At 42.4% G+C, this 142,727-nt stretch overlaps 7 protein-coding genes and 2 long non-coding RNA genes across 17 annotated transcripts; 3 read left to right on the top strand and 6 right to left on the bottom strand.

The window, feature by feature from the left end:
• Positions 1 to 19,001: 19,001 nt before the first annotated feature.
• On the bottom strand, positions 19,002 to 20,928 carry LOC108925262 (leukocyte cell-derived chemotaxin-2-like). Its single transcript, XM_018737091.2, has 3 exons — positions 20,843 to 20,928; positions 20,518 to 20,675; positions 19,002 to 19,463 (listed from the first exon to the last, which is right to left on the bottom strand). The coding sequence occupies exons 1-3, from the start codon at positions 20,926 to 20,928 to the stop codon at positions 19,297 to 19,299; spliced, it is 411 nt and encodes a 136-aa protein (XP_018592607.2). The 3' UTR covers positions 19,002 to 19,296.
• A 600-nt stretch (positions 20,929 to 21,528) lies between these two features.
• LOC108925374 (uncharacterized) lies at positions 21,529 to 23,511 on the bottom strand. The gene is made up of 3 exons (XR_001965397.1): positions 23,437 to 23,511; positions 22,215 to 22,268; positions 21,529 to 21,615 (listed from the first exon to the last, which is right to left on the bottom strand). It is a non-coding gene; the product is annotated as an uncharacterized LOC108925374 (long non-coding RNA).
• Positions 23,512 to 28,914: 5,403 nt separating this feature from the next.
• On the bottom strand, positions 28,915 to 34,080 carry LOC108925336 (leukocyte cell-derived chemotaxin-2-like). 2 transcript variants are annotated; one of them, XM_018737175.2, is made up of 5 exons: positions 33,981 to 34,079; positions 32,360 to 32,407; positions 30,877 to 30,976; positions 30,330 to 30,487; positions 28,915 to 29,275 (listed from the first exon to the last, which is right to left on the bottom strand). In XM_018737175.2, the coding sequence occupies exons 1-5, from the start codon at positions 34,015 to 34,017 to the stop codon at positions 29,109 to 29,111; spliced, it is 510 nt and encodes a 169-aa protein (XP_018592691.1). In that variant the 5' UTR covers positions 34,018 to 34,079; the 3' UTR covers positions 28,915 to 29,108. The 2 variants fall into 2 exon arrangements, with proteins under 2 accessions (XP_018592691.1, XP_018592692.1); XM_018737176.2 differs by lacking the exon at positions 32,360 to 32,407 and having other exon boundaries at positions 33,981 to 34,080.
• Positions 34,081 to 44,882: 10,802 nt separating this feature from the next.
• On the bottom strand, positions 44,883 to 51,801 carry si:ch211-132p1.2 (F2R like thrombin or trypsin receptor 3). Its single transcript, XM_018737198.2, is given in 3 exon segments — positions 44,883 to 45,441; positions 45,443 to 46,458; positions 51,641 to 51,801. Coding segments are annotated over 3 exon segments (1,185 nt in total). The 5' UTR covers positions 51,747 to 51,801; the 3' UTR covers positions 44,883 to 45,378.
• An 11,085-nt stretch (positions 51,802 to 62,886) lies between these two features.
• rnf130 (ring finger protein 130) lies at positions 62,887 to 104,453 on the top strand. Of its 4 annotated transcripts, none has more exons than XM_018737336.2 (10): positions 62,888 to 63,246; positions 63,863 to 64,358; positions 78,325 to 78,519; positions 84,246 to 84,496; positions 86,672 to 86,743; positions 91,537 to 91,619; positions 94,910 to 95,006; positions 95,297 to 95,501; positions 98,691 to 98,784; positions 99,103 to 99,226. In XM_018737336.2, exons 2-10 carry the CDS (start codon positions 64,085 to 64,087, stop codon positions 99,116 to 99,118), a joined length of 1,287 nt encoding a protein of 428 aa, XP_018592852.1. In that variant the 5' UTR covers positions 62,888 to 63,246; positions 63,863 to 64,084; the 3' UTR covers positions 99,119 to 99,226. The 4 variants fall into 4 exon arrangements, with proteins under 4 accessions (XP_018592853.1, XP_018592852.1, XP_018592850.1 ...); XM_018737334.2 differs by having other exon boundaries at positions 63,859 to 64,358; XM_018737335.2 differs by lacking the exon at positions 62,888 to 63,246 and adding an exon at positions 63,291 to 63,366 and having other exon boundaries at positions 63,859 to 64,358.
• LOC108925429 (uncharacterized) lies at positions 87,542 to 90,794 on the bottom strand. 2 transcript variants are annotated; one of them, XR_001965405.1, is made up of 4 exons: positions 90,524 to 90,794; positions 88,696 to 88,873; positions 88,272 to 88,402; positions 87,542 to 87,575 (listed from the first exon to the last, which is right to left on the bottom strand). It is a non-coding gene; the product is annotated as an uncharacterized LOC108925429 (long non-coding RNA). The 2 variants fall into 2 exon arrangements; XR_001965406.1 differs by lacking the exon at positions 90,524 to 90,794 and adding an exon at positions 89,959 to 89,992.
• A 2,444-nt stretch (positions 104,454 to 106,897) lies between the features above and the next one.
• On the top strand, positions 106,898 to 131,840 carry tbc1d9b (TBC1 domain family member 9b). Of its 2 annotated transcripts, XM_018737307.2 has the most exons (22): positions 106,898 to 107,304; positions 110,655 to 110,765; positions 112,240 to 112,358; positions 113,349 to 113,577; positions 113,882 to 114,140; positions 115,575 to 115,782; positions 119,503 to 119,685; positions 120,436 to 120,588; positions 120,685 to 120,835; positions 122,627 to 122,841; positions 122,946 to 123,063; positions 123,432 to 123,717; positions 124,485 to 124,614; positions 125,262 to 125,360; positions 125,612 to 125,680; positions 125,984 to 126,224; positions 126,747 to 126,812; positions 127,983 to 128,054; positions 128,462 to 128,512; positions 128,935 to 128,994; positions 129,447 to 129,544; positions 130,434 to 131,840. In XM_018737307.2, exons 1-22 carry the CDS (start codon positions 107,187 to 107,189, stop codon positions 131,040 to 131,042), a joined length of 3,645 nt encoding a protein of 1,214 aa, XP_018592823.2. In that variant the 5' UTR covers positions 106,898 to 107,186; the 3' UTR covers positions 131,043 to 131,840. The 2 variants fall into 2 exon arrangements, with proteins under 2 accessions (XP_018592823.2, XP_018592822.2); XM_018737306.2 differs by lacking the exon at positions 128,462 to 128,512 and having other exon boundaries at positions 107,043 to 107,304.
• A 2,589-nt stretch (positions 131,841 to 134,429) lies between these two features.
• On the top strand, positions 134,430 to 138,023 carry mrnip (MRN complex interacting protein). The gene is made up of 7 exons (XM_018737312.2): positions 134,430 to 134,588; positions 134,750 to 134,809; positions 135,608 to 135,714; positions 136,119 to 136,170; positions 136,490 to 136,629; positions 137,099 to 137,186; positions 137,463 to 138,023. Exons 1-7 carry the CDS (start codon positions 134,529 to 134,531, stop codon positions 137,985 to 137,987), a joined length of 1,032 nt encoding a protein of 343 aa, XP_018592828.2. The 5' UTR covers positions 134,430 to 134,528; the 3' UTR covers positions 137,988 to 138,023.
• A 75-nt stretch (positions 138,024 to 138,098) lies between these two features.
• Positions 138,099 to 141,935, bottom strand: sqstm1 (sequestosome 1). Of its 3 annotated transcripts, none has more exons than XM_018737311.2 (8): positions 141,622 to 141,935; positions 140,708 to 140,803; positions 140,131 to 140,417; positions 139,699 to 139,900; positions 139,477 to 139,521; positions 139,212 to 139,363; positions 138,882 to 139,071; positions 138,099 to 138,680 (listed from the first exon to the last, which is right to left on the bottom strand). In XM_018737311.2, the coding sequence occupies exons 1-8, from the start codon at positions 141,788 to 141,790 to the stop codon at positions 138,520 to 138,522; spliced, it is 1,302 nt and encodes a 433-aa protein (XP_018592827.1). In that variant the 5' UTR covers positions 141,791 to 141,935; the 3' UTR covers positions 138,099 to 138,519. The 3 variants fall into 3 exon arrangements, with proteins under 3 accessions (XP_018592827.1, XP_018592824.1, XP_018592825.1); XM_018737308.2 differs by having other exon boundaries at positions 139,450 to 139,521; positions 141,622 to 141,934; XM_018737309.2 differs by having other exon boundaries at positions 138,882 to 139,068; positions 139,450 to 139,521; positions 141,622 to 141,933.
• Between the last annotated feature and the right edge of the window lie 792 nt (positions 141,936 to 142,727).

Below are 142,727 nucleotides of genomic sequence, written 5' to 3'. Positions count from 1 at the left end.
CTTCGCGGCGCTGTCCTCAGCCCCCGAACAGATGCATTCCACTCTCTCGGAGCCGGTGTCCGTGTCCGTAGCCGGGAACAGATTGAGTTATAGCAGGCAGCTCCCCTCCGATCGCACGGCCTGATTCCACGGGTCATCAGCTTTATGTCTCCCCAGGGTCTCAGTGGAGGAAGCAACTTTTCTATATACATTCATGTGGGACTCAACAGCAGAGCAGAAGGTGCTATACAGAGAATATACTGTATAGGCATATATTGCATATATTACTGTATAAATCCTGTACACACACACACACACACACATGCACACATATATATATATATATATATATATATATATGTTACCAGAGGGCTATCTGACAAAACTGTGGTCATGAATATGTGCAATTTTTAGGAGTAAATATACATATAAATACTGAGATTTCCTATGCAATTTATCTTTCAGACAGGTGAAACATTACACAGCTGTTTAGTTTCAACACTGATAAACAGCTCACAGGAAGAGGCTTGTGTGTTCTCTGGTGCACACAGTCCTATTGAAATATACAGTATCTGGAAAAATATATATAACTGAGGGACCATATTGCCCATCGGGGACAGGGAGCAAGCAAGGAAATAATCATAATATGAAAAAGGACTAATATCTCCAAGGCAGATAAAATAATTTCATCATGCAGCCCACAGCTCGGAATGTCAAATGCTGTGTTAACAAAATGGGTGAAACACCAATGAAACACTGTGGAAAAACATTCATCTTCGACCGAGGCCAAAATACTCTTAAGCAGAACGTACATATATTTGCACTCAAATTATACAATAATAAAAAAGATATTTCTTTCCTGTGTGTGTATTGAAAACAGCAATCACACTGTCAGGAAAACAGCAGAATAAGTAGAAATGGAAAAAAAAGTTTGTATGACAACTTTTATCTCACTTGAGCCTTTCTACTAGAGTGCCAAGCTCTGCAGCAACATCGTTTCAAACAGGCCATAACATTTTTTCCACACTAATTGTTTCCGTGCAAGAAATGGACCGGTTGTAGTTTGTATGTCCGACTTTTGTCAATCGATCTCCTGTACACTGAACACAGGGGCCCAGTTTGGTTGGTTTACCTTGAAAAGAGCAAGGGTTAGGGAGGGAGCAGGCAGTAGCAGTTCAAGTAGTACATGTGCAAACAGTGATTTTGCAGTCAATATTCTACGAGCACATCTAACAGAGATACTACATCCGCTTCATAGTGCTATCTCTCTTTCTCATAATGTAATGCAAAAATTGTATTTTCTATGAGATGCACGCCGCTTTGGAGAAAAGCGCCTGCTAAATGAATAAATGTAAATGTAACAGTAATGGTAGTACAGCTGTCAAGAGTTAAACTAGCAATAGCAACACATTCATATTATTTCATTAGCCGGCACTTTTCACCAAAGCAACTTACAGTTTTACCTTGCTGAAGGATACTACAGCTGGAAGCAAGACTTGAACCTGTTATCTTTGGGCCCAAAGGCAGCAGCACTAATCACTTCCCTAGGAGCTATAGTAGACCAGATATGCAACATGGCACTGCAATCACTGGTAGAAGTATTTAAACCTGCCAATACAAATTGCCTTTATTTTGACTTCTAAGGTTTGAAATAGGGTGGCTGGTGGTGTTGTGGTTGGAGCAGCTATGTTTGGCTCCAGAGATTGTCGGTTTGATCCCTGCCTCCGGCCGTAGTGCCCTTGAGCAAGGTGCTTGTACTGCCGTTGCTCCACTACCTTCAACTGGCCGTGTGCTGGGGCGAATAGTTGTGGCCCTGTGATGGACTAGCATCCTGTCCAGGGTGTGCCTCTTCAGCCTTGTGCCCATGTCTCCGGGATAGGCTCCGGCTTGCTGGGACTCCGCTCGGGGCAAGCAGTTATTAAAATCGATTGGTTTGTAACGGAAATGAATGGTAGATTGCTAATTCCGACAGAAGTTCCGTTTCTAGTCTGAGCGTTCCCAAGTGGCTATGAAGCTGCTGCTTTGATTATAGAAATTAATTTCATTATTCATATGTTTATAAGCTATTTGCAAAATCCAGTCAAAAGCCCGAATGAATTAGTTCAGTTGTGATCTATGTGTGCTTTCTCAGACTCTTTGCTGTGACTAAAAAAGACATTGAAGTAATATGAATCTGTACGATTTTGGTTGGACTGCTAGTTTTTTTACATTTACATTGTGTGCTAATTTAGCGGACAAGTTTCTCCAAAGTGACTTACGATGTCAGGCTACCTACAATTATCTACCTGTTTATTCAGCTGGGTATTTTTACTGAATTCTGCTCAAAGTTGCAACCGTCGGAAGAAGCGCTAACCACTACGCTATCGGGTGCCCTCCAGCTCTCTAAATTTAAGTTCTGTAACAATAACCTCTGTAAAGGCTGGCGTTCTAACACAGTGAAAAAGACATTCGCTGTGTAACTCTCTTTCAGGTTTAGATAAATATATACTAAGCTGCAGTTTATTTTTTATTTATCGATATCACTTCCTTTTAGATGGTCATCTTACTGATATAATGACATTTCCTGTTGGTCATTTCGTTGTTGTCTGTGAGATTACAAGAAGTTTTTCTCCTGCAGAAGCTGCAAAAGTTGCTATAGATTAGATGGACAATGATGATAGTGAGCAATGTTTCAGATGCTGAACTGAATAATATTAGCGATATAACAAGATGAGATTTTTCGCATTTCAAAAGATGGTGACACTAAATGGAGTACTGCGGAACTACTGACACAAAGGAAACGCGCAGTAACTGACGTTGTCTGAGAACCTGCTGGCCATGTTGTTGCAGCAGAGCAGCTCCTGCAAATGATTGTAATCGGATCCAGCTGATCTTGTGCAGATCCAAAGCTGAGAAAACTGATGCTCACTTTTTTGCATTAACATTCATTTTTTTATTTCTACAGCGGAGACGGTGCCATTGGCGTTGCGGCAGTTGGTAATGTAGGGGTTGCAGCTACTACCTTTGGACCCACAGGTTCACATCCCACCTGCAGTACCTTTGAGCAAGCTACTTACCCTGAAATGCTGCAGAAAAATTCCCCAGTTGCACAAATAGGTAAATACTTGTAAGTTTATTTGGAGGAAAGTATTTCATTTGCATGTATTTATTTAGCAGATGCTTTTCTGCAAAGAAACCTCTACTGAACTCTATGTAGTGTTATGAGCCCACAGATCTTATTCACCATGGTGACTTACACTGCTAGATACACTACTTACAATGGGTCACTCATCCATACATCAGTGAAACACACACTCCCTATGTGTCACTCACACACTATGGGGGAATCCAAACAGCACATCTTTTAACTTTGAGAAGAAACCCATGCAGACATGAGGAGAACATGCAAATTCCATACAGGCTGAGTGAGGATCGAACCGACGGCTTCTCACACAAGCCAGGCACTGTGCCACCGGTCCACCTGTTTATTTGTCTAGTAAAGCTAAAAAAATAAATATGAACTTGCATCTGCAGCTGTAAAACTTTGAGTGGTGAAACATTCACCCCGTATGTAGTGTGTGATTTCCAAGGGTGAAGAATTGTTTGAGCGTGCTGAAAGTTTAGTGAAGTCTTGATATTGGCAGCTTATTTATTAGCTAGCTCTTAATATCTGCATTATCTGTGTAACTGTTCTGGTAATCAGCCACACACCATGGTAACCTGAGTATCACGTTCATTCTGAAAAATCACAGAAAAAAGAAAGAAAAGAACGTACAAGGGAGAGAAGCAATTTCAAAGCTATTGAGAATATCTTCTTAACCCTAATCTGTGCTTGGGTTAAGTCCACAAACTAGTTAGCATTTGGGTTAAATATTTGCAAGCAAGCTAAAAATATTAAACTAAGCCATAGCCTTGTATCTATATTTAAATTTATATCAAGCTTTCATCCTTGTAGCTAAATTATTTTTTAATTAAGGGGGAGTGTGGTGGTGCGACGGGTTTGGCTGGTGCCTGCGGTGTTACAGGTCCAGGCTTTGAGTCCTGCTTGTGGTGCCTTGCAATGGACTGGCGTCCCGTCCGGGGTGTGTCCTCTCCCCCTTCAGTCTTGTGCCCTGTGTTTCGCGGTTAGGTTCCAGCTCGCCGCGACCCCGCTCGGGACAAGCAATTGTTGACGTTGATTGGCTGATATTTTTTTAATTAAATAAATAATAGAACAGTGAAAAGAGTGAAATTCCTGTTAAATCTGCAGACTCCCTGAGGGGCAAATGTCATTATGAAAAGGTGAAAAATGTAAGTATATAAAGTATGATGTACTTGTTAGTACTCTTAAATCAAATGCAATTTTGAGCTTCTAGTGTACTTTTTTTCTTCATAGGGCCTAATCATCTGCTTAGATTATGACGGGTGTTATAAAATCGGTAAGGTAAAGGGTGAATTTATTCTTATATGAAAATAAAAATGCAAATGCAAAAGTTACACCTCTGTTTCCAAATTGGGAAAGGGTCTTTCATTTTTCATGCACCAAGTCTTCACTTCTGCCTGACAACTTGCTGTCTGCAGCCCGACAGGCCCTTCTCCGCTGTCTGATAGGCTTCTGCCTGCTGCTCCTTGTCATGCATGTACGTGTGTACACATGCACACATCCCATCACACTAACAGCATATTCACAGGAGCTGATTTTCGGCCCCCCGTGCCTCCATCCGCAGCAGACACAGATCTTCCTGGCAGCTACTCCCACACCAGTGCAGCTGTGTTTGTAGACTGAGCAAAAGGGAGGGAGGTGTGAGTCCCTGACAGCGGCAGAGATGAGCACTACCCATGCACACGGATGTGTCGGACACCCTGCGTACAGTCCTGGGCAAGCGAAATGTCCTGTGAGGACCCAAGTTTCACCCTCCAGGTATTATCGTGAGCTCATTAAAATTCCCTGTTTGCGCTGTTTCCTCGCAATCCATTTCAAACGTGGGAAAATGTCAAAGGGTTGCGAAAGCAGAGAAAACTGATTTCATAAAAGCAGGCCAAAAAAGCTTACAGAGGGCTGTTAAGAGATGCTGCATTCTCCTATTTTAATGTAAGACTTTTAATCCAATAATAAATTAGCATTTTGCAGTTTCAGCCGATTATGAGCTGTCAAAGAGCAGCAAAATTTTCGGTCAGTCACTGTCTTTTTTGTTCATCCCGCTGCCACGAATATATTATTGGAGTCACGGCAACATACGTGAGAATGAGGTGAGCGCACAACATCGCCTCTTAAAGGCATGTATGGGTATCTGTAGAGCTACCAGCTGAGAGGTCCACTTTCCACGAGTGTAGGGGAGTCATGCCTGACTTTCTGATGGCTGGACTTCAGAAAAATACAGTACTGATCCATATGCTTTTTCTGACTTACAGTCTGTCATCAAGGGGTGAGCTTAATGACTTATTGAGCTTAATGGACCGAATGTCCTCAGTGGTTTTGGGCCTTTTGAAAACACTGAGAACTCCGTTTAGCCTCCCAAGTCTAAATCAATGTAAGACAATTTACTCCAACTTTCTTCTCTAACTGGTGACAGAAGGCACCAGGGAAACCAGTATCCTGTGCTTATACCACTCTATTTATTTGTTTTGCTAGGCCAGCACTTTTAACCAGAATAGCTTTCAGCTGCACTCAATGTGACCGACTAAGCTGTCCCAGTATGACCACTTACAGACCGTTCTGGAAACATACAACCATTCTCACGACACTGGTGCTTTGTGGGTATGCACACAAACTGTCAGGCCCTGTTGCTACTGTTAACAGATTCAATTATCCCATTATTCGGTGTTTCAGGTAAAAAGCGCAATCATTGTTTCAATTACCACGTCCATTTGAGGACTGCACATTGTTTCTCTGTCTCTGCTCTTTTGCCAAACCACTTCTCTGGCCTACTAGGTATTGTTCCCTCACTGCCAAACAGAAAAAAAAAGGATCAGACTGGCTTTATAGGGTATCATGGGAAGTGCCCACCCTTCTTGGGAAATATGCTATGGTGACAGCAGTGTTAAAATGAGTTGACAGCAATTGGGAGTGTGAGATGTAAATTCATGTATCTGTTTTTGGATATATTAGGGACACAGCGTTAGAGAAGTCGCCAGATGAAGATGTAGGGACAATTGGTGGCATAGTGGTTAGTGCTGTTGCCTTTGTATCAAGAGGGCACAGGTTTAAATCCCACCTCCAGCTGTACTACCCTTGAGCAAGGTATATACCTTAAATTGCTCCAGTAAAATTACTCAGCTGTATAAGTGGTTGAATAAAAATATTGTAAGTAACTCAACATTTCACTGAAGGTTTTGTTCTTCTGGATTAAACCACGTATGGGACATTGGTTCCAGCCTTTCACTTCTCTTGCTGGAAGCATCGTCAGGGTGTGACCACATCTTGTAGAGGTTAAATGTGGAATGGCGTGTTTGACGAGGGTGGGTGTATTTATGGGCGGGAACGGGGTCGGAGGTCGTAGCGGGTGGTCCTAATAGGCGGTGCCCCCGCTGTGTTTTCCCTTTGCGCTGTTTCCTTCGTATTACAGGACGGCTCACTGAACTGAGTGTTAATAAGAGGCAGTCAAGTCGTTGTAGGACTGGTGCGAAGACCTGAAATTAGAGGTGTCCAGGCACTTGATAGTATGAAGCCCTCTTCCCAATTGAAATTGTCGGGGTGCTTCTCTATCTCGATTGCCTCCCTCACTATGCGGCTCCTGTACCCGGGAGCAAGTCCGAGCACTGTGGTCTCCTCAAAGCGGATCTCGTGACCGGTCTGCAGTGAATGTTCGTCCACTGCTGAGTCGATGTTATTGTTCCTCGTGGCTCTTATGTGTTCTTGGAGACGTGTAGAGATAAGTCGACCTGTCTGCCCGATGTATGTTTTTCCACAGCTGCAGGGAATTCGGTACTCTCCGCTGGTCTTCAATGGCAGGTCATCTCAACATCGTAAGTCAGTCTGACGAAAAGCATCAGCTAAATGTTATATGAGTCAAATTAATCTCTGCTTGTATTTTGTATGTTCATGATAATGTTACGTAGTCATGACAATATTTGAATATGGTAATATCTAAGAGGGGCGTGGCTTTTGACGTATAAGGTGGCTCTGATTACAAGGAGGGGAGAGAGAGACCACAGAGGTGAGATCTTGAGCTGGTTGGGCTTGTAAATATTGTAAACAGCCTGTACTCGAGAGCTCAAGAAGATTAATCTCTTCCACTGGCAATGAACTTCTGTGTGCGTGACTTTGCCATCTGAGACATCAGTGGACCCAACACTCTCTCTTTTCTGCAACACTATCCCCACTGAGCAACACTGGTGTGACATTCCTGTATAGCTATGGTAAATAGTGTACCAAAGTACATTTGTAATTCTAATTAAACATTTTGCTCAAGAGGCCTACAGTAGGACCCCCGTTGAGACTTTAACCAGCAATTATAGGCCAAGAGTTCAGTTTCAGCTTTAAGCATTGTGTTCCCTGCATGAAAAGACCTGTTACAATGATTTCAGATCACAGCCTATAGGTTGCAGAATTATCTCTGATGTGAAATATTTGCATGAGAAAAAGACTTGCATTCAGCTGCTGTCAACAGAATGTGATGCCCCCCAGTTATGATAAATGGCATGTCAAATTCGCCAGCACATCCAGGTCAAACCCATACCGGCAACTTTTAACCGCATCCCGAGGATTTGGGCACACCGGGGTGGCTGGTTGTCGTGGAGACGAAGCGGACATCGACATCCAGCATCGCTGGGCATTCCCTGCGGACACGTTCGCCACCGCCTCTTCAGGCTGTCCTAATCTCGCTGGTGGAGGAGCACGGCCCAGACCAATATACCCTCCGCCGAAGAGCTGGTGCTAAGCCTTGCAAGAAGCTCTCCCTGAGATCCAGGAGCCAGTGCTCATAATTGGAGTCGTGCAGGAGGACGACCAAGTGGGGAGGGGAGCGCGGAGGGTGAAGCGAGGGCGGGGGTGGCAGATAATACATTGTTCACAGTGCACATTAATCATCCTCCAAACAGATTATTTTTGTGTTTCCAAAAAGGGACAGGCGCAGGGAGAAAGGAGAAAAGTGCCGTCATGTGGGGGTTTATTTTTATTTTGCGTGCTCTTGCTCTTTTCCTCCCGGCTGTGGCTTCGCTCCCCACACAGCAGGACACAGCATTCGCATCTGGCACATTCCAGCTGGCTGGGTCACTCGGAGCCGCTGTTGAAGATATTGCATTAGTCAGCGGGTCACATGGGTTCGGTGTGGCGTTGGTGGGTAGGTGGGATGATGGGTTGAGCATGGCGTTGAAATGGGTATGACAACGGGGTGGACATGAAGGTGAAGGTGGACCTGGTGCCTAGCTCTCAGTTGCCTAGGAGGGGCAGCATGGTAAAAAGCACAGAGGGGTCAGTCAGTTACAGAGGCTTCTTGTTTGAATCGCACCTTCAGATTTCAAACACACACACACACACACATTTTCAGAACCGCTTGTCCCATACAGGGTCACGGGGGAACCGGAGCCTACCCGGCAACACAGGGCGTAAGGCCGGAGGGGGCACACCCAGGACAGGACGCCAGTCCGCCGCAAGGCACCCCAAGTGGGACTTGAACCCCAGACCCACCGGAGAGCAGGACTGTGGTCCAACCCACTGCACCACTGCGCCCCCAGATTTCAAACATTTTAAATATATTTTCCCATTCAAAATAGTGGTAGATCCTATAGTTATGTCCCATGAGGGTAGTTCCGATTCCCCCATAGTGTGTGAGTGGCAGAGAGAGAGTGTGTTGCACTGATGTATGGATGCGTGACCCATTGTAAGTAGTGTATCTAACACTATAAGTCACCTTGGTGAATAAGGTGTGTGGGCTCATGACACTGCATAGAGTTCATTGAAAGTTGCTTTGGAGAAAAGTGTCTGCTAAGTTAATAAATGTAATTCTGACCATACTCACACTTTGCAGATGACGGGACCTGCCGTACACTAAATACTTTCAGTTCATCAACTTATTTTCAATATTACAATGAAGATACCTAAAATACATACACATTTTTAGCCCAGATTTTACAAATCTGACAAAAGTGGTGGCTTCAGACATGGTGTGATGAATGGGTGGGAGGGAGGAGTGATGGCGGTTAAGCGTACTGAGGAGAAGGGGAAAGACCGTCTACTTCAGACTCATCGTCCAAGAGGGGTGGTGGAGGGGCTGGGGCTCTGGGGGGATTCTGCTCTCTGACCACCGAAGGTGGAAGGCGTACCGGCATTCCCGACGCACCGACGTGACACTCGGGCCATTAGATTCTGGCAGCTAGTGATGTAAATGTGGCATTCACATTATTCACTTGAGGGTATACGGTATATATGGCGTGATTTGATAAACTGTGTTTAAACTCACGTAAAACATGAACCTGCCGTACCTGGGAAACGGGATGGGGACATCAATGTCTCTCTCGCTCGCTCAAACACACAGACACACATGCACACATACATACATACATACATACATACAGTATAGACAAAGCTTAAAGAAGTGCATTGCAGTCTAGTTTGACTTGGAGCAATGAGAAATGGCCCGGAGCGCAGAGGCAGACACGCGCTGAAGCACAGGCCGATTAGAGATCAGAAGCACATCATCGCAGACGCGAGAGCGCAGGAGGGGAACAGGGTGGACACACGGGGCAGAGGCCACCGAAGAAAGTAATAAACGTTAAGTGCAAAAGTAAATTGTACAGTTGCCAAGCCTGGCCACACATTTTCCTATGTCACCAAGGTTTATAGTCTTTTAAGCACAAATCCCTTTACAGAAGGCTGGAAATCCATTTCCCTTTTTTCCCACCTCTGTAAAATTGGTTTTGGAGAAATAACCATTTATCTTTCCGGTGGATGTGGGAACATAAATAGCTGGAGCCTTTAACAAGCTCACTTGCACTCGATAAACATATTAGCCAGCCTGGTTATCTACCTGTGCCCTCATCCCCCTCCTATTGACCCCCACCCACTGCTGTGCCTATGCTGAAACGTGCACGTTACGTCTGAATGCTTAATACAGTTTTATCCAGATTAAGGGTTACATCTCTCTGTGTTCTCTGCATCCCTGGTTTCCCATCGCCTTACCGCCGGGGACATGATTGCATTCCTTAGGAATCAAATGGATGTTTTTGTCATTGTCCACAATGCAGGAAATGCACAGAGTTTTGTATTAGTGATGAATAATAAAATAATAATTTTGTGTCATGCATGAGCTCAGAGGTGTTACAGCAAAAGACACTTTCGTTGTCTGAATAGATTGAATTCTTTTTCCGGTCCGTATTGTTTGTGGTGTGTGGTTCACAGCCGTGGTCCTCGGGTAAATTCTTATCTCTTTGTTATGACAATTTCGTCTAGTGACTTGGATTACCTCGTGCTTTGATTATAGCGTTTTCTTAGATTTTTCTCATCAGAGGGATGGGCGGGGGGGCATCTCACTCACAATATTTCAAAAGACTCTCCTAAAAAGTTTCATACCTTCCCATTGCCCCCGAACTAGGATTTGGATGGAAGTAACCGCATGTTCCCACGTACAGGAAACACTGCTCTCCTTCGGAACCTGACCTGGTGTGTTGATGGAGGGAGGTGTTCGACATCTGGGTATCGTGGTACGCAGCCTCCGCTGGCAATGTGGCCCTGATTTCTTTACCCCATCATTTCACTTCATCCAGCAGTCAGTGGGTGCTTGGTTGGTTAGCTGAAGGGAACAGAATTTCTGCCCCTGGCCATGTCTGACTTGAGCAGCGGTGCTATTGGATCCAATTACCGTGTTTACCAACCCTGTGATTACATATGCAGGGCCCGCGCAGCGAGCCGAGGAGAGATAGGGCTCATCGGCATCGAGGGGGAAGTCAGCTGAGAAAGCGCGCCGCTCTCCCTTTCTAAAGCACATCCATGTACACCGATCCGCACGCACGCAATTTTTTCCGACACGTACAGATCCATGTACGCACAGAAAGCTGCAGCTGTGTTCGGAGGGAAGCGTGTGCACTTCTTTATTCGCAGAGCGACCCAACTGCTTCTGATCCCGGGGAAGTTGTGAGGACGCGTGAGTACAATCAGAGGAATGGAGCCTCGGGACCCTTGGTCATTTTCCGAGCAATTCTTGGCCTTTACTGCCCTCATGTGGCGTGGCAGCACACTGCAAAAAGCTGCGCGGCGCTTCCTCCGAACTCTACAAATTCAGCACCTGGGGTTGAAGTCACCTGCCCAAAACATCCACATTACTGTATTTCTTTTCAGTCAACATGGAAGGAGTTACATCTTATTTGTCCAATTAGGTATTAATTTATTCATTGTTTCTCCCACCCATCCATTCATTCCCTGTAGAGTAACAGCAAGACGTGCCATATTCTGGTTAAATGCTCCTATAAACTGCTCGGTAGAATCAGCAGTTCCAGCCTGCTGTCTGATTCCTAATCAGATGCCATTTCACTGTGTTTTATTACTGTGCATGAAGCAGCCTTGTTAAATTGATCCCCTTCTGCGAATTCAAGAAGCTCGTCACAAGCCCAGTACGAGTTCACCGAGCAGCCCAATGGAAAGTCAGTTTTTATTACATTCTCCAGAAAGACACTTACGGCATCCATGAAGAGCCTCGTGGAGTTTTCTAACCAGGACCCGAAACATGGGTAATGAGCGAATGCAATTAGGAGGTTATAATGGGCAGGGTTCGAAAGCTTTCTGCTTTGTGGCATTTGGATTTATGACATCAGAGCTCTGCTTCCAGTCTGCTCAAGTGCAGATGGAAGGTATCTAATGTAATTTAGTGACATTTCCCAGAAGCAGCAAGAATATAAAACCCCTGCAAAGAGGAGTAAGCATGAGCTATTGTAAGCACTGCATGTGCAGCTATAAGAATAGCCTGAACGACAGCAAGGCAAAAATAAAAAATGGATTAGAATAAAAATGAACGTAGAAGCTACAAACGGCAATAACGGCGAGATGATTACGAGGTCGCTGAGAATTGATAAATCTTGCTGCACAGGCAAGAGGGGAGCAAACTAGGTCTGAGCGTTAAACTGCCGAGGTGGCAGCCTGCTTAATGCACTCTGTCACATTGAGCGTCAGATTAAAATTATACCTTTTTATTTTTAGTCAACACCATTTAAAATCACTTAGCTGTGGAATTTGCAATGATTTCTTCCCCTTCAAAACAAACGGTCTGATTTTTCACTTGCGTTTCTGGTTTGCGAGTGAAAGTTCCCCGTGCAAAAACAGACCTGTGCGCTCGGACGAATGAAGCAACATGCCACAAAACGGTTTACAAACAAGAGTGATCTGTGCATGTAATTACGTATCTAACCAGGATTTTGCTATACTTTAGGTAAATTTATATATGATGGGCTCATGTGCTCTGTATGTTCATAGGTGGTGGCATACAGTACATTTATGTACATTTAAATACTATTTGTTTGGCACATTTTTTATCTAATACGCAATTATACCGTAAGGATTTTAGTAGGTACATTAATTTATGTGAGTGATTTCATACATAGGATCATTTTTATATAATGTCCTTGTTTCCCTTCTGCGGTATATCCAATTTTTTCTTATTTCAGGGGAACCCTTGTAAAAATGACATATTTGAATAATGACTGTATATGGATTTATGCTATCAGGACAGTGTTCATGTGTGAGGCTTGTCAGATTTATCCAGGTAAAAGCAGTGACTCAAAAACCTTAAAATGATCATAATGGAACTTTAATGGGACCTTGACTTGTACTAAGTAAGAAAATGGTTTTTAGCTCCTTTCTCTTTCAGAGACGAGAGATAAAAGGGTGATTAGCCTGAAAGTTGCTGTGAATGTCGTCAAGCAGGTCTTTCATTTGCTTCCTGTAAGACAAAAGCCGTTCTCTCAAGTACTTTAATTAGTCAATTGCTCTCCGCTCAATTCGCTCACTTCATTGTAGTAAATTTTCCACACAGTGGATGTCTTGTACCACAGTTCTGCTAAAGTCTTGTGCCTTTTACAACACATTTTTCCAGTTAGTAAATCTGCCTCTGAATGTATTTATAATCCTATAATATGTGATAATTATTAAAACATATGCTGGGATTTATGGTAACACACCTTTTTATTTCAAGGATATGTCTCAGAGATATATTTTAATTTTTATACTTTTACATTATGTGAACATTGCATGTACTCTAGTGTGTAAATTGCCAGCTGACAGTTGATAACAATAAATCTATGTGGGACAGTGCTGGAGTCCACAGGTGGATCATGATGGTTTTATAGACTTGACCAGTGACTCGGTTCTCTTGTCTCCTCTTTGAAGTGTGGCAACGATGCCAACTGGAAAGGGCTGAACTCAAACACACACCTCCGCTGATGTGCATGCTGGGAGTTACCTGCTTTTTTCCACTCTGTGGTCTTCAGGCTTCATTGGGTGATGAAATACACCTGAGGGAGAATACTGTCCATGTGACCATCTACCTCTCCAACCATCCCACCCGCACAGGGGAACACAGGTCAGTTTGTGTTCCTTATGCCTCCTTGCTACAGATTACTGCTATGGCAAGGTGGACATTCAACCCCACATCCCCATTTGTCTGTGCACCACAGGAGAGGCCCAGTGTTCCTTTAAAAACCATTGAAACAGGTTATCAATATCATACTTTCTTTCTATGGTGAAACTACTTTTAAACTCTGCATGCACAGTGTCCCAGCCTTGCAAGACAAATTCTGTTGCAATCTCATGTCTGTTAACATTTAAAAACGCAGCCGCATTCCAAGGTATTTCTAATACTCTCATTAGTTTTTAAGAAATTTCCAAAATGCTACATCATTCTACTTCCTGTACGGAAGGAGGACTAGAAATAGATGGAAGACCTTTCCACGGCAAAAAAGAAAATGTTTTAAATTCAAAGTTTTTAAATTTAAAATTACATTCAATTAGAAATGGCAAGACTTTGACTGTGGTTAATTATATACTACATCCGTGTGGGTTTCGCCAATTTTAGATGATTTTAGAAATCAGTATTTGGATGAAAAATGCAAAATAAGTTAAATGGATATTAAGAGTCTAAAATTATTTGTGAACAAGGCCACAGAAAAACAAGTCAGCAGGTTTCACAGTGCTTAGAGTCATCATCTTGCTTCTGGGAAGTCGCAGATCTGAATACCTGTTTCTTCTGTAGTACCCTTAAGCAAGGCACACACACACACATTAACTGAAACTTCTTGTCCCAAGCAGGGTCACGGCAAGCCGGAGCCTAATCCGGCAACACAGGGCATAAGGTCGAAGGGGAAGGGGACACACCCAGGACGGCACCCCAACCGGGACTAGAATCCCAGACCCCCCAGGGAGCAGGCCCTGGCCAAACCCGCTGCGCCACCACACCCCATTTTAGCAAGGTACCTACCCTAAAATGAATAAAGAATACACACCTGTAAAAAAAAGGCAAGTAACTTAGTGTATAAAAGTTTCAGCAAAATAAAGTTTTATGAAGAGCTAATAAGTAAAAAATAGGTTAACTTTCTCCTTCAATCAAAGGTATGTTATTAATTCGGTCTAAAACAAAGAAAATACTTTCTGAAAATTTTGAAAATAGTGAAAGTAAACAAGTGCTATCTCACATGGGTTTTAGTAACCAACAGGGTACATTCGCAGTAAAACTGTTTGAAGTACACAGGCTATCCAAAAACGATTAATACCAGGAAATATTATAATAACTTTATCCATCCATCCATCCATCTTCCTCCGCTTTTATCCGGGGCCGGGTCGCGGGGGCAGCAGTCCGAGCAGAGTCCTCCAGACTTCCCTCTCCCCGCACACCTCCTCCAGTTCCTCTGGGGGAACCCCAAGGTGTTCCCAGGCCAGCCGGGAGACATAGTCTCTCCAACGTGTCCTGGGTCTGCCCCGAGGCCTCCTCCCAGTGGAACAAGCCCGGAACACCTCCCCAGGGAGGCGTCCAGGAGGCATCCAGAACAGATGCCCGAGCCACCTCAACTGGCTCCTCTCGATGCGGAGGAGCAGCGGCTCTACTCCGAGCTCCTCCCGGGTGACTGAGCTCCTCACCCTATCCCTAAGGGTGTGCCCAGCCACTCTGCGGAGGAAACTCATTTCTGCCGCTTGTATCCGCGATCTCCTTCTTTCGGTCATGATCCAGAGTTCATGACCATAGGTGAGGGTAGGAACGTAGATCGACCGGTAAATTGAGAGCTTCGCCTTACGACTCAGCTCCCTCTTCACCACAACAGACCGGTACAATGACCGCATTACTGCGGACGCCGCACCGATCCGTCTGTCAACCTGCTGCTCCATTTTTCCCTCACTCGTGAACAAGACCCTGAGATACTTAAACTCCTCCACTTGAGGGAGCAACTCCCCCCTAACCCGGAGGGGGCAATCCACCTTTTTCCGACTGAGAACCATGGCCTCGGATTTGGAGGTGCTGATTCTCATCCCCGCCGCTTCGCACTCGGCTGCAAGCCTCCCCAGTGCACGCTGCAAGTCTTGACCTGATGAAGCCAACAGGACCACATCGTCCGCAAAAAGCAGAGACGAGATCTCGCAGCCACCAAAACAGACACCCTCCAGTTCCTGGCTGCGCCTAGAAATTCTGTCCATGAAGATAATGAACAGAATCGGTGACAAAGGGCAGCCCTGGCGGAGTCCAACATGCACCGGGAACAGGTCTGACTTACTGCCGGCAATGCGAACCAAGCTCCTGCTACGGTCATACAGGGAACGAACAGCTCGTACCAACGAGCCCCGAACCCCATAATCCCGAAGTACCCCCCATAGGATGCCACAAGGGACACGGTCGAATGCCTTCTCCAGGTCCACAAAACACATATGGACTGGTTGGGCAAACTCCCACGAACCCTCCAGCACCCTAGTGAGGGTAAGAGCTGGTCCAGTGTTCCACGGCCAGGGCGAAAACCGCATTGCTCCTCCTGAATCCGAGGTTCGGCTATCGGTCGGATTCTCCTTTCTAGTACCCTGGCATAGACTTTCCCAGGGAGGCTAAGGAGTGTGATTCCTCTGTAGTTGGAACACAATCTCCGGTCCCCCTTCTTAAAAAGAGGGACCACCACCCCGGTCTGCCAGTCCAGAGGCACCGTTCCCGAACTCCACGCGATGCTGCAGAGGCGTGTCAGCCAAGACAGCCCCACAACATCCAGAGACTTGAGAAACTCGGGGCGGATCTCATCCACCCCCGGAGCCTTGCCACCGAGGAGTTTTTTGACTACCTCAGCAACTTCAGCCAGGGTAATGGACGAGTCCCCCTCAAAGTCCCCAGCCTCAGCTTCCTCTACGGAAGGCGTGTCGGAGGGATTGAGGAGATCCTCAAAGTACTCCTTCCACCGCCCGAGGACATCCTCAGTTGAGGTCAGCAGCGCACCACTTCCACTGTAAACAGTGTTCATGGAACACCGCTTCCCCCCTCTGAGTCGCCGGACGGTTTGCCAGAATCTCTTTGAGGCCGACTGAAAGTCTTCCTCCATGGCCTCACCGAACTCCTCCCAAGCCCGAGTTTTTGCAGCGGCGACTGCCAGAGCCACGCTCCGTTTGGCCCATCGGTACCTGTCAGCTGCTTCAGGAGTCCCATGAGCCAGCCAGGCCCGATAGAACTCCTTCTTCAGCTTGACGGCATCCCTTACTTCCGGTGTCCACCACCGTGTTCGGGGATTGCCGCCACGACAGGCGCCGGAGACCTTATGGCAGCAGCTCCGAACCGCCGCCCCGACAATTGAGGCGTGGAACATAGTCCATTCAGACTCGATGTCCCCCACCTCCCTCGGGACGTAGTTGAAGCTCTGTCGGAGGTGGGAGTTGAAGACCTCTCTGACAGGGGCCTCCGCCAAACGTTCCCAACAGACCCTCACTATGCATATGGGCCTGCCAGGTCTGTCCAGCTTTTTCCCCCGCCATCGAATCCAACTCACCACCAGGTGGTGATCAGTTGACAGCTCAGCCCCTCTCTTCACCCGAGTGTCCAAGACATATGGCCGAAGGTCAGAAGAAACGACTACAAAGTCGATCATCGACCTCCGACCTAGGGTGTCCTGGTGCCAAGTGCACTGACGGACACCCTTATGCATGAACATGGTGTTTGTTATGGATAAACCGCGACTAGCACAGAAATCCAATAACAACTCACCACTCGGGTTCAGATCAGGGAGGCCGTTCCTCCCAATCCCTCCCCTCCAGGTATCACTGTCGCTGCCCACGTGGGTGTTGAAGTCCCCCAGTAGAACGACAGAGTCCCCAGTGGGAGCGCTTTCCAGCACGCCCCCCAGGGACTCTAAAAAGGCCGGGTACTCTACACTGCCGCTAGGTGCATAAGCACAAACGACAGTGAGAGACCGTTCCCTGACCCGAAGGCGTAGGGAGACGACCCTCTCATTCACCGGGGTAGACTCCAGCACATGATGGCGGCTGAACTGGGGGGCTATTAATAAGCCCACACCCGCCCGCCGCCTCTCATCTTGGGCAACGCCAGAATAGTGGAGAGTCCACCCTTGATCGAGAAGAGTGGTTCCAGAACCCAAGCTGTGAGTGGAAGTGAGCCCGACTATATCTAGACGGTATCTCTCAACTTCCCGCACCAGCTCAGGCTCCTTCCCCGCCAGTGAGGTGACATTCCAAGTCCCAAAAACCAGAGTTGGCGCCCGAGGTTTGGGTCGGCCGGGCACTCGGCCCCGACCACCGCCCAAATCACAATGCACCGGCCCCTTACGGTTTCTCCGGCAGGTGGTGAGCCCACCGAAGAGCGGCTCCACATCATGGCTTCAGGTTGAGCCCGGCCAGGCCCCGTGGGCATAGACCTGGCCACCAGGCCCTCGCATACGAGCCCCCCCCCCAGGCCTGGCTCCAGGGTGGGGCCCCGGTGACCCCATATCGGGCAGGGTAAACGAAAGCCTTGATTTTTTCTTCATAAGGGGTTTTTGAACCGCGCTTTGTCTCGTCTGTCATCCAGGACCTGTCTGCCATGGGAGACCCTACCAGGAGCATATAGCCCCAGACAACATAGCTCCTGGACTCATTCAGGCACTCAAACCCCTCCACCACAATAAGGTGGCGGTTCACGGAGGGGTATAATAACTTTATTATTCATGAAAAAAAAAATCATGACTAGTTTGATAGCATTTAAAGATTTAAGGCCACATTAAAAATTACCAATGCTTCATGTACTTTTTAAATGGTGCCTTTTCTATTCAGTGAAATATTAACAAAGTAGCTTCAATGCCCAACAAAGCTACTTACCACATTGTCAGTTTGTATGCTGCATGTATAGCTGTTTTCTCGAGCCACCAACACCATGTTTAAAAGTCCCCTTCACTAATAAGTGTGATAACTGAAAACATTAAAATTTGCGCAAATAAAAAGTTCCTATAATGTCAGAAAATTACAAGATGCAAGTACCGTACAAGTTTTGCCCATTCAGCTTCAGTTGCCCTCATTGATTTCCACTTGACTTATTTTTACCCTCATTTATTTTCACCTTTCACCTGTTTTTGCTTGTTAAATGAGTGGGCATGTCATCTTGTAGAAGGTTGTAAAACGTTTTATTTACTGCTCCTTTTGTGTGCTGTTAGTATGTGTGTTTCTGTATATATACAAAAATCTTTTCCAATGACAAGTGGTCCCGATTTATGATGGGGTTACGTTCCGTGAAACCCATCATAAGTCGAAAATATCGTAAGTCAAAAATGCATTTAATACACTTAACCTAACAAACATCATAGCCTAGCATATGTGCGATGGCCATTACGGGCTTGCCGCCTTCATGCAGGGCAATTATCTTGAGTTTTTCCTCAACGGTAATTGCACCCCTCTTCTCCCACCAATAGCAGAAGATACAGATGGGAATTTCTGTGACATTATGGATGCACAAAAACACAACTGAGATACAGGGGGGTATCTGTATAGCAGCCGCATGACAGACTGGTAGATGTGGATTGCTGCTGCTCTCCAGCATCGTGAGAGAGTATCGCACCGCATATCTCTTGGCCGAGAAAATAATCAAAATTCAAAGCATGGTTTATACTGAATGTCTATCGCCAGCTCACCATCCTAAAGTCGAAAAATTGTAAGTCAAACCATCGAAAGTCGAGGAGCATCTGTTCATGCAACTCAACAAGTCATCGGTCTCACTGGGCATGTCTGCGAACAAGTGTAGTTTATTAGATTGAAGGGAACAAAGCAAACTGACATCTGGCAGGGTGTCCACACAAGAAACGCTGTTATTTCTATATCACATGCAAGTGAAGTAGCAATTTAATTGGATGTGGAGGGGACTGGACAGAGACTGAGGGTTGAAACCTGCTAATATGGGGGATATAAAAGGGTAAAAGTGTAACTGCCCGGGTTCAGAAGTACTTTGTGGGGTCAGACTTGTTACACATCTGGACATGGACATGTGAGGTGATCCCAGGATAGACTTCCTGCATGGGCAGCATGGTCCCAAGTTCCTGTCCCTGCTCCACCGTGCCAGAAGTCTCCACTGGCTTCACATAGAACAGTTTGAAGCACAGGCCTGCACAGGGCAAAGTGCAAACAGTTACTCACATTACCCACTTTCCCTTTCATTGTATATGAACTTGAAACGCTTCTGCTTGTATAACTACAGTGTGTAACTACATTGCATTTGCTGCCCTTTCTTGCCAGACACCTAACTTTGCCTGACTGGAATCGGTCTGTTCCCCGCTGTTCTCCCCTCACAGCAATTTTTATCAATTGATTGCATCCACTTAGTGTTATTGATCAGTTTTACAGTTGATGCATTCGTTTGAACGTTTCTGAATGTAGTTGCCTACTCTTGCACTGTGATTTACACTGGTTTACTGAGTGCAGTCTCTTCAGCCCACCCTGGGGCATCATCTCATGGTTTGTATACAGTCCCTTAAGTAGGAGGCCATCAGGTAGACTTCACATAAATTTCACTGGCCATTCTAGGGGTTTCAGGAATTTCAGTTCATTTGACACCTCAAACATCTTTACACAGAACACCTTACAAAAATACTTCCCTTATAATGTAATATAAAAAGTAGTACTGAAGACTTGATGTATTGTGTCCTTTAAGTTTTCTATTACAGCACATTACACCCTTGATGTGCTTTTTGGGGAGCGTAGACAAGCTGCTGTGTGTTATGTACAGCTTTTATATTACCCTTAAAATTATCCTGAACATTCATCAATTGCTCTGTAATATAATGTCAGCTTGTTACAAAAGGGAGTCCTATAAACTATTAAAAACAACCTAAAATGTGTTTTCGTGTTTCATGTTTACTCAGCAGATAGTACTATGCAAATTCCATTACCTACAATTGACATAGACTTATGTGTAACTCAGTCAATGGAGATTTTTATGGAAGCTCTGAACATCTAGAGCACCACTCTGGGACCTAACATGCATTTGACTCATTTGGTCTAGTTCCTTAGCCTATCAGTGGGCAGTGTACATTATTAGTCATATCACAGCTTTACTATGTTTTTTGAAAAATTCTCACATTTTTTATTTGAATACATAATCCTGTCATGGAAGATGTGAATGGCTGAGAGAAGAACCGCAAAAAGGTAAAAGGCCTTACCCTGGCCGCTAAGGTTAAGTCCATCGTTGATTGCTGCATTTACTCCAGTTGTATATGGGGAAGCAGGTCCGTTGATTTTTACATGAAATGGTGCAAGCACGGTGTCACCATCAGTACACACGATGTCTAGGCCCATGTGTTTACGCGTCCCTCCAGCTCTGTAAATGTACACGTGTGGGAGTCAACAAGGCGCCAGTGTTTGGATAGCACAACACACCATAATAAAGTTGCATGATAGCTGGATACAGGGCATAATTTAATCTGTAAAACTGGCTCCATGTAGCTAAAGTTTAACATCAGTATTGCTGATATTCGTCAAATCTACTGGTGTGGGCGTGTATGTGCGGCAGTGATGCAGAAAATGTTTTGTAGTTTCTTGCTGCTCTCCACATGGGCTGATGGATTATGCATGGTCTCACTTAGTTTACATGTGGATTGTTCAAGAATAGATAGCACAAAACAAAATAACTCCAAGCCCAAAAATAAGAGGGCAAGAAACTATAAATGAGGCATATTTTAAATATTTTATATTTTGAGCAAAAAATGGTTTTAAACATAGTTAATTCATAATTAGTTTTTCATTTTTAAAACAAAAAGTGAATGAACACAACATACACGGACCCACCACACACACATTTGCTGAAGTCACTTGCCCCAAGCAGGGTCGCAAAACATAGGGTTAGGACACCTAGTCCGTTACAAGGCACCTCAAGGGGGACTTGAACCCCAGACCCACCAGAGAGCAGGACCCAGCAAAGCCTGCCATACCACCGCACCCCCACACACCATTATGGACCCACCAGGAGAGACTTATGTGCAATTAAACCAAAGGATATTTTTACTGAAGCTCTGAACACACATAGCACTGCCCAGGGATCTAATGTACATCTCACTCATTGCACTCAGTGCAAGTTTTTTATAAAATTGTCAGATTTTGATAGAAAACATAACCCTGGCATGAAAGATATGAATGGCTGAGAGAAGAACTGTAGACAAAGGCCTTACCTTTGCCGTTATGGTTATGCCCACTGTCGATGGCTTCTTCACTTGGATGAGCAGGCTTGTGGGCATTCTCAACATGTGGAGCGCGCCGGGTGTCTTCATATTTAGGCCATCAGAAGGCAACCATACACTCATATACATATATATATTTTTATATTTTTTTTTTTCATTTCAACAATATATTAAACACATATATTTTATTATATATTTGCATTTCGACTGTTTTATTCTGTGGGGTGTAGACTATGGAAAGTACTTTGTTCCTCAATGGGTAAGAAGTAAATAAAATAATTAACGACATTATTTTGTCAGATATCTAAAAATATAAATCTGCATCAAGTTGGCACTCAACTACTGTGTACATTGTATAATTGTGCACATTCATTTATAAAATTATGATTTCTCTTTGGCTACATGAATTACATGTTGAGAATATATTATATATTATAAATTTACTCCCTATGTTATTATATTTTATATATATATTTATCTGAGTTAACTCTGAGCTCAGCAAGTCTTTATTTTTTTACTTTTTTCTGAAGTTACAGTATTTATACCTGATAATTTTTTGGTTACTTCACCCACATGTGCTTATTACTTAGTATTTTTGTAAAGGGTACTACAGACTCCTAGGACTTCATCTGTCAATTTCCAAAGGACATCTTCAGATTAATTTGCTGCCTTTAGGTACTTACTTCCAGCTCCACATGCTTCTGCTTTAAGACTTGACATTTCATCTGCACCCAGCACTGAGACAGAGATGAAAATTATCACATCAGAAGCAGCATAAACGTGCCATATGTTGCCCCCTCCCCATAACACATTGGCCTACAGAGCTGTGACTTGAAGTTGGTTTTTCTTGCCAAAACATCAGCGACTAATTTTCTGTAAAAGGTAACACAAAATCAACAGTCTCTTGTCCGTGGCATAGATCTCATGTCCACGTCCGCACCACAATCAATAGCATCTGACACCAATCAAGCACCTGAGTGAGCGCTCACCTTTAAAAGACCCTCCTCAGTTCCCGTACAGTCGTGGAATATCACTGAGAGAACCGCCCCTTCGTGCTACGTCCTGCTCTTCCTCATCCCTTGCTCCTTGTATCTTCTGTAGCTTTTGACCCTTTGCATCGTCCCCTGACCACAGCCATTGATCCTCGCTCTCACTCTGACTGCTAATCAACTAACTCTTCGCCCATCCCCGACAACGAGAACTCGCCTGACCCCATAATTCCAAACGAACGATCCTGCACTTGGGTCCAGCCGCCCTGGTGTCCTCGGTTCCGCGTGGCAATAGATTTAATATGATGTATACATATTTTATTTTTTATTTAACATGATTAATTCATTTCATCACATTTGTATTAAGTGCTGATTTGCTTTCTCATCAATCTGCACAATCCATGAGATCCACTAACAATCAGGTTCTCGGTTTTGGCTCCGTTGTGGTGGAACGACGCCCCACACTTAAAACTGATGAATCTTTGTCCAAATTTCAAATGGGTCTTAAAACTCATCTCTTCCGGACTCACTTCGCCCATCATCTCTTAAGTTCATGTAAGATATACATGTTCATGCCTGTAAGGTCTAAATATTCATGATCATGCTCGAATCAATCTTTTACAGAGCCACTCCTGCAATGTAACTTAAATGGTTATATGTATCTCCAAAAAAAAAAAAAACTACTAGGAAGGTGATTAGGAATCTGCGATAACCTGGTAAAGTTTTATGCAGCTACTTGTCTGTTGAACATCAGTGCATTTGCTGAAGGAAACTAACTGTACTTAAGAATCGCATCTGCAGCTATCTCTCTTTTTCCTAATGTAATGTACAAATTGTATTTTCTATGAGATGTCGCTTTGGAGAAAAGCATATGCTAAATGAATAAATGTAAATGTAAAGATATAGGGGTTCTTACCAAAGACCAAGCCCACAAGAAGGAAGATTTCTTTCATGTTGATGTTTTCAGGATGTTCTCAAGGTTGTTGGAGCTGTACCATGTATCAGGACCGCACTGATGGAAACTTTATATATAGGGCCAGTTGCTGTGTTTTTGCGGGGTGAATCAGTTCCTTTTTTGGGGGGGGCTCTACAGAGAGGAACTAATTGAGTAACAGCCAAAGAGACTTTCTCCACTGCACCTCCAACACTAAGCTATAGATTCATGTCCCACATTACAGAAACTGTCCATCAGCACGGCACTGGTTTGTGAGACCTTACTGGTGTTTGCTGGGTGCTCTATTGGGTGGCATCAGAATAGACTGAAACCATGGTACAGACTATTGAGACCCACTGGAGGCCACTACATATGAAGAGTCTGACACCATGGTTCTGGTTATTAATCCATCTAGCAATTTTTTAAGGGAAGCTCTGCCACAGCAGGTAGCACCTGGATGTGGGTTTGAATCCAGTTCGGTCTGCAGAGCTTTCCGGTTTGCCTTGTGTCTGTGTAAGGTTCCTCCATGTATTTAGGTCAGACCAGAGACCTGCTTCAAATTTCCTGCCAAATCTGAATTCCCCTTCGTGTCTGTGTTTGCCTTGTGATGACCTGGTACTTACCTAAAAATCAAATTTTTTAAAAACTAAAAATGTTTTCTTGAAATTATACTAAGGGGAATTCAGATTCATGAATCAACCTGAAATACATTGGTAGACTGTAAGAGGAAACCCACATGCCCAGTATGAAAACCTCACACAGATTGAGCAGGATCTGAACCTACACCAAAATATCCTAGGCACTGCCATGCTACCCTCCACTTTCATTCAGAAGACTGAACAGGAATTGTGTATGGCATCTATCTTTCAGTAATACAAACTTAATGAAGTTCTCATCTGCAAAACATTTAATATCTAGATTCTGTATATTCTATTCATAAGTTTCAAAAACTTTTCAAGAAGCATTTGCATCTTACATATACAAGTTAGTGAGAAATTTGGTCTGTGAAATGGCTCTTTTCCAGTCAGCCTTCATACACAGACTTTTTACAAAATACTGAGCAAATCTACACGTTTCACTCCTTTTTATGTGACCTGTGACCCATGTTTTTGGACGATGATATCAGCACATGTGAAAATCATGCAAAACTGGTATTTCATATTAAGAACTTGTTTATTCTGTATAGTGAGGAATTCCTTGCCATTAATTATACATTTCTGGTGATTTGATCATCAGCACGAAGGTGAGGAAGTTGAAATAGCGATTGTTTCAGTTAAAATCACACATTTTTCAAAGAGGTATTTTACAGCAGTAATCTATAATAGATTGCTGAATAATTTTAGCCCATTTGTTTGGCCAAAGAGCAACGGTACGTTGGTAGGTAGTTACATTCTGAAAGGTAAGCTAGTTGCATGCTTTGAAAATTGTGTGCATATGCTATTAACAAAATTTGACTGTGACATCATATGCACCAGGTTTTCTTCTGATACATTTATACTAAACCACATCCACTAAATTAGCAGGTTTTATCGGTATAAAAGTTGTGTATTCATACATAGGATTTTAGTTGACATATCCATTCAAATCAAGTCTTAATAACCACTAATTCCCATATTGGCAGGTTAGTATGAGGGGTTAGTACTCAGCATGTTCATGAATTGCAGCTATTTTTGCAGAATATGAACCATCCATACATAGCAATGCTGGAATGCTGCCCTTACAGAAAATGTTTAACTTACAAAAACAGAAGTGTTTGTCACATCTAACTGTAAGATCACTTGCTACACTTCCTCCATGGCTAAACAGAAACATCCGTTTTTCTAACTAGAACTCAGATACATATTTTAATTGGGAGTTGTTTTTATTGCATTTATTGAACATCCATTTATCTATCCAATTTCAATCACCGCTTGTTCCAAGTAGGGTTGCAGTGATCTGAAGTGTATACCAGAAGTACTGAGCGCAAGGCAGACGGGGGGTACATCCCAGACTTGTTGAGTAAAATTAATTAAATTACATTAGTTACGTTCCTCTTAATATTTGTGAAAACAAATCTGAAAACTCGTGGAAATGGTTATACATTTCAGTGTCTTCGTCGCTCATTCTTTCTGTAAAAGTTGATTTCTAAGTGCCTGTACAGTATTCACCCACTTGAACAAACTTAAATATAAAGTATTGTATTGACCTGCATTACTGCTATTTAGGTGGGAGGATGTTTTGTGTAAATAGTTGCATTGTGGGGAATAATGTGGAATGTGGGTGTGCAACCACTGGAGGCACTTATGGGGAAAATAATGGGGTAGCTGTGCCTACTAGGGTGTGGAGATAGAGCCTGGGGTTGCTAAGCAGGCTGGGAAGGGTGGCTATAGGTGCAGATCCTGGAGGAAAGGGGGGTGGGGGTCCTTGGACCAAGAACATTATTTCCCTGGTGCTGGTGTTCTAATAAATCGTTCGTAATGAATGCTACCACTGCGTCTTTCTTCACCCCATCCAAACCCACAGTGCTAAGCACCACACTGTGTTATTAATAAAAGGCAGCTAGCATGTGATGCAGTATGTTGTTTTATCAAGTATACTAAGCCACATAAACTAAACATGCTGTTTTGCAAAACAGCTAGTGTGGCACTGTAGTCCCCCATACGCAAACACATTTGGAATAACACAAAATATACCAATTTTCAATGTCCTAGCTTAAGTAGCTCATAGCAGCCTGAAATTGTACTGTTCATGTCAGGACACAATTGTTTGTCCATTGTGGGATGTTTTTTGGTTACAGTATCCAAAACTAGGGGCATATGTCCATTTACTTGGTCATGTTGATCCTTTTTGTTTCCAACACATTTCCCTGTTATGTTTTGTTCAAGCTCTGAAAATGCATATTCAGCAACTTTTGCAGAACATTGCCAAACTAAGCCAAATTTAGTGTTCATGTTCTGCTGACCAGTTTGGTATTGGCTTATGATAACAATATTGCCATGTCTGGGTTTGCTCACTCTTTTGTTGCCATGGATGATGTGGGACTTTCAAACTTACAAAGAATTCAACCCACTTTGACAAAGTAAAATAACCTTGCCTATTTTAAAACACAAAGTATATTAATAATCAAAATTAACTAGCATGTAATGCAGTATACATAGGGGGTGCGGTGGCGCAGTGGGTTGGACCACGATCCTGCTCTCTGGTGGGTCTGGGGTTTGAATCCCGCTTGGGGTGCCTTGCGATGGACTGGCGTCCCGTCCTGGGTGTGTCCCCTCCCCCTCCGGCCTTACACCCTGTGTTGCCGGGTAGGCTCCCCGACCCCTTATGGGACAAGCGGTTCTGAAAGTGTGTGTGTGTAATGCAGTATATTGTATAATCAAGTAGATTTGTTATTCAGCTGTCAATTAGCCCATATCACTGTGGTTAGCAAACAGATGCATGAAAAAATTTTTCATTAGGACAGAGCTTCCTTTCCATCCGTAATGATTTCTGAAGCCCTTACAGTGTAATTTCTGAAAATTTGAGGAAACTCCATTATTACTGGATTTATTATCGCCACACAGTTCCATTTTGGCTCCAAAACAGAGTCAAAACAGTAAATAAGATCATTATGGTCTGTGGGTTCTGTGTGCTGCAAAAATGTTGTTATACAGTATTTTAAAGAGAACTTCAGAACTCTGTTTAACTATTTTCCATCTGCTCCAGGAAATGTTGTGCATGTTTTTGAATACACAGAAATTTTCAAGGAAGATAAAGGTGATGCCACGATGAGTTTTGTGATGGCAACAAAGACATCACTCAGTAGACAGTGCAGTTTGCCATAGACTGAGAGTCACTGTAGTTTGTTGTGGAGCTTTGTGCTGAGACAGAGAACTTTTTTCCTTTGGTACAGTTTTGAACTTAATTTCTCTCAGATAAATCAACGTTGAGGCCCAAAGTACAGAAATAACCAAGTACAAATTTTCTTTAAAGCAAAATTCATATAAAAAGCTGACACTTGGTTACAGACTCATGAGACTGCAAATTCATTTAGCTGATGCTTTTCTGCAAAGTGTCTTAGACTTAGTTACCTATTTATTTAGCTGGGTAATTCTACTAGAGCAGTTCAGGGTATGTGTCTTGCTCGAGAGTACTACAGTTGGAGGTGAGATTTGATCCTAGAGCTTTGGAGCTAAAGGTGAAAGCATTAACCACTATACTACTAACTGCCTCATTTACCCCTACCATGGTTAGAAGACTAAAAAGTTAGAGCTCACACATGTGGTACATGTACATCCAAAGTGAAAATATTCAGGCACTGCACAGTTAAACCACAAAGGTAAGAACCAGCTAGTTCTTAAGCAAGTCTGTCTAAAGAACAGACATTTAATAACAGCAAAAAAAAATTAAACAAAAACTAGCCACCAGCCACTCAATCAAGACCCAGTATAGTTAGTGGAGCAACGTCCCAAGATTAAATCATCTGAGCTCCCATCTACACGTGAATTGCGTATCGTAACGGGTTAACAATAACCTCTGATTCCAAGAATTATAACAAAATGAGGACACACCAAACAGACAGACTCTGACTGCATTAATTCGATTAGTTTAGAGAGGGTACCAGAGATTGCATTACAATATCTGAAGCATTATAGAGACAAAAGAGCAGTGTCTAGGCAGTAGTGTAGAAAGAGCCCATGTAGAGCGCAGAAATGCTAGCTTAGCTTAGCTTAGCGCACTGCAGCGAGGACCCAGGCTGTCCTTGAATATGCCTGCTGCGGCCTCCTTGCAACACCTGATATTGTGAAAGACTAGCACACAAGTCCCACTGGCTACACATTTACTGATACGAACAGGGAAAACATGGGGCGCAGCTATGAGACGGTCACGTTGTCAAGATGTGCAGGACTGTTTCCTTGTATTCGCTGCTCTGGAAAAAGGGAAAGAAGTTGCAGAAATTTTGACCGCATGTCAGATTTCACTCTCCCCTCTCCTGACAGCGGAGCTGCTCGTCTCCCATCAAGCTGCCTGTCAAGGCCTTATTATTCCAGCGCTGCTCCGCTGGCACCTACCTTCAGAACTTATGTACGGTCACCAGTTTGCTTCTCCACTTCTCTGAAAAACTTAAGGCAGCGCTTATTGTTTGTGATCGCTATGTGTCGAAGCATCAGGTCGAGATCGACGCAATCTTTTCGGAAAAACAAATGCTAAAGTTTCCCCAAAAAGTCATAACGGCAAAAAAGTTTTTTACTGAAAAGTTTGTCAGTTAGAGGCCCACTGTATATAAATAATGCTTCTCTTTTTAGTTTAGCCACTAACTTTTGCATTCTGAAGTACCTATCAAATATTTACACTATCATTCACTATGATGAATGATATACAGTAGGATATGCACACTTGTTATTGCTCCTCTGGTGTGCTGTCGGGATGTGTGTTTCTGTATATATACAAAAATCTTTTAAAACTACATGCAACTCGACAAGTCACTGGTCTCACTGGATATGTCTGCGAACAAGCATTCTTTATTAGGCCAACTGACATCTGGCAGGATGTCCATGCAAGAAACTGCGTTATTTGTATATCACATGCAAGTGAAGTAGCAATTTAATTGGATGTGGGGGGGACTGGACAGAGACTGAGGGTTGAAACCTGCTAATATGGGGGATATAAAAGGGTAAAAGTATAACTGCCCAGGTTCAGAAGTACTTTGTGGGGTCAGACTTGTCACACATCTGGACATGGACATGTGAGGTGATCCCAGTATAGACTTTCTGCATGGGCAGCATGGTGCCGAGTTTCTCTCCCTTCTTCATCGTCCCAGAAGTCTTCACTGGCTTCACATAGAACAGTTTGAAGCACAGGCCTGCACAGGGCAAAGTGCAAACAGTTACTCACATTACCCACTTTCCCTTTCATTGTATATGAACTTGAAACGCTTCTGCTTGTATAACTACAGTGTGTAACTACATTGCATTTGCTGCCCTTTTTTGCCAGACACCTAACTTTGCCTGACTGGAATCGGTCTGTTCCCCGCTGTTCTCCCCTCACAGCAATTTTTATCAATTGATTGCATCCACTTAGTGTTATTGATCAGTTTTACAGTTGATGCATTCGTTTGAACGTTTCTGAATGTAGTTGCCTACTCTTGCACTGTGATTTACACTGGTTTACTGAGTGCAGTCTCTTCAGCCCACCCTGGGGCATCATCTCACGGTTTGTATACAGTCCCTTAAGTAGGAGGCCATCAGGTAGACTTCACATAAATTTCACTGGCCATTCTAGGGGTTTCAGGAATTTCAGTTCATTTGACACCTCAAACATCTTTACACAGAACACCTTACAAAAATACTTCCCTTATAATGTAATATAAAAAGTAGTACTGAAGACTTGATGTATTGTGTCCTTTAAGTTTTCTATTACAGCACATTACACCCTTGATGTGCTTTTTGGGGAGCGTAGACAAGCTGCTGCGTGTTATGTACAGCTTTTATATTACCCTTAAAATTATCCTGAACATTCATCAATTGCTCTGTAATATAATGTCAGCTTGTTACAAAAGGGAGTCCTATAAACTATTAAAAACAACCTAAAATGTGTTTTCGTGTTTCATGTTTACTCAGCAGATAGTACTATGCAAATTCCATTACCTACAATTGACATAGACTTATGTGTAACTCAGTCAATGGAGATTTTTATGGAAGCTCTGAACATCTAGAGCACCACTCTGGGACCTAACATGCATTTGACTCATTTGGTCTAGTTCCTTAGCCTATCAGTGGGCAGTGTAAATTATTAGTCATATCACAGCTTTACTATGTTTTTTGAAAAATTGTCACATTTTTTATTTGAATACATAATCCTGTCATGGAAGATGTGAATGGCTGAGAGAAGAACCGCAAAAAGGTAAAAGGCCTTACCCTGGCCGCTAAGGTTAAGTCCGTTGTTGATTGCTGGCTTTACTCCTTTTTTATATGGGGAAGCAGGTCCATTGATTTTTACATCAAATGGTGCAAGCACGGTGTCACCATCAGTACACACGATGTCTAGGCCCATGTGTTTACGCGTCCCTCCAGCTCTGTAAATGTACACGTGTGGGAGTCAACAAGGCGCCAGTGTTTGGATAGCACAACACACCATAATAAAGTTGCGTGATAGCTGGTTTAACAAATGCTTTCCAAAGTGAAATAAACAGTTTCCACTTAAGAGCTTTGCCTATTTATTGGATGCAACTCTATTTTAACAAAAACTGTCATGCTTCCATAACTTTCCAACAAAAGTAGAGGTAAATAGAATTAAAAAAGTGCTTTCTAACACTTGATTCAGCATCTTTATACTTGTATTTATGCAGTCTATGGTATAATCCCTCAAAACTGGCCATATCAAGGTTGTCGTTTTGATGCATCAGGGATTAGAAGCACGGACAGATTATTGATCTACATTGCAACACAGTGTCGGATCTCTTACCGTCTGGCTCCATAGTTTCCACAACCAAATGAATCACACTTCCTATGTTTGTTTGTAGGGTTTCCTTTGCAGAGTGTGCCAAACTTTACTTGCTCATGGACTGAAGATAAGAACAAAATCAGAAATAAATGTTTTTATTTGTTACTTTGACTAGAAATATGTTCCTGAGTATGTTTATTATTGTGTTCTGTTTATGAATGTACAATATCTATCAATATCTATCTAAATGTAATGTAAGGAGGCAGGAATACAGTAAGTCAAGGGTGGGAATATACATGATACACAGCTTCCAATGGCTGCCTAAGGTCAGTTCCACAGAATGACAATCAGCTTCCATTAACTAGTTCAGACTGACCTAAGGCAGCTGAGACTGAAGAATAAGAATATACATTTCTTAGATTTTTTGAGTTTTCACCCTGTTCTGCAGTGTCATGTTCCTGAACATGTTGAATATGTTTAAAATGTTATATTCCTATTCTGTATTATTTGATTTATTGTGTAATACAGCTACAAATCTGTGACTTAAAGTTTGTGTAGCTGGTCACCACTGGCAGTACACAGATTTTTGTTTTGCTAAATTTTCAGTTTTGGCTGATTAGCTTTTACTTTGCTAAAATCGGCTGTACCTATGGTAGTGCTATGACACTTCTTCCAACCTCAGTCTTTTGTCTCATGATACACAACTACATCCCATTGGAACCAGCAGCCTGGTTATGAATGAATCATCTTACCCTAAAAGGTACACTCGTTAAACATCTACCTTCACACATGGCTGGTAAAACTTCACGCATACATGATCATCCTTGTCTGCCAAATAATTTCAATCTGTGCAAGTGAGCTCTAAGTCATAAAATGTATGTTCAAAAAAGTTGTCATTCTTCTCCTGTTGGATAGCTAGATAAATTCATCTCTAATAAAATAACAAGTCATTAATTTCCTGAATAGAAATATAAGTACATTCTGTGAATTCAAACTGTCAGGCTGCTAAAGTTGCAAGTGCATGTTCAAAACACATACAAAAAACAAAACACACACACACACATTTTCAGAACCGCTTGTCCCATACGGGGTCACGGGGAACCGGAGCCTACCCGGCAACACAGGGCGTAAGGCCGGAGAGGGAAGGGGACACACCCAGGACGGGACGCCAGTCCGCCGCAAGGCACCCCAAGCAGGACTTGAACCCCAGACCCACCGGAGAGCAGGACTGCAGTCCAACCCACTGCGCCACCGCACCCCCAAAAACAAAACATTAAAAGCTAAATCTGAGTCAAAGTAAGTTGATACTTTTCTAACCTGATTCTTTCTTAATAAAATTTTTTGTATGTGCTTTAGAGTGCTTTTTCGTTTTTTTTTAAGTTAGGATACTTGAGCTGTTTTTTCTAAAGTGTTTTGGTCAGAGGTGCTATAGATTCCTAGAATTTGATCTGCCAGCCTTTACATTACAGTCCTTTTAGTTTCTATTCTGGGAATAGGTACTTACATCCATTTATTTCTCCCACAAGTCTTGTGATCTCATCTGCACGCAGCACTGAGACAGGGATGAAAGTTATGACAACAGAAACATCATGAGACTGCCATGCATGCCGCTCCCCCAAAGACAAACTGGTCTACAAATCCATGACTTCAAGTTGATCTTTCGCTTGAAAACACCAGCCACTGGATTTCCAAAGGGTCCCACAGAATCGGCGTTCTCCTGTCTGTGCCATACGCTTGATCAGAGGTTGGTAGAAATCTGTAAGGTTTATTCTACACTCATGCCTTTGTTGTGCCTTATTATTTCTTTGCAGTGCTGTCGCTGAATTGGTGGAATCTTGTGTTCTTTCACCATTACGCTGCCTGCTGGCCATGGGTGTTTAAGAACCATTTCCCCCTATTTCTTAAATCCCCACTGTCACTGTGCTAAATTGGAAGCCTATGGGAAGCTCTACCAGTAGCCACACTTGTCCTTTCACCATGCATTGCAGTTGCAAGCCCTGGCCCAGCTGGGAAATGGCGATGTATAGTGACTATACATTTGTTGAAATAACATATTACACATTTAAAGTAAGCAACAGAGTTGCAAAAAGAATTTAAACAGATAGAATAGATGTCCATGGCACAAGAGCACGGCCATGCTCACCTCCTGAACTATCGGTTATATATCTTACCCAAATATTTTAATCATAGCATTTAATAAACTGAAGAAAGACAGGACTTGTCACACTACAGTGCTATAGTACTGGTGTTGGTCCAGTCACTGCCAGAAGCTTCTTTTTGCCGTTTTCTTATGAGTTGCACTATTTGTTTTGTGTTTTTAATAAAACGCTACGGAAGTCCACTCCACTCTGCTTCCATAAGTCTATTCTCTCCCCAAACCTGACCTAATCAATGTGCCACAATATTTTTAAATGTATAATATTTCCTTACCTTTTCCGTGCTGCAGATTGTACATTTCAGCATAAAATAGAAATAATAAACAGTACATGTATATATTTAATTTACAATTAATTTCCCTTAATGTGAATTTCCCCCTTCAAGAAAACAAAAAATCCGGAAAGCCTTATTTTCTTTCTTTAAAGTAATGTATACATTATAATGTACTGCATATTTAGGTCTTTATTTGCAAATAATTAATTAATATTCATGTTTATTCATCTGGTAATTATCCACCTGTATGCAATGTATATGCATGAGCTGCACTGCCGGTTTGCACACCTGCCAAAATTATTGGTAGGTCACACAAGTTCACATTAAAGACGTAAGTTTTAGTAAAAACATAGTTATAAGCATAACACCTGAAGTGAAAATTAGCGAACACGGCCCAAAAATGGCAGTGTCTTGACTGCATTTGGCATTAGGCAGGCCATTAAATGCATGGATTGGGCTGAACAAGGATTTGGCTGAAAGTTGAGTCCCTTATTTCACATTATAACATTTTTATAAATTTCACGCATCTAACTCCATTAAGTGATGTATAAGAAATGTACTCTAAAATAAATTTGTATGCTGCAGCATTTGTTGTCATATTAGTTACTGCAACTAGTGAGAGAAACTGGAAAATTTCTCATCAGCACTTAATAAAACACCACTAACAAACAAGACTGGGTTATAAGGGTTCTTACCAGAGACCAAGGCGGCAAGAAGGAAGATTTCTTTCATGCTGATGTTTTCAAGATGTTCTCAGAGTCGTTGGAGTTGTACCATGTATCAGGATGGCACCGATGGAAACTTTATAGGGCCAGTTGCTGCGTGTTTGGGGGGGGTGAATCAGTTCCTTTTTGTTTGGGGCTCTGCAGAGAGGAACTAATTGACTAACAGCCAAAGAGACTTTCTCCACCGCACCTCCAAAACCAAGCTATAGATTCGTGTCCCACGATACAGAAACTGTCCATCAGCACGGCACTGGTTAGTGAGACCTTACTGCTGTTTGCTGGGTGCTCTATTGGGTGGAATCAGAATAGACTGAAACCATGGTACAGACTATTGAGACCCACTGGAGGCCACTACAAATGAAGAGTCTGACACCATGGTTCTGGTTATTAATCCATCTAGCAATTTTAAAAGGGAGGCTCTGCCACAGCAGGTAGCACTTGCACCACTGGGCTGAAGGTTTGGTTGTGGGTTTGAGTCCAGTTCAGGTCTCTGCAGAGCTTTCATGTTTGCTCCAGGTGCTCAGGTTTCCTCACGCAGACTGAGACCAAGACCAGCTTCAGTAGAACCGGTAAATGTAAATTGTCCTTTGTGTGTGGTTGCCCTGTAATGACCTGGTGCACACTGCCTTATACATATGATATGCTTCCCAGGATTCAATCTGGAACAATGTAGCCCTGAAATGGATAAGCAAGGGATAAGAACTTGAAGCCATGGTGTAAATTGAGTCTGAAGAGTGAAAAGATATTTTAGAGAAGCCCCACTAAAGGTTAATAAAATTGTGATTGTGGTCTTTGGAACCTTAGGGGTTGTTAAGAATTTAATGCAACCATTTTCCCTCAGAGGAGGCTGCTGTGAGTCTGATTATAATTCTGGTCATTAAGGATTGTCATTCGATGTTTTTCTTCCAACAGATTTCATTCAGAACATTGGACAAGAACTGCATATGGCATCTGTCTTTCAATTATTCATACTTAATGAAGGTGTCATATGCAAAATATTTAACATCTCCCAGATTTTGCATTCTGTATTTAACATCTTCTAGAATCTTAACCCCAGATTCCACAAGTAGTTTTTAACTCTTGCATTTATATTTACTTACTTATTTTTAAGACTCTTATACATCAGAGTCAGTGAGAAAGTATTTGGTCTGAGAAACTGAAATTATTGCACAGTCTTTCTTCATACTTAGACCTTTTAGAAAATATTGTCAAAGTCAAATCATTACACCCATTTTAGGATACCTGGGTAAAAGGTAACCGTTGAAAATTTAACAACTGCTATTTCACATTATGAACTGGATTTTACTAAACATTGGGGAATTCCTTACCGTTGCTGAAATACCCCTGGTGGTTTCATCACACATTTAATGAACTAATATTGCAGTGCAGTTATCACTTAAGAGATTAGTGGCTTTGTTTAGGCTATTTCTTACAGTTTTAAACTGAAGTAATATTAATTTTAGCTGCCATCTGAAGTAATAGAAGGCAGTTACATTCACAAAATGTTATTTACATGACTGTGTATATGTTATTAGTAAAATTCAGATCAGATGTTCGACTGCAATATCGTATTCAGAAGTTTCTTCTGCTCCCTTTACACTAAACCATAACTAACAAACTTACAGGTTTTATTGGTATTCTCAGATAAGACTGTAGTTATATCCATTGAAATTAAATCATTATAATCCCCACTAATTCCCATATGAGGGGTTTTCGCATCATGGGTTGGTATTGAGTATGTTAAAATTTAGGCGTTTGCTTGGATTCACACATATTGCTAGAATGGTGCCCTTGCAGAAATGGTATAATATGTCAAAAAGAATTATACATAACCATTATTGGCAAAGCAGGCATTCTTTTTTCTTTTTTTTTTTCCTGTTTGCATTCAAAAAATAGTATAATGGAAAAATTCTATTGAAAGAGGCAGGTATTTTTGCACCATCTACCTCCAGCTCTTATTAGTAAGTCTAAAGTTAATAATACACACACTTTCTGAAACTGCTTGGGCCAAGGGGGATTGTGGCGAACCAGAGCCTAACCCAGCAACGCAGGGCACGAGGCTGAAGGGGACGCACCGTGGACCGGATGCCGGTCTACCACAAGGCACCCCAAGCAGGACTTGAACCGCAAACCCACCAGAGAGCAAGACCCGTCAAAGGCTGCTGTACCACCATACTCCCCATTGACAATGCAGTCCTCTCTTTTCAAGGGCGGCTATTTAATGATAATTGCTTGCCTACCGCTTTTAATTCCAAAGCAAAGTAATCCATCTAATCGATGGACATTATGAATATTAATATGCGCCCTCATTAAACTCCTAATATTTTTGTTGACCACACAAAATGATCACCCAGTACATTGCACTGCCAGAATTGATATCTTAATTATCTCACTGGATATTAATAAAGTTCTCTTAGAGAGAAAGTGTTTTAACTGACATTATAAACTATCGTATTCATTTTAACTGATACTATCAATTACTTAGCTCATTATGTGTTGTAATACCCTTTGCTGTACTTGTAACTTATTTTGAGCCTCAGTATAAATTGTTTCATTGGCAAGGGTTTAGAGTTGAACTGATTAAATCTCCTAATGTAAATCATTCACTCAGATTGTCCCCTACAGCACCCTCTTTAATTCATTATACTCCCTCCTCACTCATTCTTGCTGACTGCAGCCAATACTCTACTGACATTATTATTTTATACCTTAACCAGCACTTCTATTTAAAGCAACCAAGAACTCTGACTGGTATATAAAGTTGAATATTCCGATAGAACAAGTTCAGTTTGCTGCCTTGTACTGGGGTACAACAGCAAGGTCTCTTAGAGCTCCAGTAACCAGTAACCGAACCAGTAACCTTCCACTTCCAAGCCCACCACTACCCTGCCTGCATCTGTATTTCTTTTTGTTGTACTTATGAGTGGGTATCCCATTAGTAAATACCAATAACATTTTGACCTGGAGAGGTGACTGATCAGACAAACATGAAATACTGATATAATATTGACTTTATATTCTAGTGATGGGACTGTAATTACTTTAAAATTAAAAGTACAATTTATGCATTACATTAAGAGCAAGAGACACAGCTGCATACATGTGACTCTCAAGTAAACCTAGTTTGTTACCTTCCACTTGCTGCACCGATGTCCATTGTTCAAGTAGGTGCATAAAACACAGGATAGACAATATTATAAGATACAAAAGCAAGCAAATATAATGCCGGAGTAGTGGCTTATTAAAGGCTTTATCTGGTGATGCTCATAAGGTTACGGTGCATGAACATTTACACCGTACATGAGCTGGAGAGGTCTTGGGCGAAATGGGTCCGGAAAAGGTGAGTTTTCAGACCCTTCTTGAATGTAGACAGAGTTTCCGCAGTTCTGAGTGAGAGGGAAAGGTCTTTCCACCACAACGGAGCCAGAACCAAGAACCTCCTGGGTCAATTTCCACAGTCCAGGGATACGATGCTGAAAGGCCTTGACTGGCTTTAGTTTGCAGAACATACTGATAAGTAGTGAGTTTCAGGCTATATTAAAAGACAGATCAATGACATGCTGCACGTGAGTACACACAGTACACGGGACATGCAGGCACATTAACATCAATGCGGCTGTGCATCTCTGAAGTGTGTGTACTTCAGTACCTGGTGAAATTCTGGGGAGGAAACAATCTTAACAAGTAATAAAACCCTTTTTTTTAAAACCTACTGTGCCTCATTATTGAGACTCTGAAGCACCTCAAATTGTCTGAAAAAGATCAATTCCAGCGTAGCCGAGTTCAGTCCTGAGGTAACACTGCAGTTGCATGTGCGTTTCTATAGTAACTGCTATGGAGAAATTAACGCTCAGCAGTTACCAAACCAGCTGTCTTATAGCACAATATATCTTCTGCAATTTCCTATAACAGCAAGAGAGAGCCTACCGAGCGCTCTTCCATTTAAGGTAGTTGTGCTTCTCTTCATGTAGTTCCTGGGGTCTTTTAGACCTTTCCTTCTCAAAGAGGTTACACAACGACTCGTTGGCCAGCAGCCGTGTCTCTCTTTAGAGAGCCGGGCAACTGCAGATTGTTGTGCAAATCACAGTTACGTTAGGGGTACCAAGCATATCTACGTAGACATCGCAGAAATCGCACTTCTCCTGACAGTTTCTCCTGGTACATCCTGACAGCATTAGCTTCCTAATGGATGGGAAATATTAACCAGAAGACAAAAATGTGATGCAAAGCATTAGCAGTGACACTATCAAGAGAGGCATTTATGAAAGAGATAGATGAGAGTGTTCTTTGACAAATAGCAGTCCCTCTAAGATCTGTCACAAAAAGGCAGAAAAATACCAATTAAATAAACAAGCTGAATTTTTAAATCTGTATTTTAATTTCGAAAAAGAGTGTAAAAATGTAAAAAAAAATAATTAACACTGCATTTGCATACTGAATGTTGTCCTTGATACAATGGTTGGAGGCTGAAATAACAAACAAACAGAATCCTAAGCACGCCGTGCGCCGCAGGTGTAAACATAAACAGTCGATGTTGCTTTTAAACTTGTGGAATTTATTCGGCCGCGTCTTCCTCATCTTCCTCCTCCTTTGCTTCGGCATCCTTCAGCGGCTGAATGGCATGAAGTGAAGCGGTCAACAGTCCATGCATCAGTCAAGGAGTATGAGATGAATCTTATGCACATCATTAACTTTGACATTCACCAGAAGTTTAGAGTGTGTGGTAAGGAACTGACACAAAGAAGCTGGAGTGCGGTCAGGCCCCACATCTGGAGAGAGAAAACCTTACTGTTTGACGGGACGATTTTGGGGATGCTTTGGCGGATGGTTTGCTCTCTTTTGTCCCAGTCTCTTTTAGACCTGTCTTCACTTCTGCTGCTTCTGGCTTCCCTTTCCTCCAGTAGCTGAACACCCAGAGGGTTGCAGCCACAACACAGAGCACTGTGCCCACCATGCTCACCATGGCTATCACATCTATGATGGGGAGAGTAAACGGGCTGACGTCTGGGTGTCTGACATCACATCCTTCCCCAGGAATCCGCAACAAGGTCTCAAATGCTACACCTCAGATAATGCGTTTCCTGGGTGCCATTGTTTTACCTTTACATCCATCAACATCCTTCTTTATGTAAAAAGTAAAGAACTTTGTTAACTTTATCACTGACTAAATCACTGACCCTAAGAGCTGTTTTCTATATTTTCACTGTACAGCTGATCAAACAAAAAAGACAGTTGAATGTAATGTGCCACAATGAATAATGTACAGTTTGCTATTTAATTCTAATTGGGTTCTAGGACCTCTGAACTGGACCTTCACATGATGCATCTTAACACACACTGCGCTCCAGTCTCATTCTGAATGGCTGTGCAGTTAGTGGAAAAGCCTCCCATGATGTATCAGCCGTGCCAGACAGTCCCCCAACCTTTTTCTTTCTCACCATTACTCTGGGTCGTCGTGGTAGGATCCATGTAGCTGCCAGAAGAAGTCAGAAGTGTCAGTAATCTGTGGCTGCACACCTGTATAACTGAACCAAAGCAGAGGACCTGTTACAATCTCTGTACACACAAGGAACATGTCGAGTTACACAGTATAATTTTTCAAAGCTTCATAACTGAATTGTGTGCTTTAGGTATCTGTCCATAACTGTTTTGTGTATTTTTTGGTGTTGCTATTGATGTTTATTGGTCCTTTTTCATATATGGTCATGAGACTGATATAATGACATATTTGACACCTTCACTTTGCTTGCGCTTTGCCCGCAAACCACAATGACAAATACGGTGTTTCCTTTTGTCAAAAGATGGTGGCACTAAATGGAGTACCATGGCACCATGGGCATGAAACAAATGTTGTTAATGTTTTCCGATAGCCTACTGACCATTTCGCTGAAATTACGTTTTGGGTATTGCACAGATCCAAAGCCAGGAAAACTGATGCTCATATTTTACTACATTTACTGTGCTCTTGTTTCCTGTTTTTCCAAGAAAAATCATGTAGCCTGCATCTGGGGCTCCAGTTCTTTGTGCGGTGAAAAATTCACCACATATTACCTGGTATATAATTTTTAGGACATTGTGATTAACAGTAAATAGTATGAGATACCTCATTTCAGCCTACATGCGCTGACAGACAACACTTGTTTGGCACTAGTGAGAAACTAAACGGATTTGGAATAACAAGTCTAAATTCACCCATAAATAACAGGGATTTACACACTCCAGCATGGAGACATTACACTTTGCCACAGTGACAAAAAAGCACAGTTTCCAAGAGATTGAAATGACTAAGGAGCTCACAACTGTACTGGGTATCTGTCATCATTTCATTAGTTAATATACAGTGATTTATCACACTTTATCCAATATAACAAATGTGTGTTTTGGCAGACAAGAAACATCCATCCATCACTGAAGTCTGGTTTACACAGTTAGCAGGTTTACGGTGTTGTGTATGTGGAGCTGTTTGCCTTACAGCACAAGTGGTTAAGGAACGGGAATAAACAAATGACACAGGCTGTGAGTGAAGGTCACACACGGTCACCAATAAGACTAGTACAAATGTTCCACTAGATGGCAGGCTGCACTCCTAAAATTGCTGGACACAGATTCAGAGAAGTACTGTGAAGACCCATAAAGGACAATAGCGATTCCGAAATTATAATGATTGATTATAACAACAATATAATAAGCCCTAACCCTCACCCCAGCCCTGACTCAAATGATATTTTTAGTCGTTAATATTCATACCTCAGTATGACATGCAGGCTTTACAAAATCCTGAATGTATTAATATATAAGAAATAAAATTTAGAAAAATTTTTGGCACACTTCAGTTGGACAGAATCGCCCGAGTATAACTTCTCCTCCCGGAATGACCCATTACAGTCGAGTGTGGGTTCTAGGGCCATGTTCTCTATAAGTTATCTGTGCAAGATAGCAGTCATCTCTAATTCTATCACTTGTGCAATTTACCACTTCTGCATTTGAGCATTGGCCTCCCACAAGCCATAACTCCAACATGAAAATGATTCCATCGAATGGAATCCTACCCATCCCATCCTACTCCTATCCATCCTTTTAGAAATCAGATCCTGAATGTAAAATAATCTGCCATTCCAAATATTTAGGCAGGTTGAACAGTGGTTAAGAAACTGAACTTACTGCCATAAATGGCTGGTGCAAAGTTGAGATATTCTTTGCATCGTCACAATACATATCATTAGTTGCATCAGTGCATGTAAAGTTCTATAAAAAAAAAAGAAAGAAAAAAAAACAAATGAAATAAAACTGTAATAACAAAAAGGCATTGTAGAGGAAAAAATGTTTTAATTCAAAAATGCAGGGTAAACTAATAAGAGGACTGCTAAAAGCATCATCCTAGCTAAATATGTTACAAAGCAATACTGCTGACTATTGTAAAAATACGGTGTGCTGTAAGGTAGAGTCCCTGCAGCCCACAGTGACAAATAAGAACAGGGTTTTGTCCATCCTGGCAACTCCATAGTGCACATACAGCACTGCACTCCAAATGTTTTCTTTCACAGGCTACAGTCATGACATCAACAGCTACCATGATGCTGAAAGAACAATCCAAAATAGTTCAGAACAAGAGTGCTTCAAACTTTCAGAACAGACAATACATCAAAAAATTTCATGCCCATGCACAGTCTATTAATGCTGTCTTTTTAGATATTTTTCAAATATAAAATAGGTTTTTTATTTTCTTGATAAAACATGTTTATTTTTTACAGTGTATGAAGTTAGTGGTATTTACACGAACTTCACACATTTCGACACACCGAAAATTATACTCCATTTAAAATAATGTTTAAAGAGATTTTCATTTGTCAGTGCTTTCTTACTCTGTACTGTACAAATTAAACATAAATAAAATAATAAATAATAAATAAAATAACTCTTGTTTTTGATTAAGTGATTGCAGGGTTATCAAACATTATAAATGTAAATAATCCACAGGGTTCTTTAAAAACCCTGGAGCCTTGTTGAAGGGCCAAGGCTGAGCAGCACAATTCGTGGTAAATGTACAGAAGGTGCAGAGCAGACAAAATGTACCGCGGAGTGAACACAATGGAACACGAAAAGACACCCACCTGCGCTCGTGACCCAATTCTCTAGACGGCGCCGTCCGTTACTGCCCCGGGGGCGCGTGGTACCCAGCGCTGACCCACTGATGCGCGGGAACAGCCAGGCGTTGACCGGGCTCCTGCTGCGTCACGCCGGGGCCTTATCTCCGAGGGCCAGTGGAGCCTCCCAGCAGGCAAAGCTGCCGCCTGCAGCTACTTGATTACGCACTGAATGGGCGGCAACTTCACCCGTCCGCCTCTCGACCCAGTGGCAACCTCACCCATCCAGCTCCCCGCTCACTGACAGCTCCCGAGTTCACGTCTTCCTGATGTCATTCTGACCAGCGCCTCATTAACAGGTCACATTTTTCACTTAGCTTCTCCTTCTCTGGTCCCAAACATGGCTACATCAAATCTACCAATATGTCCAGTTTTCATGATCTCTCACAAATCAAAAATACACCAAAAATAATTTACCTCCCTCCCAGACCGGAGACCATTACAGCTCCTGCTATTTGTTTTGGTTTGTCATTCTCTGTGAGCTCTGTGAAAACCTGGTATCATGGAAACCACCTGTTCCAATAACCCGTCCTGTAAATAAAGTTGTCAATACATCAGTGACAGGGGGGTGCGGTGGCGCAGCGGGTTTGGCGGGTCTGGGGTTCGAGCTCCGCTTAGGGTGCCTTGCGGTGGACTGGCGTCCCGTCCTGGGTGTGTCCCCTCCCCCTTTCGGCCTTGCGCCCTGTGTTGCCAGGTAGGCTCCAGCTCACCGCAGCCCCGCTCAGGACAAGCGGTTGTAGCAATTGCAAAAAAAAATAAAAAAAATACATCAGCGTGTTTATTTGGTCAAAGCGCATGCTTATCTACGCCACTTCTCCCTTTAGAAAAAAAAACTAGCTAGGCTGCTGTTTGAGATTTAAACCTCCATACCTGATATCTTGCTCTAATGTTTTTTTCCTTAATTGTACATGTCCAGCCAGAGGCTCCATGTTCTTATACATCCACAGCTTTCGCTCTTTGTCTCACCTCCTGACCTCTAACTCCCTCTCCCTCTGAGCTATTTCCCTACATGATTTCCTGATATTTTCTCTTTCTCATCCTTCTTAGTCACCATATCCGGCACAGCTATCCAAGGTGACTTAGAGGGCTCATAATTTTCCTTAATTTATGTGAGCTTAGTTCTCCTGCCGGGCCTCGGTAACCACCTGCTGCTTCTGAAGAACACTGTCAAACCTTGTCAAATGGAGCCACCGCTACGCGCACAGCGAAGGCGAGTAAGGCGCTCCAATAGGACTGAGGCAGACGTACGTTGATATTCAGACGGCGCCACGAGTTATTCTCAACGTGCACCACGAGGCGAGACACTAAAGTATGAGTCAGATGTGTAAGCACAGCGGAGGCCCGCTGACAGACGAACTGAACTTATAATCAGAATCAAACTGTCAAAGCTCCAAGGTACTGCGGGTGAATTTCTTCAGTAACTATCTGCTCGTATAAAAATAGATAAAAGCGTTTTTCACGGAGCAATATTCACACTTTCTGAGCGACTGAGGCATAAATAGCTAGCGTGTGCTCTACCACGGATATAAAGAGCTCCGATCAGCAACTTCTGCTTTCAGCATTTCGTGATTTTGCCTCTAACTTTTTTTCGTACGTTATGGATTTGCTTTAAAAAAGAGACGCAAATTGAGAACAAAAATCTATTAACTGTTCTGTTATATATCTATTTAGTTATAACTAAAAGCAAATCTCATCCCATTTACATCTGATTTTCGAGGACATTTTTTTGCTTTGCTCAGCATTTTTAGCTTTGCGAATGTGTTATATCAGTCGCTGTCTGTGCTGTTACCAACACTATAGTGACCGTGCTTTTTCCTGTCTTGTACACAGCAAGGCCATTATCTGAAACTTTTCTATTCTAGCTTAATTTAGATGCTACTGTGCAAAACTCCACCCGTCCTTGTACCGTCTGTCTGCGTCTTCCTGGTCCAAGTTTCATATTGTAACCAGTTCCATATGATAGCAGACAGTTCCCAGATATTACTGTTGTTTGCTGCTGTCGATTTGCACATGACGAGTATAGTTTTTGAACATCTGATGTTACATATGAGGCTTCATTCAATTTAAATAAAAAATATGTCGTTCCTAAAATTTTTACCTTGGCATCAGCACAAATGACAAAACACAGCAGACCTAGGTCAACCTAGGTGCTGCGAAGGAGTGGAATTCCATCCAGGGCACACCCTACTTTGCCTTGCATCCCAGGCTTCCAGGATAGGCTCCAGATCACTATGACCCTGACTTTGACAAGCACTTAAGATGATTGAGTGAGTGAGTGAGTCAGTGAGTGACATCATTGTCAAATCTGGGTTAATTTAATTGTTGTTACCACAATAGGGAAGACCTCATCTTGCTTTTCCTGGAGCTGCATTTGAATGTACAGATCCAATTTTAGATAAATTGCAATCAATATTTACTCCTATGTCCAAAATGCACAATTTCTCATTTAATAAGAAAGCATGTCTTTAATACATATGTAACAATCTGTAAGTAGACAAGGCTATCTTAGATCCAGAAAGACTTTGTACATATGCAATTAGTTGTAATATCTTTGAAAAATTGATAAAAACAGGAGTCAGTCATAATAATTAAAAGCTGTTTATCTATCCGTATGATTTTTTTTCTAAGTGGCAAACGAATATTAACTAGGGTTTATTATGCATGTGCAAGTCAGAATGAAAAACGTCGTCACGATGGGAAAGAATCAGAAGTTTAGATCACAGGCATCTTTAACTTCTTCGTTTATTTGTTTAGTTGCTTTGGAAACAGCAGCAGAAAGACACCGTTTAGATCACTGTTTAGAAATAACAAATAGAGAAGAGAGACTCCATGCCCTTCTGATCTGGGTGTGAGACATAGAGTTGAACCTTGCGGTTTCTGTCACATTTCCCATACTTGGTACCAGCCATGTGTGGTGTATTTTATATTGAGCAAGAACAATGTCTTGACTTCTGCCTTAAATCAGAACGGCATGTGAAATCTAAATGTCCCACTAACTGCCCTCACTTTTGTAATGCAAAGTATGAATTGATATATTGAAACACTCCTGATGTGCACTTGGTACTACTTCCCAGTCAATTCTTCCAATTCACAATTATTCCAGTAATCTAAATTGCTATTTACACAGACTTACACAACTCAAAAAGCATCTTTGAAATTAAAAACATTCAATACTGCATTAAAATGGGATACCCCCACAAGCACAGTCAGGGATTGGGTGACCATCAAGGATGCACTGTTCTTCCACTGGCCGTCTCTTCCACTGTCCTCTGGTCTCTGTAGGACTTAAGACAGCAAGGTGCTTCTGGATGGGCCACTGCCTGATGAGCTGGTGACCGGTTTGCTGGATGACTGCTTGTCCCCAGCACCACGACAACAAAGTACTCTCCGCACTTTGGCCCTGAAGTCATCAGACACGTAGTAGTACATGAAGGGGTCAACACAGGGGCCAAAGCAGCTGATGGCCAGGCTGATCATGTAGGGTAGATAGAGTGCTTGCTCACCACCATCTGCATACACATCTGAATAGTGCAGGAGGAGGAGGAGATTGCTGGGAAGGAAGCAGACGAGAAAGGCCACTAGAACAAGGGCAGTGAGGCATGCAGCGTGGGCATAGCGTCGCCCACTGGCCAGCAGGGTGCACAATACAGCACCGTGGCAGTACAAGATCACCAGCAGAGGGATCAGAAAGCAGAGGCCAAAGAGACTGGCAAAGTAAGGGAAGAAGAAGGACGTCTGCTCCTTTATGGGTAGAGTATCATGGCAGGTGGTGATCGGTGGGTCATCCAGCCTGTAGGACTGATGAGAGAGAAGCAGGGGCAGCATGGCAGCAAAGACCACGATCCACACAGCCAAGCTCATAAGCAGTGAGGTGTGGCGGCTGCGCAGGCTCCTGGCACCAAAAGGGTGTACCAACGCCACGTAGCGGTCGGTGCTGACCAGCATAAGACACAACACAGACCCATACATGCTGCCATAGAGCAGCGCCATGACCAGGCGACACATCACCTCACCAAATGTCCAGTTACTGCCAGCGAAGTGGTAGGCAGCACGGAAGGGCAGAACCAGCAGCAACAGCAGGTCTGCTACCGTCAGGTTGATGAGCAGGGTGGTGGAGGGCAGCTTCTGCGTGTGGAATACAAGCACCCATAGTGCTAGCAGGTTGGCCGGGAGCCCCACCAGGAAGGCCACCACATACATGAGGGGCACCAGCAGTACATTGGAGGCTGCTTTGATTGCCTTTGTCTGCTGATTCCCCAGCACTGTCTTGTTGCACTTCATCTGCGGGACAAAGCTCCGCGGGGCTGAGGACCAGAAGCGTGCAGTGAGTCTGCGCATTTACCACAACAAAAAAGTTTATTTATACCAACATGAATAATATTAAATACATAATTAGAATGAAAAGACATTTACATGTCCAGTATATGGCATTTATAGTGGAAAATATACCATGTTACTGCATTTTTATAGCCCCGTAATTATTATGGCATATGTATTTTACAGTCTGTGTTACACATGTCAAAATTTGACAACAGTTAAATAAATTATGAAAGTTGACATGGTATGATAACTTCCCTCATATCACAAAAGGTCATTTTACAAGAATTGTGACTAATGAGAAAATGTCATTTGTACCATAAAATTCGCACAACAAACTAGAAACTGACACTTACAAGAACATTTTGTTTCAAAATGCACATCCTGGTGGTGTGAAGTACCCCAGTCACACACACGTCCCAATCACACACATTCATTCACTCACACACACTCACACTACCAGCAAGTTAGAGTAACTAGCTCGTGTGAAACACATCTTTGAACACAAACCAGCAAAAACAACACAGGGAGAATACTCAAACTCTGCACAGACCAAACTGGATTGAAGCCTATGTTTAAAGTCATATTACTGGAGCTGCGAGGTACCGGCACTACCTGCTACACTTCCATGCTAGACAAGAACAAAAAAAATACAAATAAATGAATTTAGAAGAAAATAGTAACATAATTAATGATAAAGGGGGTAGAAAAAAGGAGCATGCGAATTTGTTATATAAAAGTGATTTTGAACATGTGGGTCTTAAGCCTGGATTTAAATGTGTCCAGAGCAGTTCTGACATTTGTTTCTTGAATTTGATTTTCTCCATTTTCAAAAGATAAGGCAGACATTTTGTATGTTTGGTTGAAAATGGATCAAACTTTTTCATTAATTAACAGTAATGAAAACTCACACAGAGGGGGGCGCAGTGGCACAGTGGGTTGGACTGGGTCCTGCTCTCCGGTGGGTCTGAGGTTCGAGTCACGCTTGGGGTGTCTTGCAATGGACTGGTGTCCTGTCCTGAGTGTGTCCCCTCCTCCTCCAGGCTTGCGCCCTTTGTTGCCGGGTTAGGCTCCGGCTCCCCGCGACCCCGTATAGGACAAGCGGTTCAGACAATGTGTGTGTGTGTGTGTGTGTGAAATACACACACTGACTGAAACCACTTGTCCCAAGTAGGGTCATAGTGAACCGGAGCCTAACCCGGCAACACAGGGCGCAAGGCTGGAGGAGGAGGGGACACACCCAGGACAGGACACCAGTCCATTGCAGGGCACCCCAAGCAGGACTCAAACCCTAGACCCACCAGAGAGCAGGCACAGGCCCAACCTGCTACACCACCACATCCCTACTGTAATGAAAACTTTTAATGATAATTCTCTTTACAAATAGATCTACTGAAATGTGTTACACTCATTATTAGCAATAAGGCTGGATATTTAATGTTTGAATGGTGACTGGCATAATACTTTCATCACTGAATGGCCAAAAAAATCAACGTGCTGGATCAGTAGACTTAGACACTGACAATACTAGAAAAGTGTTTGCTTTAGTATGGCAGCGGCTTGCACCAATAAAAACTCACTCTGTGTGAAATGGCTTTACTACTGTTTGATTTTGATTACATTCAAGTTTTCTGAACAAATTTTATTTATTCAAGCGTTTAATACTTTTTCCAAAGTGACATTACTGTCTACATTGTTTCAAGGTTGGAATACTAAGCTCCATACAAATTTTTATGCAGTTATACATCAGGAGAAGTTTTACTGGACCAATGGTGCCTTGTTGTTGTGCCAGTAAGTACCGTGTTCAGGGTTACTACAGCAGGGCCATAGATTCAAACCTGGGTCCTCTGACTGCAATAGATGTGTGGTGACCATAAATACTGTAAATTCAGTTGAATCACATGATAATACAGCTATAGACAGATACACATGAGAACACTCCTCACCTAAATAAAACTGGCACGTCCACGCCCGCACCACAATCAACAGCATCTGACGCAGCTCAAGCACCAGACGATAATCAAAGCACTCTCCTTTAAAAGACCCACCTTAGCCCCTTCACGCTTGCAGAATCTCACTGAGACAACCATCCCTTTTGCACCTATGTCCCGGTCTCCTTCATTCCTAACTCCTATTCTTCGGTCCCCAGCTTCTGACCATTGGCCTCATCCCCTGGCTATGTCCATGGATCCTCGCTCCCACTCTGACCGCCGATCGCCCAACTCTTTGCCCGTCTCCGACAACAAGAACTCGCCTGACCCCTTAGTTCCTGACAAACAATCCTGGACTTGGGACCCAGCCGTCCCCTCATCCTCGGTTCTGCGTGACAAAAATACAAAAAAATAAGTAATTTTTCAGAGCAGAGTCAGTATGTCATTTACTGTGACTTATACAAGCATGGATTTCAGAAAAGCTTACATTAATGATTGTGGTCCTTGGCCAAAAAAATTCTACACTTTTGTATTACGCAGTATACTGCCCCCAGTTGTTTTATTCCCTCAGATCTTGTTTTGCAAATCTCATCCTTATGTCTGCAATATGGTTTCTCATTACATTAATGTGATAGAGAAACAATGTAGACACATGAATAGACACAGACCCATTAATTTATTTTCAGTCAGCTGAAGTCACCGTGTTCTACAGCCAATCTCAGGTAGCATAAAGCTGAAGTCAGGGAACACCCTGGACATGACTGTGATCCAGCACAGTCAGCCACACAGTGAGCAAAGTTAAGAGTCAACAATTAAACTACATGGCCTGTCTGTGGATTGTATGAGGAACCTGGAGTAAAACTGTGAACATGGAGCCTGGTCCAAAACCTAAGGGTTTAAGACCCTGGTTATTGCCTAAAAATGCATCAGTAGAACTGCTCCCAGCTATTTACAAGACTTGATCAACCGCTACACCCCAACCAGACCGCTTTGCTCTTCTACTTCTGCTCGCTTGGTGGTCCCACACATGAAAGGTAAAGCACGGAGGCTCTCGGTTCTGACTCCGTTGTGGTGGGACGACCTCCCCCCTCACTCAGAACTGCTCAAACTCTGTGCACATTTAAAAAGGGTCTAAAAACTCACCTCTTCCGGGCTCACTTCGCCCATGAGCTCTTGAACTCAGGTAAGGTGTAAAGATTCATGCACAATAACTTCGTGATCATGCCCAGATAAGCCTTTACGCAGCTACTCCTGCAATGTACGTAAATGTCCGTGTATTTTAAAAAAAAATAGTAGGAAGGTGAATTGTCGATTTTTGAAATTTTACGCAGCTACTCGTGTGAGTGCATATGGTGGAAAGAAACTAACTGCACTTAACAATCACGTCTGCAACTGTGTCTCTCTTCCTCCTAATGTAATGCACAAATTGTATTTTCTCTGAGATGTACATCACTTTGGAGAAAAGCGTCTGTTAAATGAATAAATTTAAATGTAAATGTGGGGCAGAAAGGGGGCGCGGGGGCGCAGTGGCGCAGTGGGTTGGACCAGGTCCTGCTCTCCAGTGGGTCTGGGGTTCGAGTCCCACTTGGGGTGCCTTGCGACGGACTGGCGTCCCGTCCTGGGTGTGTCCCCTTCCCCTCCGGCCTTACACCCTGTGTTGCCGGGTAGGTTCCGGTTCCCCGCGACCCTGTATGGGACAAGCGGTTTCGAAAATGTGCGTGCGTGCATGTGTGTGTGGGGCAGAACCGTGCGCATTCCAAGATGAGGACCGAGACAAACCCACAACACACAGATCTCCGACTGAGAACGGTCATCTAGCTTTGCATGTTTCGTTGTCCAAAGATTGACAATCTTTGCATGCTCACTGAAATAGCAAACCGTCTTACATTCTTTCTCATTTGCTTTCAAATGCATCCGCTATGCGGAGCACATTTGTTACCAATCTGACTCGGAATGTGCTCCACCCCTGCTTTCAACTCCCCATGTGCAGACTGCTCTGTGAAAACCAGAACACTGAAGCATGTCCATTATATCTAATTACACAGAGAGGGTTCCCACACACTTGCTAGTTAACATACACATTGCTGATTACATAAGGATTCTTTGTAGCCATGCATAAGCACACTTTTCTAATCCCGGAGCAAACATCTCTTAAAATGCATGTCACTTTGAAAAAAAAAAGGATGCCTTGAGATATACCAATTAACTGAAAAACAAAGACACACATTAACACATGAATTATTGTAGTTATCTGGATTATGCTTTTTGTTTCTTTTTCTTTTTAATCATTTCATTGAGTAACATTTCATTTCTTTTTTTCCCCCAGTGGATCCTGTGAAATTCATTGACTAAATTCTTTCTTTGATTAACAGTTCCCGAATTTTTTTTCTGTTTGGCATATAGCGTCCTCTTCTCAACAACAACAGCTTTCAAGGGATCTTTGATGGAAGTGGTGGATGAAAGAAAAGAACAGCAAAGAGCAGGAACACTTTTAGTGCTGATGCCTTACGAGATCATATTATTATTATTTTGCTCCTCGTTGCTGAAAATCATAACATTTTGGTGTAAAGGATATGATTACCAGTGCTTATATCTGAGTACATTCACTGAAAAATAATGAGGGGTATAATTCCTCAGCATCAAAACATTTATAAATGGATTGTGCTTCATGAATTAAAAGATTTCACTTGAGCGTGTTGATTATATCAGTATAAATGGGACAGCTGGTAGCATATTGGTTAGAGCAGCTGCTTTGGACCCGAAGGCCACAGGTTTGAATTGTACCTCTAGTTGTAGTACCTCTAAGCACCGGACTTATCCTACATTGCTCCAGTAAAAATTACCCAGCTTAACTTTAAGTAGCTTAACATTGTACGTCACCTTGGATAAAAGCATCAGCTAAATGAATTAATGTAAATCCCTGGGGAGAAAGTTGTTGAATCTGGTGCACACACTTCGCTAAAATGTCATTAAGATTTTTTTGTACTAGAATGCCTCAGTAAAGTCAGACTACCCCCCTGACATTGTCATTTACTGAAAATCATAACGAGCGCAGAAATTACGTTACCCTTTCGTCAATAACGTCGGAAAAAAATTGTGCGCTCACAGACGCACTCGTACATATTTGTAGACCTTAAATCGCGCTTAAACGGTTTTGTGACACACTAAAATCCACACAGTGTCTCATCAAGCCACACAGCAGAACAGGCACAAGGGAATAGAAAGAAAGACGACTCACCAGACTTCTGTTCAGGGCAGTTCTCTGTTGCTGTTTTGTGGTTCTGAGCTCCCGAGCCCCCCAGGAGCCAGCAGACAGCCAGCATCAGCCAAAAGGATGTGGCCATGGAGCAGGGAAGCTGTATTCTCAACACTCTCTTGGGTTCTGGCTCCTGCTCACACTCAGAGGGACAGGAAATGAGGCGAACCAGACACCCGTGAATTTCAGAGCCACAATGGGTTTGTCCCTGTCCAAGTCACCACCCTTTCTGACACACTCACATCTTCCACACAGACGTACTGTCGATTTACACACACATACAGTCAGACCACTTCAGCAGACACCCACTGGTTGTGGGTTTTAGATGGTTGCGCTGAGTTGGTGTGGCTGCTGTACTGCGAAGGGGAGATGACATCTGGGTAGTTGATTACGGCTAAACTGGGCAGAAAAAGGGGATAAGACGGTGGAGCTGAAAATGACACACATTTTGGGTAATAAACGCAGCTTTTCACTTTAGAATGTGATTAGTAGAGCCGAATGCTATAAACCTGTCATTTAAGCATCAGCTTCCTCTCATGAGAAAAGCCTGGAATTATAGAGTCCCACATCTCACCCTTGTTGTTTGTACACTTCCCTCCCCTGCTGCACCCTCACATCCCTAGGAGGCAGGATAAGCACATTTCCTGTTTCGTTACTGTAAGCGAGTGTCTGAAAAGAGCCTGGAGGAACTGTTCAGCTCTGAGACTGGTCAAAGGAGGAAGAGGACGCTGTGTCTTTTTGTCACAAAGCACCAAACAGCTACACTGCAATAAAGCAGTACATATGTTTTATATATAATATACATACACGTGTCTGTAAATAGCCACGCTAACAATTTTAAACACACATCAGCTTGGTTTTCACGTCTGCTTTGAGACTGAGTTGAACACACACACACATTTTCTGAACCGCTTGTCCCATACGGGGTCACGGGGAACCGGAGCCTACCCGGCAACACAGGGCGTAAGGCCGGAGGGGAAGGGGACACACCCAGGACGGGACGCAGTCCGTCGCAAGGCACCCCAAGCGGGACTCGAACCCCAGACCCACCGGAGAGCAGGACTGTGGTCCAACCCACTGCGCCACTGCGCCACCGCACCCCCTACTGAGTTGAACAGTTTGCACTAAATATAACCACATGTAGATTAGAGATTAATCTGCCATCAGTCATGTGTTACTGTTTTCTTCATGCTCGCATCTTTGGTGGTATTGTTTGCACTAAAGATGGACGCTGGCCTTGAGCCACAGTTGGGCAGTTTGAACCTGGCTACAGCACTGAAACTGACTTGAACAGGTTGTGTTGAACGTAACACACGGCACCACTGCTCTGTCTGGCAGTATGGCAACCATGCTGAAGGACTTCACTGGACGTGTGTAAACGCGTGAAGTGTAAAATGAAAGATGTGCTCTCCCTGTTGAGTGAAGGTGGTAAATAATTACTGAGGTGACACGGTCGAGCAAATCTTCAGTCCTCGATACTGTTAGCGCTGTCTCGTCACCTCCATCCCTCCTTAGAGACATTAGCTGCTCTTGACATAAGTGAATCACTAAACTGCCCTCTCCAACAGTCTGTGCAACTGCTTTGACTAACTTTGCAGGAAATTCTGGCTGATGAGATGATAAAGGGGCGAAGGTTGCAGGTCCCAGAAGACTATCAACGAGTCACATCTTTGACCAGCACAGAGCGTAGCATCCTCTGCAAAAACAGCCAACGGTGATAAGAAACCAATAGACACAGAGCAAAGCAGTGTTCCTCTTATCATCATCCATTGTTTTCATATCTGCAGATATAAACAGATATTTAATTTTATAAAGTTTCCCATATTTTATGATGTTTAGCCAGTTACCCCACGGAATACCTTGTGCGAAGCACTTCCCCATAACAGTAAGTTTTAACACATCACAAATGACAGATTTGCACCTGTGTTTGTCAGGGTTTATAAACAGACCGCTGTCCTCAAATTCCTCTGAGCCTTTGTTCTGCTGTGGTTGGCATCCACTCATAATTTCAGATGCCATCATGCGGGTGACCTTGCGCTGGATATTGTGTCCCAACACATCCTGCACCACCTTGCTTTACTTATCATCTCACTTCAGCCCAGTCCTACCTCTCCTGTTTTTGAATATGCTTGCCTGCTTATTGATTCACTAACTTATTTTTCTTATTATTTCACTTCACAATAATTTCCAAAATTAACAAACTGTTCCTATTATTTTCCAAAAGTAAAAAAATTCTACTCATTTATGTTTGGTTACTTAGTGTATATGTATGTACATATGCGTCACATATGTGTGTCTCTTTGTATCTTGTATAATGTATGCTGCTACAACCAAAGTACTTCTAAGTTTAATAAAGTTTTATTCATGCGTTCATACCATCTTTAATACAGCTTTCTCATATGATATGTTAAGAAAACACCCCAGAACAGATGTTTACATGACAGGAATGATCATGCATAAACACAGAAGTTCTGAGAAAGCAACCAGTTTATCTGCATCTACAGCTGAAATATACTATGAAAAAGTGGTAGACGAGTGGGAGCTTTTGTTCTGAAAACAATTACCACTTACACAAGCATTGTGAGTGATGTAAAAGAGTAAATACATCGCATTTTAAATTTCTTAAGAAATGTGGGAATCTTATCCTCATTTAAATGAGTAGGTTAAGGTGACAATATTTAACAAATAATACTGGATTTTTTTTAAAATCTAATATTTAAAATGTCAAATTTGCACAATGCATAAAGGTTCTCTTGGATGCACAGTTTCCTCCAAGTTGCGCAAAATATTTCAGATGGGTTTAAATCTGGACTTGGCCACTCCAGAAACTTCACTTTGTTTTTTAAGCCATTCAGCTGTCGATTTGCTCAAGTGTTTTGGATCATTTCTCTGCCGCAAGACCCCATTTTGATTCAGCTTCAGTTTTAAGGCCAACAGCACACATTCTGATCCACTGTTCTTTGGTACGTCGTGGAACTCGTACTTGACTCGGTTGTACCGACTTGCCCCGGCCTTGAAGCAGCAAAGTAGCCCCAAACCACAGTCCTCGCGCCAAGATTATTTTCTAGACTATAGTAGGTGTGAAGAGCAAAAACAGAATTTGCGCCATCTGTTCAGAGGTGCCATAAGTTCTTTTTTAGAGAGCGCACGCTTCTTTCTTTCTTCCTTTCCATGAAGACCCAGACAGTATGTCCGGTTTCATTCTGACTGCGCACTGACGCTCGGCGACAGTCCGACATTCACTACAGCGAGAGATGCTTCTAGACCCTTCGATGTTACCCTGCCTGCGGTTTTTGGAGTCGTGAAACATGCCTGGAACATCTTTTTGGTCTGCGTGTGGCCTGAATCTGGTGGAACGGGCGTTGCTGTCGAATCTCGTTCACTAAAAAGCTCCAGTGTTATTTGTTACTTGCAACACGCCAGTGTTTCGTTTATTTAAAATTTCACTCTAGACTGTAAAATGCTTTTAAGACTTTCCCTGTAAGAATTCTTCCGGGATGCGTGTCGACTTAAAGCTCAATGGCATCTTTTCGAAAAATCACGTAACATCATATCACCACTAGAGGACCTCCCCCGACTTGGGAAAACAGAAAACGTTTCAGCGGCGTCACTGGGGGGGCGCGGACCGCACCGAGTGACACTTTTAGAGTGGGTGACACCCAAATGACTGTTTATAAAATTTTTGCGCAGCGTTTCGGCAGAAATTTCTTATTTTTAGGAAAAAAAAATATCGCTGTAGTTAGTTATAAGAACAAAATCATTTTTCGAGAGACCAGCTTACATGTATCAATATAGCTACAAGGCTAAAGCTCTGCGCTCCTTTACTTTTTTACCCTTCTAATGCCCTCCGGGCACAGCTGTCATTGTTACCCAATTACAATGACGCTCCGAATCACGTGGTTTCGTCTGCATGCGCTACAAGCGAGCGCTGCTGCGTTTGTTGTTGCGGGTTAGTCGCTGATTCTGTCAGCTTTTCTCGTGTTTTAGCTACTGTGTTGTGGTAATTAGTCTTTACGAACCTATGTCAATAACGTTAAAATTAACATAATTTTAATGTAGTTCTTAAACGTTTTTACTTCGAATTCTATTGTTTTCTTCCTGCTAGTTTCCACATCGACGATAGTAGTGCGTATCTCATAACGGTCTAATTTTAATTTTGCTCGTTTTTTATGTCACTGCTACTGCCGTTGCATTCAGCTAAATACGGTGATTACGATTTACGAGTAACTTTAGTACAAAAACCATTACTTAGGATTCTGCATGGTCTGATATTATCAGTGATACGGGAGAGGAGGTCCATGCCATGGGGGGTGGCAGCAACTCCAGTGACGTCACTGGTCGCTGTTCCTTGTCTTAACTTGAGAATGTACTCGAAGCAAAAAAACAACATAAAAAAGCTTCAGTCATTGGACAAATACATCTGTGATAAAAAGATTGTTAAAGATTTGGATTTATCTCTGAATAGCTCCTAGAATGTGATTTGATCATGCATCTACACACCTTGCTTGCTTGGAAAAAAATAACAGAAAAACCTAACTACATGTAATGTGGAGTTCCTAATAATGATTAATATTTTTCTGTGAGATGTATGTTGCTTTGGAGAAGAGTGTGTGCTAAATACGCACACACACATACATCATCTGAAACTGGAGGGGACACACCCAGGACGGCACCCCAAGCAGGACTCGAACCTCAGACCCACTGGAGAGCAGGACCCAATCAAACCCACTGCGCCCCCCCACTCTAAATGTACATGTAAAATGTAAATGAGTATGACTACACTTTGCTTTCACAAAAGCTTCAGCCTTTCTTGAATGCGTTCATACATGTCCTGAACTGTGTGTAGTGGGATATTGCGCCATTCTTTAAGATGAAGAGCTTCCAGTACTTTGAGGACTGAAGAAGGTGGAAATGTGCTTCAAACTCCGCATCACTGAACATCCTGTAACGTTTCAGTGATGTTTCGCATCGAGTGATTGAGGAGGCCGTGAAAGGTGTTTGACTTCATCTTGGTGTGAATGAGGGCATTGTTATACTGGAATATGGGAATACCACGAGGGAGCAGTGTTTGTGCCATAGAGTGCACCTGGTCCTGTAAAATGGTCTCATATTTCTTGGCTCTTATACAATCAGGCAAAGCAATCATGGGACACAATGATTCCCGTGACATGGCTACCCATACCGTTACGGATCCCCCACCAAGTGTAAACCGTTGAGAACAGACATTCTGGGTTGATGGAATCCTTTGGCTTTCTCCAAACATAATTCAGTTCGGTGACAGAAATAGGTGAAAGATGGCTCCGACTGTTTCCCATTGCTCAGGGGTCCAGGTTTTGTGCTTCTTAAACCATGTTATGTGTATGTGTGCCTGGCCTTGGATACAATCGGTTCCCAAATGACAGCCCTGCCATAAATTTTAGCTACGTGATGCTCGTAATGTAGATTTCTTGTTGAGACTGGTCACAGAGGTTCAATTCTGTGGTAGATTTTTGAGGCTGTACTTTTGTGCATTTAGCAGCTATCCTCTTAAGTGTACTTCTGTGTCAGTGAACTTCAACTTGTGACCAACTGTTTCTCCTTGCCAATGCATTTGGTCCATGTTTTGCATCTGCTGTGCTTGTTTATGAAACTGTACCCCTTGACACATGAAGTAATTTAGCAGTATTTGTGACCGATACACATGTACTTTGTACACCAACAAATTGGCCTCCTTGGAACTCTTTTTGTTACTTTGAAAACTCATAAATCCTAGTGCTGTGACTCACGTTTCCAGCTGTGTTTCAAATTGTGATTTATTTCAAAATTAAACTCCTTTTTCATGTGACATTTCTGTCATTTTATCACCATGCCATAAGTCAGAAAAATATACAAGTACATTGTATATTTTTACTGAAAAAATGGTTTAAAATATTAAGATCATTGACTGAAAAAGTATGTGACCCCTTATATCTAGTAACTAGCGGAACCTCTTTTTGGCACTAACCTCAGCAAAACACCCAGTTCTGGGGAGAGTGAGCAACGGTGCTGAATTTTATCCATTTGAAAACTATCTGCGTGACTGTGGACTAATAGAGGCCCAAATAAAAAATAAATCCTTTCATAACCCTATCCAGTCTTATGTGTTTAACAACTCTTCTTCTGAGATCCTCTGAAATCTCTTTCGATTGGGCAATACTGCAGTTCAATAGAATTCTTTTGTGAAAAGCAGGTAGCTAAAATTGTAGGGTATTTTTATGTGACATGACAGATCAAACCCACACCTGAATTGATTCCTAACCCCAATTACTCTCTTTCAAGATGTCATATTATTATTATGACTTAGATTAAGATTAGATAAAAGATTATGATAAAGATTAGGTAAAGACTAACTTTTTCTGACAACCATAGTAAAAATTCCCCAAAACATACTGGTGACATTAATGTAGTTCTGAATGACCAAGATGTCTTCAAATATTCTTTTGAAACAGTACTCCCAATATAAATTTAAACAGTGTTTTCCATACTCAATTTTTTTTCCTTTTCTAGTGTTGGCTGTCTTCAGAACAGCTATCTGAAAGGCAAAGTGCACATTCCTCTAATGCATGCACTGCTAAGTCAATCTATTCCCTGCAGGACATGCTGCACCATGCAGGAGATCTGGTGTCAAGTGGAGGATCATCACCTTTCCTTCCTGGCATACACCCCACTGCAGGCATCTGACAGCTTTGTACAAAGAGCTCCTTTCCAAAGCAGCCTGTCGATAACATTCACCCGTGCCATTCCAACAATGAATTCAAAAGAAGATGTTACAGTAAACACCAATGGATGTCAACAGTTCAGCTTTTTAACTCTCTGAAATGCGTTGTTAGCTTTTATTTCATTGCTCTTGAGTTCCCAGTCAAATGTAAACCACAGTAAGAAAAAGAAGGCCGGCAGAGTTCCATTACTCTCTGAGGTTCACAAACAAGATAAGGAATCAGTCAAAGTGTAATATTTGCTTTCTGATGATCACACCAACATTTGCATTCTATAATTTATATGAGTAGGTGTCATGGTATACAAACAGTATACCATGACACCTTACCCATACTGTACTTGAGTAAAAGTACAGTGTAAATACTCCTGTCTATCAGACACTTTAAGAGAGGCAAATCTGTTAACCAAAGGCAAATAATGGACGGTAGCAGTCCCCTTTATTCCTTTATATTTTTCCAATATTTTTTTGCAGCTTTATGTTCAGCAGTTTCTTACATAGGTATCTGATGAAAAGGACCGTGCTGTGACCCCATGCTCTTCATAAAATTGGTAGAAAAAAGGACTTGCGCATATGAGGGATACAAATTATATTGGATGCTTTTGCATCAGGGCTTCTTTGGATAGAATTAGGTAGTTAAGATCCCATAATGTTTAAGGTCATATGTAAAAATGCTTGGCTGCGTTCCTTGCTCATTATTTCGGCTACAATAACTTGAAAAAACATCTCAGTGAATCTGAGGACTGACAACTGGGGTGAGTTTGGTGGGTACTGGAGTGACAAAGACTGCTGAATTTGCTAATGTTTACTGACCAACCATGGCTAAGCTGATACTGACATGTACGTTGATGGGAATGACTTTCACAGCTAGAGGCAACTGTGGATGAAAGCAAAAGCACCTTAACCACGATATCAGCACATTGATATAAAAGACATGCAACTCAATCATTTGAAGGCAGATATAAATCTAAGAGGGAAACAGGAAATTTTGTCATATTTACTCTACTAGGTATAGCAGAGACGGATTCTATGGTCAGGACGTTGTAAAGAAAAACATTGCACACAGAATAATGCATAGGTAAATTTATTCAAAGAGCACAAGCAATGGCTGAAAGAGCAGTGGAAAACAATAATATGGTCAGATGAGTCATCTTCCAGCTTGTTCTCAGCAAGGAGATGAGTACATGAGCGATGCACACCAAAGTAAATGTACAGGACTGGATTCCTGCTCTTTACAGTGGGGAGTTATGGTGTGGATTGCATTTTCCTTTCATGGTTTAGGTTTACTTATTTCCTTGGAAAGGTAAATGCTGTAAATACAAATCAATTCTGAATGATCACACCCATCCCACTTTGTGAAACTTTTCTATCCCGATGGATATGATTATGCAGTCTGTGATACTGTAGTGATTCAAGTGATGAGCAAATGGGTTAACACATGCTAATTAAACAAATTCAGGAATGAATATTGAAATGTGAACGGGTAACATTCGTTGACAACAAACACATACAGTACTTTGACTCCTTCTCCACCCACACACTTTCCTGTCTTCTTCTGCTGAATGAACAAAGTGTCAGTGTGTCTGTCAGACCTGACTTCCTGCTCTCTGTGAACTACAGGGAGGCACGCAGCACAGAGGCGGCCTGTGTCAACTCTCAGCTTCCTGCCCATCTGCATTCAGGTATTGCTGGGTCATGTCTGGAGCTCTCATTCAGCCAAGTTCATTGCTCTGGCTTTGACAAATGAAACCGCACTCCCTTTGGCAGTCAGTGGATTGGAGGAGGGTAAGGCCGTGCACAACTAATATCAATGTCATTCCCAGAACTTATCACAAATACTGCAACTCGGGCGGCACGTAGTGTCCTGGTTAGGGCTATGGTCTTACAACCTTTCAAAATCCACTCCTGTAGTGATGCCCTTGATCCAAGGACTTATTCTGAATTTAGATTGGACAAAGGTGTCAGGTAAATAAAGGCTAGTATTAAATGGTTAAGAGGCTGAGTGCAAGGTCATAATTAGAAACTGTCCTTGTGTGTATCTGATATTCTTTTAGCTGACTAACAATATAACAGAACAGAACTAGGTTACAGCATCATAGAGCCAGAAACGGTACACCAGGAAATTGCCAATACAGGTACAGTACAGTACAAGGGTAAAGGTGTATATACAATATTTAGCAGGTGTGGCCATGTTGCACTGTCTTAGAAGCTGCCAAAGAATTTCTTCCAGTCATCATGCAGATCAACTGTTAACTTTAGTGGTGGAATATACTTCAGTTAGATACCTGAGTGAACCACAGATTTGCAGAAGGAACTTCAGGTGTAGACGACAGCAATTTAATCCATTTCCTAGCCAAATGTGTACAATTAATCCAGCTACATTCCATAACTTCATCAAAAACAGAATTTGAGTTTTGGTTATACAGGTAACTATAAAAATAGGGAATAGAGAAGGACAAATCAACCTTTTTGTTAAAGATCTTTTAAATAGTTAAATAAATGCCATTCCAGTAAGCTTGTATGCTATCAAATTCCTAGAATGAATATATCAATGTGCCAGGAATGGCATGACATTTAAAGCACAGCGGAGATACCCCGAGAAATATCCTGTGAAGACAGACTGGAGTACTGTTAATTCTGTGAATGAACTTCAAGTTCTGTTCCTTGATGCCTAGGTAGGAAAGACTTTAGCACAGATGGAAAGTCATTCACCATCACTGAAAGATAAGACCAAGGTCATGACTGTGTGTCTCTTTTAAAGCTTCTGCCAGGTACCAACACTTATTTAAACAGTATGTACTGCAAGATTATACCCTAAGAACTTCTCTGTGGAATCAGGTGTTTTTCCACATGAATTAACCCTGGCTACAGTCTATTCTTTTTTTTTCTAGTTTTGTAAAAGAAAACATTCCAATTGTTTCAGTCAAATGTTACAAGGAAAACTTGGGTCTCCAACTACGTAAATGAGATATATCCACACCATCACGTTTGACCTTCCTTTCCCAATCTGTCTAGCTGTCATGGAGGCATTTGGAATAAGGGCAATGGGAAACAATGATAGACCAGTTGTGTAGTACAGGCCATGATGAACGACTGTTGAATACCACAAAGTTTCAGGCAGATATGGAACATTATGGAATAAAGGTAGGGGTCTTAATGGTAACATGAAAATGAAGCCGTTGTAATGATGACGTATTATGGTGGAGACTAAGAGGTTGCCCCTCCCTTGGTCCTCTCTCCCGCGCGCGCAGGCTGAAATACTTGGCCGTGTACACATTTTGTGCCTCGCACGTTTTGGAGTTTACTTTAATGTTGTTTATTTTATCGTAAAGACAGCTGTGTGAAATATGTCATCCATAGTTGCCTATAAGATATTAAAAAGAAGAGCTTCCTTTTTTCCGTGTCCGTCTGGGTTTATATAATTATACGCCTTTCTGGAATCCACGTGAGGATCTGGGCTAACTCATTAGCCAGATCGTTACACCATGTCAACCTACTGTGAATCCACCCTACCTGGAACCAACAAATAATTTGCATAATTTTCACAGATAAACTATTATAAGGGGGTGCGGTGGCGCAGTGGGTTGGGCCGCAGTCCTGCTCTCGGGTGGGTCTGGGGTTCGAGTCCCGCTTGGGGTGCCTTGCGGCGGACTGGCGTCCCGTCCTGGGTGTGTCCCCCTCCCCTTCCGGCCTTACGCCCTGTGTTACCGGGTAGGCTCCGGTTCCCCGTAACCCCGTATGGGACAAGCGGTTCTGAAAAAAAAAAACTATTATATTTGGTAAAGAACCCATGTCCATCTCTTTCATTTGGGCTCAGAAAGCTATGAAAGTTTCATTCTGGGTCTTTCACCGATGCACACGGAATTTAGCTCTGTCTCAGATGTACACTTGGCTGATCTCTGCTCTCCTTCATATAAACAACAAGGCCAAGGCATGACATAGAGCACTGCAGTGTATGATATGCTTTCACAGGGAGGCCATGTCCTCACTAGAAGCCCACAGCGAAATGACAGGACAGAGGGTGCTGTTACCTGCTCCACCTGGTACAGGTGGAACTACCTGCATGAGTCACCAAAACAACAACACTTGCAGTTAGCAGGAAATATTAAAACTAAACTCTGGCAGACCTTTGTAGTTCTATTACACAGGGCCACGCGTGAAAAACATAATTTTAAGTAATAAAATGAGGAAGTCCAGGAAAGTGAAGATGCAGACATGCGGTTTTGCACAAATCTTCCGAATCCAAGCGCTAATCTAATGAGATCCCAACTTTGACAGGAGAACTGTCCCCAACGACTTTGTCAAAAATGCCATACCATGCTATTTATTTTGTCAGCTTCGCACAACTGGAAGAACGAGCCCATCATCAGTAGTTGTGTAAAACTCCAACGACGCTAGCCTAGCTAGGCTAGTATTGATCATATTTTTGTTGACGATGTGTCTGACAAGGTGTTACGTCACTGCTCGCCAGACGCTTAGTAGCCATTGGTGTTTATCTTGTGAGAAGAAAAATGCATCCGCAAATATTTGTCAGTCCGTCAGAAAGAGAGACCCAAAGCGATGTGCGTGCGCCATCTCCTCGCGCCGCCAGGACGCGCGTCTCGACACGCTCGTGCTAGCCGTTCTGTCACCCTCCTCCCTCCTCGCTCGCGCGCGCGTGTCCTGTTTTCACGAGCTCTGCCTCGCAGTGTCGCCCTCGCGCTTGCGCGCGCCCGTGTCGAGAGCGAGAGAAGAAGGGGTGGATTCGTAATGCTTCCTTCTGTCTGACGACAGCGCCAAGGGACGGTTAAAAAATACCAGAAACGGGCAAAGTTTTTACAATAGCTTGGTTTTCGGCTGCCGTTAAATGTTGAAGGTGGGTGACTGTACTGCGTTCTGCTCTGCTAATTAAACGTACGAGTGGCATGGGCTCCCGCTGCCGTTCCTTCGCTGGCTAGTCAGTGTGGTGGGTTGTGGGAATCGCTTTATTTCTACGGTAATTCCAGCCACAAGCAGGAGCTTCAGTTACTGGCACATTTTTTTAAATGAAATATACCAGACTGCATGATGATCATGAAAAGCTGAAGGGCTGACACTGACAGGAGCCAGTCTCGCTCGTATTGTGTCGAGCAGTTCCTCTCGATCATGACATGTTCAATGTTGTGTACATCAACATCAACAGTATTTTCTGTGTATTTGAAAATTCCTGCTAATGCCATGGTTGAGATGTGTAAAATGTGATTTTATTTATAATTTATACATCTCTTAAATTTTCACTCGAATCACTGTCGGTTGTCATCCATTAACTAGTAGTGAATACGCCTGGCGTAACTATTAATATTTAATAACTACTACTCTGACTGCATTGATTTCACTAAAAACCTAAATCTAAAGATTTTATATATATATGTAAGGATTGAGCGGTACTGGGCATTTATTCGCTAGGTTTGTCCCGATAAAATAATGTTCGTTCTTTTGTCCGTTCAAGGTAGAGTAGTCGACCGAGGCGCGCGCTGGAAAGCGCAGAACGATGTTCTTCACGAGGGGACCTCGCGCCAGAGCCATGCAGTAGAATCCGCTGTGCAGTGTGGGAAGAACCTTGTGCCATCTAATTTGTAGGAGCGGAAAGATTTTTCTTTTTTTTTTTCTTTTTTTTTTTTTTTTTTTTACTTTGCTGGAAACAGAAGACATTATAGCACATAAGCTAGCCGAAGATGAAGAGGAAGGGGTCGGCGGCGAGCCCGCGCGGCTGCCTGTCCGCCTTCGTGCTGCTGGCGCTCGTGTTGCCCTGCTTCTTTCTGTCGGCGCGAGCCGACAAAGGCATGTCGAGCAAGGACGACTATTTCAGCGCCACGGTGAACGCCACGGCGCTAGACTCCAAGGGCAACGTTCGGCACGTGCTGTCCAAAGACGACGGCAGGTACGGACAGGACTCGCCACGAGCCGACGCAAGAGGAGTCGTGATCGCACCTGCGCCCATCCACGGCGGTACGTGTTACAGTTACACGCAGCAGGCAACCTCTGCTCTGCATTTCTCAGACAGAATGATTCTGACTACTGTTGTAAAAAACGGGCCTGTTTTTGCGATCCGCCCCCCCATGTCCAAGCAGGTTCAATGTCCCCCGTCCTAGCTGTCAAGTTGTTACCTCACTGTCAAATGCTATTGTTTCTGCATTACCAGATCACATGGTCTGAATAGTGAGTATGAATTGAATTTATGTGCACTGTATGATGGCCTAGGGGAATGCTGCTGGAAAACAGCTGGTTAATGTTGTTTATGAGAAACAGTAGGGCCGGATTGCTCTGTCAACATCTTGAGAAATCAGGCCATCTTTTCTTAGTCACAGTATAAGCCTTGCTTTGTAATAATTTGCAAGGTGGTTCTGCAGTTGTGATCTGCATTTGTGCATGTGTGGTTTTCCACAGAATTCCTCTCCCCGTAGAGTTCTCGCTTAAAAATTACCCCTATTCACGCCAAGCTTATTAAGCACATTTTGGAGAAGTCTAAAAACATGTCCAGGTTCCAAATCCATCATCAGGAGACAAATTGCATTCTGTGCAGCAGTGCTTTGGTGCAGTTTTGACAGGTTACTTGTCCCTGACTGACAGTAAGAATTCTGGTGCTCTTTGTAGAAATACTATATCACCTTCTTTCTCTAAATCTCTTCATTTGTTATTCCGTCCAGTTATACAGCTGGGTATATTTATTGGAGCACTTTACAGTAAGAACCTTAATCGAGTGGACTAAAACAGTGGTGTAATGTGGGCCTTGAACTGGCAGCCTTTAAATTAGAGATCAACATCCTTAATCCGTACTCTATACGTTTCTCATACTCTCTTTTATACGTTTAATGTGTTTTTGTTCAGTACTGTTTGCTTGCTGTAAACCAAGGAGATATAAACTTGTCTGTGGTCTATTTTCCTAACGATTCATACCATTACGTCAGTAGTTCAATAAGTCTGGGAACTTCCAGCCACTGCATAACACTACAGAAGGCTGTGGAAACAGATTGCTCATTTTTTATCTGTATTTCCCCAACACAAATGCAGGAAATGGCATTCTGCACTGGTTTAAAATGGAAATTCAAAGGGGGTTCACCATCAGTATCCATGGAACAGATAGTTTAAGACTTAATTTTTGAAAGACACAAAAGACTAAAGTTTTGTGAAAATATTAGTGCATTTCTTTACATAGACCAGTATAAATACATGTTTACATTGAATTTCCTAAGTTTAAATCACTTTGGAGAAGGCTTGGCATATGGATGTGTTAATGGATTTCTTGAAATTTGTGTTGAAATCAGTCTAAATGGATGTAATGTATACCATTGCACCCTACCCCAAGGCTAATATTTAGGGATCGTCCCTGCTGTGTCGGTCTCCACCATTCCTCTGCTACTGGAGTTGACACGCATAGGACTAGTGTGACTAGATTCTGGAGTCCAAGCCTCAGCATGTCATGAATCAGATCATCATCTATTTAACAACAAAGGTACTGACCCCCTCAGCTTAGACCTTGGATGTGCCTGTGCAGATGTATCAATGAGCTGCCAGACAGGCGTATTAACTTCACTTGTGGTGAGTCATACCTGTGGTCCCCTGTGGGTCATTATACATATTCATCTTTTGGGCTGCATAAAAATACAGAAGTCCTTGGAAACCAGGTAATGTGGGGCGAGGCCTCCTTAAATATTTTAGGTTACCTGCTTGATTTATTTTTGGGTGTCTTCATTCATTAATGCTGCAAACAAAGGAAAAATTTGTTTTAAAGGGTACATTAAAGACATTTTTAAAAGGCTAAAGTATTTTGAGGTCAGTGCTTGGAAATATGCAACTCCACAATTTTGGGAACCTCTTGTATCTGGTGAATGTTGTGCAATGAAAAAGAGTAAAATCTGCCCTTTCAGTTCTACCACTTCCCAGTTTGACTGTCACACATAGTTGCTATGGTAACTAGAGTGGACACCAGGTGAAGTGTAGCCTCTGCAGGTGGAGATAAGCTACTGGTAGTAAAGAATTTAAACTGTGCAGATGGAGATGCTTCACTTTTGTCTGAGCTTCAGATACCAGGGGTTACATCCTCCACAGGTGGAGGTGATGCTTTTTTCCTGGGCTAGTGATGGCACATGGTGATGGTGCAGATGGAAGGCTCTTCTACGTGCAGTCATTTCAGGACAGGCTGTATGTTGCTCGTGGGTGTAAATATGGTTACTTTCAGAGGAGCACATGACCTACACAGGACAGGACCTGTTCAAGCAAAAGGAGAGTAACAGGATGAGGCTTGTTTAGGATCTGGTGGGTATGCAATATTCAAGAACTTGTTCAGGCTTAGAAACAGAGTAGGCCTCAGGTGTACAAGTTAAGTGGGACAGTTTACTGGGTGTTTGTTATTTGTACAGTTATTTTCTTACACAGTGACCTGAATAGAGAGGCATTTTCTGTTGTGCTTTCAGTGAGTGCTGCTATGGCTGGAATTTTTGGATCCGATTAATCTGTTAATTAGGAATGACAGCCTTACTTGTTATGTACAGTCATACACACTAGCAACAAAAATGCCTGTGTGTTTTGTAAAACAAATAGCTAAGTAATGCTTTTTTTCATCTAAATGCACTATATTTCAGTTGGCTTTTGTATAACAAGGACAGAGGTGCACTGGGTTGCAGTGTGAATGTTTTCAGTGGTTGGCTGAATGATTTGCGGCTTATTAAGTGGACTCTCTTTGCTCTTGTCTCAGGCTTTGGTTTTAGGGCACCAAAGCCTTAAGCAACTACGGTGGTTTTTGGTGTAGCTTCCAGTTGACCAAACATGCATCTAGGCCTCAGCTGCCCTCCTCCATCTTGTCCTGATTTCAGATATGCATTTCATATTTTATTTATTTAAAAATCTGAATAACTTATTAAATGAAATGTTCCAAAAAGTCATAAATACTCTCAAAAATAATTAAAAAGTTTTAGCTATAAACAAAGATTATGTCACATTCATTTAACCTACTCTGTAAGATAGCAATTGGCAATTACTGAAACAAAATAAACAATGCCTTAAAATGTTGTAAACAAATGACTGCTGGCGTTGTTGTAATAATCCAGATAAAGCAATAAGCAGTTATTCATTATTCATAACTCCAGTCAGTACTATAAACAGCAAGTCAGTGAATCTCAGTCTTAGATAATGATGGGTTGTCTTTGGGGAAAGAAATAAGAAAGGACATGAGAGAAATAGAAATCATTTGTTAAATCAATGTCTGTTATATGGAAGCTGCAGACATTTCATGCTACCTTTTTGGCTTTTCAAACAACTAAAAACCTGGAGCTATAGTACTGTAATCTCTCTCTAAATATCTTTCTAAAGATAAAGATGTAATTAAGCACCTGTGGCTGTTTCAGTATATAATGTACAACCTGTGACAAAAAATATCAATTTAAAGATTATGTTAAATTAGCTACTGCTGACAGCCATGACACGCATCAGTTAGTTGTAGTTTTAGTGGTTAGATGCACAATGGTCAACTATGGTAAGTTTTCAGAATTACGTTGTACTGGTTCACACTTTTTCAATAAGATTAGCTTTGCTATAGTTTTTGATTACCTCTTGAGATCAAGTTTTTAGAAGGACCTTGCTTTTGTAGTAGTCATCACACTACTAAGAACATAGCATTGATCACCTTTACATGTAGCGCATATTGAGAATGTATGCTTTTGAATCTGATGCTCAGAACAGAACAGACTGCTTACATGCTGGCAAAAATATCTTACTCCATTGTTAATCAGTGTTCACTTTAAACATCTCTTCAGATGAACCTTTCGTATGACGTGTTACCATCGACTTATTTTACAGACTTACATGAGTAGGTCTAATTGGCAAACTAATAAAATGACACAACACTGACAATCAATAGATAAAAAAACAGTAAATGTTACTCCTTCACAGATGTTATTATTTTACTTGTTAAAAGCAGTAGCAGGATGGAATACAGCTGGAAAGGTGTCATATTAGGTTGATTGCCAATTAGCATTGTGTCAGCTATGAAAGAGGTCTGATAATTAGCACTTTGATATACGACTTTTCAAAGCAACATAAGGCAACTGACTGAATTATTTAAAAGACTCAGTGGTGCAGTCTCATAAACAAACAGCATATGCAAAACATGGACCAAATGCATTGGCAAGGAGAAACAGTTGGTCACAAGTCGAATCTTACTGACACAGATGGACACTTAAGAGGATAGTTGTTAAATGCACAAAAGTATACTCTCAGAAATGACCACAGGATTGAATCAGTACCTCTGTGACCCAGTCTTTATAAAACATGTACATTGTGAGCTTCACAAAGCTAGAATTTATGACAGTGCTGCCATTTAGAAGCTGCTTGTATCCAAGGCCAGTTGGCAAAGATGCATAACCAGGTATTAGAAGCACAAAACCTGGACCCCTGAACAGCTGAAAAAATGTGGCGCGGTTTCAAGGGGGTACAGTGGTGTGGTGGGTTGGCCTGGGTCCTGTTCTCCAGTGGGTCTGGGGTTCAGGTCCTGCTTGGGGTGCCTTGTGACAGACTGGCATCCCGTCCTGGGTGTGTCCCCTCCAGCCCTTCGCCCTGTGTTTCCGGGTTAGGCTCCGGCTCCCCGCAACCCCGTGTGGGACAAGCGGTTTCAGATGGTGTGTGTGTGTGTGTGTGTGTGTGTGTGTGTGTGTGTGTGTGTGTGTGTGAGTGATACAGTCTCATTAGTATTTCCTACAGAATTCAGATATGTTTATGCCTGGAGAAAGCCAAAGGCCCACAATGTCTGCTAACTGTTAAACATGATGGGGAGCCGTAATGGTATGGACAGCCATCTTGTGGGAATCATTAGGTCAGGATTGCTCTACATGAATGTATAACAGCCAAAGTCTTTTTGCAGGACCAGGTGTACCCTATGGTGCAAACATACTTTCCTGTTGATGTTTGCATATTCCGGATGACAGTGGTCCCATACACACCGCTAAACAAATTCAGTGCTTTCCATGACTGCCAGAATCACTCGATCACAGTAACTGGGCAGTTTTGGCACAGGTTTGATTCCAGCTCAGTTTGTATTGAGTTTGCATGTTCACCTTGTGTTTGTATGGATTTCCTGGTGTTTCAGTTTCGTCCCAAAGTCCAGAGACAAAAATTGCCCGTAGTATGTCATGGTGTGAGGGAATGTCGGCATGTGTGGCTACCCTGTGATGGATTGGTGGCCTCTCCAGGGTTTACCCCTCCTAGCCTTGAACCTAGTGATTTTTTTGGATAGGCCCCGAACTGCCAGAGCCCTGGCAAGGACAAGCTGTTAAGGAAAGCAAGCAAGTGTACATGACTGCTCTCTGATGATTAGGCATCCCATTCAAAATCAAACTCAATCTTTGTCATTTTTCCTGCCCGGCATGCACCCGGGGTTTCTTGGCATTTTTTCTAGTTATCCACAGCCCGGTTTACACAAGGACTCTCAAAATGAATGAATATAATAATTTCAAGTTGCTGATTTAGGGGAGTAGGAATGGATGCTCTAGCCGAGTTACCGTCTTTTTTTTAGACTCTTTGTTTTACACAGTTTCAATATCTTCTTCCATAAGAAAGCTTTGGAAAACAGAGATTTTTTTGAGCCAAAGGTGAGGCATATGGCTGGGATGGTGAGTGATTCTTGCTCAATCTGCTACACACCATCTGAGACCAACAAATGAGCAATCTTTGAATGAATCTGGCACACAACCCCTCCCTCCCCCCCCTAGTTCTCCACCCTAAGTCTTCTCACCAGCTGGTGTGTCTGCCATCAGGACTGGCAGTCTGGCAAGAAACAGTGGGAGAACACAGCCAATAAGATGTCAGCCTGAGAGTTTGTAGCCTATAGGAAATCGCACACAATAATGTTATGCAGTAAAATGAATAAATACAACAGATGATTTTTTAAGTGTAGCAAGGGGCAGGTCACAAAATTTCAACTGAATATCAGTGGTAATAAGATTTTCTCTTGTTACTAAATGTTAGGCTGTTTACAGTCTGTATGGCTCCTAAGCAGACTGGTGTGATTGTAATGGACCTTGCTGTAATAAACATTTAGCACAACTAGTGTCCCAGTCCCAGGTTTATGCCACAGTGGTTCCTATAGATTCTCATTAACAAAATCAGTGTTTGGTCTTACTAAAGAAAATTGTTCACATGTCTCATTTGTGTATCAGCTAGATATTTTCTTCCTTACATTGTTTCATTATGTACTGTAAAGTAACCATTTTTTTGCAGTGGTTGGGAGAAAGGGGCATGTAATTTCATTGTGATATGTTGAAGTTCCATGATTATACCTGTTTCATATTAAAACCAATAGAATACCTGGAACCAAAATGTGGGATCCTAAAGGCTATGTTGTGATAGATACCAGCCTCTGTGGAAGACCAGTTTTCAGAACACTGTTGAAGGAAATATTTAATAGCTGCAATGTGCCGTTACGTCGCACCAGCTCAGTCATACAGGGGGTCTTTCTTCCTCACAGTGTTTTTTTATGTAAATTGCAGGAAAAGTTGAGAGCAAAGTTAACTTTTAGTATTAGGGCTTCAGTTTCTATGGTTTTATTATGGCTATGACCTATAGAGGTGGAATGATGTCATAACTGTGATAATGTTTTTGTTTCATGCCACGGTCCTGATTCTGCTGCGAGCTGCTGAGGTCTGGCCATGTCCAAGCTTTCATGCACAGCCCAGGGTGTGGATATCTGTGTCACCTTGTGATTTTATCCAACTGACAGCAGCTTAGCTAGGATGCCCAGAAAGCTCTTCAGAGAAAGTGCTACTGAATGCACTCAGAGCTTCACTTTTTCTATGGTACTTTAGGACAGGGATGATATGAAAGACCAGCATCGTACTTCCTTGTCATCTCAAACATGCAGGTTTTTTTCCTTAATTCTGTTGTTGTCGGGGGTTACTACATAACTGCTGGACAGTAGTCAAAGTCAGCGTAATCTTTTAGGTTGGCTGTGAAGTTCTAGTTCATCACCCTATGTTCACAGTAAATATTTTTCAGGTGCTTATACTTTTTGAAAAATAGATACCATCAGGAAAACACCATCAGAAGAAAACTACAGCAGCACTTTGATCATAAGCTCTCACCTGATATTTATCTGTCACTGCTGATGGTGTCCAACACATTTTGCAGGTGTGCGTTTAGACCTACAGTAGCAGTGGCTGTTTTCATGTTGATAACAGGGATGTGGTCTCAATAAACTGAGTAGCAGCTGTCTGGTACCTCCATGAAACAAGTGCAGAAGTGCATTATGCGTACTGGAAACTGCTTTGCGGTAAAACGTTTGTTGTTGTGCATGTGACAGGGAGCAGTTTTCTGAAATGCTACACTAGCTTAAGACACGATTTTTTTTCATTTCCTCCTTTAGTTTCACTCTGCAATTCAGTATTTGCCAGGGAGACTTGTCAAACCTTGTCTCTTAGTAGCTTGAAGCTGCAGGGTCCCTATTCCGAAGCTGGGGGATTCACAGCCATGGCAAAAGTACAAGAGTCAGCAGTCAGGGTTGTCTCTGTGATGCTGTCTTTTTTTGTAACAAGCTTTTGTCACGTTGAAGCAGTGTGCTGAGGTGTGATTATAGAGAGCGTAGTAGGAACAAGTTAGTATGCCTTTGTGGGTGTGGGTACATCTTTCATCCAGCTGTTTATCTGCCATGGTGCTAAGTAACATTATTTGCAACACAGGAGTTTGCAAAGAAGATGAAGGTACAGCTGAATAGTCAGTTGCAGTGGCTCTTCTGGTTTTCATGTGTCAGTGTTTAATTAAAAAAAGTAGTTTTCATGTTTTGGCAGTTCCTCCCCTACAGATCCATTTTTTAAGAAAATTGTTGGATTTCTGTTTAAGGAAAAGAAGATCATGGTGAATCACACATTTTTTTGTAGATGCTGCAGTTTTAATGTAGAGTTGACAAGTCTTTTTGAGTGCACTGGTTTTGTATATTTGGGTCACATTGTGAGAGTGGGATAGGAAAGAGTCTTCTCCAGACATCAGTTGTTGGGATGGGGGGATTCAGTCTCAGTGCTGAAGGCTTTGTGTTGCTGGGTTTAAGTGCATTATGTGAGATATGTTTGCTTCCAGTGCCACTGGCCCAGCTGTCATCAGAACCGCTTTGTGGAGGTGGAAAAAAACTGGTTTAAATCAATCTATTTCCTGTCAAGGGACCTAATGATTTGCCTGTGCCGAAATATTTAGCGTTACGGGTAATGTTGCTCCCAAAAGGAAAAGCTGAGGATAATGGCAAAGTACGATGATGCTGACAGTGGTGAATGTCAACCGTAATCCATCGTTTTTTGTTTATAGCTAATACATCATCCATGTAAGAAAGGCACAGACACTGTAATTCAGCTTTGAGACATGTGAAAAGCCTTTACCTTAGGTTTACTAAAATATGGTTACTGATGATGCTTCATTTTCGCTTTGTGCTTTTAAAAGATAAATAGTATTAGTTGTTTGTATTAGTTGTTATATTTCCTCTGGGCCCACTTTCAGGAATGGAGTAGCTGTTTGTGGCCTTTGAGCATTTTTGACCTCTAGTTATGAAATGAACATGGGCTTGGGCAAGAGATGTGTGAGCTTTTAACCAGTGACAGCTACTAAACAGGGCAAAGGCTGATGGGTAGCAGATCAAGATCATACTGCCAAGCTGCACTGCCACAGGAAGGAGCATCAAAGCAGCATTTCAGCGATCATTGGTTCCTTAGTTCTTATTTGTTACTGTATAGTCATCCTCTGAACCTTTGTGTAAGCATGAAGCCATGTGAATGATTTAAGGAGGAGTACCAGGTCAGAAACACCGCATAGGATAGGATAATACCTTATTAATCCCTGCAGGTAAATTCACACACAGCAGCTCAACATGGCACATAATAGTAAGATGCATATTCATACAAAACACATAAACATGTAGTAAAAAAATTTGTAACAGATAAAATTAATACAGAAATCAGTATTTACAAGTTACAATTACAATACTTGAACAAAAAAGCTAGCAAACAGTTCACTGGCATTGTGGAAGCAGGGGGCTGTTGGTAAGGACCCCAAAAGTGCCTCTTTGTGCACTGTAGCTGAATAATGCAGTGACTAAACGAGCTTGTGGCGATTACTTCATAAAGGGGATGTGAGACTTAGTCCGTGATGGACTGTAACTTCCTCCTCATCCTAGGTTCTTCTGCTGCCTCCACAGAGCCAGGGATCAGACCAGTAACAGAGCCCATGTTCCTTACAAGTTTGTTGAGTCTGCAGGTCTGGCCACTGACATGTTTCTCTCAGCACACTGGAACTAGGAGCAAGGGCTCTCTCTAACTCCAAAACATACACAACCTTGAATAAAATTATTTTGTGGTGTATAAAGATTGTCTTGCTTGTCAAACTATTTAATGATAATACTAGTCAGCTCCAATAAACAAATTTCATAAGGCCTTAATCTTGGTGTTCTTTGATGTGATGGAAGTTGCATGTTTGAAATTCCACCAGCAGAGTGCAAGTTTCATGAAAGTTTTACCTGTTGCATAGAGACAGAAGTACAACACTAGTTTTACTGGCTTATTAGTGAGCTCTTTAAGGATTGCATACATGCATGGAATGTCAGTATGGAGAATGGAAATACGGCAGAGCAAACCGCGGGCACAGTTTACCAGTCGCTGGTGTAAGGAATTTGAGTTTGGTGTAACTTGTTAGAAAGTAAGTATAAAACCGGATTCAACCGGGTTTTGTGTGGTAGATCGTATCATGACTTAGCCATAACTGTTTCTCTCAGCACACTCACTACCCTTCAGTGCTTAAATTATGACTTGTCCTAGGTGAATTAGTATACTGAACAACGCAAAATTGTGTATCCATTAATATATCTGAGTTTTCTTACAGCAGGAGGAAGATTTGAAGCAGGAACCTTCAGATAGCAAAACCCTAACCACAATAATACTTGGTAGTTATGAGAATAGGAGGGTGCATTGGCGCAGCGGGTTTGGTTGGGTTCTGCTCTCTGGTGGGTCTGGGGTTTGAGTCCTGCTTGGGGTGCCCTGCAATGGACTGGCGTCCTGTCCTTGGTGTGTCCCCTCCCCCTCCAGCCCTACGCCCTGTGTCGCTGGTTTAGGCTCCGGCTCACTGTGACCCTGCTCAGGAGAAGTGGTTTCAGTGTGTGTGTTACGAGAATTTTTTTCCGTTTTTGCTTTTTCTCTTATTTTCTTTGGGCCCATGATGAAATTATGATGAACAAAAATAAAGCAAAAAAAATCGATAAAAAATAAGGATGTGCACTGTTGAACACAGTGCAGTGTTGATGTAAACATGGACTGTAATGGTCTCTGTTCCCACCCAGCGTTCTGAGCCTGTATATACTGTTTTTGTGGTCATCCTCTTCTTTTACTGGTCTGAGAGGGTAAATTCTTAGGATAAATTTTTGATTCCAGTGGTCAGAGACAGTTGACCTTAGATTTGGGACACTTAAGGACTGAAAAGCCCTCAGGACTGGAGAAGAAGTCCGTATACTTGGATAAGTGATGGAAATTTCTTGAAGTCCAGATAAATGAAGGTCTGTATAATTGATGTCTGTATAACGGGATGGCTGTATATGTATTTCAAAACAGAAAATAAAAGGTATAGAAAAGCATTCTCTGCGAGTTGAATACATAGGTTTGATAGACTGGGCTGTAAATTATGTAAAATAAAAGATTAAAACTGGTTAATCTAAAAAGGTTATCTTAAATTGTGTGACAGTCCAAAGTGGAAATTGGCTGTTATATCATGTGCTTGCTAGTTTGACATTTGACAGTTACTTAGGTACTGGCAATGATAGTTAAATGTCCCATTAACTTTGGTTATAACATTTTGTATTTTGAAGTCACTGCGACAACCAATCAAATAGGTTTTGCTTTTTAAATTTTTAATGTCTACCGTCTGTGTGGCAATACTTCATTTCTTACTAACTCATTTATAGCAGTCTGGTGAGAAAAACAATGTGTCATCATGTTCTGTGTAACATTTCACAAAGCAAACATATTAGCCAGTACTTTTAATGTTATACATGATAGCTAATGTGTATATCAATAAATACTGCAATGTTTCTCTAGCCAGTAGTTATTTGTCTTTATTATGCTGTTGTTTTTGGGGCTTCTCTTTAGCACTAAGTGGAGCTACACTTCTTTCATGCTCTTAACAGCCCAGGTGTTTTGGAGTGTCTTATCTGTGGGGGATGGTGTTTGGGGTGGGATGGTGGGGGATGCCACAGTCAGCTTTGACAAGTTAGATAAGAATGAAGTCTGTTTACACAGTGCAGTGAAACCTGCTATAACTTATTGTTCAGAGATTGGTTGTGTTTTGCAACCTTGGTGTATCTCATTTCCTGTCTGAAATATAAAGAGGAAGCTTTGACTGACTACGTGCTGAAATTGTTGCATGGAGTGCAGTCTAGACTCTATGTGAGTACCAGACCTGTCCAGAAACCCTCTAGTAATACTTTCTGTAAAAATGTATCCTGCATTAATACATCCTGGTAGCATGGGTGCATGTCAAAGGCTTTTGATGCTGCAGAAAGAAAGAATTCCACTATTGTGTTCAGAAAATGTATTGTGTGCTAAAGTAAGGTGATGTGCCTAATAAGCTACTTGTGAACTGGTGGCCCATGGGACAGTGAAAACCTCAGACCAGTGCTGAATGTTGTTAGCCCTTACAGTTGCTTTCCTCTCAGGTCCTGACCTTAAGTAAGGTGCATGTGTGGGGCTATCCATCTAGCTTGTCACTAACCAGAGACAGCAACATGATGCATCACTGAGCCTATGCCCTAGGCATCTGGCTTGGGCTCACTAGTCCCCCCTGGCATGGCCACAGTATCCTTTGCTCGTTGGTAACCTGCACGCTGGCTGCTCTTCGCTTTTCTGGAGCTTATTAGGAACACTTGCTGCAGGTTTTAGGTCTCTCATTTTCTCCTTCATACAGTTAAGCTGCATCAGCAGCTTGTGAAAGGGGCGGCACAGCCTTGACCCCAACTGCCCCGAAGATTGGGCTTCTCACCTGGGTCAGCAGCACCCTTGGGAGTTGTCCCACATATAGACTGTTCTGGAGCTGAAGGTGTGCAGATGTCCTATATACTGGCCTTGGTATTGCCATGTGATCTGCCCCACATACAGGCCGTACAGGAGCATGAAGATGTGGGACTGTCCTATATGTAGTCGAGTATAAGGACTTACTTCTGTCTGTCTCAACATCCTCTGCCTATTACTGTCTTCTGGTCCCTGCACATTGAACCCATTTCTGAAGTGTGTACCTGTCACCCCTCTCCACCTCCGATGTCTCTGCACTCTGGCAGTTATCCTGGCTCCTTTGCCTCCAGTGTTCCCTGGGTGCGTGATGCATGAGATCTGAGATAATGTCCTCCCACACATAACAAGAACCCCAATCCTGTTGCACTCCTGCCACATTTCCATCTCGAGCATCAGGCACAGCTTGAGGAAACAGAATCTGGGAAGGCAATCTTTAGTGCAACAACAAAGGAGTCCAGTTTCATGGTCTTTTTTAAACATTTTTGTTTCATTTTCAGGTGGAGCAGACATTTTATACCTTCTTTCGAGGAGCAGCTTCCATCCATTCTAAAGGAATATCCTCATTAAAAGCCAGTAGCTAAAGGCAGTGTCAGCTTCAGAATCAGACCACCTACCTGATCTCTGTGCTTTTAAAATGCACCAAAGCATTACAAACTGCAAACATTCCAGCAGCAATATTATAAAATTTTTCCCACTTAATACTGTATAAAACATAACTGCATTGTGTGTGTGTTTAATGTTTATGCTTCTTTGTCTTTCCATTCACATGCATGCACACATATTCTTCACTGTGTCTGAGATTTACTGTAGATAAGACCTTTTAGCTCCCTCGTGGACACCTTCTGCATTTCAGGCAAATATATGAACGGGGTTTGCTGGATGCCATGGACATAAGACCAAGCTCTTGTTGAATATGCCTACTGATTGTCCATATAAACAGTATGTTGGCACAAAAATTGAACTGGTTCCTCAGTACCACTGAATCAGTGATAGAGCAATATTGCAGACAGAAAATGCAGAATAAACAGGTATTAAATACAGGGGAAAGTGCAAGCTGTCCTGATTATATATGAGGGTGTGGAAGGACAGGTTTTGTTTGTGCACTGCAGCTGACCGCTGGGACTCTGACCTACAATCGCAGCTGTCGGCCCAAAAGTCCAAATTGTGACCTGCCTTTAGTTGTTCTCTTGAGGGTAACAGAGCTGCCCAAGTTGTTGATAATGTCCTCCAAACCAAATAATGCCCTGTTCAGTCCCCAAGCATTATAGCAAACAAATCTGTGATTGTATGGAACAGAGGTGCTGAGGGTACCTGACCAGGTCAGTCAGGGATCAGTAGTGGATTATCCAACGTCTTTGCCATCTGACCAGAGCTAATACTTTGTTATGTGAAATTCTCCTGTTGTGCTGCAGTAAAGCCAGTTTGGGACACTAAAAAGTTTTCCATGTGTTGAGCAACCTTTTTTACCCTGATTAACTTGTAACTTAACTGCTCATGCCCTGTAAGTTATATAGTTTTCTCAGGATAATAGCCTTTGGTAAGCCTTTGCACAGCCACTACTCCTGTATTGTATATAATGTTTGTGTACTTTAAAAAAAAAACTGTAGGAAGGTGATCAGGATTTGTCTGTCCTGAGTTTTATGCACCTACTCGTGTGATGAACATCGCTGCATTAAGTGAAAAGAAACAAACTAGGTTTACTTAAGAATCACATGTCTGCAACTACTGTATGTCTCTTTCTCCTAATGTAATGCACAAATTGTATTGTCTCTGAGATGTACGTCGCTTTGGAGAAAAGTGTCTGCTAAATGAATAAATGTAATGGTAAGCCGTTAGGCAATACAGTGATGTGAAACATTATGATGGAGAACTTGATCACAAGTTTTATCCGTTTGCAGTGGTCGACCGACAGGGCTGTGACCCTCACACCCGCTTCATTGTACCACCGAAGACCATCCATTGGGTAGCGCTGCTTCAGAGGGGCAATTGCACCTTCAAGGAGAAGATTCTTAAAGCTGCAGCCTTCAATGCTTCTGCCGTAATCATCTACAACAATTCTTCAAAGGAGGACACAGTTACCATGGCTCACGAAGGTAATGCCTTCTGTTCTTATCCTCCTTTTGTCCTGTGTTAATGGATGATGCTAATCTTGCCTGTATCATATTTTGGGCTGATTAAGACAAAAGGATATGAATGAATCTTGCATTTTTCATCATTTTAAAGTCTTTGAAAGAGATATGACACCAAAGTACAAGCTGCTTTCACTTCCTCTCAGGCAAATTTCCATGACTTTCTATCCAGAGCAAGGTTGGAGATGGAAGGCCTTTTTGACCTATTCTAAATGTTGTTACTCGAGTCTTCTTACAGTTGCTACGTGTCAGCTTACTTGTTCCCCTTATCCCTGACTCTCGTGCAGTCCCTAGTTTATAGCCACTCCTCCAGACTGTAATTCCCTTTTCCCATTGTTCTTGTCTTCACCTGTCTGCTGGTTGTTAGAAGCACAGCAATGGGAACTTCAGGCACTAGCTTAATATCATCCTTCTGAGTGCTGCTGAGTTTCCAATAAGTATTGATTACCTAAGGACCAGTATGAGAGGCTGTTTAAAGCTGAAGTCTGGAGATGAATAGGCTGGTCTAATTCTCTGACCTCCCCCATGAGTCCATGGGTGGGCCCTTAAAGGCCTCTCCACTGGTCCGGCTAATTGAGTTAAACACCGACCAGATGGCTGTGAAGTCAAGCTCCGCCCACTCCCTCCCTGGTCCTATTAGACATTATCTCTGCCAGAAGTCTCTCTCTCTGTGTGCTATTGGAGGGCCTCCAACATGTGTCCCTGTTTTCCCACATGGAGAGCAGCTTGCTATCCCTGAAGGTATTAGTGCTGGTGAGGAAGAGGGGATTGTAGAGGCCTCCTGTGAGACTATGGGTGTTAGAAATAGGTGGGGGCAGCAAGTTTGACAGATAAGGTTAAAAGGGTTGTGGTTAGTTGAATTGATGTTGGTGTTTGCTGGACTCAGTACTGCTGGGATCAATCTGACATGGTTAGTTGAGTAGATTTATAATGCTTAATTGGTAGGAATTTATTTTGGGAAAGTGTTGGGAATTTTTGACATGCATGAGGTGTTGTAGGCTGATATTGCAGTTTTGTGTTGGAATCTGGTTGTGTTTTTGCTGCTGCATGGTGCAGTTCCCATTTCTTTTGTCCTCACCCAGCTGAAGGTCTGGTACTGCTCAGCACTTATTCTGTGCTGGAACTCAGCCGTAAGGGTCTTGATGGTGTACAGTTACACCACCTTCATTTCTTTGCCTCCTACTGTGGAATAGTGTTTAAGGCACTTAGATGTACTGTAGAAAATTAAAATCTGGAGATGGGCAGTCCCACATCTTTATATTCCTGTATGCAACAGCAGTGAAAAACAGGTATATAATAGTCAAAGTCAAATGTGTAAGTATTGTAAGCTGTGCAATTCACTTTAGATAAAGGTGTCTGTTAGAAATGATATAACATGGCAATGGTGTTTCATGTGAAGTTAAAACTACACAGCTGAATTTGCCATTTGTATGCTACTGGAGGGCCTCCAACATGTGTCCCTGTTTTCCCGTGTAGCGGAAAAGTCTGTCTAGACCTTGAGGTAGTTAATCTCACCATATCCTGTATACAATGATACAAACATTCTTCTAACAAATAAAATGAAATTTACCCTTATATTTTTCTTGGTAAACAGCATTTTCACAGTGGTACCCTATTTTATAATTTTCCAGCAGCAATAATATAGAACCTGTAAGGAAGAGATGACTAAGCTTTACTCACAAGGACAAGTATGGTGTTGAGGCTTTGGTATTTTTACACCAAGCAAGGTTTTATCCTAGTGAAAAACTACAGTATATTTTCATTTCATATCTTTTCTAGAATAGTTACAGTCACAATACAGCTTTTAACTCCATTCTATATTTTGCCATCTTTTTATCCCTTAGTATTTGGAATTGTGGTATTTTCTCCTACATTTAATTGTTGATGAGCACGGTGTCTGACATAAGGCGTCAACAGAGCTGGGGAGGCACGTGGCCCTGAGGCATTCGGCATGATGTCGCTGGCCCAGTGGGATCAATAGATCTATAAATACCAAAAGGCCATGAGTAATTCATCAGGTCATTTTTGTGATTGAATTCATGCGGCCCTGCAGTGTATCCTTTGGGTCCTCAATGAGTTATTTATGCTTCCATGCACTGTAGAATGTTGAATATTGATAGTTTTTTTCATTACCTTGAAAACAAGTCTTTCATCAGGTATTACTTTCTGAATTTTTTTCACGAAAGACAGTGTGATGTCAGTGATGACCATTCATAGAGCTTTAATCGGTAAATGAGAAAGCCTTGAGCCTTCATAGGGTTATGTCTTTGCACACTGTGTTGAGTCACTGCTGGGACGAGCCCTCCCTGATTCACTGCAAGAAAGTGTTGAGCTCTGCTGCACTGAACCTCGCAATGAGCCTGTACGCTGTCTGAATCTTTGGAGGCCATAGTTTTCTGTTTTCTCTCTCGGAGGTTTCTATTTCTAGAAATGCTTTACTTTGAATTTTAGGTGTTCTGACCTCAATTATGTGATACATGGCAGTTGTTTTACACCAGAATGCACCCCACACTTGTATCTTCGCCAGTTTATCACATTTTATTGTGCATTTTTAAAATGTATGGCATTCTATGACCCAAAGGAGAAATCATAGTTCATACTCCTAGTGTGAGCCAACAGTGAACCAGATTAATGCAGCCAAGAGTTCAATGGAACTTTTTTGGCAGTGGAAAATTCCACATTTGTGTAACAGCTGGAGATATGGTAATGTGTATGATTCTTTGTGCCTTTGTATTGGTGAGAGAGAGTGAGATGAAGTACTGTATCTGTGTGTGTTGTTTAGGAATATATGGTTCTGTAACAAGGCCTGTGACTCACTGTTGCTCTGTAGGTGTTGTAGCTTCAGCAGCAGGAATACTGATTTCATGATTTCAGTTTGCAATTCATGTTTCTGTGTGTGTGTGAGCGAGAGAGAATCTGCTGTTAGCCACCTTCAGTAATTTTTCTCTTTTTACCCAGTATTTGTGGACTCTTATCGTATGCATATTTGTGTGTAACAAGTTTAACTCTTCAGGGTCTGAGTCCCAAGTCTTGGCATCTGCCACTGAAAGCATTCTGGCATTGAACACATTTTTTTTTTTTCCCTTCTACCTGTGCTATTGCTGGGTTTGCCAATACCTGATGGTTGTACACAGAAAGCTGGGCATTTTAGTTATGTGTTGTGTGAGCTCACAAAGATAGTGCTGCATGTCATGGACCGGGCAGCCCCGTGACTCCTTCACCAGATAGCATCCATCTGCACTCACTCTTCCCTCGGACTACAGGCCTGCTGATAGGCTGACTCGTAGGGAGGACTTGACAAACTCGCAGTGGCTCTAGAGGTTTCTGGAGTCCCCATGCCAGCTTTGTACTCCCATGATGCTTTGCTTTAGCATTGCAGAGTTCTTCTGTGTTTGCGAAATGGACAAACAAATTCCAAGTACGACTGCCTTGTGAAATATTTGCCTTACTAAACTTACACTACTTACTGGAACATTGAGTTGTGCTGCAACTGATACCTAGAACAGAGTGATTTTTTAACCTGCAAACCTATTTTCTGCAGACATGCTTCTGAGGTAACCTTTGCTTCTCTGTATGCAGCCTGTGCTGTAAATTATTAATAGTGCTGTATGGTTACTGTCTTCTTCATTGACTACCTGATGCATGTTTGTTTATTTGTTTATTTTATTGGCAGTGAAGGGGCTTATAAAAAACTGCCTTACTAAGTTAAAAGTGATTCTCTATGTGTGTGCATTTGCATACCTTAGTGTTTAATGGAATGTATGCGCTCTCTTATGGTGTTTGGACATTTAGTGATGTCTGGCCATTCAGTTTAACTATAACAGCAGCAACAATCAAGGCTTTGCATTTAAGATCACTTGCAACAGGCAGACATTGTCAAGTGTGCCCACTGAGTTTAAGCTCATTTGGAGGTGTTTTCACTGCTGTTTCCTTGTTAACCTTTATTGAGCTGACACCTTTGAAGGTGACTTACAATCTGAGGTTTGTATTCAAAGCAGCTTCCAATTATGTGTATGTTTATGTGGTAGGGCATTTTTAAAGCAATTCAAGTTTAGTACCTTGCTTTCATATACTATAATCACTTCTTCATAGCTGCTGAGAGGTCCTCAGGCAAACTCCCAGTTTGGGTAAGCCGCCCTCAGACTTGCTGTAGGCACAGCCTGAGAGATGGCACAAGAGGATTTAGGATGCATTTTGCTACGATTGTCAAACATTTTGAAACTTAGTCCCTAACAGGAACTTGCGTGCCTTATTTCAGGCTGATGGATGGAAAAATTTGAGAAATTTTCAGAAAACAAGTGTGGCGTATGTTCATGAACTTAATTTGTATTTAATGCCAAAACCCTAAATGATTAACTATAAAAAGCTGTAAGTACAGGACCTCTGGATAAATAATGTTTTGCGTGTTTGTGCAATGTAGGGTCCTAAGTGCTGTATAGAGCTCATACTAACATGAGAGATGTTATGACTGAAATGTATATTCAGTAACTTACTTTAATAACACGATACAACAGGGATTTATATTGCAAATATTTTGTTCCTGTTGGGTTAGGGTCATACTGGCTTCTGGAGAAAATAAAGGGAAGCTGTAGAGGTCTTATAGAGCACTACACGAGGGACAGAGAATGAACTTGAGATATGACTAACCACAAAATTGAAATAGGTTCCATATGAAGCTTGCCCCATCTAAATGTTTAGTACTGTCTTTTTTGGATGTGGATAAGTTAAGTTTATTAGAATGGATATGCAGGCTATTGGCCTTGGATTCTTGTCGAAAACCTATACTTGTATATATTTTTTTTTTATTTGTAACCTTGACCCAGTTAAATTACTTAATGGACTGAACCTTTTAATTAAAATTCATAATGAACAAGAATTTAATATCCTGATACTGAACAAAAATTTATAGAACTGGACAGCTGATTGTGCATGTTCCTCAGGTACATATATGAAGCATAAGTATCATTATAGTGTTTTATCTATGTGATGCAGTGTGCTTTTGTTGCATGCTCTTACAAATGAAGCATAACTCTTAAGAGAAAAAAGGTGGAGTGGCTTCTGATACAACCTGTACTGGTTCAGTTTTCATCTGGGGGAAAAAAAACCTCATTGATGTAACAGTTTTTTTTTCCTTCTCATGAGAACAGAAAGTAGTGTGTATGAGACCAGTGTTGCTTAACCTGTGTCTCAACTGCAATCCATCACCTCCAGCAAACGATACCCTAGGCTCCTGTGGTGCTGACTCGCTACCTTTAGCAGAACTAGTCTTCCACTACCTATTGCGCATATGTCTGTTCCTAGCTTCTAGGCACACTGGTATCCGTCTTGACAAGGGTCCTGACAGCAGTCAGGTCAGCCTCTGGTCCTGTTTCTTGTCTAATCCCTGGTTTCTACCCTGGGCCATGTTTTGATTTCAGGTGTGGTTGGAACACACCATTCTTTTCTCAGTGATCTCTTTGTTCTTGTTTTTGGCTTTTACTGGGCCAGTAAGCTCAAGTAATGGGATGCACTCTTGTGAAATGTAGAGAAATTTTGAAGTGGCAACTTCATTTGAGAGGTAACCTACTCATGTATTTATCTCTCATGCTTTAGTGCATGCATATGCTTGAGTGTGTGCATGTGTGCCTGTACATCTGAGTGTGGGTGCTTGTGTTTAACAGCTTGTCTCTTACCCTATCCTCCGTTCTCAGGCACAGGCGACACTGTGGCAGTCATGATCGCTGAGTCATATGGAAAGGAGATCCTCAGTCTACTGGAGAAGAACCTGACTGTGCTGGTGACCATTGTGGTGGGGGCACGTGGCCCACCCAAAAGTATCACTCGTGGTTCTCTGGTTTTTGTCTCCATCTCCTTCATTGTCCTCATGATCATCTCGTCTGCCTGGCTGATCTTCTACTTCATCCAGAAGATTCGCTACACCAATGCCCGAGATCGCAGCCAGGTGAGAAACTGGTTCATTATTACCTTTTCTCACCTTACATGAAATTCATTCACCCTTGCTTATACATACTGCCTATCTGTCTTTTACCCATACCGCATCATGCTTCTTTACTCTGGCGCATACTACCTCACAATAATTGTGTGCTCATCAAACTTGCCTTCCCAGCTCTTTACTTTAAGAATGTAGCTCTGTGAAAATGTATGGCAGTGCAAAAGTACCACTAGTACCTTAAAACCTTTGTATTAATTGCATGAGTGCATTACTGCCACTTTTAAAGTAGCTGCTGCACTTAGTTTTCCTAACAAAACACTAATGCACTTATGCAATTAGTAAAAGGTTATGAGGGTACTAGTGATACTTTTGCACTAGTGTGTTACTGTGGCTTTGCCTAATAGTGTAAACCTGTGGAATAGAAAATGTTTGTGCAGGTCTGGAAGGTCTGGCTGTGGGCCTCAGCAACACCAAAGAACTCATATTGCACATATTGCAACACCAAAGAACTTTTACACCATTTCATATTTTGAGTGACACTTTTATCTTGCAGTCAACCAGTGATGTCTGAAACATTATGGCATTATAGTTTTATTTGTACTGCATAACTCTTAGGCTTACATGTGGTGAAAGCATTGGATTCTGGACATGAGGGCTTTTACTTGGGGGGTTTGTGCTCTCCTGATCTCTCACTCCCCAGTCTCCTGGCCTTTGATTGCAGCTCTTTAGCAGTCAGTCCACTGGTCTGACAGTGTTGGAGGGGCAGCCAGGAAGAGGGAACTAATGATTTGCAGTGTCTAGTATGAGGCTGCTTCCACAGGATGACGCAGTTTCCCTAGCAGGTGGTGCTGCGGTGACCTTGTGAGCCATTAGTGTGACTGATGATATGGTGATGGTATTTGAAGGCTGTGTGGTTATTTGTGCATGTTTTTGCTTGCACAGCAGTAGAGCATAGCTCAAAAAGGACATAATGCTTCCGGATCACTCTTATCGATTGTAATGTCAAGATTTGTCACTTCTCTATAAAGGACCAAGGGCTCAGTTGTGTTCCACATGCATCAGCCTAACATTCAACTATGTTATTAACTTGTTGACACTATCTTCCAGCAAGACTTACAATGTGACATCCGTATACTAAACTACTTGTAATTATTTATCCACTTCCAATAGTTGAATTGATACTGTATCAATTCAGGGTAAGTACCTTGATCAAGGCTACCTCCGCAGCAGGTGTGAATCAGATGTGGGTCTTTTCACTGAGAGGCGACCGCTCTAACGACTATGCTACCTACCGTTCTTGGATATAAAATATTATCTATCATGACTAAAACAAGAAGAGATAATCCTATTACTTTTCATCTGTGACCAGCCAGTCATAGTTCAGGTGGAATGACACAATGGCAGAATACCCAATCACAGCTCAACATTGCTAATGTCCTGGCAGACCTGCCAACCGTGCTATAACCATGCTGTCACAGCGACCATTTAAATTACAACCAACTTTCTCTGTCTTGACCAGGATTTGACAACAGTGATTGTTGTGTCCTCAGCAGGATGCCATGCTTTCTTTTGGTCCTTCCCCATTGCTAAAAAATACTAGAATATCTTGTCAGTAAAGTTCCCAAATTAGCTGGTGCAAACGTATAGATTTCAGTCATCTTAATTAATCTGCACAATCACTGGCCATCATAATGAGACTAATCAAATGATTTGTCATACTGAAACCAAGAATTCATGATTCAGAGTCACTGTTATCCTTGCTGAAAGTTCAGACTTCCTGACAATGATGAGAAAATGAAAGTATCGTCTACTGGTGTTTAATCTTGGCCTTTTCGAAAAGGTCACCTGAGACAGACTTCAGCACATGGACGAGGACGTTGGTAGATGGTCACATCAATAATGTGATACCGCGACGCAGGCAGTGTATTATAAATGCACAAATACCAATAGGGGGAGGTGCCTTCACTGTACAGAGAAAGACACTTCTCTTGAATTGTGAAATAGTCTGTATGCCTTAAAGGTTGATTTAAGGATTTTTCTCAGGGAAAATAAGTACTTTTCAGTGTTTTGGAGGAAATTTTTATCCATGCTGTTTCTACATGAAGCAAGTCTCATGAACAGACTAATTTTTCCACTTAAGAGTCCGTTCACTTTGCCTCCATTTTGCCTTCTTTGCCTCAACAGCGTCGACTAGGGGATGCAGCCAAGAAAGCCATCGGCAAGCTGACCACAAGAACAGTGAAGAAAGGAGACAAGGTATGCTTTGTGATGTTGGTGTAGTACCTTCTGCTGTAGGATCCTGATGTAGTAGGGTGCTTCCTTAAATTGGCAGTTCAAATGTGGAACTCTGGTCATCAAGCACGGGGGCACGGTGGTGCAGCGGGTTTGGCCGAGGCTGGCTTTCTGGCTAGTCTGGGATTCGAGTCCTGCTTGGGGTGTCTTGTGACGGACTGGCTTGGGTGTGTCCCCTCTCTCTCTCTCCAGCCTTGCGCCCTGTGTTGCCGGGTTAGGCTCCGGTTCACTGTGACCCTGCTTGGGACCAGTGGTTTTAGAGTGTGTGTGTGTGTGTGTGTGTGTGTGTGTGTGGTCATCAAGCATGGCAGGATTATGGATACCAGTATTATTATTATTATTATTATTATTATTATTATTTTATTTTTTATAGAGTGCTCTTCTCACGCGGTGACACAGAACACTTTAACACAGGCATACAGCAAGAAAAATTGATACAAACAAAGAAGACAGTCAACTAATGGCTGCCATAATGAAGAACTTATTATAGAGCTATAAGTATACCTACTGGCCACCGGGAAAAGGAACAAAAACTCCCAGCTGTAGGTTGAGGGAGAAAAAACCTCTGGGGGTCCACGGGCCAGTGGTTGCCCACCCCTCCTGGGCATTCTAGAAAGTAACAATTTCTAAGCTAGTGTTTAACAAGTAATTATAATGTTGGTAAATGACATCTTGGATCCCCAGCTCGGCGTGGAACATCTCAATCGTCATGGCAGATGGACATCATCCTCTGTCAGCATGGGATTTGTTTGTCACCACTGGCTGGCTTCCTCAGGTCTTATGTAGCGAGGTAGTGCTCAACGAGAAGATAGGACAGAGTTAGTATATTTGTTACTTAAGTAAATTTTAAAATGCATTTTTGTAAAAGTGATAAAATAAATAACCAAGGCAGGTCGAATTTAGTTGTTTTCAGTAGAGAAACTCGGTATACTGATTAACACCTAGGGCAGCAAAATGTCTTTTTCAAGTAAAAACTCTTGGTTGAATCTCTTGAACAAGCAGTTAAAGATAGCGTTATTGTGTTTTTTTACTATTGAATGTTGTACTATGAATTGTTAAGCAATTAAGCTTCCAGACAAAGTGCCTAATCTGGAACTAATTAATGATGTAAATGTTCTTCAGGTTGAAATAGCAGCCCTCCCGTTCTCCACTGTTCTTTAAATCACACTCCAGCGAATGCCAGTTTTATGAAACATGTTAACCGTAAAGAAGGATTGTGCGGTCTTCTAAAACTTTTATGGAAACACTTTCAGCGTAAAGGTCCATTTCTTAGAATGATTTCAAATGCAGACAAAAGAGGATGTCTGTGACTGACTATGGAAGCTGTTCATCATAACCGTGGAAGTACCCCATGGAAGGAACACTGTGCATGAGGGGTGGAAGTTAGGCTATTCCACTTAATTGCTGCACTGAAAATTATGTACTGCGATTCAGAAAGATGATATCCACTGCATTAATGTTTTTAAACAGGACACTGTGCCATTTTTCACACCTAGTTTCTTCTGATCTTTGTCCATATTTGGCTTTCTTCTCACACCTGTGTTCAGCTGAGTGCTTGTTATTTGTCTCAGCAGGTTTCTTTGCGTGCACATACATGAAAATGCAGACAGTCTCATTAAACCCCTGCAAGACAGAGCAAAGAATGGAAATTTGCTTGTAGTCATACTGGAGCAAGTCCACAAGCATCAGCAATAGGTAGCATCAGCAATTATTTATTCATAATCCCCACACACACTAAAACAGTAATAAGTGGAGGTTAATCAAATGAGTATGTGGGCAGTCGATTAGAGAAACAGTCTCTGTCTTCTGCAGCCTGGTCAAGGTCAGATGCACTGCCCATGAATAAAAGATCAGTCTTGGAGTGCGCTGCAGAAATTGAATCTTCCTGTCTCAGGATGTTCATCAGTGTGACTCACCATGAGCGGGAGGCCAAGAGAAGCCTTGGGGGGGTCAGCAGTAGGTGATAGTTGGGGCGGCTCATGACACAGAAATATGGCTTTCTCATCTGGTTCGTCTGCCAAGCCAGACACAGCCTTGGTTGCTACTAGGCTTCAGAACTGCTTTTCTTATTACTAAGTGGTTTTGATGACACTGCTGTACAACAGGGGAAACAGAGTGGAGCTGTACTCTGAGGTGATTGCATGACCATAGATGCAGGATCTACTCACACACTGAGTGTGCAGTCTGCAGCAAGCTGCGGAAATCTGAGTGAAAATGATATCTTCATTAGATGTTCTCTCACTAGTTGAAAGAAAGAAGCTACACAGTCCTAGTCATGCACACAGATCTTGTTTTCAACGTATTGAATCACACTCAATGCATCGATGACTCAGAAACAGCCAGGCTGAAAGGTGATAGCTACAGCTTGACCTTGGAGTTATTGAGAGTATAAAGCCCTAATGTACCTTTGTACAGTAAAGCCACTTTTTGAATATTGGGCTTGTGGGAAGAGTTGCTTCACACATATTGAGGGATCGATGTGGTTTTTTCTAAGCGTAATATGAAATGATTGAGGGTAGACTGGTTTTTCTTTTAATATTTACAAACCTAAAGGACTCCTTTCTTTTTCTTGAATAACTTGTTACTGCATATCTCTGTCCAACCTGAATGTCATGTGACCTGTTCCTCACACACCTCCCCACTCTGAAGGTCAGTCAAATAGGCTGTTTTTTCACCTTGCTGCTACCCTTAAAGTGAAGCTACTCAGTAGTGGTTGACTTTCAGTGAACTGTGTTGCTTTTTTGTTTCTCCAAGCTAGACTCTGTACTCTCTAATTTAGCTCTGTATTTGCCCTCTGGTGTTTGCTGGCATGGTCTGCCATCATCTGTTCATGAACACTCTTTCTGTAGAGATTTATGCTTTAGAGACCCTGTGTGTGTGTGTTTCATTACATATCCAGTTAATGGTATGTGACAACTTAGGCACATTCTGTATAGATGTAAAGACTGCCCATGCTGTGATCTACACTTAATATAACAGTGGTCTGCAATGATTCACCAGTTTTTCTTTTTTTATTTAAATTTTTCAATGTAATTTTCCCGAAGTCTGCCGGCTATTAGGAGCAAATACACACACACACACACACACATTTTCAGAACCGCTTGTCCCGTACGGGGTCACGGGGAACCAGAGCCTACCCGGTGACACAGGGCGTAAGGCCGGAGGGGGAGGGGACATACCCAGGACGGGACGCCAGTCCATCGCAAGGCCCCCCAAGTGGAACTCGAACCCCAGACCCACCGGAAAGCAGGACTGTGGCCCAACCCACTGCGCCACTGCACCCCCCTAGGAGCAAATAATGAACATATTAACATTAGATATCAGAATCATTGTTATTTAGGAAGGGAATGTTGAAGATGATGTTAGTAACAAGAGACTTCTTAGTCAGAGGCACTTATGGATTATTATTAGTATCTGTAATAAACACCCAAACACCAGTTACCCCTTAAATAAACCCCCCCATGCTTGTCATATTCCACGTAACTGCTGCCTCTACCCCCCAACACTCTGCTTACTACCAACCACCGTAACACCACACATATGCCAAGAAACACCCCAGACATGATAACCACCAACTACAATCACTACTTTCAGCACCCTAAATACATCTCAAATAAACCTGCACCACAAAGATAACTATATCCGCAAATATCACCAATGCAATCACAATACCACCACCAATTTAAAAGGATCAAGAAGAAATTCCACCTCATATCCACGAAAACCCAGTGTCCCGCCTATTACCTGCAGCAGTCAGGATTACTGATACTAGCGAGCACCACATATATTACCAGCATGAGTTGAAATGGCTTGAAAGAGTGTGTCATCACTACTGTCTCTGGAAGCAGCTATAAATACACCTGTAGTTTTTCTTTCCCATCTGTCCCTTGCCCCCCACCTCCACCTTGGAATCATCAATTCCCGCCTCCCATGTAAGATACACAGGCTAATCCCTTCCTCCTCTGGGACCGAGGACGTCCTTGCCTCTGTGGCTGGGTTTCCTCTTGTCAGCAGAGATGGCTCTGTGGATATCTGTGTTCCATAAATACAGCACCGAATCGATCAAGCCAGCGAGGGTCCAGCCCGCCCGCAGACGTGACTGACAAGACCAATAGAACGGTGTGCCACCTGCTGTCACCCAGGCGACACACTGCTGACTCAGCAGCTCTTAACCCTCTCACTGCTGTTTCCTTCTAAAATGGTTCTTCTCTACTTACAGATGGTGATAATTTTGCCTGGTAGCTAAATTAAAATAATTGTGTATACCAAGATTTTTTTAAATGTGTCTTTTTGTCATACTTATACACATTGTCCCAAGATTTTAATTTCATTTATGAGAATATGCTGGTGAATGCTATTCCTTTGTCCATCTCTTTTAAAACAGTCAAAGTCATGAAAATGTTTGTTTTGGAGTTTGTACATGTTGAAAACTGCTCAGTAAACAAACATCACTCAGAAGTTTGAGTGTGTTTTTGTGATTGCATTTACTGATATCATCAACTTTATAAATTTCTTCCAATTTGTGTGCACATTTGGTTTTCTGAAATTTATGTTTTTCACAAGACTGTGTCTTACTGTAGGCTGTCAGCTTTGGCATGAATGGTTTCTTTTAAGCCTTTTTACAAATGTAATCCTTCTTATGCCCGAGTTCCATTATAATTTAGACTCTGATCACAGCTTCATGCTAATGCAGCAATCCTTCAGGTTGTCGAATACCCAATTTGCTCAACTCAATTTCTGTTGCACCTTTGCTTCAGGAAACAGACCCTGATTTCAACCACTGTGCTGTCTGTATTGAGGGATACCAACTGAACGACGTGGTGCGCATACTTCCCTGCAAGTGAGTGTCCCTGGTCCTGCACTGCTTTATCTGCACTTGATAACACACATGATCTCAGGTGTATGGAAACATACAAAGCACAGAGAGACAGAGGGTGCCTCTAGTATGGGGTGGGCAACCAGTGCTTTTTCCTGGTCATTTCTGTGAGCAGTTAACCACAGAAACAGCCATGCAATTCTTGGGAAAAAAAATGCACTAAATATAAGTTTATTTCTGATCCCTGACATTCAAAGTCAAATATGCAGACAACACCTGAACTTGACAGGAAACAACATTTTCACTACCTAAATTAATTTCAGTAAAAGTAATATTTCAGAAATATTATTAGGTTCATGTAAATGGAGTTGGGGGGGTGTGCGGTGGCACTTGGGGTGCCTTGTGATGGACTGACATCTCGTCCGTGTCCCCTCCCCCTCCAGCCTTGCCAAGTTGGGCTCCGGCTCGCCGTGACCCCACTCAGGACTCTGTGTGTGTGTGTGCGTGCGTGCGCGTGCAAATAGAGTTGGCCACATATTTTTACAAAACAGCCACTTGTGGTCATTGGCCAACAAGTTGCCCACTGCTGCTGTACAAGAGTTTTTCAGAGGGATATTTCACTGCCATGGGTGTCCCTCGTTATGCTCTCTGCCATGGGAATATTTCACTGTGATTGTCTGAAGGTGTCCTGTCAGCTATTTGTCATGCACTGAGCTGTTTCAGCACCCTTTCACATGCACTGACTCTTCTGCAGCTTTCCTTTGGAGCGGCAGGTGCAGCTACAGTGGGAGAGATGACCATTTTCTGGTGGCTTCCCACAGCACTGTACTTGACCCAAGAAGATTAAAGGGCACCCAATTAACACTACATGTCTTCAAAATAATAGGCAGGGGGTCCATGTACTGCCACAGATGGGCACAGGAGATTAACCCAAATTCTTCATACATGCTTACTGGTCCTTCAGTGACCCCAACTCTGCCAGTGCCTCCAAGCTTTAGGGCCCACTCAAGTTCCCAGAGAGTGTGATGCCTAGTGGGTGTTGGAAGATGAGTGTAGAGCCCAGAAAGTATCCTCATATTAGGCTTCCTGTCCACATCTTAGTGGCCATAAACAGTTAACAGTGCATACATGCAGGAACGTCATCGCTCACTCTAAAAATGTTTGTCTGAAAAATGTTGCTGTATCGCTTGCTCACATGTTTCAACACTGTGAGGATGGTTGGTCTGCAGATATCATTAGTCTCTGTTCATCTGCTGACCTGAAGGGCAGTCCCAGGAGCCTGTGCCCTGTCCAGCTTGTCCTGTTTGTGGCAACATCTGGAAGAAGGGGGAATGAGAGGGTCAGAGATCACTTTCTCTCTTTGCACACATTCAGGTGGACAAATGCAAGACATAGTGAGGGTTGAAGTGCCTCTGAAGAGGTTCTTTGGTGTAGAGGTGAAACAAAGATAGCCATGATTAGCCATTCAGCCACTATGATGAAACAAATTTATTTCCAGTCCCTCCCTTACTGCCATGGTTCCTCCTGAAGCTATATGCCTATTGTGATGGGGTGTGACAAAAAAAAAATTCAAAGTGGTAGTTATTGATAGTTCTCCAACAAAGCAAGACTGACTGACTTTCAGTGCAGTGTGTATAGGGCTACTAAACTAGCTATGACTATGCCACAGAAATGCAGACGCAGCCTTGGAGGTGTCATGGCAGGCATGGTATGCACTGTGTGCAGTGGATTCTGATGCAATCAACAGAAGATTACGATAGTGGAACTAAAATAAAAAGGAGCAGGGTTATGGGTTCTGTGGGCAACACTGACCTATTCCCCAGAGTTTGACATTAGTTGGAATTTTCAGGATCTCAAGTCACATATTTTTCATGGACTTCACACACTTGAAGTAAGACCCTGTGATGTGGATATAAAGTAATTTGCTGACTTCCCCAGTTATTAGAGTGGTCATGTGCAATCCAGAGCGGCAGGTGAAACATTAAACGGCCACGACAGCATTCCTGCTCAAGCCTGGATTGATCTGTCACAGTCGATGTGACAATTAGTCTGGTGACCTTGAGATAACCAGATGCCCCAGCTGAACAGCTTTTTAACATTCTTAGTTAATCACATGGTTTACAGGCACATATTGTCTACTTTTTTGATAGCTAGATCAATTACCTATGACAACTTTTTCATCTCTCACATTTTGGTAGAGTAACTCTGAGCTCAGCCACAGCACTGAGCTCAGAGTTACTCTAGTACAGCACAGTAGCACTGAGGAATGTGCATACAACATAGAGCTGTGGACACCATATGGTGTGCTTGTTGCTCTCAACAGTAGCTCCTGCACTATCCTCTTGAGAAAAAACTTCATGGTTTCTTCTTTTATGCCCTTCAGGTTTATATCCAGTGCTTTTGGAAAGTCCATTGCTATCACTTTCTGCTGAAGTGCACTGAGAAAGAAACAGGCCTTTTGTAACAAACTTCAAAGATTGACACACCTCCACATTCAGGAATAGGTCTTTACATGAGCCCTGGAGCTTCCTGCAGCTTCCAGAGGCAGACCTCTATGCACAAGGACACTGTTGTCTGAAGGCAGCTGTGGTCTCCAAATGCAGTTTACCTTCCAACAGCTACATGTGGTCACAGACCTCAGAGTGCTCTCCGAGCCACAGTCAAGCCACTAAGACCTGCTGTCTGCCAGGTCCACCTTTTCATCTTCCACACCTGGGCATGATGTCCAGCCCAGGCATGGAGAACTAGAAAGGGTGGAAACCACATATTAACCCAAACTTTTCACAGGTTTAGTGAACATCTGTCAATATCATGGAGGAGGGTGGGTTCAGAGAGCAGAGAAGCATTCTGTTACACTGACATTTTAATTGGCTATTAAAACATTTGTATCTAGATTCCTTTTTGTGTTGTACTGTATGTTTATGCAAGCATTTTTGGGAGAAAGGATAGATAGATTTTTTTTTGCAAAAAAGAAAGCATGGGTTCTGCCCTTTCTCTACTACATCATGCTTTCAAATGTAACAGGCCAGCAGGCAGACTCATGTTTGGTCTGGGAAGTTGTAGTATTGTCTGTTTTTCAGCAGTGTTTGTCATATTGCAGAGCTAGGCCACTGACACTGCCCTGTTTCACATGTTCCTTGTGTGTGCATGTGTGTGCAGCGATAACAACTACTGTTTCATAGTGAACTCACCAGCTATTGTTTACTTAGAGGCTACAAATAGTTGGAAGGTGAAATGCACCAGAAGCCACTTGCACTGGCTGTGCATCCCCATAGCAGTGTGCCCTCTCACTGAGTCCTGTCTCAATCTCCCAGGCATGTCTTCCACAAAATCTGCGTGGACCCGTGGTTGAACGAGCACTGCACCTGCCCCATGTGCAAACTCAACATCCTCAAGGCCCTGGGGATCATGGTGAGCTACACAAACTCCACCCAGTATGCTTCACTGTTGATACAAGGCTACTGGAGGTGGCCCACACTGCCACCTAGTGCAGAGCCCACCGCACTATTAGTGTAGGCAGGATGATCCTCACAACACTATCTTTGTTTCAACATCTAGGTGTCAATCTCTTTGTGTTCTTGGTGAATTTTGCTACATTTTATTCAAACATCATTTTAAAAGCTTTGTTTAGAGAAAACTGCAGCTTTGGAGTCTCTAAGAAGAGCCATTCAGCCACAGTGATCTTTTTTCTCTGTTTGTAGCCCAACTTGCCATGTGTGGACAATGTAGCCTTTGACATGGACAGGATGGGCCGGAGTCAGACAGCCAGCCAGAGGTCTGCACTGGCTGACCTGTCCACTGAGAACTCAATCAGCCTGGAGCCCCTCAGACATTCAGGGACATCCCAGATCCCCTCAGATGGAGAACTGACCCCACGCACTGGAGAAATAAACATTGCCGTCACCAGTAAGTGCCCCCAGCCCCTGCTCACTGTTTCCTCGGACCCCTGTGCTCATGCTTCGGTCACCCTGGTTCGATCTTTCAGCTTCCTGTCAACCCACCCGTTGTGTCCCAGAATTTGTAATTTATGCCTATCAGTGGCTCCTTGGAGGGGACCCCATGCCTTCCACATTAAAAAAACAATCTGCTTCTTTGTTATTCTATTTCTGTTTTCTTGACATTGAAAGGACATGAGCCAATTGATGCATTCTGTCCACAAGCTCTCATTAAAGGGTTCAAAAAAGGCCAAATGACAGAGATGGTAAGAAGCAAAGTTCTTCATGGATATTTTTCTTAAGTATCCATGAACAAGCACTGTGGTTTCAAGGTGGCATGGAATGAAATGGGTGTTTAGGATTTTATCATCTTGCTTTTGTCTCCTTATTAGTTTGCCATTTGTGTGCTTATTTGTGTGTGCATGTCTGCAGGAGGCAGGATCAGTTACATCACCTTAATTCATTTAGCTGATGCATTCCTCCAAAGCAACTTACAATGTTAAGGTTACAATTATTTACCCATTTATAGAGCTGAGTAATTTAGGGTAAGTAGTTTGCTCAAGGGTACTACAGGCAGAGGTGAAAAATCAAACCTGCAACCTTTTGATCCACGGGCAGCAGCACTAACCACTAGACTACCAGCTGACCTTGTTGTTACAGTTATACTTCTTGTCCTGCTGATGTTGCTGTAGTTGAGCAGATGCTCTTAAAACAAAGGGATTTAGTTGTCCTTGCGTGCATGTTCGTACACACATGTGCTTCTACCCTGTGTGGACCTTCAGGGAATCACTTCCTCTTTGTCTCTGGCTCCTATCAGGCTCAGAAGGGTCTTGCTGTTACTACTATTGAAATGAGTTTGATGCTCATAGCATCTCTCTAGTTCCATTGCATTAAGAGTGCTGTGAAGGGGAAGGGATGATGAGCTTTGGAATCCCAGCTCCTCCATAATCAAACAAATCAGATTTCATCATCCATGACACAATAACACACAGATGTAATTACCAATAATTTCTACAGTAAAAAATTTTTATGCATTCCTGAGCTTGAAAACTGACACCCATCTATGATAAAATATCATAAAACCCAATTGAAATGGACACAGTTACTTCAATAGTTAACACTGATCATTATAACATCAAAAGGCAGTTTCCCTCATGAATTACTCTAATGCCGTTTGGCTGTTTACTTTTGTTTATTCAGCTCTTTTATAGGTATTGCATACTATGCCATTAAAATTTGGCTTTCCTCTTGATACTTCAGTGTTGTGTTTCAGGTGGATTGGTGATTCTGAATTGTTTATTGTGGGTGGGTGGGTAGATTTTTGTGTGTGTGTGTGTGTGCGTGCGTGCGTGCGTCTGTGTCTGTGTTTTACATTGGTCTGCTGCTAACACTGCTTGTAAAGTCAAAACCCACGTCTAATTCTGTCACCACATAAATCTTTTGGGATGTGGTACATCACTTGCTGTGACACAGAAGTTAATAAAACAACAATAATCTTTATAAAATATGTTGTAATCACTTAGACACCATAAAGCATTAATATGCATGCATGCATGGTGCCGAGTCAAACCTGACCCATAGTGATCACTCGTGTGGTTTTCAAGGCAAGTCAAGGGAGGAACAGAGGTGGGTTAAAGCATCAGTATACGTAGAATAAATATACAGAAATTTCCTCCATGTGTAAATGGCCCCCATGGCAACCCTGTATTTGGGTGGGTTTTCCTCACAGAGTCCAAAGACATCTTTCATGTTAATTGGTCACTCTAAATGTAGTAATCCAGTAGTGTATGTGAGTGTGTAGGGAAATGTAAATAAGCCAACTCAACAGTGAATTTTATGTATGAAATAAAGGAACCATAAAAGAATTATCTTTCGGATACATAAAAGGTCCATTAAAAGAGATGCATTTTTCTCTCTCTCTCTCACACACATACACACACACACAGACACACAGAGGAATGCATTTCTCTTGTACTGCCCCAGTCATTTGTCTTATGTGCAAAGCACACCTGTGATGTCCATGAAATGAAAAGAGTCTTGAAGCCAGTTATGGTTAATGCATTATGGGAAAGGTTCTACTTGGCAATAATGAACATTTATAATGCCACTGAATGAGGGTTTGAGCAGCTCTGTTCGCTGCTTTGTTTTGTCTACAGCTTTCATCCTAGGCCTACACCATAGGCTGCTCCTCCTCCACAGAAAAAAGAACAGCTGTAGACATGTGGACACACTTCTATCAGACTTCATCAGAAAGTGAAGATGAGAAATACATTAATTTACCGTAGATGAAGAGTGGCATCACAGATGTGTACATATATACTTGTACGTGCAGTATAAACACACAAAGCCCAAAAAGGATTTAAGTGCATCTATACAGATGCAAATACACTGGAAATAATACAAACATTTTTTTGCTTGCTTGTTTGTTTGTTGCAGATGTGCACACAGTTCACAAGCACACTATAGAAATTGTACATGCAAGAATGCCATACTTTCACTTTCTTCCACAAAAATCAAAGCCATCTTCAGACATCACAGTCCAAATGTTACAATGGAAATTAGCAGTTTTATTTTTTTGGAGGACTGATTAGAAGTTTCAGTAGATGCTAAAGAAGGCATTTCGGATGCCATCTAACACTTGAGGTATTCCAGTCTTTTCTGCCATCTTCTGCTCTTTGTGGGTCTGAAAAGCATTCTGATAGACAGAGAATCCTGTCTGAGGTTCTGAGCATTCTTGTTGAACATCTTATAAAATGCCCAGCTGAAGAAATAGACATTATTGCTGTTCTCAATCCTGTAGTGAGTGGTGACTGGCTGTCTTTCCTGTCTCGAGTGTGTGGAGGTCTTGTATACCTGCAGCATCTTTGTGGTCCTGAGTTGAGTGTGTGTGTTCTCTGTATGTTTCCGAAGTGTGCATCTGTATGCCTGTATTTGTTTTATGTCACAGGTATGTGCAGGTACATCTTGATCTTTCTGCCTAACCTTGTTCAGAACGCTGTGTGTTATGCTCCTCTTCTTCCACTACTGCAGTGGACAGAATGGGGTCTGTCTATCTACTTCCTGTTTCTGCGCTCAGCCTCTTCGGATATTATGGGGTTCCACTTCACCACTGCTCAGCCGCCCCCCCCCCAAATGATTCCCTGCTTTCCTCTGTTGACAGAAGAATGGTTTATAATCGCCAGCTTCGGCCTGCTCAGTGCTCTTACCCTCTGCTACATGATCATCAAAGCCATCACGAGCCTGTCCTATACTGAGTGAGTATCTGTGCTGTCCCCTTCGCATCCTCAGAAACACAGAAACCCCACTTCCGATGGACTCCAGGGCCCTTCTGTCAGCACCTGTTACATTGAAACTATGACCACTAAACACTACTGATGAGCCCTAGTGTTCACCCCAGGTTTGAGCCTGCAGAAAGTCATACACATAAATTCTCATGGACTTTACCATAGCAGCAACACACACCTGACCTTCTGTATGACCTAATATCAACAATGAGTCCAGCTTCCTCACTCAGTTATTTACTTTGAATGGGAACAAATCTTCTCAGCTTTCTCCTCTCTTCTCTCTTCCAGTGTTCAGTGCGATTGAAAAATCAACTTGTACCATCACCAGCTGTGCAAATGTCCTGGATCTTCACTTTTGAACGTCGCTGCATTAGTCATCTGTTTTTTTTTGTTTTTTTTTTTTACTGCTTTTGTACACATTTATGTTTAAATATTTTTATATTGTTTTTCTTTTAGAGAAATAGAGGGAAATAAAAAGCTTTGAAACCATCTTCTCTGCCTCCTTATCCTTCACTGACATGCTTGCGTATTTAATCTGTACCTTCCAAATTATTACACTGTGTGAATGAGCAATTCCCATGTGGCATGTTGCTGCTTTAAAGTGTTTTGTACTTTGAATTTCCCCAACCTAAATGCTTCCATTGATGTTCAGGGTGATTTCACATGTTCTATAGATGCTTGTTTAAGCAGGTGAGTGTTAGCACTCGAACAGCAATCAAATACGGTTGCATTTCCCTTGTCTTTCCAGTTGATTAGAATGCAGCTCAAATGCTGCAGATTCGGCACTAGGTGAGGCTCTTTTCTGTATGTGAATACAAGATGTGCTAATCAAACCAATAAACAGTGCTGATCAGATCCAACACTGAGCATCTGGTTATTATGCAGTGATTTTTACCATGTATCCCCATTATGAGTGAACAGTTAAGAACTCAGCTAGAACAAAAAATAAATGAGGGTTTGGGTTGGATTTGTCATAAGGGTTGGATTTGTCCAGCCTTGCTATATAGGATTGTTGCTTCCTGTTGATGAACTGTGATTTGTGTTTTTAATGTCTTTATACTGAAATAGATGTTTTTACAAATCTGTTACTTTGTTTGAGATGTTCACCTTTATTAACAGTGTGTTTATTATAAAAATGTTTTGTGAAAGTATTTTACTGTCACTGTTTTTGGATATGTCCGTTGGTATCTTGAAACTACACATTATAGTAACTACAATAGTTTTATTGCAAGAGTATTTTAAAATGCATTTGAAGTAGCTATATATTTAGTATTGTAGCCTCAATAATTTCAGTGTTAACAATATTTCTTTTTTCTGAATCTTACTATTGTTCTTCTGACCTTTCTCTGTAGGTGGCAATTTCTTTGGTCGGAATTCCCTTTCCCCTCGCAATGTGGTGTGTGAAATGGAGCTGCCTGACCTCCAGGCTTCGCTGGACCTGTATGATGAAAACAAGTCTTGAGGATCCCCCTGGCCCTGCACCTGGCTTGTATGGGCCAGGTCCTCGCTCCTCTGAGCCTGAAGGCTACCCCAACAGCTACACTAACTCCACCGACGACAAAAAAAACGACTGTGGCAGAATGTCCTGTGACCTTTGACCCTGTTGCTGAAGCAGGAAGGAAGCAACTCAGAACTTCGTTCCACCTTCATCTCGAACCTCACTCCTGCCCAGGACACCATTACCGGGGGTCATTTCTCTTTGTCTGAGAACTTTTAAGGCTTTTACATCATTTTCACAAAGGGATTGTGAAAGTAACTTTTTTCCTTCCTACTTTTTTATTCCAAGAAGCATCAGCCATCTCGCCTGGAATTGTAAGACAAAATTACCTAACAAATAACCATGTCGAGTGTATTTAAAAACTTTTGCATCTGTGAATATTGTCTGCTAACAGTTCCTTTTGTTTTGTTCTTGGCTTTCTTAAAAATCCAGTTTCGGTCTACAGCAGCATTGATACTGAGCAGAATAATGCTGCTCTGACTGACTTTCTGACAGCGTATATTTATGCTGTCTATCCTAGGACACAGATGCAAAGCAAGCGCAAGACTTTTGTGAAGGGGAAGTAACCCTCTCCCTCCGCCTGGCCTAGTTTTCGGAGACAAAGGCACTTGAACTTATGACCACGAGAACTGGCCTGGTTCAGAGAGACCAGCAGTGCGATTCTGGTCGAGAACTTCAATGTGGCACTAGACAGGGAATATCCCTGATGTGCTGCATTACTCTCCTGTAGCCAATCAGTGTTTCTGTGTATTAAACATTTAACGTGTACTCAACGTCTACCACTTATCCGCTGTGTGTACCATTCCATCCCAGAGAGGTGATCTCCTTTAGGAAGATATAAGTGCATACATGTGTATGTTTACTTCGTTGTTCCCTTAAACACTGCTTGTTAGTTTATTTCGCACTACTGTATGCAGGACATGAGAGCTAGGAATTGTGACCTGTCAGTCTTTTTCTTTTATCTTTAAATGTTTGTTCATGGTTCTGAGCATCAGCACGAATACTAGACTCCATCTTCTGTAATGATAAGAGGCTATGTGGCGCTACCTAGTGGTTTGTGATTTGCTGATACCCCTTGACTAGGGTCCACATCACCCTTCCAGCAGTGGAGATCTGGTCAGAGATATAAGCACAAAGTCTCACTTTTGCAGAGAGCATCACCTACCAGTCCCAGTTTTTGAAATATCAATTTTTGTCTGTGTTTGACAGGCAAGCGTGGAGAAAATACGTGTCTCCTACCATTCTCACTTTTGCAGGGAACAGCCTTAGCAAAGACTATCATAGATTTTCTGTTTTGAAGAGCACACATTTACGTTTCCTGATTTTCTCAGTGGCTAAGTATGCTGATCTAGACCAGATCGCCAGCAGTACCAATGAAATGTTACAAATGTGGTGGATTTGGAGCTAAGTGAGAGGAGGGCTTATATGCACGAGTGGTTGGCTGTTCTCCCTGTTGGTCTTCCTGAGGTGGATGTAAAGTCCGTGGAATTATATGTAAACCAAGCAGGAATTGCTGTTCTTCCTTCCTGTTTGCAACACAACATATTCCCAAACTCTGCTGTGAAAAAATGCAGTACATCTAAAAACTGCTGAAACTTGTTGAAGAGCAAGAATGACTGGCACAACCTAACTACACAGGTATGAAATTTAATTTCGAGTGGTTGTGGGCTTTTTTTATAAGAGGGAGCAGTTGGTGGTTTCTGTTGCTGGAGCAACTTGTTATTGTGAAGCAAACGGGAGTCGAATGCATTATTAACAATGAGTTCATTATTCATGTGAGCAATCTGCCAGAGCTGTGGTGGAGAAGGCCTTTCCAAATCTGCCACGGTGTGAAACTGGAGCAGGCTGTTGTTCAGAGTGAGGCTGCTTTCATTTACTGCATCAGCTGCGTTTCTCCAAAGTTCTCCATCGACATCACAGCCTTTTCAGAAAGACTAGACAGAAAAGGCAACATTTTCTTCTCCAGAACTAACATACTTTTCAAGAGGACAAACAACAAGTGTTATATCATTTTATAAAGTGTTGCGACTAAGAACTAAGACACTTGAGCCCCATGGTGCTCCCTAGCTACAGCGTGGGCAAAGAGGCCCTGGACGTGTGGGGAGTTCTGCAAAAAGGCAGTGAGCAGTAAAGAGTGCTTGTACAAAGGGACTGAATTGGAACAAGAAAACCGGGGCAAACTGGGGTCCGGTGTGCTCTCCCTCACGTACTTGTCGCCTTGATGGCTTCACATCCTGGAATGTGGTCTACCGGGAAGCCCAGCCTCCTTAGCCAAAGGACACGTGTAAGGGGCCAGGACACCCACCCAGCAGGAAGTCTGCTAGGTAGTGTTCTACAGGCAACATGTAGAAAAGCTGACTGAGGACTGATACCAGAGTACCAACCCCTCCTCATCATGCAGGACGTGTCACGTTGTTGCTGGACAGTCTGCGTTTTACTGTTGAAGAAATTAATGTGTAGCCCAACTCCCCATGAAATCCAAATGCATTCATATACTGCTGAGTGAAGAAATACACAACACCTTTTTCACCAGTCCCAGTCTGTGTTTACTGTGTTAACTTGCCAGATGTCTATGAGTTTTGCAGGCTGAGTCAGTTTCTCCAACAAATATATTCAGCTGTATTTACCAGGTGTACTTTGGATTTTCTTTCCACCTTCTTAAAAGCTTGTGTCGTGTAGTTGTAGGTACTTGGCAGCATGACGCTCAGACATGTTCCAGAGGAGAAGTTCATTCATACCATGAGTGGATGCTTTTCACTCATTCCCGCTGACTACAGTTTTCAGCAGCTATGTTCATCTGTGTGATAGTTTGCAGAGGTGTCATTGTTCCACACTGTGTGAAATTGCACATTTCAGGAGTTACAGTGTCATCTTACTTGTGTCGCGTGCAGGCTTGTCATATTCTCATTGTACTTTATGCATACAGTCATCACTTGATGATTCGTGTGTAGCCTCCCCAATGCATGTTAAAGATGAGCATACAGCACCCGACATGCAGTGTCCCATATAAATCACAGACAATTGACTGCGTGTGTATAAGTGCCTGTGTGTTTGAGACTCGTATGGTAACTGGGCGCTGTATGAGAAAAATGTCAGTTCTATGTAACCATAAGGGCTAATAGAAAGTTCAGTAAATATTGCTCTGGTTTGTGAAGAGAATTGCTAGAGTCAGTTAGGTACAAGTTAGTGAGCTTCTAGGGCATACCTCCTGAAAAGGAAAAATTCAGAAGTGGGAACATTTTTATTCCTTTTTATAATTTGTTTCACCAAAGCATTTGTGTAAATGGAGAGTTTAACTGCAAGAAAGATTCAGTATTATGTGTTGTGGGACCAAAAACTGTAGCATTCTGGTTGAAAACGTGACTGTGTTCCTATGTACTATAGGTTGAGTTACTAACCCCATGGCAAACCTGCACTGCTGTCCACAGCTACTGCGCACTGTTGTAGCAACAGGATTTAAACACTGCAAACAACGGGAGTCAATATTAACGGTCATTCTGGACCAAAGGTTTCCTTCTCTGTTGTTTCACTACAAACCTTCTAAAACTGGACTGAGGCCAAGGCGTTTACTCTGCTGTATAGTGTTTAAAGGCATCGGTGCACTCTAAAGAGCAGTTAAGATTCCTCGTCTGCAGTGTTTATTGGCTCACGCTATGTATAATTTTCTGAATTTTTCGAATTATCTTGCCTCAAGGGACTTCAATTCATAAAGAACGGGCCTGCAAAATGATAAGCAAGAGAGTGTTATTACTGCTGAAATGAGGCCTTATTTTTAAGTGCTTAAGAGGGGCATATTATAATTGCATTCAGATAGAAAGGTAAGCTTTCTCATTGCTTTGTCACAAATTTCCTTGGACCCTAAAGGAATTCCTTGGCATGTTTATATGTCAATTAATATTGGTGAAAATCATCTCTCTTTATTTTTTGACAATTTATTGTTGAATTCAGTGTAGAAATCACAAATATCTCCAAATGTGGGTTCTTGCACTGAATGTTTGTGGACATGTATGTAACTAACACATACAGAGTCGCAGGTACAGTGTTTAAATAAGTGCCGTCTGTGAGCATCATGTTATCATTGTTGTACTCATAAGGAATACCGAGTTTAATGTGGCTGAAATAAAGGGTATTTGAAATGGAACGTGATGGTCTTGTGTCTTTGGAGGACTGTTTCTCTGTCAGAGGGACACTGGAGCCTTACAATTAGTCTCTGAACACAGGAAAGAAACTTGTGACTCAAATGCCAAAAAGACTGAATCGAACTGTGAAGTAAAAATTTCCATATGATAATAAGTAATGGATCCATACTGAGTGCCACAATAACAGGCTTAGAAATTCAGTACAGTGCCATTTTTTCCCATTTATGTGGTCATTTTATTTCCATAGATGCAGTGCTTGTGATCTTAACAAAGATACAAGTAAAACCACACGTGCATGTGGTCCCCACATAGGTGATTCCCTACAACACAAATCCCACCCCTGATTATGGCTTCAGAGCAGTCATTGAACACAATGACAACAAAGTAAATAGGGAAAAAACATTGATGGGAAAATCTGAGAAAATTCCAGAACACAAAAATGTAAGAGTGTAAAAAAACACCTTAATTTTACTTAATTTGGGTAATTTTACTGGAGCCTTTCAGGGTAAGTACCATGACCCTGTCACATCACTTAGATCATTTTGACAATGGGTGTTCTTTCCGAGAGCAAAACTGGACAGACTCAAAGCGTGTGTGTGAAACGTTATGTTTTACTTCTGCTATTTACAGAAAGAGTGACTGAAGAGGGATAACAGCGAAGGACTGGACACCAGGTAAGTCTGGGAAGGAGACTCTCTAACAGGGGATAGGCTCTCTGGTCTCATTCTCGGTGTCCTACACCCTCCCACTGCCAGGAAAGTTTAAACAAAAGGTGATGAGCACACGTCCACGTGTCCCTCCTCCCACCCTGCTTTATGCTGCCTCGGCTACATGCAGAGAGCCCTGGTCATGCAGTCAGGCACCACAATCACATCAACATCTTTAATAACATGAAAATCTTCATATTTGCAAAAATAAAGCCCTAATCTCACAGTCAAATGAAGATCATCAAGAGTCAAAGATTCGTTTGCAACGCTACACAGCGCCTCTAACAACAGAGCACCCACATGCTTTGTAGAGGCACCTAGAAAGCGTTCTTTGGAACTTTTATTTCTTTATATAATGAATACCAGTGAGTTAAATTTTCAACATGCCCCCGTCCAGTGGACCATGTACTGTGTGTCACAGCAGGTCCATGTTGGGTAAATTCCAAAGTGCTATAACCAAGAAATAAAAGAAACAAACACATAACATTAAAAAACAAGCTAGAAATAATGGCTACAAATCCATCCATCCATAATTAACAACCCCTAGTCTCGAGTGGGGTCGTGGCGAACCAGAGCCTAACCCAGCAACACATGGCACAAGGTCGAAGGGGAGGGGACACACCTAGGATGGGATGCCCATCTATCGCAAGGCACCCCAAGCAGGACTCAAACCCCAGACCCACCACACAGTGAGGACTGATCAAACCCCCCACGCCACCACACCCCCCATTATTACAAATGTTACCACATATTTTGGTATTTCCCTGCATAAAAACACCTTTTATGTTTAAATGGATTTTATGTGACATATCTTTTGCCCACTAACGAGCTATGGTTCCCTAAGAAATAATGGCTTTCAATCCCCTCCCAGGGGGTGCGGTGGCGCAGTGGCGCAGTGGGTTGGACCACAGTCCTGCTCTCCGGTGGGTCTGGGGTTCGAGTCCCGCTTGGGGTGCCTTGTGATGGGCTGGCGTCCCGTCCTGGGTGTGTCCCCTCCGGCCTTACGCCTTGTGTTGCCGGGTAGGCTCCGGTTCCCCGTGACCCTGTACGGGACAAGCGGTTCTGAAAATGTGTGTGTGTGTGTGAAATCCCCTCCCAACAGGACTTTACATAACAGACTGATATCAAGGTACCAAACAAGCCTGTTAAACGAGGAATGGGTGTCATTTGAAGAATATGATCCTGGCGAAATAACATAACTGTTCGCTCAACGTGATGAAAAGCAGGTACTTACTGAAGAAATGCTTTTCTACAAAAAAACTGAAAGTCATTTTTACTGTTGAGCTACACTGTTCTCCACCCATGTACAGCTAGCTAGAACAAGTATTTTGCCTGGGTGGGATTCGAACCTGCAACCCCCAGCACCTCTACTATTCATTCTCACACTCTCTCACACACACACACACACACACATATATACATACATTCATTCTGATTTTCATCGACATATCTGCAAAAATTACAGAACAAAGAAGGAAACACGACATTTGAACATTGATTGCCAGTGGGATGAGAACAAAGAAGAAAAAAACAAGTATATGTATAAACAAATAAACACTCGTAACACGTGCACACCCTCTCCCAAAGCATTCTCACTCCAAAAAAAAACGGTTTGCTGCAAGTACCCCATATATAGTGTACGTCCTCGCGCAGTCACCCAATCAGCTTTTCACTTCTCACTTCCGTGAAGAGAGCACGTAGCATGAGCGTGCGGACGCAAGGAGGAGGGGCCTCGATAGAGGAAGAAGGACGTTGCTACGGACCGCGGATTGGGTTTACGTAGCAGAGACGTGCAGAGGGCGTGGCCTTGCACCGGTAAGCATTATTTTGCAGTCGCCCGTACGCCGGCTGTGCGAGCAGATTGACGTATCTGGCGTGGCTTGCCGCGGGGAGGCGGGACCTGTCGGCGGTAGCTTAACGGCCGACGGACCGTGGAGTATACAAACAAGGGGCGTCGCAGCTCCAGGTAGGCCTGGTAACGTAAAGCGGTCGGTGGGTAGGAAGCGGGGTATCGTTTCGAAAGCCCAGATGTGGATAACTCCGGAGGAGGTGCTGCTCGCCAACGCGCTGTGGGTGAGCGAAAGGGCGAATCCCTTCTTCATCCTGCAGCGGAGAAAAGGACATGGACGAGGAGGGGGCTTTACTGGTCAGTGACTCTTCTTCTCTTCTTCGACTCCCACGCACTGACTGAGTGAGAGAGGAGCACCGCTTCACGCTTGCAGAGTCAGTGGCGGGCCGTGAGGAGCTTGTTGACATGTCGCCCGTGCTGTGTTGAGAAACAAATGAACAAAAAAAAAATGAACGAACAAATAACAAGGCTCGTGCGAAAACACGTCGACGCGCGTTCGGTCCGGACCGTTACGGCTAGTGCAGCGTAGTCAGCGATTGCCGATGAAAAACTAAGCAGAGAGGGTGCGAAGCGGTGTGTGTGTGTGTGTGTGGGGTAAGCGGCGGTGGGCGGGCGGTGCTCAGATGACTGAATGATGACTGACTGATGACCGCCTGTATGATTCACACCATGTTGTCATGAGATCCACACACCACAGTGGTGTTGTTGCGCTGACATCGGTGCTGAGAAACAGCCGCGTTCTGCGAGGAGATCTTGCACTGCACGAGGATTACCATATTTCATTTATTCTTTTAGACTCAGTCTTACACTGCTGGGTGACTTTACAGTGTCCGTTCAGTCACAATCAGTGTAAATCCCTTGTGTGCGGGTGCTGTAGGAGATGGGATTCGAACCTGTGTCCTTCTGTCGGCTGCCAGTACATCACCGTGCGGTATTTCAAATGTACACCAGGTGCCCTTTGGTCATCGGGAAGCCCAGTGTTTAGGGTTGTTTCCTTGTAATGTGAAGGTTGCTGGTTTGAATCCCACTCCTGCAGCAGTGCTGTTGAGCAGTATACTTAGCCTGAATTGGTACAGTACGAATACCCTGCTTGGTACATGAGTAAATCATTTTATAATTGGTTATCTAGCACTGCCAGTGGAGTGGCCTAAGACAAATGGAGTTGGACAAATAGAGGTGAACAGCAACAGCCTTTTGTCTCATGAGGGTAACCCTCGGCTGGACCATCTCTCCTGGACAAATGGACACTGTACGTGTTTAAGGGATGTGTGTTTTTCATTAGACGGTTTAATTTAAGTTCAAGGGCAGGGGGTCTCCTTTGTGTCCGTGTAGAACAGCCTTTTGGCCCTGTTTTCAAGGCCTGGCGAAGTGAGGTTGCTGTGAGGTGTGTCAGAGAGACCAAAACAAAGAGATCATTTTTCTGGGCACCTCTGCAAATGAGATAAAGACACAGATGTAATTAAAGAAACGAAGGCGAATGAGAATGCAGTGCTTCCGGCATTCTTGGCCCACCAACCGATTTCAATAACCGCTTGTCCCAAGTGGGGTCGCGGTGATTTTCTTCCGTTCTTCCAGACTGCTGAAGGTTCAGTGTTAACAGTTCCTTGAAGGTTGCTGTTGATTTTGAGTTATACTATCTGTTTTGATGCTTTGGTGTTTAACAATGTGTAAATGGACAGCGCTTGAATACCCATAAAAATAATATGGAGCATTTCTCCATAATGATAATAGTAGGGCATTTATACAGCAGGATGTGTTCTTTATCAATTTACAGTTGTTCAAGGTACTGCAGCATAAGTGGGATTTGAACCAAGAACCTTCACACTGAATGGTAGCAGCTCTAATCGTGACACTGCCCTCTGCACTAAAGACATAATAGATTATAGCCATTTATTTAGGCAAATACATAAATCACTATAGATTTATGCACCATTATTAAAATACATTTCTATGTTTTCACCTAATAGTGATACACGTAACAATTGGGTTAATAAGGTTAATAACTACTGACTGACCCTGTATATTGGTATATGAATGGTCTTGTCTGACAGTATCTGTTCAAATGGTCTACAGTAAACAGTTGTGTGTAATCTTTACAGTTTTCAGTGATTAATCTTATTTTTGATGCACCATCTGTTGTCAGAAGTCAGCTTGTGGTATTTGAAGCGACATTTTCTTCTACGTAAACTAATGTCGGTTTAACTTATCCTCCAGGCTGTGTAGTCCAACAGTAGCAGAGAGACCAAAGTACAAAGTTATGACATGATGCATAGCCATTGTTAAGAGAATTTACTGATTCTTCTCGTGCGTGCGTGCGTGCGTGTGTGTGAGTGCAATGGGGCCACATGATCCCCGGGTTTGAGGGAGAACCTGAATGGCTTCGGCACTCAAGGTTCCTAATGAACTGTGATTTCAGGAGGAGGAGCACAGAGGGGCTCTGGGTAGAGAACCAGGAGTAGCACCGGTACCTACAGCTGTCAGGGAGAACAGAGCCCAATCAGCCACATGCAGCTAGGGGAGAGGTGGAAGATGAACTCAGTCGCCATATCCGGACCCTAAAATACAGCGTTTATCTAGTAGCTAGAGCCAAAGTCTTGTTATGTGACGCTTCCTCATTTGAATCCCACTTCTGTAGTACCCTTGATCGAAGTACTTGACACAGTTAGAATACGGTGCTGTATAAGTCCCCTTGGACGAAGACGTAAACTAATGGAATAATAATAATAATTTAATCTTTATTTCTGGCTTCCCTGAGTGTGCTGGGTATGTAGGATGTGGAGCACATGGATCACACCAGGCTAAAAGTGGTTCATTAAATTCATTCGCTCAACAAGGGCCTAGTAATCACATTAAATATCTTATTGTTACTAGAATTGGTGGTGGTTTTAGCACGGGTGTGATGAAATGGGAGTGAGACTTCTGGAGGTTCGCCCCACATCTTTAAACTGTCTGTTGTAGCCTAGCAGGCTGTGAGAGACATCCCTTTTCTCAGAACAAGTTTTTTATTTATTTTTTTTTATTATTTTTTTTTTTTGTAAATATTGGTAAGGAGCTGTTTTTTTTTCTTTTTTTTTTTTTTGCGTTGCTGTGTCCATTATGTATAGCAGTTGTATTCAGTTCAGTTTATTTGAATACCTTGTTGTTCATTTTAATGACATCTTAAAAAATTAAATCTGCCATTGGTTCATTTTGGATCCAAAATTGCAGCCCACTTAAATCATAAAAGCACACAACAACAACACGGATCAAAACATAAAAATAAAAAATGCCAAAAAAACCAATGCACAACAAAAGAAGTAAACAAGCAAATAAATTAATGATTAATTCAACCGAAAAATTACATGGTTTCTCCCAATCACTTATGTATGAGCTGATATTTCTGATAAGTTGTTGCTTTGTTTTAATTTTGTTGTTATTTTTAATTTCCTGTATTACCTGTAGATTGTTCTGGGAGAGTGTGTGCCACACTTATGCATATGTACACACAAAAAGTACGTAAATATTTGTTGAGGTGTAGTGCTTTTTTTTTTAAACCTTGAATTTCCCTGTTAACTCCATGGTACTGAAAGCTGGTACCTTCAGACAGACAACAAAAGAAAAGAAAAACTAAGTGTGATTAAAAGATGTGACTGTGTGTGTGTCCTCAGGTTTGCTGGTAGGCACTCTAGATGTGGTCCTGGACTCGAGTGCCCGGGTGGCCCCATACCGCATCCTGCACCAGACTGGAGATTCGCAGGTCTTCTGGAACATTGCCTGTGGTCAGTGCAGACTGCATCCTTTCCATCATCCGAGACCTTCAGTACTTCTTGATCCAAATGTTGAATAAGCTCTAGTTTTTCCTTGACTCTAGAGCCATAAGTTATGCACATACAGTACAAGTGTAAAGTGTGAGGACACCTGTATGGGATGAACTAGACAGAAAAGTGAAATTAAAGCGACACCCAAGTGTCCTGCATCTTTTGGAACAATTGCTGAAGACCTGAGAAGATTTCTTCTCACTTCCTGATGAACCTTGTTAATTCCTCATGCGAAACAACTAGTTTCCTGCGAGTGTACTCAAACTTTTGAATGGTACTGTATATACAGTTGCCTTTAATGTGTGTGCAGTATGGGCCTGGAGGCAGGTTTAGAGTACACCCATCCCTTGTCTAACGGTGATGATTTGCTCCATGGATTAACGCTGTTAGATGAAGTCCTGCTGTCAGGGGATCAAGTCACCATTATTTCTTAAGGATGGAGTACTGTTGGTTCCTGGACAAAAACGTGTCTCAAAAATAACCTAAGAAAATATAGTTCTTATGCATTACAATGGTAACAATATATAATAATATTTAAAATAAACATTATTCTGTCACTTATTGAAATTTTTGGAGCTAGTACCATGAGTTGTGCAAGAGAATTAATAATTTTACTTTATTTAACCTTTCGACTCCAAATTGTAAACTGTAAGAGAAACAGTTCATTTACAATACTGTAAGGATTGTCTTGTTATTAAAAGTATTTAGTTGAACTAATTGAGATAATATTTACGTGTTTATGCAGTATTTGTAAAGGAAACTTTTATGGAATGTAATATTTTCACTGACTGGTTGATGTTACAGGAAGTTTCACTTTTTGAAGGTTTTCTAAGGAAGAAGCTTCGTACTGACATGCTTTGCAGGGTGAAACACCCTCCAGGCAGTAAATGAAATGCTTGTTGCTGGTGTAAAATTAATGGAAAAAATGCTGTTGTACTGAATAATAATCTTGTTGTGTGGGACAAAAAGCTATATACAGTGTATTTGTGGTGTTTTTTTTCCATTGTACAAGAAAAAGTTGTAGATTTCAACTGCACTGCATTTTAACCTGTAAGAGCAGGTAAGGTGAGTTACTGTACAAACAGATAATAAAATGAAGAGTGGAGGTAGCAAGACAATCGGCACTCCCTGTAGCCCTTCAGACCTGACATTGCTGAGCCCAGAGCAGAGATCATGTGACCTGTGAATGTAACCTTTACCCTGAGCCAAATTGGTAAAGACTTGTGACTGGTATTGTTCTCCATTAGGGTTGCAGTACGTGTATAAATTTATTACATGTTGCAATGTTTCATCCAAGTAACAATGTTGTTAGTGGCTAAATGACAGCCAAAAGACTTGCTTGACAGGAGGACGCATGGGGAGGGGAGCCTAACACAGGCTTCCAGGCATGGACCTTTGACCTTGGGTGTACCATAAGATTGTTGTTTCCCTCCAGGCTCTTCACGGAAAGAGATCACAGAGCACTGGGAGTGGCTGGAGGCTAACTTGTTACAGACGCTCTCCATCTTTGACAACGAGGAGGACATCACCACCTTTGTGAAGGGCAAAATCCAGGTATGGCCCTGTAGTTAGCTGTGTCACATCCCTACAACCTGCTTTTTTACCATCACTACCTGAACCATGAAGCTGATACAGGATCAGACTGAACCAAAGTACAGTATGACAGTGCAGTACAGTCCCTCTGTGGAACAGTGGTTTTCAGGAACTATGAGCAGCAGCTGAAAAATGTTTTGTCTTGTTTTTGGAAAAAAATTTAAAAACAAGTAAAAAAGGGGGAAATATTATAATTTAAAAAAAAAGAGCATTAAAAATAGCTCTTATGTACATTTGTGTGTATGTATTTGTACATTTTTCATGTGCACGTGCACAAGCATTTGCAGAATACTCCTTCATAAGAGCCGTGTGTGTAGAGCTATCTCAGTTTGCGTTATATTTCCGTCAGTGAGGGCAGCCATAGCACATGACCAAGCCGCAGCGTCTTTCTTCCTTCCTTCCTTTCTTCCCTCCTCCCTCAAAGTCTGCAAGGCAGAGCTCTGCATAATAGGGGAATTGTGACTTACAATGAAGCCGAGTTATGATGAGACCGTCAGAACAGAACCCACCATAAGTCAAGGATCACTGCATTGCAATTTTGAGCCGTCTCCCTAAATCTTTAAAACCGTATTTTCAGAGCTATTAAAAAAATATATACCCAAACTGTCAGAATGGGGTAAAAGGCTTAAAATTATGCTGTGATCCTTTGGGGGAGGACAATTAATGTAAAATTATTTGGGAGGGTCACCTGTAGTGTCTCAAGAGCAGAGCTTAATAAGGGAACATGAGTGCATACGCTAAACCAGTTTAAAAAGCAAGTTGTATGCTAATGTGCTCCGCTTAACCTGATATGAATAACGCAACACAATCAAAATCCTAACAAGGGCCGAATAATTAAGCGCATAATCAGAACTCCGTGACGTGCTAGGATCGCGGCTGGCAACCGTTGTATTGCATCATTGTGAGGCCTTGGCATGCATGTTCTCTACATCAATCCACTGTCCTCTCTAGGGCATCATTGCAGAGGAGAACAAGAACAAACAGACCCTGGAGGATGAGGACTCCGGAAAGTTCCGAGAGGCAGAGCTGAAAATGAGGAAGTTATTTGGCATGCCAGATGAGGAGAAGCTGGTGAACTACTACTCCTGTAGCTACTTTAAGGGGAGGGTCCCCCGCCAGGGTTGGGTTTATCTAAGTGTCAACCACCTCTGTTTTTACTCCTTCCTGCTGGGCAAGGAAGGTGAGTGTCAGTCTCCTCCAGTGTGGGGTAGCCCATTTATCCATTCTAAATGTCTTCAAAGGTTTCCATGATTTTAGTTTGGTTGTAGGTGATAACCCAGACTTCAGTAGTCAACAGTTCTGAATATGTCCTTTTATTTATTAATTTTTACCCACAGTTTTTCATCTTGACCCATAGTTACTGGTTGCTCTCTATCTGTCCTGATCTCTTAATGGCTTCATAAACTTGCATGACATTGTTGGTCATGTTTCCTTCACAGAAACCTTTGCATGCCTGACAGCTGTCTGTTTTACCTCCTCCACAGTGACCCTGGTGGTGCAGTGGACAGATGTGACCCAGCTGGAAAAAGATGCTGCGGTACTGTTTCCGGAGAGCATCCGCGTCAGCACCCGTGACACCGAGCATTACTTTTCAATGTTCTTAAACATCAACGAAACCTTCAAGCTCATGGAACAGCTTGCCAACATCGCCATGAGGCAGCTGTTAGACAACGAGAGCTTTTCTGTTGATCGTTCGCTGCCCAAGCCTTGCAAGACCCTAAAAAACGTCTCCACGCTCAAGAGGTACTTCATCCTTTGTGCCACGCTTCACCTCTCATTGCAGCACTACACAGTTGAGTTCTTCTGCCTTTTTTAGGGCTCTAAGGCCAAAGTGCTTTACCATTTTGGAGTAGTATAGGAACCAAAATGGTGATCTCTCACTTTTGATTTTATAAATGTAAACTCATCAGATAATTAACTGTACAATTTAGTCCGAAACTCTGCTTTATCTGGCGTAGCCAATGCACTGCTATGTATTGTGCAGTGGTGTGCTGGAGTTTGATCACTGGGGAGAAAAAAAGAAAAAAAAAACTATTTGGGACAAGGCAGCATGAGCAAGGTACTTACCCAAAACTGATACAGTAAAAACTGCCCAGCTGTATAAATGGGTAGATAATTTGTGAGTAGCTTAACATTGTGTGTCACTTTGGAGAAAAGCGTGAGACAAGATATTGTTCTCCCATGTTGCTTTGTGTTTCAGCTTAAGTAAATTTTTCTACATAGTTTAATTTTTTATTTTGTAGCTTTCTTAGATGTTCCCATGAGTGTTTATTCCATGTTTACTTTGTTGTTGCTGAATGACTGCTCTGAACGGACAACCAGGGGGAATCACCTTTGTGGGGCTGAGTGCACGTGTGTGGTTGTACCGCCTAATGTGTCATTATCAGGATTGCTCAAAACACATTCACAGAAGTAGAATTACCATATATCTGGCAAAAATTCCACTGCTCTGAATTTATAAGGCCATTGTAAAAGCAATAGAAATACTCTTATGGCGGTTAATTTTTTTTATATATTTTAATTTTTTTTTATGTGCAGTTGTGTGAGGAGTGAGTGTATTGCATTTTCATTTAATTTGTCATTTTGTTTCAGATCCTAACTCTAACCCCCTGCCCCCATTATGTAATGTTTTTGAGTATCCAACTGCATATGGATCCTGTATAGGTCAGTTAGTGCAGACTACACTTATATATCCCAGGATGCACCTATTTAGGTTAAGATTATCATGCATATAGTGGGATATGAACCTTGGTCATTCAAGAGCAAGGCAACAGCTCTAACCGTTAGAATATCATTTAAAATTTTATTAATAATTTAGTTATTTCTTAGGTTCCTATGCTGTTGTATTGTAAGTTTTTTCTTTGTTTGTTTGTTTAAAATCAGCTGGTTAAACAATCATGTTTGCTACCCCGTACCCTAATGTATTCTATGTATTTTGACACTTGTAGCCTTAGACAAAAGTATCAGCAAAGTTGAATGTTATGTTGTTTGATTGGGAAACATATGTCCAGTATATACTCAGTGTCTCTCACTGTGTTCAGTCTTAGCTGTGTGGGTGTTCTCAGCGTTACCATGTTTCACTGTGCAGTGTCAGTTTCCCAGTGGCTGTATCTCTGGGTGTGTTGAGTGTCACTGTGTCTCAGCGTGTCCAGCTCATTGCCTACTATGGCATTTCAGAGATCTGGATGCGCGAGCGAAGAACGAGCGGTACCGTGCCATGTTTCGCCTGACGCAGGATGAGCGGCTCGATGGACACACTGACTGCACTCTCTGGACACCGTTCGCCAAGATGCACGTGGTCGGCCAGATGTTCGTATCCAACAACTACATCTGTTTTGCCAGCCGTGAAGAAGACCTGTGTCAGCTGATCATCCCACTAAGAGAGGTGAGTCACATACACGACCACACATACTGTGAGTAAACTCCTTGTTTGTGTACTGCATAGTGCGAGTAGTGTACAGTTTTTGTTGTCTAACCTGAAAACTTCACTTTTTGTCTTTAACAAAATGTATATAACACTTATACTTTTTTTGGGATTTTGAGACCAGCCATAGGTGTTATAGATGAAACCCAAAATTCACCATACTTATCAAAAAATCCTAAATACCATTATTAAATTATTTCACCTGAGTGGCTCTCCAAATTCACTGGTTCCTCATCTTACAAACACTGCTGGCACACAATTGTTATGATAACTCCAAAATTCTTATCCTGAATTCAGAATAAATAAAATCTTCTTTAATCCAATAGTTCTTGATCTATTTTGTGGTTAGGTTCGGTAAAAACCAGAGATATAGATAGAGCTCATATAATACTTTTTAAAAAAAGGCAGTCCCACACTCCTGTCCTGTTTGGGTGTATTTCCACCTGTCAGCCTGACAGGAAAATGCAGATTTTTTTTTCCCCTCTGCTAAAGACAGGTTTTATAAAACAGGATGAGTACAGTTTAATATTTTCAATAATTCAAAACTTGACCCTCTGTAATTTCAGAAGTCAGTATATTTTCACCACTGTGCTTCCACAAAGTAGTCATTCTTTATTTAAAATCTTTGTGGTCTTAACCACTACAAAATTCTTGGGAAAATGTATACAATTGCTTCCCGACTTTAAAGCTTAATTCTGACCAAGATTTGGTTCAGTACTTAAAGTTTGTAAGTCGAAAGTGATGCGGAGCAGGTGAGAGACTTGTCAAATTCTATATATATAGCTGCCTATGTAATGTGCTCTGGCTAAAACAGTGGTATTGAAATAATGACTGCTCTTTGAGAACCATGTGTCTGCATCAGTGTTTGTCTGTCTGTTGGTAAAATGCACTTTTGTTTACTCTGAGTTTTGCACTGCTTTGGAGACAAGCATCTGCTAAATAAACATAAATGTGAGCAACCCAGCCTTGGAATGGCACACCACACCAAAGACAGATTACCTTATTAACCAAGAGGATACCCGGCCTGGAGTGGGCAATTGCAGGGGTTTTCGGACGGGAACAGAGCGGCACAGCGGACTGTCCCTCCCTTCCGTTCAGCAGATCGTGGACAGCGCCGCCCTCTGGTGAGATCGCATGGCTCTTGCACATGCCTGGGCTTTTTTGAGTCCGCTGGCAGGAGTATTTACAACACCTTGTAAATAAGAAAGTCAAATAAAGAGCCCTGGCCCAGGGCTAGACCTATGTCAGTGCTCATCTGGAGCTCCTCAATCCCTACTTTTATCCCACACAAAATTCATTAATACCCAATACAAGCATGATCATAAGAAATAAAAACTTAATAAGAAGTTTAAAAAAAGCAATGTAAGTTGTGTGTTATTTACGTTGAAAACATCTGCACATCAAGTTGGAAGTATTGCGGCACATGGAAGCGCAGGATGATGACGAAGTGACGCGTCACGGATGGCTCGAGGCTGGTAGATGTTGAAGGCAAACAGTCATCTACAGCATGTTCACCTTCTGTTTCCTTATTTATTTATTTGTTTGTTTTTTTAAAAAAAACCTTCTCCACTCTTAAACTTGCAGTCACTTTCTGTTGGAGCATCAGCTGATAGGTGATCTTTTTCTGAAAAATAAATCCTTCTCAAAAAAGGTTGTATCAGCAGAAAGTCGACTCCTTCAAGGTTCGTAAGTCAGGGAGCAACTGTACCCTTTTTGTACTGTGGGGGTTTTTATTCTGTACAGTTGCATTTTCAGCAGTGTAGAATGAAACACCATAGGCAGTTATCGTGAGAATTGCATTTCTGAAGTTCTTGTTTATTTATGTAAACACATGTGATCCAAATTATCAAAATGAAGTGCGAAAGACCCTGGGAAAGGCTGCTGTATACCTCAACATTTATCAGCAACATTATCATACCACTCAGATAAGGTATAACCACTAGCATAGTCACTTGGGTGCCAAATAATTTATGGTAAGAGTTTTAAAAGTTTATAGTAATGACAGAATTCAATAATGAATAAATGTAATAATATTTGTTGCAAACATTTTAGGATGGTGTTATTCTCGTTCATAAAATCTTTGATTTTGGTATTTTAATTCATTTTAGGTTGCATTTTTCTTTCAGGAATATTTTTCCCCTTTGTATAAGAAATGAATGGTCATTTGATCCCCTCACAATGGAAGTTTTCCTAACAGAGTGATTTTGTGGAATTTACCCCTTTATGTGAGGAATGGGTTTATGTTTAAGTGAACATTCAGATGAAGCCTTTAAGCAGAAAAGCTACATCGACACATCAGAATTTCTGACCTCAGTCTACATCTCAACTCAGCCTCTTGTATTGTATCTAAAACTACTACATCAGCTTGATCAGTGATTGGGAAATAATTCACAGTCAAGCCAGTTAGGGAAAATAATTTGGAAAGAGACGATTTCCATACAGATACTGAATTTCATGGCGGTCCATATGTCCCTCTGTTTTCATAACAGTTTGCAAATATGGAAATGCCACTATGTGTTTCCACTTTTGATCTTCCAAAATATGCTTCAGTAGCATAAAACAACTGCTTGGTGTTGCTGACTGATTTAAAATCAAATTTCCTGTAAACTGCCTTTTGACTGAACATGGCATTTGCCATCCCTAGTTTTACAATAAGTTGAAACTATGACACTATGCAGTAATATGGATAGCCTGGCACTTGTGATTAGGCAAACAGGGATGAAAACATGGTACGGGTCTGAAAGTAACAATTAGAAATTTAGAAAGAGTATATTAGTAATCATTTTACACAAGAAGCCCATTATTATATGTGCATTATACAAGGGTAGTTACAGTAAGATTAAAAATCTGGTCAAAAGGAAATTATTGTTGGTACTTTTTGGTTTGTTCTTACATAATAAATTGGATACATTAGTTTTACTGTATTGCTATAAAGACCGATTTTATTACAATAGTGCGATACTTTATAAACAATTTGCATCTAACACTGGTAGCTTACCAGTCCATGCATAATTAGATTAACCTTACGAGGCACATGAGGTGGAGACCCCAACGTAGAACAATACACACCAACATCTGCAACCCTAACACAGCTTATTATGTCCCTCTGACATATGCACCCAGTTTCAGTAATGAAACGCCTGATTGTTGTGACTCCCCTATTTCAACTCCTGCATAACGGTGGGAAACTGACTGACTGTGGAGAGAGGAAGAGAGTGACCACACACCCAGCTCTCAGTTTTAGCCGTTATTCTGCCTTTTCCCGAGCCATGTTCTGGACCAATATTTTTGCAAATAAAGCCTATTATTGAGTTCAGCTGTCCTGAGTCCAAGTGTCATCCTCTACAAAGAATCAGGGAAGTGTCACACCTCATCCATAGATTAGATGGGGAATGTATGTTTATATTTTAACTTATGCATTTGACAGACCCTCAGAGCCTGTTCTCCAAAGCGAGCATACAAAAGTGCATTCCACAGAAAGAGTTTCAGATACAGACACATGGTGTCCATCCACATAAAGGGAGCACTGAGCAAAATAACACACTCCATACACATTGTGAGTGTTCTAGGCAACCTTTTTTTTTCTTTTTTTTTTTAAATTATTAGGTACTGCATGTACTTGTGTAAAGGCATACAGCTAACCTATTGTTCACACAACTCATGTGCCTTTCGCTACTCTAGGTCTCCATTGTGGAGAAGGCAGACAGCTCCAGTGTGCTGCCCAGTCCCCTGTCGATCAGCACCAAGAACAAAATGACTTTCCTGTTTGCCAACCTTAGGGACCGAGACTTTCTGGTGCAGCGCATCTCTGACTTTCTGCAGCGAACCCCTGACAGGGTGTGGAGTGACAGCAAGGAGGTTCTGGTGAGTGGTTCTTTGGTTGATATATATGTCAGATTTATACACCCAGTTTGTGGTAGTTTCCAACTTCAGATCTCTAACATGTTTTTTTTTTGTTTCTGACTCGTAATATCTGCTTTTCCTCACCCCAGAGAGAAATCATTTCTGAGGATAGTGTGTATTAGTTTGTGGCCCATGGGTCCCATGAGCATATGAGTTGAATGGTGTTTACCCTCTTTCTAAGGAGACAGTAGACAATTCAGTGAGGCACTCTGAATGCAGCCAGTCAACATAGAATCAGTACTCAGTACACATTTAACACTAAATTGCGCTATGATCCTCCATTTATGATCATCAAAGCATAATGTCAGTGTAGAAGAGATTAAAAGATTACAGCATATGTACATATTCATGCCATGTTATTGAAATATGAAATTGAAACAGGAAAGAGGAAGCAAGATGGAGTTCACTGGGGATTAACAAAGTTATACATTTTACGTATAAATACAGTTTTTCATAATTAAGCCCAACAAGTGTAGTAGGGTTTACAGAATGTTTGACATTTTCGTGCATGATTTCATCAGGGCTTTTTTCCTCATTGTGATGCTGTCTTCCTCACTCACTGCTCCCTATTCCACAGTGTAATTAGATGATAAAGAAGGTAGATAAAATCAGGCGGATTATTAAAATTTTGTCGTAACAGCAGTTTTTTGTGTCGTTCGTAATCATCGTGTTGTCATCACTGGTTGGCTGTGACTGCCGACGTCCTTCCAGGAGTCTCCCAGCCCGACGACCCCCTTCCTCACCCCACCCTCCCCAAGTGAAGCATTTTCCGGGCGCTACTACAGCCCCGGTTTGCCTACCGCCACCCAGGGCCTGCTCAGCATATTCAAGAAGAATGCCCCAGAAGATTTAGGGCCAAAAGCTGTGAGTGACCCACCACGGCGTCTCCTCCGGTCCATTCCTGCACTGACCACTGACAACTGGCTCATTGAGCATTCGTCTGCTCCCTTCTTTTTTCAGACAAAGGAGAAGATGAAAGAAGAGTCTTGGAACATACACTTCTTTGAGTTTGGACGGGGTGTGTGTATGTATCGCACCTCTAAGACTCGTGAGCTGGTTCTGAATGGCATCCCAGAGAGCCTCCGTGGAGAGCTGTGGCTGCTCTTCTCAGGTACTTTACCAGTTGACCTGTTGGAAGGGTATTCTAGCTAAGTCAATTCTTTAGCTTGGTGTCTTGGGAAATTCCACTGTTTTTTTTTCTGGTAATAAATACAGTTATTTTTTCCTATTATGAGAGGAACACCTTTCATTGTGGAGAAAAATACACTTTTAGCCTGGTAACGTGCCCACACGTGGTTGGAAGTTGTAGCTGTTGTTTGTAACAGGAAGCTTCCTTTGACACAGTTCCAAATGCCAACAGTGAGCTTCAGAGACAGTCACTGTGTCTCTGAAGGTAGTGGTCATGTACATTAGCCCACAAACCCACAAACACCCATATCATTGTTGTACTTCTCCTGAAAACCTACAGAACTTATGTTGTGATGTTGACTGCTAGACCATGGGATCCCAGGAGCAAACGTTGAGGTTGAAATGAAGATTTCCAATATCAATAGCCTGATCCCGAAGCAAGGGTTACAGACAGGAAAGCAGATTGGACATTAGCTGTACAGTGGCTGAGAATCCAAATGGAGAGGGGTCTAACAATGCAACTTCAAGAAAAGAATGTCACTAGAACCTTGTCAAAGAAAGACGAAGGTCATCTGTTTAGTCAGACTTTTTGCCGTGGTAACATTCTACACTGCCTGCTGTGAGCTGTCTCATCCCTGGACTTCTAGGGGCAAGCAAAGTAAATATGAAGGCTGCTTCACAGGTGACATCTGGGCAATTTGCATCACACAGACAGCTTTGCGGGAGAAGAGGGGTCATGTCCAAATCAAAGGGCATTAATTCTGACAAAAAGCTCTGAAGCCCTAAAGACGCATAAACCACCAAACCAGTGTGAAGTTGCACTTACTGATGAGACACAAGGCAGTGACTTTCTCACTGCCCTATAAGCCCATGAACCCTATTGACCTGTCAGTGTCCTCATGTTTCTCCTACCATGGATCACATGACAGTAGTGTTGTTTAAATGGTGCTATTAGAGAACTAACAAAGAAGAATAGAACATTGTCCTTTACTATGAACTTTCATTAGCTTCTCATTGTAGCGCCTGGATAACTTGGTGTCAGCTTAGTGTTTATCTCCATCCATCCATCCATCTGGTGAATTAGTGATAAATGACATATGCGCTGTACTTAGCCTTAATTGCAGTGCATCTATACTCAAAGTATCTAGAGGAAAATGCATATGGTTTTTTTTAAAAACTATTTTACAGCAACCCAAATTACAGTATTTTAAGTGAAATGACAGTGGACATGCTTCTCATTACTGCTTTGTTTCTTCAAATGCTTTTCACAGTTCAAGGTTGAATAAATTTAGATTCTTCCATGATACCTCATCAAAAAAAGATTAAAGATAAGAGATGATCAATTTGATCTTGTGGTTTTCATACCTAAAAAAATTAAATTTTTTCTCTGAAATCCCTTTAACATCATGGGTTCTCATTACTGTAACAGGATATTGTTGAAAATTTTAAGTTAAAATAACTAATCATTTAGAAAGACATTAACGGGCTTAAGAACATGATGACAAAATTTGTACTAAATCATCATGGCCGCAACCATCATGAGTAAAAACATTACAAATTCTCATGACCATCACAGACAGCTTTCTCATCTCATTTGGTTTAAAGTTCATAAGACTGACCCATCTCTCTCTCTGTCCAGTTGAATGTCCAGCTATATGCGTCGTTAGTCCCAGTGCGGCAGGAGTGTAACTGACGAAACATTAGCTGTGCATCTATCTAGAGCTGTAGGGTAGGAGTAGGTAAGGTGTGTCTTTTAACACCCTCATTACACCAGGTGCCCAGAATGAGATGGACACTCACCCGGGGTACTATAGCGAGCTGGTGGAACAGGCCATGGGCCGATGCACTCTGGCCACTGAGGAGATCGAGCGAGACCTACACCGCTCCATGCCCGAGCACCGCGCTTTCCAGAACGAGATGGGGATTGCTGCGCTTCGCCGTGTGCTCACCGCCTACGCCTTCCGCAACCCGAACATTGGCTACTGCCAGGTGAGGGCTTGGCCTTTTTACACCAAAGTGGCCCGCGGAATCACCAGGGCAAGTTCCGTGACTTGGTGCGTTTGTGTCTGGGCTAACCGTGTGTGTCTCCACAGGCCATGAACATTGTTACCTCAGTGCTGTTGCTCTACTGCACTGAGGAGCAGGCCTTCTGGCTGCTGGTGGCACTGTGTGAGAGGATGCTTCCAGACTACTACAACACCCGGGTCGTGGGTAAGGGAGCACTCCAGTGTCCATCTGATACAACTCAACATGTGACTGGCAGAGCTCCAGCACACGGTGTTCGGTTGTAGCCCTGAAACACAGCTGCACTGGGTTCAGACCCAACTTCCTGTTTTATTCAAGGTGCACCCTGGGTTATTGCTCTGACTAACTTTCACACAGCTATGGTTTTGATTTAGAGGCCTCTCTGAATGCTTCAGCTTGATAATGGCCCGGTTAGCTCAGTCAATAGAAACATGGGTAACAGAGTAAGGAGGAAACCTGTAGCTTGTGTTGCTTTAAATGAGAGACCATATTTTTCTATGCATTTAAACTGCTTTTAAACTGAACTGTCTAACTAAATGTGCGGTGTGTGTCAGGGGCGCTTGTGGACCAGGCCGTGTTTGAGGAACTGACCCGGGAATGCCTGCCCCTCCTGTACGAGCGCATGCAGGAGCTCGGGGTCATTTCGACCATCTCGCTCTCCTGGTTCCTCACCCTGTTCCTCAGCGTCATGCCCTTCGACAGTGCCGTCCTGTTGGTCGACTGCTTCTTCTACGAGGGCATCAAAGTCATCTTCCAGGTCTCCCTGGCCGTGCTGCATGCCAACATGGAGCAGCTGCTGTCCTGCAGTGATGAGGGCGAGGCCATGACCATCCTAGGCAGGTGGGAGTATGGCCGTGACCTTTCTTGGTCAATGAAATGCTTGTAACCTGACCAATGCTTGCTACCACTGCTGGCAGTAACCATCCAGGATAGGCGTGGGTGTCATTTTTCTCCATTTTACATTCATTTATTAAGATGATGCTTTTTACCCATGGTAAATTACAATGATAAGCTACTCAGAATGCTTTCTCCATTTATATAGCAGGGTATTTTTTATTGGAACAGCAGTACAGATTTAAACCTGGGTCCTTTGAATGCTAGGCAGCAGCTGTAAGCACTGAATTACCTGCCAATGCTTACTATCTATCTAAACAGTGGCTGTACTTAGAAGTGTAGGGCCTGGTGCTACAAACTTTCTGCAGTTGTGGTTATTTTATGTAGCAGTTAAATTTTACAGCTCATTGAATTTATTTTGTTGGACAGAAGTACTATATCATTATTATTTCACCGATTCCTCTTCACTTTTTGATCTTCAGCTTCAACTACAGGAGTATCTGGTAGCGTTGTGGTTACAGCTATTGCCCAAAGGTTGTAGGTTCAAATCCCAGCTCCAACTGAATACCCTTGAGCAGCATACTTACCCAAAATTGTTCCAGTAAAATTGCCCAGCTGTATAAATGGGTAAATAACTGTACGTAAATTAGCACTGTAAGTTGTTTAGGAGAAAAGCATTAGAAGAATGTAGAAGTAAACTTAAGAATAATTTATGATCTTATTGTTATATGCAGTTTTTCTTTTATGTATATTAACCCTTTGTGGTTCTGCAGGTACCTGGACAACGTTGTGAACAAACAGACAGTGTCTGCTCCCATACCCCACCTCCACGCACTGCTGACCAGCGGAGACGAGCCTCCCCCAGAGATTGATATTTTTGAGCTCATCAAGGCCTCCTATGAGGTTAGGGTGCAATGTTGTCCTAAACCTGATAGCCATCTACATGTACTGCTCTGAATGCTGCTGTCAATACTCCTCTTGGACCTTCACCTGATCTTCTGCAGTAAAACTCTGACACCTGGTTTGTATATGTCCATTTTCAATATTACTCTGCTTTTTTTCTGTTGTGGTCACTTTGCTTTTACTCCAGTACTAATGTACTAGAGTACACTCAACTGAAAGTCAAGGGAGAAAAAAAAATCCTCTAGGGGGTCAAAGTGCCAGTAGCTACCCACCCCTCCTGGGCTTTCTAGATTAAAAAGTCTTAAATCAATTTTAAACAAATAATAACATTGTAGATGAGCGTTAACTTGATGTCCCAGTTCATATACAGTAGGTATGTTATGTCCATCATGGCAGGCGCTCATCAGCTTCAGTCAGCATAGGGTGCTGGCCTCCTCAGGTCTTACCATACCAAATCTGTTGTGTGAAAAAGTGCAGACAATAAGAAATATGGTACACTTCTATCTCTCACCGCCTTACACACACACATGCACAGATACACCGTGGCTGCAGTTCTGCCATTTGCTTTCTGTTTCATTCATGGTCTCACTTGCAGATTCTTTCCTGACATCTGATATCATCCGATTTCTGTCTCTGTGTCGGTGCAGAAGTTTGGCAGCCTGCGGTCAGACGTCATAGAACAGATGAGGTTCAAGCAGAGGTTAAAGGTTATCCAGTCCCTGGAGGACACTGCCAAGAGGAGTGTGGTGGGTCTCTTTGGTTGCATGGATGTTGCACGGATGCTGAGCTCTCTCTCTAGATTTTGTGGTGCTGTGTTACGTGTTGCATGCCTTTACAGTGTAGGTCTTTTCGGCGCAGATGTTTAGGCATTGCTGTACTGCAGTGTGTGACCCACTGAATAGGTTAGGGAGGTGTATATACACCCAGTGCTGTGCTGCAGTGTGCGGACAGACTACGTTGCTCAGTTCTGCATACTTACGGAGTTGCTCCCTCTCAGGTTCGGGCCATCATGACAGATTCAGCCTTCAGTCTTGAAGAGCTGGAGGAGCTGTATGTCCTCTTCAAGGTCAGGTGTCAACCTTGCTGAGCCCCTGGCTTTCTGTGATGGGGCATTTCAAACAGCTCTTGAGACGATGTTGCAAAGGGGGTCTTTTCTCACAACCTTGTCTTTTTTAATAGTGGAAATGTGTGTTTGCTCAAAACCAAGTTAAACAGGGCTCAGGATCTGTGTGAATCATTAGCTGCAGTTCCAGGTGGGCTCAAAGAATGCTCATCTTGATGCATTTCATCCTTGAACGGAGGTGGCTTAGTTCTCCTCTTTGTATTTTCTGACCTATGGTTTCTGGCATGTCTGTGCTCACTTCCACAGGCAAAACACATCATGAGCTGTTACTGGGGGGCCAGTACAACGGCGGCGGAGCGCCACGACCCCAGCCTGGCCTACCTGGAGCAGTACCGCATCGACAGAGGCCAATTCAGCCAGCTGTTCACAGCACTGGCACCCTGGGGCTGCGGTGCGCACACACCCACACTGGCCGCCCGTCTCTTCCGCCTCCTCGACCAGAACAAGGACGGCCTCATAAACTTCAAGGAGTTTGTCACGGGCCTCAGTAAGCTGTGTCCTCGTAATGCAACAGCAGATGGGCTCAAGGACGGCGCATTTTCACACCACCGTTTACATTTAACGCTTCATTACCTTTAACAATAAATTTGTTGTTTCATTTAATTTCACGTGTCTTATTTAATTACAGATATACAACTGGAAAAAAGTGTATGTAAGCAGTGTAAACATTGAAACATTTTCGAGCTGCTATAATGACAACGGAGAGATTCCATCACACTCTCCCAGTATATAACATTGTGTACTGAGTGGGTGCACTAAATTAAAAAAGATCTTTTCTCGCAATCTTTAGATATAGAGATGTGTGATTAAAGTTTAAGATTATGAAAGACACCAAATATTTTATTTATTTATTAATTTACCTGGCTGCACATATATATGAATATATATGCTTGTGGTCCTCCGCATATCATGTTTTATTGTCTGCGTTCAGTACAGCTGCGCTGCTGTTCTCTCAAACACATGACAGTAGAATCTGAATGCTGTGTGATGATTGTTATTGTCCCTTCAGGCGGGATGTACCATGGAGACATGACTGAGAAACTGAAACTCTTGTACAAGCTCCACTTGCCCCCAGGTAGGCCTTAATAACCCACCTGTGGTCAACCTTTGGTTCTTTTTACATTCCTCTTTTGCTGTGTGGCTGAAATTGAAATGCTTTGTAAGATGATAATCCCTGTGACTACGTACTCCCTCACAGTAGCACTACCGGCTTACAGCGCCTGAGCTGCTTGGATGTAGGATGGCGTGGAGTTTGCATGTTCTCCCCGTGTCTGCCTGTGTTTCCTCCCACACACCAGAGACGTGTGTTTCAGGTGGACTGGTGATGGTAGATTGTCCATGGATAGCAAGTAGGTCAGTGAGTGTGTGTGGCTACCCTGCGATGGACTGGCATCCTATCCAAAGTATGCCCCCCTCTGCCTCTCACTCAGTGATCCTGGGATATGCTGGGATCCTGGCGACCCTGATCAGCACAAGTGATTAAAGAAAATGGATATATGGATGGATACGCAGTTTTTTTTTTTTTTTTTTTATTTTATTTTATTTTATTATAAGTGGACAGGCCAGAAATGGGAATGTACTCACCCTTCACGTAAGAGGGTCCCATACAATGAAATATTGCTATACAAGCTTGGGTAAATTAATACCCTTTTTTCCATTCACTCCGCTTAAATTTAGTAGAGCTACATTTGTTCCCCATTATGCAGTCATTCTATTTCCATAAATATGCTTTGGGTGATGCTGACAAAGTAGCAGTACAATCACAGACAGGCAGAACAACCACACCCACCTGCACTCTGGATCACCACAACCTTGGAAAAGTGGTCATTGACAATATAAGAATGAATGAATGAATGAAAATATGACATTGAATGACAAACTACAAGTACTTTGAAATCATTCATAAAATGCCTTTATTTGGAATTGTAATTAATTTTCGGTGACAGATTTTTCACTTGGAAACCAATTGTTTTTTTTTATGACAGGTAATGTTAATTTGATACTCTTACAATGGGAATCCACCTAACGGGATGATGTGTATGTGGAATAGAGAATAAGAGGATACCAGAAAAGTGTTTTTTGCATTTGCTTGGATCCTCTCAGAGTAGCAGAAATTCAGCCTGAATTGCGGAGTATAAAGACCATTTGCTCTGCATTTTTTATGTGCATTTGCATATATACACAGGAGTGTGAGCGTGTAAACGTGTGTGAGTAGGCAGCAGCTGAGTGTCTCCTGTCTCCACAGCTCTGTGCCCTGAAGAAGCTGAGTCTGCCTTGGAGGCCACACAGTTCTTCACCGATGATGTCACTCCACAGGGTCGGTCTTGTCACGGACACACGCACGCTCACTGACTAAACACATGAATAGATGCACACCTGAGCATACGCTGCCTCATTGACTGCACAGGCACACACTCCCTGCGAGTTAGGGTGTAAGACAGGTTTGTGTTTTCATACAGAAAAAAGAGACTAGTAGAAACCCTGAGCTAAATGATGTGTTGTTTTTGAACATTGAGTTCTCATTTTTCCCAAAAGTCATCCCCTTTGCATGTTCTCTGTCCAGACCCACTAATAACAGATGTGATGTAATCTTCATCATGGTCTTGTTTGCTCAGTCACTGTGCCCTGCTTGCTCTTTGCTCACTTTCTTCCCCTCTTGCTCTCTCCACCATTCTCTCTCTCGTTCTTTTTGCCCTTGTGTGTCCCCCTCTCCCATGTCTCCAGATTCTCCTTGCCTGTCCACTCTGGATTTCCTGATGCAGGAGATGAAATCAGGTTTGTCTTGCTCTCACTCTCTCTCGCTCAAGAGAACTGCTCATCTGCTAACTCCTGCACATGGCCACCCTTTCCTGGTGCAGGCTCTTCATCTACCCGCTCCTCACCTCACTTGGTATCATCCGTACTTCCTACTTTCCACACGTACAAAGTATCGTCCAACCCTGCCTATGATCCAGCCCCCCACTACTGAAGAATTAGTTTCACACCAAACTGCGGAAGTCCTCCATCACAACTGGTGTGTCTCACCCTGACACCTGCAGTCCTCAGAGACATGATCAGTGTTTACCTTTGTGTACCCTCATTGTAAGTCCTCCAACACCTTTCTCCTGACCCACAGAGTGGCTCCCTCCTCACACTATGCTCTCACCCAACCCCAGGCTGTGTGGTTAAAGGCTTCATTTGGGTGTTTTTGTTTACAGGAGATGAGCAGAAGGCTGTGGAAGCTAGCGATGGGGCAGGCGACTCAGAGGACAAGAAAGGTACCCTTTTCAGTAGCTGCCACGTGGTACTTGTTTATACCCACACTCACCAGTTAAGTTATGGCTTTACAACTGATGAGCAATAAGAAATACTGTTGTTCAGATGTTTTGTAATAGATTAAAAACTGGTCTTCTCGTCCTGGTGTTCTTCTCTGGGTTCTTTGAATGAATGAATGAATGAATGAATGAATGAATGAATGAATGAAGCTTTATTAATCCCAGTGGGAACAAATGTTAAGAAAAAAACAACTAAACCACAAATGCAGAGCTGCTGAACCTGGTGGCCACCTGGCACGGCACCACCTTGTCATACACTCACTACCCTGTCGCTCTGCTCTCACAGCTGCTTTGACTGACCTCTGGCTTTCTGACTGAAAACTGATTTAACTAGTAGTTTCTGCTGTTCAACTGCTAAAGACTAAGACTTGGCATGGTTTTTTTTTTTTTGCCAGAAGAGAAGGTGAAGGATTACAAGTATTACCTGAGAATGTGGGCCAAGGAGAAGGAGCCCAAGAAGGAGACCATAAAAGACTTGCCTAAGATGAACCAGGTAAGGTGTTGATAGAATCTGACAGTAGAGGCAGTTCCAGGTAGAGCAGCTAACTAGAACAGGGCCACTGGTCTGACTGTGGAACTGGGTGAAGTGCCTTTGGGTAATGTCTGAGTATAGAACCTAAGAAGGAGCATGACAGTAAAGATGGGTAGAGTGGACCACAGTACTGGAATGTGAAACCCCACACACTGCATTAGTGCACATAGTTATGAAAACACTTTCACATTTCTAATTTGACTTTGGTTTTAATATGCTTAGACTGGGCTTTTTTCACTTTCATCATAAGCTGTTGAAAATAGCCCAGTCAGGGCAATTTTCAATGTATTTTATGGTCAGTGTGGATGCCATGTAGTATTTTTATGTTTATGTACTTGATTTGTGTGAGTATGCACAGAGTGTTTTATCAGAGAGAGAGCTAGAAAGAATACACAAAGCTGAATAAATTCAAGTCTTTTGTATATTTATGATAACAATGCCCTGCCTGTTGCCATGTTTCCCATGTGTTTTCTGGTCTTCTCTTCAGCTTGTTGTTTGCTGATGTGTCACTTCTATAGGGGATGCTTTTGACTCAGGATTGTTTACCTCATTCTGTTCACAATCCCTCCGAGTTTGTTGGTTGAGCTCTTTCTTTTTGACCTTGGATCATGATTAAGGTTTGAAATGTTGAACGAGCATGTGTAACAAGCACAGTTTAGTCTAATTGTTGCAAACATTGCTGAGAAATTAAAGTGTGATTCTCTAGAATGTCAGTAGAAAACACAGGATTTCATTTTATGAGGATGTACAGTGTGGTACTGATGTATGTGTGTGTTATTCATGAAGGAGAAGTTCACTGAATTGTGTAAGGTCCTCTCTACAAAGGCGTGTGTGCGTGTTTCCAATACAGGAGCAGTTCATTGAGCTGTGCAAGACCCTCTACAACATGTTCAGTGAGGACCCACTTGAACAGGAGCTGTACCACTCCATTGCCACAGTTGCCAGCCTGCTGCTGCGTATCGGTGAAGTCGGAAAGAAGTTCTCCAACAATGGCGCCAGAAAGCCTGACAGCCTGTGCACTCTCAGTCCTGCAGTGGATTCTCCCCTGCCAGTGAAAGAGGAGCCTGCTGGTGAGGGCAGCTCAGCAGAAGCCCAGGTAACAAAGGCCTTGGAGGAAGCCCAACTGGAGGTCACCACCACGGAAGAAGAGGCGAAAGATGACACGTCAGTGTCCTCCTACTCCATGGTGAGTGCGGGCTCACTGCAGTGTGAGGACATCGCGGATGACACTGTTCTGATTGGCTGCGGGGACCAGCGGCCGGGCAGCGTGCTGGACGTCGACTGGGCCATCACATTTGAGCAGGTGCTGGCTTCGATGCTGACAGAGCCACCCTTGGTGGACTACTTTGAAAAGAAACTCGACATCCGGGCCAAGATGGCGGCATGCCGGTTTCAGCGGGCTGTGGAGAGGCAGGTCAGCTCCTCCAGTGAGCATGAATTCTCCCAGCTGTCAGGCTGATCGGCCTCCAACCTGAACAATGAGCCCTTGGGCTCCCATTCTGAGCTCTACCTTTGAGCTTCTTTTTCCTCTCGGGGGCCGTTATATTTCTCGCACATCGTGTCTCCTGCTAACACTAGACCCGGAGGCTCCAACTGTCCCGTTTCTCTTCCTTTTTAAAAGCGTATCAACAGAATAGTAGAAGCATGTAAACCTTATATTTGCGCCTAACACTTTTTTAATCCACGCACCAAATGTTACTTTGTTGTATAGATCCCATTTGTTTAAACAATGTCTGTTGAAATAGTCTGCCATCTGAGTCAGCACCATTGCTCCTAAAGGTCTCTTTGGTTGTAAATGAAACCAGAAGACCCACTAGGGGAGGAAACCCCAACCGCATCTGTGTGCCAGCTGCCTTGCTGATGATTTCAGAAGTATCAGGAATCCTAGTGTGAAAAAAAAAACTTGATAATGAGTAAGGGAGCAAAAATGGGACAGGTCAGTTATACCATGTAAAAATAGCTGTGTTTCTCAGTAGGTTGAGGGAGAATTACCCTGCCTTGGAGTCTTGCACCATACACAAAATATGTGCCCCAGCTCATTATTGACACTGCTTTGAATGAGTCTTTTCAACCTTATTGATTACCCAGCTGGTTCGGACACCACAGGTGTACCGTGATACGTACATCTATGTTGGTGTAATGGAATAGAAGTGATCAGGCAACCTTGTGACCTGTTATAACACCGACCTCTCTAACCTGTTCAACCAAGACACCGTTTCAGTCCCCTCTCTAGGAATTTATGGTTTAATTAGAAGACTATTTTTTGTCTATTAATTGCTGCTTACACTCAATGTTGAAATATAGTTGTAAAGAAATTCCTGCATTTCTTCACATATCCTCCATTTAGTATTAAACCCATTGCACAGAATTTCAACCAAAAACTTCAAAGTTTATGTTGTTTTACCAGAGAATGCAGAAAGTAGCTAAAAACACAGTAAAGAATACTTACTTCAGTGCTCTTTAACTTTCATCAGATTCCTTATTTTCTTTTTGTTATCTGTAGATATGTTCAGATGATCAGCCAAAACGCAGCCATTTGTATCTTAATGACTGTATTTTTTGTCATTTCTAAGTTTAGATATGAGCTGCACATCTTTTTTTTACTGTTCTGTATTCTGTTGTTATATCTCATTAATTTTACAATTAGCAAAGGTAAAATGATTTGCTTTCCGTTTTCAGCTACAGTATTATCAGTTAGCCTTATGGCTACTAAAGGAAACCTGGTGTGTTTAAGAGCTAAGACAAGTAGAACTATGAGAGCAATCAAAGTGACCACCCATGTTCTCTTCCTCTTCAGTTCAAGTGTGCTGATCCTCAAAACCCTTCTTGGGCTCAAAGTGTGGGTGTGTCGATGGGTATAAAAGTCAGCCGTTAGTTGCAGCATTATCCTCCTGCCTTCTTCTGTGCTCATCTTTATCTTTATATAATAGAAATCGGTGGAAATCACAAATTGTCAACTACATCTAGAAATCCTTGATTTTATTTTTTTTGGAACTGCGCATGTGTTAATGTGGCTTTCATGTTTCACTGTTGTGAATGTGTGTGTGCGGACTTTCCTTGTAAACGACACACATGGCACAAGGAGTGTAACTGTTATGGGGTTAGGGTAATGTCTAGGAAAAATGTTCTGGAATTAATTCACTGTTCTCATGATATAGTCAGGGGAGCTTCATTCGACCTTAAATTCAGATATTTGTTGTCGCAGTCTGAGGTGTTTGTGTTTCAACTGACTTGTGGGCATTCAGTATGCTGTCGCTGGCTCATTCTGAATCGGACCTTTTGTACGCTGCATTGTAGCCTCATGTCTATTAGATCAGAATAAAATTAGCTTTGACTGGTTATATTGCAAAATATTTCATGTCTATTTCTGCAGGCTTGTTGCAATAATGTGAAACACTAATGAAAAATATCGTTGATTTTCTGCACTGTTCATCTAGAGCTCCATGTGTCTTCTAAACTTGCTTGGTTAGACTCTTCTCCTTCTGTGACCTCTGAAAGACATCTTTATTCTCATCTGTCTCTTACTGACTACTATTTATTTGCCATTATTTTTTCTAAATGCTAAATTCATGTTTTTAATTGGTTTTGATCAATATGTACTGTATATCTTTGTTGCATAATAAATAGACATAAACCTTTTGGTGTCAGTTTTTACAGCAATGTAAAATGAGTGTTCATTTCTCTTTATATTTTGGGTGGTCACCAAAGGACCAGTACCAGTTTCAATTTAAAATTTCATATTATGTTTTTCATTAAATACCATTACACCTGCAAAACTTTTTCAGCAATCTCACTTTATTATTCAAATGGGGACATAAGATTTACATCCAAAGAATACAATCTGATGAGATGCTGATCAATTATAAATAAGCCATTCTAATAAAAAAAAACAACCTCTGTGTACGTTTATCAGACAAACTATACATTTAGAACTTCCTGTAATGGTGTTGCACGCAACAAAAAAACCAACAGCTTATCCATACAGCATAATTTTTCTGCATAAGGTTCACTGAATCTGACCTTCCAGAGTTGTGAAACTTTTTGAGATGAGTAAAATGGTGCGTTTAAAAACCGAAAAACCTACAATGCTCCACAACTGCTGCAGAAAAAGATGCTTTTCAGGAGCAAAGTGTTTAATTCAGAATTTCTTAATTCAAAAAGAAGAAAACGGAGCACTCACCAGTGAAGCACTTCCACAACCTGAGAAGGGCCCTATCCTGGTATAAGTGAAAACAGCAGCTTTCTTGAACACACAGCACAGTAAGGTAAAAAGGTAATAAAAGTCACTTTTGAAGGACCATGCAGCTTTCCTTTGTTGTTAGGTTTCCATAGAGCACAAATGAGTTGTTGCTTCTTTAACTGGAGTTAAAAACCATTTAAAAATATAAACATGTGGACAATATACACGTGGTTTGATAAGGAATGAATGAAAATGTAAGTACATGCAACTAATGTTAGTTTACAGCAGGAATTCGCTTAACGGGATTATTACATGGATGGAACGAATTAACCCCGTAATACGAGCAATGAATGTATATTTTTCAATTACAAATTGAATAAAATTTTTTACAAACACTTCACCCGTTGTCACTTATTTTTTATAAAGGATGTGTCTTCAAAATATGCTTCGTTAAAAAATTCAGTTACGCAGTGTAACTGAAATTTTGAGCAGTTTGATAGAAATAACAACGTATTGAACAGTACAGGCTTGTTCGGTTCTTCGTTTTCCTGGTATATTCTCATATCCCACCAGAGGCGGCGCTCTCACACCACTCGCGAACTGCGGCTACAACAGGAAGCTGCAGTTCTCGCGATAACAGGGACTGATCTCTAAAAGGATTTAAGCGGGAAAGAGGTTGTGGCTGTACGAGCTCTGCTGGTTGTACTTTTATCTGACGAGGTAACGCGTGTGTTATTGTGGCCGTGGCGCTTCTGCGACCCAACAATGGGACAGGAATTTCACGTGCTGAGGTGCTTCTCGTGCCAGACTTTTCAAGTCCAGCAGGTGAGGCGCGTTACCGGTGTAAACAGCATTAGTTTTTTTTTACGTAACTTCCGCCACTGCTCGAAGTTCTTTCGGAGAGAGAATATTTTCTCGCAGGAAGCAGAAATATCCGGAATTTACGTGTTTATCTCTTAATTTAATGTGTTAAACTTCTGTTTTAGGTCAAAAAGAGCAAAAAATGGAGCTGCAAAATGTGTGGGGAAAAGCAGTCTCTGATAAAGGTGTGTATATCGGTCTTCCCTAGTTAGCCTAACTAAGCTAATGTTCCTTTTTTATATTTCTTTTAGCTGCCGCTGTGGGGGGAAACTGTCAATATCTATTTTAAAAAAAAAAAAAAAAAAAAAAAAAAAAACCAACTTAGTAAGATTTTTTTTAAAAAAACTATTTATACACAGTTGATGTTTGTCATCCTCAGCCAGTGCTAGTGGTACGCAGTCTAACTTTATGTAACATAAAACCCAAAATTTTACTCTTTACATTTACTTAGCAGATACTTTTCTCCAAAGTGACTTACAATGGATACCATAGTGCCATAGTGTTACTAGCCCATATACCTTAGTCACCAAGGTGACTACACTGCTAGATACATTGTTTTCTCATTTTAACAACAACAAAAATTGGTACGTTGCCGAATAAAATGTACGGCTGTCAGCACTATGGCTGAAGTCTGGCCTAAAGCGCCACTCAACAGCAATGATCCTAAACACAGGTAAATCTAGAACTGCACGTTTGAACAGAAGATCCCACATTTCTCTTTCAGCAGAAGAGAATTGTGGTTTTTGTCATGGCCATGTTAAATCCACACCTCAGTTCCACTTACAGAAAGCGTTTCTGTAAGGAGGGTTGGTACAACTGTAGAATTTTAAGCAGTTTTGTCTTGTTTTATTGAGTTGTAGCAAGAACAATATTGTATCAGTTAAGATGATATGGTAATGTATAGATCTGTGATGTGAGGGATAAAACATCTTGTAACTCTTTAATGAGGACTGATGTTCCCTCTGTCACTATAACCACCCCAGGTATATGGCCAGGGCTCTGGGGCAGATTGTCGCCGTCACGTCCAGAAGCTCAATGCCCTGCGTGGAGAGATGGTGCAGGCAGAGGATTATCTGGCTATGACATCACGGTAGCCACATTTCGCCCGTTTCGGCACCGTTCGCTCATACTCGGTTTCTGCAATGGGTCTTCATCCTTACCGGTTAAATTCAGCACTTGCTGGTTAAGAATCAGGCTGAAAGCAGTAGATTGACTGGATTGTGTTGTTTGCAGTGCATTAACCCACAGTTATAATGTAATTTAGACAATCCAGCATGCATTACTTCAGTTAGAGATCTTACTTTTTGGCAAGCTATCATATATGTGCCTTGTTTAGCAGCCACTTTCCTACTACACAGATGCTTATGCTCTGCTTGACAGAAAAGTAAAATTTTAAATATTCATCAGTATGAGTCAGATAATGAATGCAGTTCCTTAAAGTATTTAATTTTTTGAAAAAAGGTACTGGTGGCTAACATGTCGGTTTCTCTAAAGGCAGGAGACGGTGACTGAGGAAGACCGGCCTGCATATGATGGGGACCAGCAGGTGAGTGACACTTGGGAGGAACTGGTTGTTCTGGGAATACCAACAACTGTGGCAGTAGGAATTATGCTGCACTGAGGGATATACACTAGAATGTCTTAAATCCAGTTTATAGAGCTTTTAGCAAAATTTCTTAAAATACCTTGTACAGTTTATTCTATACGGCTAATGTGGTGGTTCGTTTTGTGGTCTGATTTGGCTGTGTAACACTAACACGGGAATTATTCTACATTGCACTGCTTTGATGCACAGATTTGAGTACCTTGTTGACTGTTTAATCTGCAAATCTTTCTCACTGTGCTAAAATAGTTTTGCCATTCAGGTACAGGAGTGTAAAGAGAGCTGTTGGAATAAGTACCTGTACAGGACAGATGAGAACATGCCAGAGCAGGTGGAGCAGGAAAATGAGAATGTTTACATGGGCAGAAATGGCTTCCACACCCAGAGAGAACCTCCCAGCAGGTATGCCATGAATCTTTTCATAATTTCACCTCTCACCTGTGAGGCATCTTTTAGGAATCCTGCATTAGTTGCCCCAAGATTCAGTAGGTAATGTCCTATAGCAAACAGTGAAGTGGATGAAGAGTTGTAACATGGCAGTTGCCATTTCAAATACTAGGATGTGGGACTTCAAGATACTTCATTGTTTTGAGAAGGGCACAAAACCCACCTTAGTCATCAAGTCAATCTACTGCTGCATGGCCCTGCTTGCCTCCAGTATAACATGGTCTGAAATCTGGAGGCCTACAGCCAGTGTTTTCACTGTGTATAATGCATTCTGTAGAGAAATATACTGTTTGTCTTAATAGCTGTGTGAGGAGATCAAGAACGTGCAAGAAACTCAAACTGTAAACCATGTTCAGTGTCGGCAAGGAAAGCAGTCAATGTGTATAATTTAATGGCCTGGAATTTTGGTGTGATTAACCTGCAGGAAACACCAGAGGAGCTGGGCTCCAGTCCCCAGGGAGTTTGATCCCACAGAAACCTGCAACCACTGGAAGAGAACCAAGAAACGGGAGGTAATCTGCTCACATCTAATGTCTCTTAGCTTGTTTTTTGGTCACTGTAATTGGTCCTAGTTATGTTTAACATGTTCTTATTGTGTCTATGTTCACACATGCAGCTGTGTCCTCCAAATTAACCTGTAACTTATGTGTTTATCTAAACTAAGATGTGGTGACTGCAGTACACATACTGATACACTTGGGATTCTGGTATCAGGTTTTATCTGCTGTGCACATTGGAAATTCACATGAGTAATGGGTGCATGCTCATTACTGCTGGATTTGTTCCAGTGGGAGGGGACACATGACCTTCAGCCCAGCATGCAGACATCACCAAAGAGTTTTCTGCCAAGAACAACATTTCCTGTAAACAAATCTTCAGCTGCAAGCCAACAGTTTCCTGCATCTGAAGCATCAGCGGAAACCAGAACTCAAGTAGGAGATGCCTCAATTTTTCCAAGATCCAGTGAAAGAGAGGAGAGGAAGACTTCAAAATGGGATAAGTTCCTGCCTCATTCCATGCATGGCAAAGCAAAGTGTGAGGAAAGTCTTGGACAGGAAGCAACTTGTTCTGGAGAAACCTCAGCCCCAGTAAATGTCTGCCACCAGCTACAGTCAGCAGCTGGAGAAGGGATGTACTTTGGCAGCAAGGTGCAGAGGGGTGGATCTGTTGGAGGAAGCTTCAGGACAGGCCAAAAAGACTTGGCATCATTCCATTGTGATGCTGCTCCTGTCTATCAGCATGGCTTGTCCAGCAGGCACCCACACACTATACTTTCTGCACTTTTTCAAACAGATGAGGATTTTGACATCTAGTTTTTGTAAGCTCTTCATGCCTTTTTTTTTTTATTAATAAACAGTGAACTTATCTAAATCTCAGTACTGTTTGTCTTTCATGGGCTTGCCTTGAGGCAAAGGCAGGGTATAAATCAAAGAAATACACTACTGCTTTGTAAGTATTTTTATTCGAGAGGACAAAAAGACTTAAATCATGACATTACAGGAACAGAACATACCATTAGACAATCATGCTGCCCGTCCCTGCGAACTCTAGAGCAAGTTTCACCAGGTCTTATTACTGGGCCAGTGCAAAGTTCTTTTACCACTTACAGTCTTACCCTGTTCTTTCTTGGCTTATATTCCTTGCTAATTTAAAGAAACTGCTATATAACCTTTACCATGAATCAAAAGATATCATATGGCTACAGCTCTTGAAAGTGAAATGGTTAATATCCTCCTGTTAATGTGAAGCTATAAAGTCATACAGTAATGAATTAAGTTGCTAGAAGCCAAGAGGAAACATTTTAACTGTGGATAAGCAGAAGCCACTAGCAATGGTCTCCAGGACCTATTTCTTGGACCCTTTTGGCTTGCCATAGTGGATAGTGTCCAGTGCTCCCCCAATGTCATAGTTCTTGGTCTGGAGGAGTCTTGTGAGCCAGCCACCCTCATCTGTGAAGCCCATGGACAGCATCTGGGCTAGGGACTCCACCAGGCGTGGGTCAGCATCTATAAAGACATGAGACCAGATTAGGTCACACAGGGTGACAGAATAGGGCTCCATAAGCAAGGACCAAAATTGGTTCACCATTCTCAGATAAATGCTGAATACTACTAGTATTAAATAGAATGGTTGTGTATTAGGCAAGTTGCTCTCCTAGCAGGTGTGCAGGGTAGATTGTTTTTTGTGTGGTAACTTTTCACAGGTACCTTGGGGCAGATGGGGGTACATTGCTGCCTCCCTCAGACCAGTGGGAGTGGGTGCAGAGGCACTAAGGGACTGTGGGTATGGGTCTTCAACATCCATCCTCATGGACTGCAGTTCCCCAGTAGAAGGGTCTACCTCTTTGGAGCTGAGATGGGTCCATTCTTCATCCATACACTGGTCCTTGCCACTCTGCTTCAATGAAGTCAGAAGTAAAGGACAGAAAATATAATGAAAGTTTCAGGCAGCAATATCACCTGCAAAGAGAACTATCTATAGCCAGTGGTTCTGAGATCACTGGGTGCGCTATTTCAGTTAGATAGAGCGATGCATACCTTGGTCCCATTGTTATCTGGGTCCTCCTGCCCCTCATTTCCATTTGTCCCACCAGCTGACTGCATGCTGGAGGGGCCCCCAGAGGCAGGTGGTGTTGGGTTCACTTTGGTCCTTTTCCCATCATGCTCTACATCGATGTCCACATCGATGCCTATAAAAAAAAGCCAGGATTAATAATCAACATACTTTTAAAATAAACATTGAGTGACAAAATTATGGGCTAAGAATTAAACACACCAAGAGGACTCAGCATGGCTGCCACACCTTCTCCAATGTTCTTCAGGTATTCCATGTTGGCTTGGCTGGAAGCTGTCAGTTGAGTAAAGAGAGAATACGGACATACTTGACAGGCGAACAGGGACTGCGCTAACGGTGGGGAAATAAGCTTATGTATTCATTTTTGAAAATATTTATGCAAATATTTATCTGTGAGATGCAATTTAAATAGAGTAACCTCAACACCAATAAGAATACCAACAAACATACCATGCTGGTTGTCTCCTGGGGCTGGCTGTGGGGTGCTTGGTGCAGAAGACTCTCCAGATGGTCCAGGTTGGGGTTGGTTTTGGGTCTGGGCCTGGGCCTGGGCCTGGTCCTGGTCCTGGCTTTGAGCATGAGCCTGGGCTGCCCACATGCAGTGGGGGAACCCGTGTCTCATCTTGCGCAGCCACTTCCCACGAGGAAACCACTGCAGGAGGTTGCAGAGTTTTTAGTGCTTTGTAGTCCAACTACTCATTTTGTGTCCTATAGAATATTGTAAATTTACAGTATACTAACAGCCTCTGGTTTCCCAATGTTAAAATAAATGTACTGTATCCAGCGATACACAGGCTGTAGTCTCTTGAACTAAGTTGCAAAGGTATAAAGTTTATGCCTGGAGATGCAAGGTTTGTAGTCTGCATGGCAACAGCCACTCACCTCAAACATGTTGTTGAATGGGTGCCAGATGGGCAGCAAGGTGTGCTCCTTGTGCAGCCCCTTGGCCTGGCAGGGGGTGCACAGGTCATAGTCAGGACACACTGTGCACTTGAAGCGTGTCCCCACTACTGGGCCTTCACAACCATCGCATGTCACATTGGGGTGCACCATGGCGTGTGGGGGTGGAGGCATATGAGGGGGTCCAGGGGGCATATGGGGGTGCATAGGAGGGAAAGGAGCAGGTCCCTGAGATCCATGGAGAAAGTCCCGCTTGTGCTCCTTCCTCTCTGGAAATACCATCAGACATAATCAGAAAAGATTTAAAATGTTACCAATTCTACCTATTCTACTTCCCATTTACATAGGACACAGCATAAGTAATGGAGTCATGTATTCAAGAGAATTTTTAAAAGGTAAATACTTAATCGGTATTAGTCAAACAGCATGATCCTTCTCTAAAAGAGACTTTTCACTGAACTAGACTATTTCCATTACATTTGCATATATTTTAACATAAAGGATGAAAAAACTGGGGCAAAAACTAATGGTGCGCATGACCTGTCTCGCATAAACTCACCTTTGATAAAGAGACGGAAAGTGTCATCCTTAATGCAGGACAGCCCCATCATGAGCTCATCATCAGAAGAAAAGGCGATCATATCTCCATCCTCATCTGGGAACAGAAGCAACACACTGAACAAACAGCCTCACCGTTTAACCCGGGAACAGGGTTCAAGTCATCTTCAAGGGTACTCTTGTTACACTTAGTCCACTATATGAATGAGGATCAGAGACATGAAATGACTTACACTCTAAAAATGTTCTACCACTTAATTTTCATCCTACAAAAAAAAAACTGTTAAAGAATATTTCTGGCTCGCTGATAATACCCTTATTAATAAAATGCTACAGGCTCATCAAGTTGTTCATTCGCCTGAAATGTAACCTTTGGAAATAAACTTTGTTTGCGCAGTTCTCCTGCCAAAATAAACCATTCCTGCGCAGAGAATTGCACTCCCGACAGCACAAGAAGCTCTGCTCACGGAGCGCAAAGCCGGCGGCTGTGAACCAATCAAAGAGCAGTTAGTCCCCTCTGTGGGCGGTTCCATATGAGTCAGCGTTGTCCGCGTGAGACGGCTCTCAAATTACCGTAATATTAATACTATGCTCGCCGTAGGAAAAGTACAAAAACACTAACAACAGAGATACGACGAGTACTTCATAAGCAAAGTTTACCCATATAAACAAAGAAAAGTTCCACAGATCAAACAAGGATGAGATACTACACTAGTATTTGCGTTCACACCCGTTAGACGCTGAATGAAAATAAACAAGCAAGCAGCATGTGACGCTGCTACAGCCTAGTTATCGGCTCCATCGGTCTCAAAGGTTCCGTCAGAAGACCAGGAAGTGAGTTTAACGATTATTTTATTTTTTTTTTTTTTTAACTAAACACCCGGGTAATGATGAATGAAGACGAGTTCTGCATACCTTTGTAGTACATCTGAAAGGTGGTGTGCCGCAAGCTTTGGAAAACGTCGACCACCTTTCGGCTGAGGTACTCGAAGCTGGTGGAGACATCCTGGTCCACGGCGAAGCGGCGGATCTCCCTGTGGGTGTCCTCCTTCCCAAGGAGGTAAGCCTTCACTGTCATTGACATGATGATCGCTTTTCTTCTCTGTCCCTTGACTGTGTTGATTATCTGTTGCGCAGCAGATTTTTCTCTGACTGGTTAACCTCCCGATCAGCTGTCTCGTCGGCACTGTAGACGACGACCACAGTCGTGTACTGCGTATATATTCGCTTGTGTTTACCTACCTAATACGTGCGCTGTACGTCTACCAATCAGAATGCCAAAGAGGTGGCGCAAACTGTGCGTGTGACGTGTCGGATACGAAACCCCACCCCCTTTGTTGTTGTTTTCTACGGGGTGACGTGCTGCGCGCACGAGGGCGGATGAAGGCAGCGCGCGCCTGCTTACGGGGAGGAGCGATAATGACAAAGCAAATTTCTCCGCGGGAAATCCCCCGTCTTGGGCCTATCTGCGCGAATAAATGAGAAAAATAAAGGACAAGCATAAAAACTTGCTTTTTGTGTAAACCTCTAGGTTTTAGTTTAGCTTAGTCTTTTACATTAATGTTCATTTTAAGTTATTCTCAGTGTTTTACTTATAACTACAGAAATGACATTTACTTTACAAATAATTACATCACACTTATGCACCCAAAACGTCACTGTTTTCTGTGTGTTATAGTGCACGTGGATTTTTAAAAAGCTTTTAATGACTGACTGCCCTCAAAACTTAGAAAATTCTTCCTGTTCTTCATGCAAAGCTTTTTCTAGGTCACGAAACCCTTTAAACATTTGACGAAACCAGAGTATCCCCTAGGGAAACAAGTTAACCATTTTGGAGAAAATGCTGCACTCAGTTTATTGCACTGAAAATGAATTACCCTCATACAGAACTCCCACAGATAATGGACGCATTGTGATGTTTTTATCTTATTTTTAACTTGACTCACTCATTTTCCTCAACCGCTTGACCAGTCACTGTGTTCGGAACCCTAACCCTGAAGCAGGGGGCTCGAGGCTCTGTA

The sequence above is a fragment of the Scleropages formosus genome, chromosome 13 (assembly GCF_900964775.1).
Source record: "Scleropages formosus chromosome 13, fSclFor1.1, whole genome shotgun sequence".
NCBI lineage: Eukaryota > Metazoa > Chordata > Actinopteri > Osteoglossiformes > Osteoglossidae > Scleropages > Scleropages formosus.
The sequence above is the reverse complement of the archived record's forward strand: the minus strand, read 5'-3'. Positions and strand labels throughout refer to the sequence as shown.

What these genes read in the sequence shown, in the direction of transcription:
- sqstm1 (XM_018737308.2), bottom strand. Translation starts at nt 141,790, where the DNA reads ATGTCAATGACAGTGAAGGCTTACCTCCTTGGGAAGGAGGACACCCAC. An exon ending in CTTTCAGATGTACTACAAAG is followed by an intron (nt 140,804 to 141,621) that starts GTATGCAGAACT and finishes TTCTGTTCCCAG; the next exon opens with ATGAGGATGGAGATATGATC. An exon ending in GTACCCCCATCTGCCCCAAG is followed by an intron (nt 138,681 to 138,881) that starts GTACCTGTGAAA and finishes ATGTCTTTATAG; the next exon opens with ATGCTGACCCACGCCTGGTG.
- rnf130 (XM_018737337.2), top strand. Translation starts at nt 64,085, where the DNA reads ATGAAGAGGAAGGGGTCGGCGGCGAGCCCGCGCGGCTGCCTGTCCGCC. An exon ending in ACCTGCGCCCATCCACGGCG is followed by an intron (nt 64,359 to 78,324) that starts GTACGTGTTACA and finishes ATCCGTTTGCAG; the next exon opens with TGGTCGACCGACAGGGCTGT. An exon ending in GTGCGCATACTTCCCTGCAA is followed by an intron (nt 91,620 to 94,909) that starts GTGAGTGTCCCT and finishes TCAATCTCCCAG; the next exon opens with GCATGTCTTCCACAAAATCT.
- LOC108925336 (XM_018737175.2), bottom strand. Translation starts at nt 34,017, where the DNA reads ATGAAAGAAATCTTCCTTCTTGCCGCCTTGGTCTCTG. An exon ending in TCTTGCCGCCTTGGTCTCTG is followed by an intron (nt 32,408 to 33,980) that starts GTAAGAACCCTT and finishes TCCCTGTCTCAG; the next exon opens with TGCTGCGTGCAGATGAGATC. An exon ending in GGAAACTATGGAGCCAGACG is followed by an intron (nt 30,488 to 30,876) that starts GTAAGAGATCCG and finishes GTACATTTACAG; the next exon opens with AGCTGGAGGGACGCGTAAAC.
- tbc1d9b (XM_018737307.2), top strand. Translation starts at nt 107,187, where the DNA reads ATGTGGATAACTCCGGAGGAGGTGCTGCTCGCCAACGCGCTGTGGGTG. An exon ending in GTGACAGCAAGGAGGTTCTG is followed by an intron (nt 119,686 to 120,435) that starts GTGAGTGGTTCT and finishes ACGTCCTTCCAG; the next exon opens with GAGTCTCCCAGCCCGACGAC. An exon ending in GCTGTGGCTGCTCTTCTCAG is followed by an intron (nt 120,836 to 122,626) that starts GTACTTTACCAG and finishes TCATTACACCAG; the next exon opens with GTGCCCAGAATGAGATGGAC.
- mrnip (XM_018737312.2), top strand. Translation starts at nt 134,529, where the DNA reads ATGGGACAGGAATTTCACGTGCTGAGGTGCTTCTCGTGCCAGACTTTT. An exon ending in CATATGATGGGGACCAGCAG is followed by an intron (nt 136,171 to 136,489) that starts GTGAGTGACACT and finishes TTTGCCATTCAG; the next exon opens with GTACAGGAGTGTAAAGAGAG. An exon ending in CAGAGAGAACCTCCCAGCAG is followed by an intron (nt 136,630 to 137,098) that starts GTATGCCATGAA and finishes ATTAACCTGCAG; the next exon opens with GAAACACCAGAGGAGCTGGG.
- LOC108925262 (XM_018737091.2), bottom strand. Translation starts at nt 20,928, where the DNA reads ATGCATAATCCATCAGCCCATGTGGAGAGCAGCAAGAAACTACAAAAC. An exon ending in GCACATACACGCCCACACCA is followed by an intron (nt 20,676 to 20,842) that starts GTAGATTTGACG and finishes GTACATTTACAG; the next exon opens with AGCTGGAGGGACGCGTAAAC. An exon ending in ACTTAACCTTAGCGGCCAGG is followed by an intron (nt 19,464 to 20,517) that starts GTAAGGCCTTTT and finishes TGCCCTGTGCAG; the next exon opens with GCCTGTGCTTCAAACTGTTC.